Source organism: Typopeltis vanoorti, chromosome 1, assembly GCF_054136105.1.
Source record: "Typopeltis vanoorti isolate ZY-2024b chromosome 1, IOZ_Tvanoo_1.0, whole genome shotgun sequence".
Taxonomy (NCBI): domain Eukaryota; kingdom Metazoa; phylum Arthropoda; class Arachnida; order Uropygi; family Thelyphonidae; genus Typopeltis; species Typopeltis vanoorti.
This window is the reverse complement of record NC_143549.1, coordinates 104,468,564-104,612,742: the sequence shown is the minus strand read 5'-3', so window position 1 is coordinate 104,612,742 and position 144,179 is coordinate 104,468,564. Positions and strand designations below refer to the sequence as shown.

The following is a 144,179-nucleotide window of genomic DNA, read 5'->3' as shown; positions in this document are numbered from 1 at the left end:
TTCCCGTCTATAAACTGAGGAACCTTTATCTGGTATCTTTCAACTAGAGGTCAGGTAGCCGATCTCATTCGGTGTAGAGCGATTTTTTCACCTGGAAACTCGGGTTTTTCGTCCCTCAAAACAGCAAACCAGTCCCGTGAACACAAGCTGCTAGAGTCAAAAAAAAAAAAAAAAAAACACCCCCCCCATCGGCAGGCCGGTTGGGGGGGGGGGGATTGTACTAACAAACGTTGCAACAAATGTAACACGCGGACCCTGCATTAGAAGCGGGATAAACGTGCAGAGGAAGAAGAAGAAGTATTTAAGACGAAAGACAGATAACTTACACAGGATATTCAGTGCTTAAAATCCTATTTCTGAAACAATTCCTAGTCATATGACAGGGATCCTAATCTTAACTGTTAGTTACGGAATTCTGGGTATGTGAAATGTAGTGAACATGGATAATTCCTAACAAGGACTCGGCTATTTTACATTAAGGTCAAAGTATTACTAATTTTGTCTATTAATGGCGTGTGTTCTCAAGCCAATTCTCAACAAGCACATTGGACTCGTTTGTTTGCCAACTGAAATAATCTACCAAATAAGCAAATTAGTCAGCGGAGTGGTTAGCCCATCCGCTCTCTAATCAACAAGCTGCGGGTTCAAATCCCGTAGCAGGTATGGATAGTTTGTGAATGTCTATACGAGGGTGGTCTGAAAGGTTCTCAGCCTCAACTATAGATGGCAAAACTATCAGCAAGAGTTTTTTCCTAAGTTGGTACATCTATCATAAGCATCCATGTGAAATTGCAAGTCATTCTATTAAGCAGTTCGTTTTATACAGCTGTCTAAAACAAAAGTGTTGTCTGTATCCCTTGAAATGGATAATTGAGTATCCCGCGGTTATATAATTCTATGTAAAAGAAGGTTTAACGCCGAAAGAAATTCATTCGAAGTTCATTTGGCGAGTTTAAACCTGGCCGTATCAGCCTTGAAGAAGATCGACGTGAAGGACGTCCAAAAAGTGTAACAACACCAGAAATCATTGATCAAGTGCGTGATATGGTATTGGATGACTAGTCAGTCAAAGTGCGTGAAATTGCTGAGACTATAGGCATTTCAAAAGAACGTGTAGGATATATTTTTCATGAAGAATTGTATTTGAAAAAGCTTTGCGCAAGATGGGTTTTTGATATGCACAGGCATTTCAAAAACGCATTCGCAGGAAAATCTCTGAACAGTGCTTGGAGCATTTTAACAAGAATAAAATTGATTTTGTGCGAGGATTTATTACTATGGATGAGACTTGGATACAGCATTATACATCAAAATCCAAACAGCAGTCAAAACAGTGGACAGAAGCCGATTCTTCAGCGCCAAAGAAGAAAAAGTCGGTTCATCGGTAGGAAAGGTCATGGCATCGGTGTTTTGGGATGCTAAAGGCATTTATTTATTAATTATCTTGAAAAGGGTTAAACAATAACCAGGGAATATTATTCCAAACTAGACGAAAAAAATTTGTGAGAAAAGACCTTTGCAGAAGGAAAAAATCATCTTTCATCAGGACAATGCACCTGCCCACAAAGGTGTTTTGGCAATGGGAAAATTAAGGGATCTGCATTATGAATTGTTGGAACATCCACCAGATTTGGCTCCCTCTGATTTCATCTCTTCCCAAAACTAAAACTCTTCCTCGCTGGTCAGTGTTTTTCTTCGAATGAAGTGGTGATTGCAGCTGTAGAGGGGGTATTTTGCAGAGAACCACCAGCGGAACGGGATAATGGCGCTGGAGTATCGCTGAAATAATTGTATTAGTCTTAAGGGAGATTATGTTGAAAAATAAAAATAATTTTCAAATTATAAATTCGATTTTTCATTGTTAGGCTGATAACTTTTCAGATCACTCTCGTAGGTGGGAGGTAAATGTCAACGCCCTGTGTGAGACCCCCACCCTGGTTATTGGAGCCCTGAAGTGGTTTGGAAAACTTCCATGTTTAGTATTTATGTTTGATATATGTTTCATGTTTGATATATATATATATATATATATATATATATATATATATATATATATATATATATATATATATATATAGAGAGAGAGAGAGAGAGAGAGAGAGAGAGAGAGAGAGAGAGAGAGAGAGTTTTTAAATTTGGTATATTATGTATTCAAGATTCCAAGTAATTTTATATAAACTTGGTTTTCAATCCTATTTCCCAAGTAAGCAAACAAACAAGTCAAGTTTGCGCCTGCACGTAGTGCAAGACTGACGCAACTCCTGTAGTGCAGGATCCAGGCAATTCATGGTAAAGGTGGATTAAGCTCCGATCACTTTCCTTAGGTATATTATGTATTCAAGATCTTGAATAGATAAAAGTTAAAAGTTTTTAACTTGGGTATATTATTTATTCAAGATCTTGAATACATAATATACCCAAGTTAAAAACTTTCTACATCTATCTCTCGTCCTGAGATTTTATTTAATAAAATCTTAGTTTTGTTTAAATAAAATTTTATTTTATTAAATAAAATCTTCAACCAAGATTTTATTTAATAAAATCTTGGTTGAAGTAACTAAAATTTTATTTTATAAAATTTTAGTTACTTCAACCTTCGTATTTCAGGTCTGGCTCCCATTGACAAGACCTCAATAAAGGTCGAAACCGGTCTGGGTAGTGACCTCTGCCTTTAATGCATAGCATCATACATCTCCGCAAGGGGATGTGATTTGCATTAGGGGAAAAATACTAAGGGAAATGATCGCAGCATAATTCACCTTTACCACGAGTTGCCTCGGTCCTGCACTACGTGCAGTCGCAAACGTGACATACTTGTCTGTTTGCTTACTTGGGAAATAGGATTAAATACCAAGTTTATATAAAATTAATCGGTATCTTGAATATATATATATATATATATATATATATATATATATATATATATATACTTATACCGTAGCGTACCCCTGGTACGAATGTACTATAGGTTTAACTAATCTTTTCCTGATGAGAGTTACATACAAAAACAAAGTTGCTGTTGGGCCTAAAGTGAATGTAAGCTCACATGTGACCAAATAAAAAAAAAAAAACTCTACCTACCACAATGTTTTGATAACTACCTTACATTTTAAAGTTACTCTAAGATAATCCTTCTTTGCCGAGTAATTCAGCGAAATCGAACAATTTCTATAATATAATTTTAGAAAAAAGCAAAAAAAAAAAAAAAATCAGAGCTCGGCGTATACTTGTGTGCGCGCAGACACACACTCATACACAAACACACCTGTTATTTTATAGTTATATCTCCCCATTGACTAAATAATTTCACGCTTCAAAATGGAAAAAAGGTAAGAACGATTTTCCTCTTCTGAAAATCAAGAAAACCCATGCAGTTTAAGTTTAGTTTAGATCATTTGTTTCCAACCGGTGGTTTTCGTACCTCAGGGGATACGTGCTGGGAAATTCAGGGGTACACAAAAAATAATCACTGATGGAGGAAAAAAAAGTAAAGTAACTATTTTACATTAAGATAGACAAAAGGAACCAAAGAAACCACTGAACAAAAGGAACCACTGATTTAGATCTTTAAAATACGTAAAACAAACTTTTTTCATTAAAATCTCATTTTTGATGATAGTCTGTATTTATAGCTTTCAACCATAAAACATGCATTCGCTTTTCTGACATTTTGCTAGCTGTTCAGTGCAATCCACCTTCATATTAAGAATCATTACATTCTAATTTCTAGAATTTAGACGGAGACTTTATTAGAATCACATGACGCGATAAAACTTGGTGATATCACCTTCCTAAAATGTGTGTTGTACTTGCATTTTCAGCTGATTCTTACAGCGGTTGTCCGTTCACTATGTTTTATTTTATTTTTGAAATTGTTTCTTATCTAATGACTTTTTTGCCTGTGATTTTCCGTCTATACCAGTTCGTCATGACGCCAACCGAGTCAATCCAGATGTCGCCCTGTCCGTTAATTAACTACGATAACATCTTTATCTTCGTACTCTTCTACATCAGCCCATACTGGGCTCGCTTGATGAATATTTCTAAAAAAAAAAAAAAAACTTGGGGTAATTATTTTTCTGCTGTTTACACTCGTTTTAATTTAATTTTCGTCATGGAACAGAGCCAAATTCTTCTGATACGATTCAGAGCGTTATAAAAGGAAACGCGTGTCTCTTGGGAACGTAAAATCCCTTCTTAGATATTGTTAGAACAATGACGTCAATTGTGAATTCCCCGCCTTCCTTCTTCCATTGTGTTAACTTTTCTTATCTTAAACAACAAGAGAAAGGCTAACCACTACGTTAATAGGATTTGAAGCCTTCGCGAAATTCCGCATGGTTAAGATACAGAAGAGAAGTTATCAAACTGAAAATTTAGTTCAGAGTTAAATGAATGGTCTGTGTTTAGTGTCCTAGTTGTGTACTTAAACCATTCATTTGTTTGCGCTCTACGGAATGGTATTCTTCCTTTCACTTTTACGGAACTATTCTGAGGCCAGCTTGTTAATCCTATTTAAGTCCGTATTAGTTCCAGATTCCAGACACTCGCTGGCCCACTGATAGCAGATGTCTATAAAAATATATGTGTTCTTCTTGGATTGGTTTTGCTATTTCGTAAGGGGGGGGGGACCCAATTTTAGAGAGAAAGCCCTTTTTTCTCTCTGTCTGGAGTCAACTGGCCTACCTTCGCTCAAAAAACGCTCAAAAAAAAAAAAACAGGTTCAAGTCTTTATTGCAAAGAAGTTGAACCCAAGTTTCTTCTAATAAGGTATGAATCTAACGAAAAATTAAGCATTCAAACATGAACTACTATTTTTTTATTCTTATCTTTCTCAGTGTCGACCATCATTACATGTAAAATATTCGACATTGTATCTTATTATTCATTCATTTTTTCACTGGTTAATTATTAAATAAGGAGAGGGGGAAGGGGATGACATCACAGTTTTCTGGTTATGTAAACTGTTTCGGAGATCCTCCGTAGCTCAGTCAGTATAGACGAAGCTCTTTGGTCCGAAAGACCTGCGTTCGATTCCCGTGAGGAATCTTTATCTGGTCTCCTACGAAGGTAGTTTTTTTTTTTTTATTTACTCCGAAACTCAGATTTTTTGTCCCCCAGAACAGGCAAACTGGCCAAGTGAAAAAACTGCGCCGTTCACTTCAAAAACTTTTGGCCAGCAGTTTTGGAAGTGAACGGCGCAGGTATCGAGTTTCAGAGCGACATGACAGAAATGGGCAGACGGAAAAGATTTGATTTCATAAGGAACTCAACCCGTCATCTGACGGATGCGAAAGAACAACAATAAGAAGGTGTGTGTGGGGATGGGGGGGGGTGCGCGCGCGTGTGTGCGCGTGCAGCGTGCTCATGGCTGATCTGCGGGATGAAAAAAACCCTTCTACTTCCGTATGAGATCAGCTAACCCACCATTTGTTTTATCTTTAAAACAGCTTTAAAACAGAAATCGGTTTTAAGCTAAAGAAAATAGCAAAATATTTCTCATGGATAATCCCGGAAAAATTAACAACATGCAAAAATTAATTTTTAACCCGTGAAGGTGAAGAATCCAGTAACTTCGTTTAAGATCGTGAACTAGTCAAAGCTAGAAGTACAAGAATCTACCCTATAAAATGATAAGCCTTTTTACGTCACGTTTTAATGTCACGTTTGTATGTCAAGTTTTTTTAAACGTTTTGAAACTCAGGGGCTACACTGAGTGTCGAGTCTTCAAAATTCGAGTCATCAGAATTCAAGAAGAACCGGCCTACCAGTCCGGAACTCGGGGGGGGGGGGGGGAGCCTTAGGCGCCGGGGGGAGTATCCCCCCTAGTAAGAAATAAAACTTTAAACAAAATTAATCCTCTTACGTATTTAAGATGCAGGATTGATATATGAAGATAAAAATGACCGAAATATAAAAATGTCGACTACTTAAAAATAACAGATTAATACATTTTGTGTTAAAAACGAACGTAACGCAAATATATACACAAGAAAAATAAAAAGATAAATCAAAATTAACGATAGTTATGATGTAATTTTTGAGAAAAGCAGAAAAAAATATACGTAGTTTGATCACAAAATAAATAAAGAAATAATGAAACTTGGAACCAGCAATAAAGAAATGTAAGCACTAGTTTTATTTATTTCATATCTAAACACAAGTGGTACAGTCAGGACCGCCGAGAGAAATTTTCGGGCCCGTGACAAGTCTGTGGTCCCGGATCCCACTTAAAAAAGTGCATCACTTTTGTTTAATAAAAAAAAGTCATATAAAACATTAAACATTTATTTAAAAAAGTGTACAATAAATTCAAAATTCGATACATTACATAACATACAAAATACAAACATTAAATAAAAAGAGAATTTTTATATTTTTATTGCCTCCAGATTTATGATGATACATTTCTGTTGGTCAAATTTTTATTATTAAAAATATAATTTCAATAATTAAAAAATCAAATTAATAAGAATACTCACTTTTATTTTTTAGCTCACGGCCTACACTATACAGTTGCACACTTTACAAACAATCACAAAAACCTTCGTCTATCAAAATACTAACAAGAACGAAGCGTTCTGGTAGGGAACATTACTGTGAATGCAATTACTAGCTAGCGCAGTCGACTGCAACAACCTTGCACGAACGCTTATTGAAGTCATCACCCGCTATAACTACAGCGATCCGTTCTGAGAGAGAATCAGTGTCTTCCAAACACTCACGGTGAACTAAAGAGCGTAGCTGTCTGTCTAAAACAAAACACGGTATCATTCTCGATATGCCTTTATCACTGTTGTATTATTACGAGAATTCAAACCATGCATTATAAACAGTTATGTGACACGTCGGGGCCCGACGGTCGGGCCCGTGAGAAAAGTCTCAGATGTCATCCCCTCTCGGCGGCCCTGAGTACAGTACTACATTATTTACAACAAATTATGATACATTATAAATTACAAATTACATTACAAATTAGGATACATTACAAATGCGAACAGCTTAAATTTGGTAGGTGAATTACACAGGGAATAATAAGTAAAAAGTGAAGAAATATAAGCACTAGTGATTTAGTGTATTGAAAGAAAAACTGGAAGATCTCAAAAGAAGTGCTGCGGTATTTTAGTTTGAAAAATGAATCAGACTATCTTTTAAGAAACAAGGGAATGATAGCTTCTATAGCTGGAATCGGCACTAATAGTGTAAATGCTTTTTAGAGAATGCTGTGCGATGGTGGCACAATTTTCAAATTATATTTATGCAATTATAATATCATCTCGCTCAACGTGATGCATTTGAAAATACGCGCACCTTGTTCCTCCCGTAATCTTCTGAGTTAGGTATAACAGGCAGATGAGTGAACTTTTTTTTTACTATACTTTCATTCTTTCTCGCTATAAGTGGACCCTTTTCCCCAAAAACGATAGAAATAGTATGATAATAAATCCGCTATCGATGGAATTTGGTATTTAGAATTTGTATTATAATTTGAAATCGTTTCAGTTTTGGTTTCAATCCAACCATTTTAATAGCAAACTCTTAGTCAAAACAAATTTATGTTTACTGTACAGCTATCGTGATAATAAAAAGTCACTACAAGCATACGATTAGGAAACGCGCAATTTCATGTTTTGGATATTCTATTACAGGATTTCGTAAAAGAAGTTTTCAAGGTACTCATCCGTTCGTTGATTTCGAAATTTATTTTTGAAAAAAAAAAAGCTTTTTTTTTTTTTTTTTCAAAAAAAGAGATTCGAATCCAGTTCTTTCCAACAAACAACATCATCGATATCTACTGAGCTACGAAGGCTCTGCATATCTGCAATTTCTAAAAATAGCAGCAGCATCTTACACTTGAATTGAAAGTAATTCCAAATGCATGTTGCATAAGAAACTGAAAGGGTTATATTCCATTTGTAAGAGACGGAGAGAGAGAGAGAGAGAGAGAGAGAGAGAGAGATGGTTCTGCTGTCATCTGAAAACCCTCATTATTAATCTGCTTTTTAATTTGCTCGTGAGAGCATTCTAATTTCAAGTAAATTAAAATCAAGACATTTGAATAAACAAAGTAACTAATTACTTTGCTTATACTACTAGACGATATGGTTCTCCAATAACAGCATTTAAAATCTTGTTTTTCAGTGTGAAACAATTGTATTTCACCTTTTAGTAGGTAGAAGTCCTTTGAATGTTCATAGATAGTTTTTTTGTAAAGAACCACAGCTTAAAGGAGTTTGCTACGTTTTCTTTGTGAGAAGAAAGAAATCACACACACACACACACACACACACACACACACACACACACACACACACACACACACACACACACACACACACACACACGGCTACCATTCGCTCCTACTTAGACAGCGTTTAGTTGTGAAACTGTTTTCCTTACTTCATCATCATGCATATCAAGGATTTAGGCCTAGCGTGGCCTGTTCAGCCTTAGAAGTCATCGTTGAATCGTTTGAGAAGACATCCTGGTTTTCTTTTCCCGAATGGCTTGTACTTTAAGACTTGTTTTGGTAATCTTTCTGTTTTCCTTACTTTAATTTGAATTATATGGAGAGAGTGGTTTAGCATATCATGATCTTTAACTCGTGACCTTTGACTTCTTTTAGCATGTATCTTGACCTTTAACGTATTTTAGCTTTTTCATGACCTTTGGCTTTTAATTTGTTTTATCTTTAAATGCTGAAGGTTGTTGATTTTACACATGTCAATCGGCGACGACAGTTTTCCCTCCTCCTCTTTTAACCAATAGAATACGAAGCACCGCCTTAAGCAAGGTGAGTAGAAATGATCGATATTCCGATCCCCAAGAACGGAACGTGTTTCGATTTTAAAAGAAAATACTTTCGATATAAAAAAAAAAAAAACATTTCAGTGAAAAATTGGAAGTGAAGTTCGTCTGGACTGTTGTAATTAAACAAGAAAATCGATATATATTTTTTTTTTTTTTTTGTTCTCTTTAGGATGGGATCTATAGTGCGGTTATGCAAAGTAGCAACTGCTAGGAACATGTTCTTCCGTCTTCGCTGCATAATTCGTGTGAGATGGTAATATGAAGTTGGGTTTTCAAATGAGGCGTGTAATTACCCTTAAGAACGAATGACACGATTTTAAAATCAAACATTACTCTCTGTAAAAAAGACATCAACAGAAAAAAAAAAACCTCATTAAGAAGCAAAGCAATGTGTTACAGATGTGTAAAACCAGTTTTACTAATCAAATAGTTAAACAGGACTAAGTAGCAAACGGGGACATTTTTATTTAATTTATGCAAATTGCACACACAAGAAAATGATCACGATAATGTGAACGGAAAAGTCTGTAATGGCTCACAGTAGAAATTACTTCAGACAAGTTTTCTAGACAAAGGAATTAATAATTTATTTTAAAAAAATCCGCTAAAATAATAAAAGATAACAGATTAAAAAGAAGACGATTTCTTTATAAAAGTAAATATTTATGAGGCTAATTAACTATCATTAAGTGAAATATAACTAACAAACATTTTGAGGGAGTTCTTAGATTCCTTTGTTCCAAACACGTATCACTTTCTTATATGTAATTCGATCAGTTTACTGGCCTTTTTCCCGGTCGATAGTCTTTTTTGTAAGGTGGATCTCATTTCGTAATGCTAGTAAACAAATATTTCCCATAGTGTGGTCCTGTGCCTGTACTGATACGTAGAAAAAAAATTACTGGTCCTTCGAAAACATAAAGAAAAAGATACGAAATGGTAGCGTGAGATGTCTACAGAAAAAATCAAGCTATAAACAATAAACATTTAAAATTAAATTATATGACAGAAATGTGTGACTATTGCTTTTTGAAGCTGAATCACGTGAACATACATATTGAGAAAATACACCCTTCATCTTCTAATCAGTTGTCCAATATCACACAGAATCTAAACGCTTCATATAAATAGAAGAAAGTACATTTCTTACAGAAACTTTTATTGGAAGCAATCCGAATACTCGAGAACCCAATAGTAGTAGAGAGGATGACTTTATTTATTTATTTTTAAAATATTTGGCGTATATCCGCTGTTAAGCTCTCACCCAAAAGGATACTCTTTGGGTGATATGTTGCGTTTATGAGTAATCAACTGAATGCATGGCCACACGAGTCTAACGCCAAAGCACGTTCTGACTGTTCGGAAAGCAATAATACATAAATAATTTAAAGCTCAGAGTGAACTTGGTATTACCTTCGTTACAGCAGGTACGACGGAAGCGGGCCTGCATTGCTGGTTGGCGTCACTACAACGTGGGCGTTTCGAAGTGTTAGTATGAAGTTTCTTTCTTTAAATTTTTGTAAACGAATTAAGTAATAATAATTAGATAAGTCAATATAATTGCTGCAAATTTACATATTCTGCATAAAAATAGATCAGATTTTCTCCCACTAAGAATGTCATGATCGCGCCTTCTTAAGCAGCAAGTGCATTTTGCTTCGCTCAGCTCAGAGCGGTCCTGTGCAACGACCCTATCTCGTAATGTATTTTCTACGGGCCCTTAGAGTCTCATTCCTCTGGAGCCTAGTAGTCGTTTAGCCCGGTTCAACCGCTTCAGAATGTGCAGAACTCTGTGAAATCGTCATGTCGCTAAGGTAAGTAATTCTAACGATTCTAACCAGGTGTAATGTGATATAGGATTTTAAGATTGACAACTATAACTGCTTGTTTCACTGGGATGGTTTCTATTTTGAAATGAAAACAATAAAATTCAGTTACATTTGCTCTGGTTACTGTTGATAAGTAGTAGATATCATTTACTACCGCGCTGATTTCGCCTCGAAATTTTAATTAATAAAATGTTTTCAAGAACAAACGTGTAATTTAATTTCTTTCTTGTAAATTCTTTCCACATGATTATCACAAAAATAAAAATAAATAAATAAATTGCTATTTTTGTTTGGGGGAACCCATTTCAGCTTTGCAGGCAGGCAACGTCCAACCTAGCGTCGGCCCTGCGTTTCAGTATCATTTTTTTTTTTTTTAATAATGCTGCTTAAGTTGATGAAAGGTTGGATTACTGTTCATTTTATTCATCGAATTAATTTTGCATTTCTGTCCTTTGTTTTTGTTCAGAACGCTCAGTAACAATGATTGGATAAATAGGCAGAACAGATCGTAAAAGAAGAGGAAGATGAGAGAAGTTATACCAGAAAATGTCAAGATACAGTGGAATTCTCACAGAATGTAATAGAATTGTGATTAAGCGAATTTAACACTCTACCCCCTCCTCCCGCTTGAGCTGTAAGGTTGATTTCACGAAAAAAAAAAAAAAAAGAAAAAAAGAACCAAAGCATCATTCCGTTTTAATCACTAGGTTGCACATTAGTCAATAATGCTGATGCTTTTTCGAAGGACAAACTTTCCTTCGAATAGCACAAGATTTCGAACTGCTAATCATAGACGAATAGATTGCTTCTAAATCAGTTAAGATGAATATATCAATTGGTTTTGACTAGCAGGGATTGAGAAGCGTGTTATCTGGATTTAACAGATATGATTTATGGAAAATACGTAATGTCGTCAAAGTTATTGCAAATCATCTAAATCGCTTTTGTTTTTACTAATTACCTCCAGGATTTTGTTTGCAACTGATCCCTGAATATTGATTTAATATTATGTAAGCATGCAACCTTTATCTGGAGTTAAAATTAAATTAAATTTTGTATAGAATTAGACCTGATTATGACTCGCAGTAATATGGATTAGTGTAAATATTAACAGTAACATTAGCAACTTGGTCGATATATAAATAGACAGAACAAATGAATAGCGTCCTTTTCAACCAAGTGCCGATTCGAATTCTATGAAATGGATGATTGGAATTAAATGTCATGTGATTTTCATTGCCTGCTGTGAAACTGGTAATCAGCTTGCTCAAGATCAGAAGAAACTTGAAAAAAAGTACCATGTTTTATTTTTATGTCCGATTACCTTTGTGTAAATATCAGCCTCACACATCAGAGTTTGAAAAACTTTAACTTTAATTTTATTTATTTTTTACATAATTCGGAAACATGTTCTACAGCAGAAACATGGAATTTTCAAGCAACTTCCAGGCCTACAATTAGTTTAATGGTATGCCAAGTACACGGCCAATAAGGCAAGCCTGCTGCTGCTGCTGCTGCTATTAGTGGAAAGTGCTTCTCACTTCATACATATCCTCACATAAATTTCTACTTCATCGTTTTCTAGGAATACTTTATCATTGAGGGAATAAAACAAATATTGCTTGCTTGCTGAAATATAGCACAATTAAACATCGATAGTATTGCTCTACTTCCGTCAGTTGTTTAGAAGTAATTTCAGTTATAATAATGTTTTATTATAATTATAATAAGAAAGTTAAAAAACTGTCATAATCAGTTGTTGTTTTTTTCTCTAAAGTACGGATATAATCTAAGCTGCTGATAATCTTTATTCTCTGTATTGCATAAAGTTTATGTTCCCCAAAGAAGTGATTAAGACAAATTGTTATAGTTGTTTAAATCGCACAACTCTTTTATAAAACGTCAACAGATGGCGCTAAAGTATAATTGTTTAATGATACATTCCATGTATGATGCTTTGAGGGATAACTAGTTCTACTATTCGAACTAAGAAAAATTACGATAAGAAAATAAATAAATCTAAGATTTGTTCTTTTTTTATCATAAATACCTTATGATATACTTATAATGAGATCTTTGAAATCTTTTCAAATACTTGAATTCGTTTCAAACCTTTGAAACAAACTGCATATTTTCGTTGGCTGAAACAAAATAAGTGATCTCCAAAGGAACTGAGAGAAAGGATAAGTTAACAACGCCCTCTGTCGTGATCATTTCAAAAAAGTCATTCAAATAAATTTATGGAGAAGTTGATTTCGCCGAGAAAATTCTTTTATTTTTGAAATATTTTCCCTTGAGGATAAAAAAAGCGAATGAATCAACTGTCAGCTTTTTTTTTTTTTTTACACGCAATACATCCTGAGATCTGAAGTATTCATTCAGAGATATTATTTAAACTTTTTCTTTTAGATGAGCCAAAACTCCCAGTAAGTCTCAATTCGAAGAAGTCTGAATTCAATTTCAGTTTTACAAAGCAACTGCGTCGCTTTTTTCTTAGTTTTGATCCTAAAATTTAAAGAAACTCTGCAAGAAGCTTTGTTCGGAGATTCTGACTGCATAATTCTCCTTTTGAATATGGAGATTTGTAATTTTAAAAGATAAGCAACGACATCTGCATTTCAAAGAACTAAGTTTACATCTCTTTATACATTATTCAGTACCTGTCCTTTGACAGACGTTAGAAGGATGAGAAAAAAAAAATGCTGCCATCAGCCCTGAGTGCTTCATTTTGCTAAAAGGAGTTTCTTCGTTCATTGTTATTGATTTATAGCATCTTTGTGTGTGAGCATCTTAGACGGAAACCGTAATATCATCTTAAAACATTTCTGGAAAGTTTGTCATTTCTTGCAAACATGATGACATTGCTAATGAAATCATATGAAGTTTAGAAACTGGATTGGAAACTGCCCAACAGCAAACTAATTCACTTATCTACAAGTTCTCTTCTGGGTGAAAATATTGTAAGCAAGTAAAACACGAGCAAAACCTACTTAGATGGTGTAAGAGAAAATAACTAAAACTTTAAAAGAAAGCTTTGACATGCAAGATATTTCATGTATTTACTCACTAATGCTTCTGAGCGATGGTTCTTTAATTATAATAACTTAGCAACCGCTTTAAGTATTTATTTTCGTACTCAAAATTTAATCACCGCTTCATTTTACATATTTGAATTTGAAATATTCAGTACAACTGGAAACATCACTGTCAGTCATGATCAAATTCCTAATATGTACCTTCAACGGGAAAATAAGGATCTAGAAGTTAATATGATAGTGTTACATGATTATGTTTACATTATTGTTAATTTCTTATCAACAATTTTCTCCAAATTAACCTGCAATTAGTCACGATCTCCTTTTTCTTCCTCTTTTTTTCATGCTATCTTGATACGAAATATCTGTTTTGCTAATCTTTCTTCTTCTTTAAATGAACATTCCTGAATATCAAGAATATATTTTTTCAAGTTAATTATCTATATTCTCTAGTCCTTGATCTGGCCCATGTTTCAAATCCTTTACAATACTGTACTCTTAAATGAGATTGCAATCATCAAGAAGGCGATAGCTCCAAAGAATAAATTTAGTATTAATTTTATAGTTTCATCATATATGATATTTTATGGTTTTAAAAATCAATTTAACTTTAAATAAAATAATTAAAAATATTTGCAATTTTAATAAATATTTAAAAAATTTTTTTAGATTATTAAATGTTTAATAAATTATTTATCAATATCTTTAATATTTTACTAATTAATATATGATTTTTATCATTATCTAATACTCGTAGATAATAATTACTGCACTTTCCTATGAAATGAGACATAGGTGGAGCTACTGTTTACGTAATCTGTTCAAGGCTCTGGAGAATATCGCAATAATGCTTATTATTCCGCGTGTCCATTAACAGACACGATCTAACAGGAGAATCATTTGATCATTTATCGCTAAGTACACATCCTAATCTTTCAATCTGTATGAAAGGGCCACCTTGCAAATGTAGCTAGCAGAATGGACTGCTTTGCCCGTTGTTTTTCTTTCTCTTAATTATTATTTTTTTCGATTGATCCACAGACCTCTTTCCTTTAGATCATTAACTTTAATCTTTAACAGAAAATATGGTTGATATTGGAAATATTAACTTCCAGTAGCCCATCAACCAACTTTATTTACGGCTCGTTCTATAAAAAAGTTGCGAATAGAAATGATATTTATGGACCGATTCATTCATGGCTCTATGATGACATAATGAACTGACAGATGGAAAGGCGAAAAAAAAAGTTAATTTTTAAAATTAAAGTGCATTTAACTATCCAATTATCAGTTATCCTTTTCAGAGATTTCATCATTATTATAGCCGCTCTGTTACTACCAGAAAAATTCACATTAAATAATTTTATTTATCATTTTATACGCAAAATGCATATCATAGTCTATATTATAAAAGGGCAGCTGTTCATCGTCAGCTGGAATTGCAGGAGAGTAAAGAGAAAAAAAAATCTTTGTATCAATTTATTTAATATATTTTCCAGCAATATAAATATTTCAGAATAGATGAAAAGCAGAATATTTAACCTACTATAATTTTCATTTTTATTTATTTTTTTCCGGTAGGTGGCAGCATTGCACTGGTTGTTACGACATTTCTTTCTATTGTTCGTGTAATGCCAGGAACTACAAAATATTAATCATTATTTTATTTTTATTTATTATTATTATTATTATTATTATTATTATTATTATTATTATTATTATTATTATTATTATTTGGTCCTCTAATTCCACACTAAGTGACACTTATTGTCAGATGGCTCTTTATACAGAAAAAAATGCTTGTTATGCCAGAGGGAAAATGGACAGTACGAGCATTTCAAATATGAACAGTCCAATATCAACAACAGTTGTGGCAATGAAAAATAGTCATCGCATGAAGCTGGTAGTGCTGTAGATTCCGAGAAATCTGAGCGGTTAACGTATTATCATAAAGACACAGTTAAACTCACAACAAAGGTGAGAAATTATCTCAGAAGGCTTAAAATTATGATGAAAATATTGTTTCAAGAATTTGTATTTTATTGGTATATCCGACAGATTTATAACAATACAATATCAAATTAACGCCTAGCAATTTTTTTTTTTTTTGATTCACTCTTATACACTTATATTATCGAAGCAATTTTTATGCGCTTGCCCTGAATATGTTATCTGTGTGTGTATCTTAAAAATGTAGCAGATTGTTGAGTAGCACACAGTTAGTAACGCAGCAGAATCAACTCCCTTTCTGGTACAGCAGCTGGAGAACACGAAGGGGTGGGGGGGGTATCTCTCCTCCAGCTTTCTAACGACTCATCTCAATCAAGTGCCAATCACCATCTAGGAAGCTGACTACAATGACGTGATTCATTGTTGAATACGAGTTACGATATGTGGTGAGGACTCTATCTCTTCCACATATTGTCGTAAGATGGATATAAATTCATGGATGTAAATCTGTGCATGTGTGTGTGTGTGTGATGACACATTAAAGTTCCCATCCAAAATCTTTCCTTTCTCCAAGAAATTTGCAACTCTATAAGAACTACCATAAAACGGCTTATTTTCACAGGAAATTTAGTTGTCCCTTCCACTGCTAACTTACATATCTGGAGCCCGTTAAAACTTTGGCTCTGAATACAGCCTCCCCCCAACCTAAAGCCTGGTTGAGGTACGCAGTTGCAATCGTATTTGCAATTTAGCATCATGGCTTCCACAATCTTCCTTTCTTTGGACAAGAAGATTGTGCTGTCATACCTTAAGAGTATCTACTCTAGAATCAACTTTTCCTTCAAGGTGAAACAGAAAACAGGAGGAACCATAGCCTTCGTGGTTGCCTTAAGGCAATTTCACTTTTTCTTTTTTTGGTTTAACATAAATCTAACGCCTCTTGGCAAAACACCTGCATGCGACTGCGGATCATCACCGTATCCAAATCATTTATTTATACCGCTCAAAACAATTAAGGAATATTTTGGTTTTCTTAAATTATAAAGGTATAAAAATAATTTACAAATGCAACACATTTATTTTAAAATATTCTTAATATACAACAGTGTAGAACATGCAACTGCGTACAAAATCATGTTAAGACTTGTTGGAACGTGTCTTATCCGTATGAGCATGTGGGATGGTTATAAAAGCGTGGCTTGTTGCACTCACTTCCACAGTGTAATTATCACTTCAATTGTAAACTTGTGTCACCTACCACGCATTATTTTGTTAAAAATGGCAGAGGAACATGATATCCAGGAATCCATGGCTTGGAGGTCATCGGTCGATTAGAAGCTGGACAAACGCAGCAAATTGTCACTCAAGTGTGTCGTGTATCTCAAAGCGTAATTTCGTGATTTTGAAATCGCTTTCTGGAGACGGGAAATGTTCGAAATCGTCTTCATTTCATAGGTTTATATGCTCGAAGACCAATGGTTTGTATTCCATTTACTGCAAATCACAAAAGAGCCCAAAACATTAGGGCGCAGGAACACAGTAATTTGACGAATGAGGATTGGGCTCGTGTACTTTTTTTATGACGAATCCAGATTCAGTCTGCAACCAGATAACCGGCGTATCTTGATATGGCGTGAAAGTGGAACAAGAAACAATCCACAGTTTGTTCGTGAAAGACCTTAACATCAAGGTGGGAGTTTGATGGAATGGGCGGGAATAAGTGTAGGTGGCCATACTGATCTCTGTTTTATCAGAAATGGTTCCTTAACAGCCCAAAGGTATCGTGATTAGATTTTGGAACTATATGTTGCTATAATTGGCCAAGAATTCATTTTCATGGATGACAACAAATTTCCACACCGTGCAAATTTGATACAAGACTGGCTTTGAGGAAGAAGGTATTGAACGAATGAACTGGCCTGCCTCTTCACTGGTTGTAATACAATCGAACATGCCTGGGATGCTTTAGATAAGCGCATTTCTGCTCGACTGGTGCCACCAGGATCGCTTCAAGAGCTCGAAATTGCTCTCACAGAAGAGTGGGGAAATATCCCACAAGAAGTGTTTGATCATCTAATCCAGTCCATGCAATCAAGGTGGGAATTTAATGGAATGGGCTGGAATAAGTATATTTATACTTATATACTTATTATTATATACTTATTATTAAAATTTACTTTTACCTATTATAATTACGGCTATTTTGCCTGCTTCTGTTTAGGAGTGCCCCTGTTTAAATGTCATTAGCTATTTACTCACGGATTCTTAGGGCATTGTAGATGTAAATTTACCAAAAAGTATATGTAGCATAAGGAAGAGAAATTTACACATACCTTTTTCTGGGTGTTGCGGCTTTTCTTCTTTCCGCGATGTCCAAAACACTGTGTGTGTGGGGGGGGGAGAGGTCTCATCGGATGACGACCAAGATTAGTCGAAACGGACAGCACCCCGTCAACCCCCTCTCCCCTTCCCCCTCCATATAAAAAATCAGTTGCTGGTTTCAACCCTTTCACCCTTTCCTACCCTATATAATATAATATATATGTTTATATATATATTACTCAAAAAAACCCGGGTTTTTCTATTTTAATTCTTCCAAATTGCCTACCCCCCCACACCTGTGTTTTGGACATCGCGGAAAGAAGAAAAGCCGCAAAACCCAGATGTAATTATAATAGTTTGTTAAGAGGAGTAACATGGGAGTTTTCCCAGAAATAATATACATAATTTACTTTTACCGAAGTGTTGGCTGTTAATGGAGACCATACGCCCTATTAAAAATGAACAAAAAAGCGTTTTTGCTATTCTTGTTGTTATTTTTGTTAAAATTATTTCACGCTAAAATGTATAATTTGTTAAATTTGTAATAAATATCGATTATTTAAACAATGTCTAATCAATTACACCCTATCCAGAAGTAAGAAATACTTATTCATGTATAAAGTACCCAGTAGTTATAATTATTTGCAGAAATTTATAATTATCCGACAGAAATTAAAATATCCTCTAATTGTTTTGAGCAGTGTGTTTATTTTTAAACTCGAATTTCTAGGGCTGTGAGAATTTGATTACCAACACCAGTAGTCACTTGGAATAGTAGGTAAACTTTTCAAACTGTCTATCAGTTTTGGAGAGATAAGTGAGACTATCTCGCTTTACTGAAAAAAATTTTTTGTTCAAATACAGTATATATATATATATATATATATATATATATAAGCGCCTCGCAGCACAATTAGAATAATAATTGGATATTGCGCCCTTTTAGCGGAAAGGCTTCAGTTTGATTTTCGTCTTCGCGAGAGGAACCTAAATGAATTTTTTCAACTGAAGGCTAATTAGCTCATCTCATGTGGAGTTAGTAAGTTTTTTCTCGTTGGATTTTTCACCTCGCATAGAGACAATTCGGCCATAGAACACGCATAATTTACAGACAAAAGTACTATTAGTGGATGGTAGATGGCGTTGTGAGGAACTTGTGGATAGTGGCATTTGTGTGCCCCTTCGCAATTACTTCTTGGAGACGCGATGTAATAATAATAATATATGTTATGATGCCTAAAAGTGAACTTTCCCAACATGTAGAAAATAACAAATTTCAGTGAATTGGGGTGGGGAACCAAAGATATTGCATAATTCAAATTTTAAATCACAAAGACTAGTTCTGTAAGAGTTCAGGTACTGTCAACCCTCCAAACCGTAACAGAAATGTGGATTAATTGTAAATAAATTTTGGTGCGCTGCTTTAGCTTCCTTTCATCCCTAAGATTTTTAATGACAAAAGATCGCCAACAGGCGTGTAATAACCACACTTCTGTCAGCGAGCACATAGTCCATTTCATTTATGTTTCACTCCATTTATGGATAAAGCAACCTTGAGATAGGGTAACGTTGGTTTTTTATATACGTTTATGTTAGTTAATTAAAGCCGTACCTATATATTTTTTAAATATTTTTTCCTAGAAAACTTCGACATGAATGCAGCTCACAACTTCAAGGAATCTTTTATTTTCATTTCCTATAATGTATTAATAAATCTCCGCTGTCTATTTGCTTATATTATTCCTTTACTAACTCGCATGTTTCTAATAACAGACTTTGAAATCGACATTTATTTGACCTGTCCCCGTAATTGTCAATCCCCAGATATTATCTCGGTTTCCGGCTCTGCGCTTTATCCATTACTTCCTCATCTCCACGAAAGCTCGCTGATTATTGGGTTGCAATAATCTAGAGGTAATCTAATCAAGCCGTTACAAAGAGGAATAATGGCCTTCCTTGTGTCTTGTAATTTAGCGTTCTCTTTGATATTACAGTACAATACAGTGATGACTTTACCACCACCACCTTCGTAATATAGTCCCTAAAATTCAACTGCCTCTCCCAAGTCTCTAATATCATCGCCCATAGGTTAGAATGAAGATATTTTGAGCCACAAAGATCGCAGAAAGGAGATTTCGAATTAAGCATTCGCCAGTGAGAGCACGAACCTGCAAATGAATCAGATAATGCGTTAATTTAATTGGTGTTGTGCAGTTGATAATTGCGGTTCTGTTACGATGTCAAATTTGAATAACTGTATAATAAGCATCGTTTATGTTTATTACTAAACTGAATGTTGGCAAATAAATGAGGAAGAGTTCAAGAAGCCTTTTGTTTTGTAACCCAAGTAAGCATATTTCATTACTTTTATTGCCTTTCTTGGAGTAATAAGGAAGATATGCATTCCAGTGAAGTATATCAAACACAGAAAGCATCAGTCACATGGCTAGTGTAACTATGACAACAGGATCACAAGAGAGAAATACCCTCTTCCCCTAACCTTAATAGTAGGGTCACAAGAGAGAGATTTCGACATTTTTTCCTCTTCTCATCCATACTTTAATTTCCGTGCTTATAGAAAATAAGCATGCTGCCAACTTCCGTATTCCGTAGTAATGACCTTTGTCAACCCTTTTCTCGAAGGTGCTGCTGTCGTTCTGTCAGCTAGATTATGCATCATCTAATCGTAAAGTCTCTAGAAGCTTGGTCTCATGCAATATCCAGTATTCATTTGGAAGTATCTTACAGAGCGATATTCACAAGAATCATGTATGATGTATATTATTACATCCTAATATAGGTGAGCAACATAAGTTGGATGGATGTTGCTTGCTTCGCAGGCAATTTTAACCTAAACTAGTTATTTAAAATTTAGACTGTAAAAAATAACTTCATAAAACTTAATTTTAAATGCAAATGGGAAACTATCACATCGTTTTAAGTATTTACATTATCTTTTGTTACAAAATAACAGAAGTTTATACAATATTTAAAAAAGATCGTAGCGAAATGTATGCAATTTTATGTTGTAGTTATTACAAAAATACAATATTGCTTAATTTCTTTATTGTACATAAACTCTCATTGATCAAAATCATTATTATTTTATGTTCCACCATGAATTAAAAAAAAAACATTGTTATAGTAAACTGAAAAGAACATCAGATATTTATTTATTTTTTTTATAATGATAATATTTTATTGATTGCTAAAATATTTACACATACAATAAACACATTGAGTGACATTGCAACTTATAATTTTACAGAATTCAGCACTAAGCGCTGCATTTTCTACATTGGATTTCAATTAAGATTTTTAATAATACTTTTTTGCTTCTATATTATGTATTTACAACACATGCTTCTTTGATTAATTCTATTATGAACAATTTAAAAACTATTCAAATGATGATTCAAACGTATATGTAATGGTGTTCGCATTTCATTTAAAAATTGAAATGCGAACTGTAGCAATATGATTCTCACTACAAGTAATCAATAAAAATTAAATTAAAAAAATTAAAATTATTATTATTACACCTTATGTAGGCCACGAAAAAGAGGAGGCGTCATTATGGAGTTTGTAAATGAAAAAACACACTGTGATCGAAACCATATAACCACAGACACAACAACAAATGCACGAGAAACACAACATACAGAACCCCCAGATTGAAAACTACTCAGCTTCCTTCAAGAATTAGAAACGTGGCTGAATGAACACCAATAATCGCACAACAGATAGACTTATCCTAACAGGTGACATTAACATACACCCTTGACCGTGATTCTCCAACCACTAGTACTCTTGGCATATTAAGCTAGAACAATTAGCACAATATAAACCTACCATAAACAAGAGAGAAAATACTAAACGACTCACTAACTCATGACTCGTTTGACACATACACATTATCAGTAATCACTACTAAAATCGCTGATCATTATTTTATCTCAATTTAATTCCACAACACCACTGTTGCATCTCACATGCTGTAAAACTCCACCAGATAAACCGCACTCTACTATCAGAGTAAAACAGTATCGCTGATAATCTTATAAAAACACAAACTGAGAAAAACTACTTAATATAAATGATCCAATAACTTTATACGACAGCCTCAAATTCCTGTTTACAGAAATACAAAAAAAAAGCAACAAAACACCCAAGAAACAAGAGACAAACGCTAAATGATTCATCAATAAATGAGATCATCTTTACCAGCATTGCTATAAAAAATTGCAATTGCAAAATTTTTTCTCTCTTCTATGGAAGAGAGAAAAAAGTCAACAAAAACAAAAAAAAAAGTAAAAAGAACATTCACCAACAAACATTATACAAAAACAAAAGAAACCAACTAACAACTAAATTTGGAGAACAAAAAGACATTGCTACTTACAGAAATTCGCAGAATACAGTGCCAATATAAAGCAAACGTGGTCTATACTAAATGATCTATTAACTAAAATAGGAACCCCCCTCCCCAATAATATTTTATTACCAAATAGCTTCGGTCAAGAGAAGATCTAACAGGAACTTGAAGAATCATTTTACTATGCCTTCACAAACATCATCACATAACTCAACAAAGATACTTTTCCCATTAGGCATAACGCAAACTATTAACCCAAAGTCAACAACAAACCATGATCTATATTAGAACTGAAAGATGCTCTCACAACTAAAGCGAAAGATAAGTCCAGGAATTCTCAAAATCCGACTCACTGACCTCTTAACGCATTTTGAACAACTAAATCCTGTATCTCGTACTTCTGAAACTTGTGAACAAGATATTCGACACTGACGCTATTCCCAAACAACTAAAAACCGCAATAGTTACACCTATCTACATACATGAAAAAAAAGTAAGGACGTTCAGAACTACAGACCATTAGCTAACTTGCCTGTCATCTCTAAACTTCTAGCATCATCTCACCAAAAGCAGTAGGATTTCCAGAAAACGAAGAGCACAAGTTTGTTATTAGAGGATATTACAAACGAACTAAATAAAGCTCTTGATAAAAACAAATTCGCTATCCTCATACTCCTTGATCTTACCAAAGCTTTTGACATACTTGACCATGAAATACTGCTATCCAAACTACACTCAGTTGGAATAAGAGGGATGCTTGCATGCCTGGTTTAGGAATTATCTCACAGACTGAACGCAAGTAACAAAAATAGGCACATATCACACCCGAGAGAATATTATCACCCACCCACACAGTTCAACATATATGTAAATGACATGCAAAATTTAGCCATACAAAGTAAAATATATCAATACGTAGATGACACAACACTACTAACAGTCTACACTCTCAAGAGCACAACATCATCTAAACAAAATAATTGGCTACTTCTACCACAATTCAATTATAGTAAACAACACTAAAACGCGAATGCTAGTCACAAAGAACCCAAGAATCATGCATCCTACACCACTAACAATATATCATCACCCAAACTATTGCATTAACCATGGAAATTGCCACTTTTCCGAAATCACACCGTTACAGCCTCTTTAAATGGACTAAACATCTAGGATACCTTCAAAACAAAGTACGCACTATTGCTACCAAACTCTTCTAAGCAAAAGACATGATGCCAGCGTAAAAAAAATCATATATCATGGAATTTGTGAAAGAATACTAAGGTATAGTATATAACAGTCTATCTACGCAAACACAGCAAACTTATCAACTTTAGAAAAGCTTCATCAAAGAATATCAATTCAACATTGCTTTGTACACTCAATATACATCAGGCAATAACCGAATTACTGATGGAAAAACACAAAGTTCTCAGTAAAAAGAATAAGACACTGCGTACTATTATCAACGCACTATTTCAATAATGTAATACTTACCGTGATAATAGAGAAACATATCGCATAACAAGACCAAAATGCAACCTTCTATAATAATTGTAACGGCCGTGAAGGCATCTCCTATCACAATACTCAACTATTTGCCATATCTAAAACATCTGAACAGTTACAGAACATTAAAACAAGAACTGCAAAAATTGTATTAGCACACTTAGTACTGCAAAATTTGCCATATGAATCACTCAAAACATAGCAACCACAGCAACAAATGCTAACAAAAATTTAAAAAAAAAGTTAAGATAATCATTAACTCTAGGTTCGAATTCAGTGGAATCACTCCCGCTTTATTTAAAATGAACAAGAAATGAAGTATTTATTGCATCAAGTGTAATTAAATTAATACTAAAATTAAAATTACTAAATGTAATGTAATAATATTATGTAATATATGAATATTACTATGTAAAATTAATAATGACCTTTGTCTCCCCCTCTTTCTCGATGGTGCTGCTCTCGAAGTTCTGTCCGCTGGATTATGTCATCATCATCATCAGTTGCATCAGTCTTGGGACTGTTAGCTCAGCAGCAATTTTCTCCATTCCGCTCTGTCAGTGGCTTTCTTCTTAACCTCCTGGTAACTCCTCAAACCCGTGCTGTCTTTGACTTCGTCAAGAAAGCTTTTCCTTGGTCTGCCTCTTCTTCTTTTCCCCTCTATTTTGCCTTCAGTTATTCTTTTCACAAGTCCATTATGTTGAAGTATATGTCCAAACCATCTAATCCCTTCTAATTTTGATCGATTTTATTAGAGTTCTTGTTTCGTTTATCTCTCTCAGGACTTGTTGGTTTGATTTTTTTTCTGTCCATTTTATTTTGTTCATGCGACGCCAGAGCACCACATTTCAAAAGCCTCCAATCTTCTTACATCTTCTCTGCCTAGAATCCAGGTTTCACATCCATACAGTGCGATGCTCCATATCAATGTCTTTACTCATTTTTTTTTCAATTGTAGGTTGAGGTTTCCTGTTAAAATGCTTTTCATCTTAGAGAATTGGGCTTTTGCGTTGTTTATTCTTGATCTTATGTCTTCTCTTGTTCTGCCATCTTCTGTTATTAGGTTTCCTAAATATTTAAAGCTTTTCACTTGTTTTATTTGTTCCCCGCTGATGTCTATATGCTCTGTATCGATAGGGATTTTGCCTGTAACAATGATTTTAGTCTTATCTGTGTTGATTTTAATTTTATATTTTTCAAGGTTATTATTTAGTAATTCTAGCATTGTTTTTAACGTTCTTCTGTTTTCTGCTACAAGGGCTATGTCATCAGCAAATCTTATACACATGACTTGCTCACCATTTATCTTTATGCCACTATTTATTTTATCTTTAGTTTCCTGAATGGCCTTTTCAATATATAAATTAAATAAAAGTGGTCAAAGTATACATCCTTGTCTTACTCCACTCCTGATATTTATTATTTTCTCCTTATCATTGATTTTAATCCGTCCAGTTTGATTTTTGTAAATTTGATAAATTATTTTCCTATCCCTGAAATCTATGCCGATATTAGTTAGACAATTTAGGAGTATTTGCTGGTTTACTTTATCAAACGCTTTCTCTAAATCAAGAAAGCAAATGTAAGTTTGACTAAGCTCTAATCTTCTCTCTATTATTGTTCTTAAACAGAGTATTGCCTCTCTTGTTCCTTTATTCTTTCTGAATCCAAATTGGTCTTCATCCAATAGACAATCTATTTTTCAATAAATTCTATTTTGAATAATTTTTAGCAGAATTTTGCTAACATGTGGGATTAAAGCTATTGTTCTAAATTGGCTGCATTTGTTTGCATTATTCTTTTTTGGTATTGGTATTATGGTTGATTTCATAAACTCCTTTGGTATTTCTCCTCTATCATAGATTTGAGCTATTAATTGATAGAGTAAGGTTTTTGTCTCATAACCTAGATTTTGTAGCAGTTCTATAGGAATATTGTCTACACCTGGACTTTTTCCATTACTCATTTCGGACAGTGCTTTATCAAATTCTTCTCGCATTATTGGGGGTCCTAGATTATCTTCATTTTGATTTTCTATGCTGATATCAACATCAAGTTCGTCGCCATTATAGAGATTTTCAGGATAATTCTTCCATTCCATTAATATATCCTCAGATTCTATTAGTAATTTTCCATTTTCATCTTTGATGGCATTGTTTTTGCTTTTCTTATTAAATTTGAACATCAGTTTTTTAATTTCTTTATAGGCTTTCTCTATGTTTTCTTTTTTAAATATTCATCTATGTTATTACACTGTTCTTCCAGGTATTCTTTTTTGGCTTGTCTACATTTTCTTGTAATTTGATTTTTAAGATATTTGTATTTGGCCACATCTTCTTCTTTAACAGCATTTTTATATTTTCTTCTTTCATCCATAAGGCCAAGTATTTCATCTATTATCCAATGTTTTCTTTTTTCTTTGTCTGCATTTTTCAATAATTGATTTGATGAATTTGTAATTAACTCTTTAATCACATTCCATTGGTTTTCAATATTATTCTGACTATTTATGTTTTCTGGAATGTTATGATCAGTTGCCTCTTGGTATCCTCTCTTTACTTCTTTACTCTTTAATTTTTCAAGGTTCCATCTTATTGGTTTGTATCTTTGGATTTGTTTCCTATGTTTCAGTTATGTTTTCATTAAGACAAGGTTATGGTCACTACTAATGTCGGCACCTGGGTAGCTTTTGCAATTTTTTATTTGGTTTCTGTATCTTTTCTTGACCAATATATAATCTATTTGATATCTATTTGAATCCTCAGGTGCTTTCCAGGTGCATATTCTTCTTTTTGGAGCTTGAAATAGTGTATTTGCTATAACTAACTGTTTTTGTGTACAAAATTCTATTAATTGCTTTCCTCTTTCATTCCTATGTCCAAGACCAAATCTTCCTGAAACATTATCATTGCTCTCTTCTCCCACTATAGCATTCCAATCTCCCATTATTATTGTATTGTCTTTGTCTTTAAAGCTGCTCCAGATTTCTTCTATTTGTTCATAAATTTCTTCTATTTCTTCATCGCTATGTTGTGATGTTGGTATGTAGACCATTATAATATTGAGGTTTACTGGTTCATTTTGAATGCTTATCGCCATGATTCTGTCACTGTAGTTAATTATTGTAGTGATTAACTTTCCAACTTTTTTATGAAGCATTATTGCAACACCTGACTCGCCCTTCTTTTGTCCTGAATATATTATCCGAAATTCTCCACTGCAGAAATCTCCCTGTCCCTCCCATCTCGTCTCATTAATGCCCAGTATGTCTATTTCAAGTCTTTCCATTTCTTTTTTTCACATTTTCTATTTTACCTGGTTTTAGCAGTGTTCTTGCATTCCATGTTCCAATATTCAGCTTATTTCTTGTCTTCATTTTTGAATAAGTACCAGGATTTCGTTGACTGTCGACCTGAGAAGCCCGGTTACTTCTCCTGCCGGGCATGACTCCTTCAGTGAAGGCTCCATCGCCAATCTTGATTTCATTTTTAACTTCCATTGCTGCTTTTACTTGGGAATGTAATGTGGTGATATCCCCTTGTCTTCCACATCGCAGTATTGTAACATGTATGCGACAGGAGGTTAATACAAGTAGCGCTGCTGCCCACTACTATAACTATTAGTGGTTAGTTGAAAGAGGAGGAAACACCCCTAGCCCTCGAGTACTCTAATAGCCTCAGGGAGAATGGAGGACCTCCTCCTGAGGTTAGTAAGCAAGAAAAGAGACAGACAGAAAGTTTTAAGTAAAGAATCTTCCTCATTAAGAAGAATGTTAGTATGAGGGTGGAAGCAGGAAGTGGAAGAGTTACAGAAAAGTATGACCAAAAGCTTTGAAATAGATCATACTTAGCTCTGGGACCCCGGGTTAGCCATGCCCGTGCCTGCAAGTCGCAAGCCCCATGGGGACCTGGATTTCATAAACTGGATTATGTATGTAACATTAATATCATTTAATCGTAAAGTCTCTTGATGTTAATTCGGTCCCATGCAATATCCATTATTCGTTTTGAGATGGTATCTTACAAGCGATATTCACAAGAATCATGTATGTTATTGCATCCTTATATAGCTGAACAACACTGTTTGGATGGCATAGACTTCGCTGTTTCTTCCTACTTGGGAAAATATGCAGTGGAAAGGTAACTTCGCTTGCTTCGTAACATAACAATTTTATTGTTATGTCAAATGTAATAATATAATGATATTATGGTGGAACATGAAACTATAATGTACTAAAAACATTACTTTAAAAAATATTAAAAATTATCTAAATAACATTATGTTTTATATTATTGTTTACTAATATTTTACATTAAGTAAATAAGGTAAAAATTATGTACATAAGTACCTGTATACACGTTTGTGCAAATGTATATATTGCAAATATGTATGAATAATAAAGTTTGATTGATTGATTGAAAACATATTATTATTAAAATCGAGTATATATGCCAATAAGTAATCAATTTAGAATCATAAAATACTTGTTTCGTAATCGCATTTTTGTACATCGTGGACAACATTTTGCTTAACTTCACCATTAAAATGGCCCAGTTGAAATCAAACCAAAAATGAATTTATGCTAATCCTAAATATCATATTTCATAAAACTCTACACAATCCAATAAGAAGAAGTATTATGATTTTGAATCATTTTTACGATAAAAAAATGCAATTATCGAAAAATTCGTCGATCTTAAACCCATGACAAAAATTATTATTATTACAAAATAATAAAAAAAGGAAACCAAAATAATAAGAACTGTTCATAACTATTATTATTATTATTCATTGAATCATGAGCTAAAGATTACTTCTAAAAGGTACATGACGTACACTATGATATTATGCTGGAAGTTTGTTTATCGTGGTTTATATAAACAAATACAATTTGAATTCAGAGCTGAATTTCTGGTGGTTGATATCTTTCTCTTTTTCGCAAGTATCATGATGTTCGGGATAGATTTACGATATTCAAAAGAACTCTATCGAGTAGTGGTACTTCGGTAAATATCCCACGAATATGAGAAAAATTACTTTGGTTTATGAAATGAGATCCGTTCTTTTTGCCTCATTTACTGTGCACATCTAATTTTATTTTGCTTGTTTTTTGACACACTGTTATGTGCGATCAAAACCAAAATTGAAACACTTAGACAATTTTCAAAAGCAATTATAAATGCTGCCAAATTCACTAAATCTCATCGATCTAGTGCTTAATCATTATTATTATTAATATCGGTTTGATAAATTTTAATAATTTTTTTGGTAAATTTTCCCTATAAAAATTGGACTGCATATTCTAGTGTGTATTCTAAATCTCAAATTTTATGTTCCAGAAGTGATTTATATCATAAACAGTTTCGAAATGACTTTCACCCTGTTTTTTTTTTCTTTGTTTTCTTCGATGAGATACTTACTTTTTTCCGACTAAAGGTCATAGTCGAAATCGACTAAGGCACGGAGACTTCGCGCAGATTGATGACAATACGTAATAATAATAATATACTTGCTCACACTTACGAAACGCACTGAAAACTGTTCAAGGTTCAATAGCTGTACCTGAATGGTGCCGTTAAATAGAATGTTATTATGAAACGCATTTTTAAAAAAAAAATGAATGCGTATAACTATTTCCATACTTGTTCATTTTTGTATATTAATTTTGGGATTTGTTGTTCTTATTCCTACCTATATTATAAGCTTTCTGTGAATCCTTGATGACTTTTAGCATTTTTAATAAGCTCACCTACATTTTCGCGACCTCCTCCCCATCTTTCGTTTTTGCAGCATATTTGTACAATTAAAAAAAAAAAACTTGCTATATGTCATAATAACGTTCTTTACACATAAACTAGTATTCATAAAGCGATGTATTTAGATAGCCAAGCCAGGCTTAACCACGATTAGCTTGTACAACAAAGTCTCTACTTAAAAAAATGGTTTATTTTAAAATGAGTTTGCTCATATTAGTATTTCATGAGACTTCTTTTATCTCTTTGGATCAACAGTTACAATCTTTCTTTCAGAAACAAAGTAAAGCAACATAACAATACACAACTTAGGCTTATCTGCCCTAAACACTAGTAAAACTTTAACTATATTCTCTCTTTTGTTTGCTTAAGCTTCTTATGAAGAGTGAATGAAAGCACGTATCATTACCTCTTGAATCATTTAGATTAACGATGTGTATGTATGTGCGCGCGCGCCATTAGCCTGCAATGAACAGCAGATGGCTAAAACTTTTTTTTTTTCCCTCTTAGGTATCAGAAGTGGATGTTCAAGAGCAGATGGGAGGGATTTAGAAACGGGAAAGGTAACTTTAAGAAAGATAAATGATAGGATTATAGGATTAGAAGAAGACGTCAGTACATTCGGATCGATATTTCTACCATCAACCACGATTCGGTATTATGTAAGAGAAGAGCTAATAGCCTTCTTGGCTGTAGGTTTTTCTGGGTCGTCTGTTAATGTAACAAAGGCTTTACAGAAGTTTAAGATAGGATGGGAAAGAGAGGAGGGGTACGAACAATTCTTAGGGAATAGCATCAGGGAAAATTATCGATCATCGAATTTACTTTCGAGTTATTTCGAAGAAATCCATTATTCTTCGAACGCGGTAGTCATTGCTGTTAAATTATAATGATTGAACAAAAACGCGTGTAATAGGAATACTGATGATTCGGCATTAAAAATTAAAATAAGATCAGTATTATATGATTTCACCAATCCTTGTTCTACAGCGTCTTAAACAGATAGAACGAACTTTTATATTATTTTGAACATTGGACAAATGCGAAACAGTCGATATGTTGTAAACTGTGTATCTATTTCTGTATCGTTGTGCCTACATCGTATTTTCTTATCTATAATTTCCCTCCAAATTAGTCGTCTGTTATTTGATGGGACTTAAATATTGTCCAACGCTTATATTTCAGTTTTCTAAAGTACTTCCACTTGTGTCAGTCCACCTAGATTGGCAAAATTGGCCAACCAGATCAGCAGTTTCGGTCCTAGAACGATTGCCTAGGGAGGAAACTGCTGACCAGGTTGGCCAAGTGGATAGCGTTGTTGCTTTTCACCCTAGAGGATACGGTTCTAACTGCACATTCTCCTATGGCATAGAAGTTCGTGAATGTCTTTAGATGGGAGATGCTTTTCGTTCCCCAGTGTGAGACTACCGCCTTTCTTTTTAGAGGCTTGAAATGGCATAATAAAGTACCATGTTTGTTCTCTAGGGCAATATTCTCTCTCTCTCTCTCTCTCTCTCTCTCTCTCTCTCTCTCTCTCTCTCTCTCTCTCTCTCTCTCTCTCTCAGTGTTTTCTCTTTAATCTAACCCTTAAAGTTTCCATGGCATTTATATTTATAGGTTTAGAAGAGTATCGCTACAAATTTTTCCCATTAAAAAAAAGATTGTAGTGATATATTCCATTAAATACTGAATGTAGACCTACTTAATAGTCAAATGTTTCCTTCTAGCAAGTAATAACAGAAAAAAGAAAGCAAGTGAAGATGAACCTGTCCTGAACTACTTGGTAAACAACAAAGTTCTTTTAGAAACCAGCCTGCTAACAATAGCGATGTTCTTAGGGAGGAAAAGGAGGAGAAACAAGTAGCCCCCAAATAAAGCACTATAACAATATGGTCATTCTTGTTTATGATCCCAACAGAAGGACCTTTGTACGGCATACGTACGAAGGCTATTGTTACTTTTCCGGTGATCTTTTGTACTCTAATCTTAAAATAATAAGAGATCATCGAACCTTGCAAACTTCAAAGTTCAGAACTCTCTAAAACAAAATAGGAATGTCAATGACAAATCACAAACAATTACTAAATGTCTTTTTTAATATCATAAACCCACCCACAATAGGTTGTAAATCTCATTTCAATACGGCTAAGGGTTAAGATAATGCGAAAATCGTACTCTACACACGATTACCTAAAGTTACGTATTATTCATGTTCGCAGCGGAATTCGAAACCTGTGGGTTGAAGAGCGAAAAACTTGTCTACTCAACGAATTGGACCCTGCAAAATGATAAAACTGTCCTGATCCCAACAGTAGAAGCATTTATCAGCCATTTTTGAAAGTCATAATTTTCTAAAGTATTTAATTGGTTATATAGATTGGTAGCTTTTATGACGCGCATGATTTTTGTTTTGTTTCTATTTTTTACACATTGTATCTTTAAAAATAATTAAAGCAATTACGACTGTGAAATATTTTCGCTTCGATATCGCTTCAGCAATTTGCGATTTATGTTTATTAGTTATAAAAGAAAATGCAACGGCTGAACTGTTACACGAGTATTATATCAGCTTTTATATTTATATTGAACAAAGATGTTATCAAGTGATTAGTTCTAATTCAATAGATCGATAATATACATAAAGGCATTACAAAAGCTCTCCTATTCAGATAGCCATTTTCCCCAAATCATTTTTTTAATAGTTCGTATCTTTCTTCCTGTACTTTGACATTTACGTTGTTTACCTCTATATTCCAATCATTTTCTTATTTTACTTGATATAATACAGAGAATGTGGTTCAGTTTTGTGTGAGACGTTACGGCCTCTTCCAAACAGAAACTGTGTATTAAATTATTTCAGCCATTTGTTGGATAGGTCGATGACTCGCGACATCTGAAGTTATAGTTTTAAAAAGTTGGCAACTTGCCTGAATAAAGCAGAAGCTACGAAGCATTCATAAAAGATGATCTTTCGCGATTACTTCTCTGCTACTCGAAGTATTTTAATAGAAATTTTGTCTGTCTTCATTTTTCTTTCGTATCTTTGCTGTTATTAGAAAGTTGTGTCGATTTCCTTGATAAAGTGTTTGTTGTAAATAACTTTCAATAATACAAATCTTAAATGGACGGAACATATTATTGGGTGAGAAATATCTTTATTTTTTTTTTAAGTTTGATTTTCTTTATTAGGTTTTAAAATGATAAAAAGGATGCATGAAAGGTATCAATTTTATGGATAAAAATCAGGAAAGAAACGGAAAAAAAAAGGAGGAATTAAGCAAAAAGAAAGGAAAAGAATCAAAGTGATCGATTTAAAAGGGAAAAGAATTGACTGTTTAGTACAGTTTCAAAATTATTCTTATAAATTTGAACTTACTCACTTGATGTTAACTTATTAAGTCTTTCTGTATATTTATAATGCAAAGATGGGCATCTCCACATTGCCATCAGCTAGTATTTCATTCTAGATTAGGGATGTCCCAATATTTATTCCACACAGTGTATGAAATATGCCTGTTGAAATACTCTCTGGTTTTGTGGTTTCATAAGATCATAATAAAGGGTACATAAAGCCGATCAGAAGCACATCACACACACGCACGCACGCACACATGATTCATTCATTTGAAACATTGCATGTTCAAAGTTTTTTTTTTTCCGGATGTGTTCATTTGTCTACGTTGGAATTATAATTCTCTTATACCATTGGTTCTTGTAAAGAAATTGTAATTATTCATGTACGTCATTTTTTCTAAGCATTCAGAATTATATATGTGAATACTTCAAAAATTTAAGAATCGGGTTAATTAAGAATGTATCGCTGAATTCCCGAGCAGGCTATGTGTGTAATTGTTTTCTTTAATACTCTGCAGCAAAATTCTTTTCGCTAAAAATTCCAAGAATGTCCGCCTCAAGAGTACGAAGTAAAACAACGATGGCAATGTATTCATAGTTTCAGTTAAAAGTATGCTCAAACTGGGAGAATGACGTCACTTAAAACTCACTGGATAACACACTAATAGAGTCAGCTAGCTTTTGTTTATCGATTTTTCCCCCACTTTCTATTAACTAAGGCATGCGTGCTACATTCTTTCAACAAATCCTGCCCAAAGGGATTGCATTAACGAAACTTGATAAATCCGGAGGTGCCTATTTCGTTGAATTTTAATAATGAATTACAGAAGTCCTTCAGGACTGAAGAGTTTGCACTGATAAATAATGAAGCTCCTTGAAAAAAAAAAAAGATTGATGCACAATCTTCTTTTTTTTATTTTATTGATTATTAAAGTGATCTTATTGCATTTTACATACGATGCCAAAAAACTGCTTCAGATTTTTACTCTGAAGGCCACTCGACAGAAGAGAAAATAAATAGAACACACTGCCAGAGGCAGTTGTGAAATTAACCTTTGGACTTCTTGTGATGAGTAGAAGAAAGTTTGCAGGAATAGAACAAAGATTGCAGATTTTTTATGACGAATGAGGGAAGTTGATGAAGGATTACCTAAAATTTAGTTGAATTAAATTCATGAAGAACTCTACTCGGTTTTTGAATTTCGTTTGCAACTGTTATAAAGTTAGCGTATTCGTCTTATTATTTTTACAAAAGTACCACCAGCAGAGTAAGTCTTTGAATAGTGTGATTTTTTTTTCAGAGATATCATGGAAAAGAAGAAATATCTACAATCGAACAATCGACTCAGAGAATTTTCCAACTGTTATATCTAAATAATTATAAGACACCCCTGCTAAGTCTAATTGGTCATGGTCATAAGTAGTGTAGAAATTTCCTTTGTTAAATCAAGTCACAAGCTGGCACGGAAAAGATCCAAAAAAAAAAAAATCTTAAAAGACAGAAATACAAGCTCTGATAATGTTGGAGTCTTGACAGGTAACAGATTGATTTGGAGGAAAATTTGATCGAAAATCAGTAATGGTTAACTTTTACATGTAATGTTATCATAATTATCCTGTACACCCCATGAGGATACATGTCAGGAATTTGATGATGATGAATGATGATGATAATGAAACAAATAAACTAAAATAAAATAAAATCTCCTTCCAACATGAATGCTCGAATGATCTAGGCGTGTATTACAAATGCACATGAGATTACTAAAATATAGAGAAAAAAAGACTTAAAAAAATGGAAGATATGGATACAGCCACATGTTATAGCCAAAAAAAAAAAAAAAATATATATATATATATATATATATGCAAGTCTGAGGCAACTCGTGGTAGTGCCACCTTTACCACGAGTTGCCTCAGACTGGCACTACCACGAGTTGCTTCAGTCTTGCACTACGTGCAGGCGCAAACTTGACTTACTTGTCTGTTTGCTTACTTGGGAAATAGGATTAAAAACCAAGTTTATATAAAATTACTTGGTATCTTGAATTCATATATATATATATATATATATATATATATATATATATATATATATATATAAAGAGCTTAAAATTTACCGGAGAACTTATGAGAATATAACTTTTGGCATCGGAACACAAGTTCTGCCCATGAGCCCCTACTCGCCTTTCATTAAGTTTTGCTCTCTCTAGGTTTCTGCTTTGTCTTTGATAAGAGTCAACAATTTGAAACAGTTGTCAGGCCAGGGAAATCTAATTTAAGCACCAATAAAGGCGAATGCGGTCTCATGAGCAGAGCTTTAGTACAGATCAAAGCAACTCCAATGCAGAAGCTTATATACTCAATAGCACTCTTGGTAAATTTTCAAATCTTTTTAAGTTTGTTTTTATATCAGACTATAAAATACGGCTGGATCCATAATATCCTCCATTATAATAGCATACAAGAATAATTTGCCAGCTTTTCCCACGTAATTCCGAAACCCTGTATGGTCGAATTTTATCAAAATTATGTATTTGAAATTCTCACAAAATATGGCAATCCATTCCGATTTTTTTTTTAAATCAAACAATTTATAGGGATACAAAGGGATTATAGAGTGGAAATTATATTTTGCAATAATCAGTTCTAATTGGATCTAATTCTAAATTCAAATTTTCTTAAATTTGGATTTAGGATAAATATTTGTGAGAATGCTATACAATAATATCGGTCCAGACAAGAAATAACATGTACAGACAAAACGAATCTGATCGGTGCTCATTTAATTTAGTGAAATGCAACATAAGACGCCTGTTTCAAGCCAATAGTCAAACAATCAGATCGGTTAAAACATTTCGATCTGCTCGGAAGAGTTTTAAAACAATAATATAAAAGAGTTTGATCCCGCGAGTTATTAGAAGAAAATCACTCTTCGCATCATATAAGGCGACTTAATTGCATTTCCGATACCGAATCAACGCTTTAGTGCTTTCAATGCCCACCAGAGATCGTGATTGATGAGACAAAAATTACGACCATATTTAAGAAGATTAAAGAAATTATTTTTCTTTACTTCTGTCTTTTCCAATGCCAAGATTGCATGTTATTCAAACACGTAATTATTCTCACAAAACATTATTTTAAAGTGTGAGTTGTTAGTTAAGCAGAATAAAATTTCAAAACTGCCAAGCCTGAATTTAATAAGTATCTTCTTTTATTTAATTTTTCACTCACACACACACACACACACACACACACACACACACACACACACACACACACACACACACACACACACACACACACACACACGAAAATTATTTAATTGGTATTCAATATTTACGGCAATTATTAATTTAATAATATTTAACTAAATGAATTACACGTATTCTGTATTTATATTATAATTACAGTATATTTATTTAGTTATATGCATATAGCTTAGATTAGGATTTACTTCATCCAGGTAGCGCTTGATCCTGAAATTAAATATCAAATCTGCATTCGCTACATGAGATATTTACAGAGGCTTGTTCGCTGTTATCAACTCCGTTATCTGTTTCTTGTTCGCTCCGCCAAAGAAGCCGATATCTTGATAAGATAACATGGGAAGGATGGTGCACATCCAATTTTCATGAATAACCTTATCGCAGTAAAATTCAGCGGACCATCATTAATGGAAGTACAGCATCCTTGTGTCAGCGATATTTTCCGACCTACTTTCATCGCACATAAAAATCACAGCTCTACTTTCTTTTTATAATGGCAAAGAGGGAGAACTTTCAAAGAATTCCACTTCTTTTCAATTCCTTCCCCCCTTCTCTTTGCACGCACGCACACACACACACACACACACACACACACACACACACACACACACACACACACACACACACACACACACACACACACACACAAAAGATCGTATGGATAAGAGGAAGATAATTTCTTTTCAGACCAGCAAGCTTTTATCAAAAGCAGACATATTTTAATTGTTAGCATTTTCAAATTGCATGACATCATTTCCGTCTTTTGCAACTAATGAGAAATGTACATAAAGAATTTTTTTTTGCATTGTATAAAAGAACATAAAAGAGATTCTTTAAATGAAAGCCGAAAAAAATGGTGATTTTTATGATCTGATTTTTAGCTAGTATCATTATGAAATTGATTTAAACAGAATATAAGTTCACGAATCCACCTTAGTTAGTACTGAGTAAGATTCATAATATACTTTATTTATCAATAATACTATAATATGTATGATATAATATAAATAATTGAATATACTCGTACATCTCTTTATTTTTAATTAAGCAACAATAAGTAAAGTGACCTAATATTATTTTCTATTGTGATATAGTCGTGATGGTAAGTGAATGAAAATTACGGACAGAAAATGTCTTCTTGTTTCGCCGTTCAAATCCGATCGCCTTTGACAAACTGGTTTTGATGGGTAATCGATGGACCGCGAGAAACACGATGTTTCTGAAGTCGCTAGACATTTTGGCTTTCGGTGGAATTATCTGTCTCTTCTGGTTGCACATCTGTCTGTTAGAAGCGAAACTTAGCTGATGTTCCCCGTCAGCAGAAACTGCAATTATTTAAGGCCTGAGAATATATGTAAATATCTGACGAATTTTCGTTTATAAATATCCCTTATCGACGATGGGAAATAAATAGACAGAATAATCTGTAGAGGCATTATTAATAAGAATCGGATGATAGAATAAGTACAAAATTATTTTAAGTTAAATCGTCTTCTGCCTTCTCTCTCTCTCTCTATCGATTACGTTAAAAGCTATTAATTTTTCAAGGCGTAATTTTGTTTATTATTTCGAAATACGGTAAACTATTGCTTATTCTTCACCCAAAAACTAGCTTTTAGTAAGTTATAAGAGAAATGTGTAGTTAATGGTTCTATTTCTCAACAAGTTTTATACGTGTTTTAATTTGTGCATGAACTTTGGGATACACTTTGTTTATTTTGTGAGTGACAGACAAAAAAATGTACTTAAAAAGTCTTGTTTGGATTTTTATTGTTGAAACAGTTGCTCAGACAAGATGTGTTTTCCAGAATAATGAGATTAAAATTTGTATTTTACGTAAATACTGTTTATCTTTCTGTGTAGTACTTTAAAGTATATTCTTAAAAGTTCTGATCATATTTCCCCTATCGTCAGTATATTTTCTGAAATTATTCCCAATGAATAACCTGGAGTCATTCCAAGGTATATTGTTGGTTATATGAGAGAAGTAACGCATGTTGCCCTAGTAGCTACACTCGAATATATTATCAAAAACGGCAAGGAGAATGCTGACATGATATCCGCTATCTACGCTGCAATGAAGATTGATAGAGCGAACTAATCACTTCCTGTCTAATGGACGGGAGAGCTGATTGCTATCTAGTTGCTAATTTTGTTAACTGGGTCAGCGATGATTATTTGTAGGTTGTTTCTTTAATCTATCTGGAATGAGTTTAGAACGATGTTTGACAAAAACAGTTAATACTTTCGTTAACTAGAATTAATTTCATTCCTTTCTTTTTTTTTTTTTTGTAGTAGATAATCATTATTTTTTAACGGCTAATTAATTTATTTCCCCTCCCTCTCTCTCTCTCTCCGACATCGCTTTTTCAGATTACGTGAACACTTCTGTCTTATGATTATTTCGAAAGTTTGACTTTAAATTCGTTCAACAAATTCGAGTTATTGATGTTGTTTGTTTTTTTTATCAGAATGTAGGATTACCCAATAACACATCACTCAAATGTTCCAAGAAATTGCTGTGTTTTTGTGAGAAAATGTTTCATCGGTACATGTGACTTATCTTTTTTTTTAGTACTAAAATCAACGTTCACTTAGTATTATGTATAATTTTAAACTTTTTAAGGAAATAATTTAATCTATCTATAAATTAAAATAGTAATTTATAATTGCCTTTCTAATTTTCATTTAAATTTGAAAAATAAAATTAATTTTATTATATAAAGTGATATAAATAATAGCACCATATTATATTTAATATTTAATTTATATATTTAAAATCATTTAGGTGCAGGAATTGTAAGGACTGAATCCTGGATTCATTCAATCCAATACCCTTGGAGGGTAATGGATGGCAATGCTGCAGCCAGTGAAGTTCTAACTGATGTTCGGCTATTGCTGTTACCCTCTTGCCATGATGAGAGCTTTAATTGCTCAATAACACCTTATCCATACACTGTCCTCTACAGATAACGGGGAAGATGAAAAGCATTCTTGCTTCGCCCCTTTAAGCCAGTCCTTATAAGGACTATAAGGAATTGTAAGATAGTGAACATGACTATCAAAAACACAAAAGACCCAAGGCAATCCTGCCTTCAGCAGAACAGAGCTAACTCCATAGTTCACAAAGTGCGAGCATAAGTCTCACAACCTCCCTCATCAAGCTTCTCAACACAGATAAAGGGGAAAATAAAAAGCATTTTATGCTTCACCCAGCAAGCCAGTAACGTTGTTGTTGTTGTAGGAATTGTAAGGGAGGAAGTTAATCGACCGTGAGATGAGGTGATTAACATACCCTTGGAGGGTAATGGATGGCAATGCGGATAAGGAATTGTAAGGGTGTGAAGGATCGACCGTGAGATGCAGTGATTAATACCCTTGGAGGGTAATGGATGGCAATGCTGTAGCCAATGAAGTTCTAACTGAGGCTCGGCTATTGCTGTTACCCTGCTGCCATGATCAGAGCTTTACATAGCTCAATAATACCTTATCCCTACACTGTGCTCTACAGATAACGGGGATTTTGAAAAGCATTTTTGCTTCGCCCCTTTAAGCCAGTCCTTATAAGGAATTGTAAGAGAATTTTAAACTTTTTAAAGAAATAATTTAATCTATCTATAAATTAAAATAGTAATTTATTTATATAATTGCCTTTTTAAGTTTCATTTAAATTTGAAAAATAAAATTAATTTTATTATATATAATTGCCTTTTTAATTTTCATTTAAATTTGAAAAATAAAATATTTTATTTAATGTTTAATTTATATTTTATTATATTTAATATTTAATTTATATATTTAAAATCATTTAGGTGCAGGGATTGTAAGAAAATTAGTACGTGTCTCTCATTAGTTACGTACTGACATTGGTTATGATGAATAGAATGTGAGACAAATACGTCTTTTGGGTGATGTTTACGAAGAATGTAATGATATTGAAATGATTCGCAAATTTCGCACTCGTTAAAGAAAGATTGGATCCAAAGATGATGCATAACAAAACAAAACAAAAAAAATCATTAAGAGTGACATCGAAAGTCACTTTCATGACACTAGATTTACAGAAGAAAGATAATTTCGATTCTAATCCGAACTAAAGGACTTTTTTTAAACCTTTCTTTCAGCTTCAAAATGAGTAGATGTTTAAGTTGTTGTATACATACCTGCAGGGAATCAGGGGCTTATCGAGAGAGCCCATGATTCCCTGGAGGTGCGTCAACAACAATACTTACCATTATTACAATCACTCACCACTGAGAGTTCATTTATGAAAAATATAATAACAATCCTCTGACAGGATTGCTATGGTATTGAATGAGGGTTCTTGAGATTTCTGTTTGGTCTCTGATGAGAACCAACAAACAAATTTATTCGGTAAAAAGCTGTCAGGCCAGTGAAACCTAAAAGCACCTGGGCAATGCTCGTTTCTTTCAAGTAATGCAAGCCAAAGCAACTCTAATCCTAGGTTGACTCTCTAGTCTATTTTTTTTTTCTTTTTAATGACCATTAGAGTTTTAAGACGTTATTACAAGCATGTTGAAACACAATGATAAATAATAACCTAGGTGAACGTAAAGACCTATAATTCTCATCTCATTTTGGAGATAAAGACAAGAAAAATATGGAATGGGAACTGGAATATTTACTAGTAAGTGTAGGTTTCGAGATTGATGAATTTGAGTAGATCTTAAACTTATCAAAAGTTTCATCGCTTCCGGTTGCTGGAGGAAAGTCGAAACTGGCTACCGATATCGTTCAAGTGAATGAAAGCCACTGAATGAAACGATGAAAACCAAGACCCGGATCCTTTCCTCACCAACTGATCGGATCATTGTTCGGACTCAACTCCTTTCTACTATCGACATATTTGCTGTCCGATAAAAGCAAAATTTTTTTATTAACCTAGTAAGTTTTCTGGTAGAGATTGTATAGATAACACTTTAAATTTTATGTATCCAATACGTCAAAAGAAACTGAAAATATATGTAGGTTTACCGGAACTTCTATTTTGCATAAGCAGAATATTTAATAATATCATATATGAGTAAATTTAAAATCTTAGATCAAAATTTTAAATGTCCAGCTAATATCCAAGCTTTTGTTATGTTTCATTCTTCTTTTTTTTTTTTTTTCTAGGATTTCTCCACATACTTAGTATCTTTTCCTCACTTACAGCAGAAAGGTAAAACCACTTTTGCTCGTATTCACGCTTAACAAATTGCTACCTTGTAAGTGTCGCTCTCGCAAGCGTTTGAATGTAAAAGCACGCAAAATAGCAATTTACTATTCTTTTTTTATATACTTTCCAAATGGTTTCTCTCCATCGGATAATGCTATTTGATGGAAGTGCTTTGAGATGTTGAGCAAAAAAGAGGTGGGACTATTCCATTTTATAAGCATTATACATTAAACTAAAATAAAGCATGGCATTCCTCGCGCCTTCGTCGGTGTAATTTCATAATACATTACGAAATAAATCAGTGTAATATTAATAATAATACAACTAGTTTCGGCTTATAACAGCCTTCGAAGGCTGTTATAATCCGAAACTAGTTGTTTTATTCTCATTAAAATCTTTATAAGTTATTTCGGTTTTTTAAGTTATTAAATCGATGTTTTAAAATGTATCACAACAACCGAGTAAAAGTCTATGATCACATCTATAGTCTAAATGACGAGGCGTCTCTAATTAACATACAAAGGAATTTAAAAAAAAATTGAAGAAAATAGGATTGAAAATAAATAGGTTAGTTTTCCTCAAACGTAAGTTTCATACAGTTTTTCCCAATTTCATCTCTTTTCAAGAAAAGATAACAACGGAACGCGCTAAAAGAATTTATCGTAAAGCTAAGATGGATCTCCTCAGCGAAAGAATTTCAGACACAAAACGTTGTTTAGCTTTTTTGTTCAGTACTAAAAGATTTTTAACCCAAAAACTTGAAGAAATTATGGATAATGTTAACTTACATGATTTTATCATTAACAGTGAAGCACAAGCCACACGGATACAAAACAAGAATAAATATACTCTTATCAGGAAATTTAATAATCTAAAAAGGATAGAAAACAGATCTGGTCATAGTGAAGCCCGTATTAATCCTGAAAAAGTTGTAGTGAACAAATCTTCTCATATTTTAACGGATGCGGAAACGGATATTCTTAGTAAAGGTCTCAATTTCATTCCTCACCAAAATTTATCCCTAAAGAATCTCTTCTTACAAAAATAGAAAAGGCAAGTTCACTCATTCCTAATCATTTGGCGAAACTTCTTCGTATTGAATCGATTTTCATTATCAATAATGCTAAACCTCCAACAGATAATATTTCTCTGGCTGAAAGACAAGCCCTAAAAAATCTAAAACAGAAGAGTAACATTATTATTTTACCAGCGGATAAAGGCAATTTCACGGTCATCCTCAACTCCGAAGATTACCCCAACAAATGATTCAATTACTTGGAGATAATTTGACATATTCAATTCTTCAGGAAGATCATACAGGAGAATTACAAAACCGTACAAACAACTTGTTAAAGACTACGAGTGAACTTCCTCATAATGTTTGCCTCTCTTTACGCTCTCTACATCCTCTTATCCCACGCATCTATGGAATTCTCAAAATTCATGAAGAAAACATCCCTCTTCGTCCAATTGTGGAAGGAATTGACTCAACTACGTATAAACTTTCCAAATATCTAGAAAAGTATTATCTCAAGTGTTTCTCCAATAAATCTTCATCTTTCATCAAAAACACCACAGATTTTGTTTCTCATATAAAAGATATTCCCATCAATGAAAATGACATTCTAGCAAGTTTTGACATTATATCTTTATTTACTAACGTTCCTACAGACGAGGTACTTACATAACTAAAGGACAAATTATCCAAAAAAATGTTTCCTTTATTAAAACATTGCATTCATTCTGGTTACTTCAAATATCAGGACTCCATTTACTAACAAAAACAAGGCTTGGCAATGGGCAATCCTTTGTCCCCAGTTCTAGCTAACATCTTCCTTGAAGATTTTGAAACGAAAGCCATATCTTCCTTCTCATTTAAACGGAAAGTTTGGAAAAGATATGTTGATGATATTTTCATTGTTTGGAATCACGGGCACACATCTCTCATAGCTTTTCTTAATCATCTTAACATCCAACATCCTAATATAAAATTTACTGCTGATCTAGAAAATAATAACTCCTTGCCTTTCCTGGATGTCATGCTTACACGTTGCTCTGAAAGATTAAAAATCTCTATATACAGAAAACCTACTCATACCAATAGATATCTGCATAATCTTTCTCATCATTTTCCTCCACAAAAACTTGGAACTATATCTACCTTAGGACACAGAGCACGCTCTCTCTTGAATGAACCAGATGAACTACAAAAAGAAATAAATCACCTCACTCTTATCTTTAAATAAAATGGATACTCTGAAAAAACGATTAAGAAATTCCTTCTGGATCCTCCTAGGCAGTGCACAACAGAAACTATTAATTTTAAAGGTAGCATCTCCATTCCATACATTAGCACAGTCTCTCAAAAATTAGCTAAAGTCCTTAAAATATATATAATATCAGGACATTCTTCACCACACTTCCTAAAATCCGTTCTCTAATCAGCCATCCAAAGCCTACTCATCACTACCTAAAATATCGAGGTGTATATAAATTATGGTGCGATTGCAATATCCCTCATTTTGGACAAACTAACAAATCTATTGAACAACGTATAGAAGAGCATAAGAGAGACATCTCTTACAAAAGATCTCATGCAACTGCCTTATTCAGTCATGTTCTTTTTTCAAATAATCCTAATGATGATCAAGAAAGCCACTCCGTTTGCTGGGATAAATCAGAAAATATTTTTCGCTGTGATGATGAGTTTGAGAGAAAAAATGTAGAATCAAGGGAAATCCTGCTGAACCCTGTCTACTTAAACAACAATTTGAGTTATAACATCCCAGATAGCCATGCTGCAGTTATTAAATATTGGGGTGCACGTGAGCTTGCACGCACACATGCAATAAACAATGGCACGCCTGTTAGAACAACTTGAAAAAATACAACGTTTTTTATGTATATGTGTGGCAGTTTTTACCTGTAATGTCCAGTTGTTTTAGATACTTCAATGTTTATTACTATTCTTTTCTTTTATGAATACCTGAGGAAGGCTGTTATAAGTCGAAATTAATTGTATTATTCTTATTAAAATCTTTATAAGTTATCTCGTTTTTTTAAGTCATTAAATCTATGTTTTTTAAAAAATATATATATATATATATATATTTAAGTCATTAAATCTATGTTTTTTTAAAAAAAAAAATATATATATATATATACAGGGTGTTCGGGATAAATTTGACATATTTATAATTAATTATATTTTTCCGTAAGTTACATGTATTAACACACACTTCTCTTCATTTAAAAGTTTGGACCCTTCTTCATTCATATACAAGATGTCAGAAAGGATGGATAGCTGGAACCCACCTGAATCATGGAAGAGAATAACTTGTATCATGATGATTCGTGCCCGCCATCAAAATAAGGATATTACGACTGCTGCCCAATGCTCCCTGAATACAGTAAAAACAACCAGGCATGAACTAGAGACTTGCAATGGTGACTACGAGGATGTAGCAAGAAGAAAGATCCCTAGCAGACGATCTGATTGCGTTCGTACAGCAGAATTCCTCGCAAATCTGCAGGAACAGGTGTTGAAGAACCGTGGCATTGGAATTCGGGCTTTGTTCGTGGAGTTGCTAACTGTAGTCAAGCCCTGGATAACAAGGGTAGCCAATGGTAGGCCGTATGTATGGCAGCAGGATTCGGCCCCTTGCCACACCTCTGGGAAAAGTCAAAAATGGTTGTCTGAAAATTTCTACGACTTCACCAGTCCAAATGTTTGGCCTCCAAACTCCCCAGACCTTAACCCCATGGATTATTTTGTATGGGGCGCAGTTGAAAAAGACACCAATCGCACTTCCAGTAATACAAAAGCCCAGTTAATGGATAAAATTAAAACAGTTTTTGCGGCCCTTCCCAGGGAGACTGTAGCATCAGCTTGTTCGAGGTTCCGAAGCAGAATTGAAGCTGTGATCGATGCTAATGGTGGTTATTTTGAGTAAATCTTGTTGATAGTATTGTAATTAACTCTGCCTGTAATGTTTTTTTGTCAATTCATTAAATTTAATAGATACAAAGAAGATTTTCTTTTTCCTTACGAAACTGTCAAATTTATCCCGAACAACCTGTATATATATATATATATATATATATATATATATATATATATATATATATATATATATATATATATATATATATATATATATTTATATATATATATATATATATATATATATATATATATATATATATATATATATATAAATTTATATACAAATTTATATATATATATATATATATATACTTTACAGATCGGTAATCAGACCGCAACTAACTTACGCCTCTCCAACCTGGAGTCACACGACTAAAAGCAACATAACAGACTTCAGATAATACAGAATAAATTCCTAAGAATGGCATTTAATGCCCCGTGGTTCAGAAACATCCTGTTACATGAAGAAGCCAGTCTTCCAGATATTAAGACCTACATGATAGGCATTGCAGAGAAATTCTTCACAATCACGGATAATCACCCACATCAGCTAGTTCGACAGGCAGCGGACTACGAGCCCTCAGATCGTTTCAAACATAAAAAGCTGAGATCCTCCATCGCAAGAGAAAGCTGATACTGGCTCAATGCTCACAATGAGCCGGTAAATTATCCACAATAATCTCATCACCCACAATCTTAATTACTGGTTTATTTACGAGTTTTTTAATTACTGGGAAAAAAATTAAGTTGAAGCAAGCAAAAAAAGGTTTGGGAGTCTCTGTCGTAAATAACCCGTTCCATCGTAAATAATCGCGTATATTCTCACAATTTTCTATGAGGAAAAAAAACAAACAAACATGGAATTTCTATAGAAATGGCTAATTTGTGTTTATTTTGCAATCTGCCTCTGAAAGTCGTTAATATCAGTTGATTAAAGAGTATTGTGAAATATTCCGATTCTTGAATTTCAGTCCAAAGCCTTATTAAATTATTTAATGAAAATTTATTTCTGTTTTCTAGAATTCTATACTCTCATTTCATTAATGAAATAAATTTCTTATAATTTTACAGTAAAAATAAGAAGGAAATTTTAAGTTATATTTTGCGAATTATCTTTTATAGTATGTATACGCGAAATTGTACGAATGCTACTGATGTTTCTTCTGTTTTCTCACAACAAAAGGCTAAGGAACAATGCGTGCTAATTCATTTATTCCTTCACTGTTGATAGAGCACCGCCGATGTACCATCAGCATTCAACCTTCTGCTTAAAAGAAGATGGGCAATGAATTTTTCAGCTGCATAACAATCGGCACCGGGAGAAAGAGAATTAGGAAGCTGATGTCTAAATACAAAAGCTAGAAGATCCCGCTTTTCCTCCCCCCCCCTTCCTCCCCCACTGCGTAACCTCAGCCTGGCATCACCAGCGATAGACGGTGTTCTGCTCAAAACACTAGTACGCGCGCGTGTGAATTATTCATTTCTCAACTCTGCTCTATTCACTGTTAAGCAGGTATTCTCTTTTCATTGTGATAAATCTCTAAGGAGTGATTAAGGGAAACTGGAGTATGAGGAGAGGAAAATTTAATTGGAAGTGGAACGCCTTCTGAACATTACGTTTCTCTGTTTTAACGGGAAGGATTTCTGACTTCCTTTTAATTAAAACGCGAAATAAAAATGAAAGTCATTTATAGGAGAGAAATCTTTTTATTAGTCTGTAAACCTAACTGCTTGCAATACTTAATACTGAAATATCTTCTTATAATACAGACGTAAAAATATTTGAATTATTTATTGAAATTATATAAGAAATTTGAGACGTAGACATTTAATTACAGTTGAAAAATAATTATTTTTTTGACGAAGGATGGCAGTTTTAATTTTTTTTTTCGTCCGTCTTCTGAATTCTTCAGTGGTAATAAAATATCATTTATGGTTCGTATCCGGAAGCGTCCTCCTTTGCAGTAATATCAAAAGCGAACGAATGTTTGATATCCAGTACCATAAAAGGAATTATGGATGAGGTAGTGGCATTAGTTGTGTGTGTGTGTGTTATGTTATGGCGAATGGCATTATTTGTTATTATGTCTGCTAATTTCGTGTGTTCTCAGGTCTGTTTATGAGAAGAAAAAAATCTTTCCTTTATCTTATCTGTTCTTTAAGGAACGAAAGAGATTTAGATGAGGAAACGATAGTTTACACATTTAAATACTAGGATGAAAAGCTCAGACGTGGAGAAAGAACAAAGCAGACTTTAATAAAATGTAAAGAAAAGTATTTAAACAAAAATTCATTAAAATAAAGTCTCTATACTTGGATTTTATGTAGCAATGTATTTACTATGCAGAACATCTGAAAGCCTCCTAAGCTGTCAATTTTCTTGAAGTAAAAGATACTTTCCTCACTGATTTGATTTTCTCGATCAAAATTCGGACAACCTTCCTTTTCCTTTACCATCATGCTCATTTTAAGATACTCAAACAAATTAAATCACTGATTAAATCGCTTCATCTGAAAATAACTGAACAGAAAAGATAAAGTTTCGACTTTAAAGGCCAAAGAGAAAAAAATATTTGTTTGAAATTAGCGTAGAGCGAAATAAGGTCAGTAATTTAAGTAATTTAATTCAAAGAAAAACTTCGTATAATTAAATTGCTTGCACACTAATTAAAATCTGAAATCGCTTTGAGAAAATGCAAAAAAGGAAAAAAAAAGGAAAGAAAAGAAAACACCAAAGAATTAATTTCTGTGAATTCAGTCACATTGGATTACAACCTGAAGAAATTTTTAATCGGCAGTGTTTTAAAAGTAGAAAAAATAAAATTCAAGATCGCTTTTTGGTTATGATTCGATCTGATTCATAATATAGCCTTCCCCCAAAAAAGTCCGAAAACCCCATGACAGTGACATGTAATAATAATAATAATAATAATAATAATAATAATAATAATAATAATAATAATAATAATAATAATAATAATAATAATAGTGTGATTATAAATGAAAGCAATCGATGAAGACTGCATCAACTCGTCTGTTAAAAAATTCACAAGAGAAAAAGAAAGTCTAAATTCTTTCCTAATAAAGCCAACCAACATGAATTCAATACTTCGTTTTAGGTGGTATTTGAGCCATAGATTCAATCTTCCACTAAATAAATGTGGAATGCAATTTGATTCCATTCATCTAGAGCAGGAAAAAAAAAGTTTTATCGGCGAACATCATGAAATCCAAGACGTGTGCAAACACATTTTAAACATTGCAATCAATAAAGTCTTTCCAACGAATGGAAATTTGAGATGGCAGAATATAAAAGGAAACAAACTGCAATAGAAACTGCAATAGAATAGAAAACAGAGACCTTTGAAAAGGCAGAATTCTTTGAAGTGACGTGTCAAAGTGAGAGTTTAAAATAACATAAAAAGAATGCCGCTTAAGAATCCAGTGTAGACACAAAGTCTGCATAAAATGCCGCTACGGGTATGTCCCAGGAGGCGATGATTTTTTTATTTTATTTAAATAAACTGCGAACATATCATACAGACATTTGGCAAACAGCAAAATCTCAGTGGAATGCGATGATTTTAGTACACTTGTGCGTGAGGGAGAGAGAGAGAGAGAGAGAGAGAAGTCATTCAGGGAATGACTTTTCTCCTGCATTCAATCGTTTGTCCCATTTTTGTATGTAGAACCAGCATTAGCAGCAAAAAAGCCCCTAGTTCCGTTTTTTGTTCGTTCTCCGTCCCTCTCTACTAATGTGTACTCCGCCGAGTGTATCAGCGTAATGATGCGGAAAGGTAATCCCTTCAACCATGAACAGCTGGATCGAAAAGATTCAGCAATAAACGCTGACTGATGAACTCAGTACTTACTGTGATTTCCTGCGTTGGACATTAAGAACGGAAGTGACGTACGTTACGGAAGTCAAGAAGAGGGAAGAGTGAAAGTGTATAAGAGATAAGAAATCCGGTCTCTAAGAGCACCAAGAACCGCATTGTGGTTGGAAAGTTAAGGAGAAATATAAGACAGAGGATATGAAAGGAAAAAATGGAATATCCTGTCCTAATTAATCTCCCATTTTCTTCTTCCTTGGAATATTAGGTGATGAATGAGCAGTTCTTATGTACGGCTTGCTATTTGGACTTTTTTAAAACATGAAGTAGTGCTATAGATGTCTTGGCATACTAAAGTCAGCACACAGAGACATATTCTTCTCTTTCCCGCATCAATGCAAGATTTATCATTTAATTAAATGTGTGTGGATAAAAAAAAAAGGTGCATTTGAGGAAAGATGACTCCAGAAATAAGTCTGAAATATGACTGTCTTTAAGGCTATGGCTTTATAAACGTCTTCACGTTTATGAAGCTGTCATCGATCTTGGAAGTAATGTTTCCGAAACCCATTCTTCATCATTAATAAGTGTCCTCGAAAGAAGACATAAATAAACAGCTAAAGCACACGTGATCATGCTTGGAATTGACTCTCCTGCAATCAGCTGATGACACGTATAGCGAGAAGTAAACGCAGCTCACAAATATCTTCTTTAGTTATAATCAACGAGTGGGTGGTGTACACGTAGATCGGCAGACACCATGTCTGAAGTTGTGTTCGACAAAAATAGACAGTCCATACGTGTTCATATAAAAGAGTGATTCATTATCAATGTAACTGGCCAATCTCTGTTCGATCTATAAATAGTGAGCTACTTGGAGGAGTTCTGGTCAGCGGTTGCAACTTGAAAGAATGCCTGTGTAGACTATTAGCACGTTTCACCTTCGTATTCATTCTCGTCCTTAAGTTTTCACTCACTACCTTTGTATTTCTTATAACAGAAACCCCACTCTCAGCTTCTTTCTCTCTCTCTCCCTCCCTCTCTCTCTCTCTCTCTCTCTCTCTCTCTCTCTAACTTTCCATTAGCTTATGCAGATTTGGGGCTTCCTTCTTTTTCTAAGGAGAATTAAACAACTACAGTCTCCTTATTTTGGTTGGAAAGCAGTCACGGAAGGTGAAAATTTTTAAATGGAGGTGCTACATATACAAAATAAAAAAATATTTATTAATAAATAAATTTACATATTAAAAAATTGCTTTATTAAAAATATTTCACCCTCACCACGAACAAACACCAATAATAAAAGTTTCGTATCCCACAGAAATAACGCGCGCATGTATACAATTTATCTGTAAGCGACACCGCCCAAACGAGCAGTGTCGGAATCACTTGTAACGTGCAATCACAAGCGCAAACGAATATCAGCCAGTCTAACTGCAATTTGCCGAACGTGATAATTCTGACACTGCGTTAGATCGCAGTGCATTTGTTTCGTAACCTAAAGCGTTAATCGAACAATTAATTATTAACTATTCAATCGATGTCAAAACATAAGCTGTAAGTTTTAACATGTTGTATCGCATTTATATAATGTTGAAAGCATTGTTATTATTTATAAACACAAACAACATTAATTTTTTTTTCATATTTTCCTTGGGGGTGCTGCAGTGTCGTAGTGCTTATGTACGAGCCGCCACTGTTGGAAAGGCTTGGATTCGAATCTCATCACGGAAGCGAGGAGTCTTTATAGAGGATTTTCAACAGAAGGCGAATTACGTTCTTATACGGGCACAGCAAAATTTTTCCTTCCGTAAACTGGAGTTTTTTTCATCCAGTAAAACCGACAAACCACACAAAGAACACAACACACGCAGCTGATAGACAAAACAATCAAGATGCAATAGACCGTCCAGTCATGACATTATGTTCATACTGGAGGCAATTACTTGTCAATGACAGATGATCAATGGGCCTAATCATAAAACACACTGAACTATTACTAAGACAGAACTACTTTTTCATTTATATTCTCTTTCTAGCAGTTTTTGTATCTCCACTTCTTTTATTATTCTCTCTCTCTCTCTCTCTCTCTCTCTCTCTCTCTCTCTGTGTGTGTGGGGGGGGGGCATAACTATTATTCTCTTTTTCTATCTTTCCACTAACTCTATTTGTTTTTCATTTGTTATCTTATCTCATATTTCTATCCTCTCTCACTCTCTCTCTCTCTCTCTCTCTCTCTCTATCTATCTATCTCTCTCTTTTTCTTTCTATCTATCTATCTATTATTACTGAAACTGCACAAACCCTCATCTATATCCTCCGCCGGAAACTAAAAAGCAGGCTTTTATTGGAACTTGAATACTTCAAAGAAACAAGAACTGTCGGGAAATTCATAGAGGAGTGGAATCCAACTGGTACCCTCTTCTGGATTAACGACGACAATGCGCTTCATCTGAAAGATAACTCAGACTGAAACTGAACTGTAAACTTGATTTCATGTATTGCATTTTCTATTGTACACCCCGAAAGGAAAATGTTTTCTTTCTCTGTAATATATATACTTATAATATGTAAATAGTTGTTGTTCCCTATCGTCAAATGTATATTTTAAACAAGTTGAATAAAAAAAATATATATATATCTATCTATCTATCTATTTACAAAGATCGAAGATATTTTTTTCCCTCTCGGATACTCGGGCAAACAGCGAGAGTAATATATGCAATTAATAGACATAATACATTGGCTTCAGCTTGGTTTGATTCGACCATGATTCCAAACAGCATGCGCTTTCTCTCTCTCGCTCTCTCTGTTTATTTCACTCCATCTTCCGGTTCTCGCACATTTATATAATAGAAGATAATGAGCTGAACAGCTGCTTGAAACGGAATATTTTTTTTAACTTGATTATTACTTTCTCTAATGTGGATATTCATATTATCTCTCTTAGATTCTGTGTAGACGGCAGGTTATAATCTGCTGTCAGCAAAGAAGAAAGATATTTTCTTCCTTCATTTTGCCAGAGATAATCTATCTGGCAATGAGACATTGCGCAGATTGCCAAGAGACCTTGGGGAGTCTGGCTATCTTTCTCCTAATATTTGTTCTTACTATGACCCCAGAGCAAAAATTACTAATCGATCAACGAATCGCCAACCTTTTTTCCAGGGACTATTACTAAGCTCATCCCTAAGTCCATATGATACATGACTTAGTGTCTAGTGTGTTGACAGTTTGAGGACAAGCTTCCGGTTGTGAAGGTACCGTGCAGTTTATCGTTACTGGGAGATTCGGAATGTTCTTGTGTGTTAAGAGAAGATCTTACTGTGAGGGGAACATTTATCAAACATCTCTGAAAGAAATACTGACGCTTGTAAGGAAAGAAATAAAAAAAAGTCTTAGTTCATACAATGATGACATAAGCGCTTTTGAATGAAAGATGACAAGGTCGAGATCAGTTATCCGTCAGTGTATTAGTTTGTGTGGTTGCATTGTCAAGCCTTGTTTTAAACACACACACACACACACATACGCAGAGTTATTTATATTGTTTCTAGGGAAAATAATAAAACGTCCTCGAAGTGGACGGGAGTGTGGCAGTACCTCTTTTAAACTTTCCCAAATTTTATTATTTTCATATGGCAGAAAACCAAGTCATATTAATGTTATGAAAAACTTCGATTTTCTCCTAACATTTCTGGGATATACAGTTTCTTAAAAAATAAATCATAAGTACATCTATTCTTTAGGAATCCGGAATGAAAGATGGTTTAAAACATTTTCAAAGCTTTCGACGTTAAATAAACTCCAATAGTAAATTAAATAACTATGAAAAGGATGAGCATTTACATTTCATTGTTAATTTAATTTTATTTTTATTAAGTGGATCGTAAATTGTCTACGTCATGCAGGAACGCTGCCGTACTGTGATTAAGCATTTCATTGGAATTCCCTGTATTAACTCACAAACGTAATTTGTCTTCCTTAAAGACATTTAAATGTTCTACTGAATAAGATGACAGTTTGTATAAGAAAGAACAATCTCGTGTTTATGAGAAACATTGATTTCTAGGAAAGTTAATGAGAGCTTTCGGTTTACGATCATAAATCAAATTGTGATTGTTAATGGTAGGCCTGTTAGATTTTGGGATTTTCTTAACGACATTAAACTGAATAAGAAGCTCTGAATAATGATAAAGGTAATCTATTAGTACAAAGACTTCTCTTCATCAAACTATCGGTTTTAGTGTTTTATGTACCGACATAGATAGTTTCTGTCAAAGGATCACTTGAAACCTACATTATTTTCTGTGAAACTGGAGTTATGAAAGTTACTATAGAAACTACAGCAAAGTCAAACATATATTGCCCACGGTGCCAATGTTTATTTAATTTCCACTTACTTACCAGATGGCGCTTTAAACCAACAAGTATCATTTTCACAGTGCACCGGTAACGGGATTAGTCGGGAGGGGGAGAGCAGTAATGCTTTTCAAAGGCGGTTTTTCGCAGCGAAAAACGTAATCATTTAGTGTAATGCGTAGAGCACCCCCGTAGCTCTACGGAGGCCAACAGACATTCTCCAGGCATACAGAAGCGATGAGTAATGGAAGAGCAACCGATAACGCGAATTTGTTGCAGTGTCATATCTGCGAGGAGAACATGTGTCTGGGAGAGACCAACGCTTCCACCAAACGCCACCACTCGTGCTGTCGGCGGAGAGCTTTTACGAGCTACACACTCGTTTCCGCGGCCAACGTTGGGGCGTGGTTTGTGATGGCTTCCAGAGAACAACATGACCACCTGGGACGACTCTAGATCCTCCCTGTTCCGGATATACGTTAAAGAGCTGGGATGCTGCAGCCGATGCCTATCACACTCGATCCCATCCCCGAGACTTTTCCTCGGACGCAACCCGGAAATCCAGCGGGTAGAAGTGGAGGAGGTGGACCCGCTGTCCACTCGCCCGTCGAGGTCATGCGACGGTACATCGAGTCTTTGCCGCAGGATCTCACGTGCCGAGAGGAAGTTGCCAACTACCAGTTCTGGAAGGCAGTTCGGACAGAGTTCTTAGCCACCCTCTTGCTCACCGTGTTGGGATGTGGCTCGTGTCTCAGGTGGAAGGCTCCTCCGACTGACGGCGCTCAGACCGCCTCCGTCGAGCTACGCGTGGCGCTGGCTTTCGGCTTCGCCGTCGCAACCCTGGTTCAGTGTGCCGGACAGGTGAGCGGGGCGCATATGAATCCCGCTGTGTCCGTTGCTCTCATGGTGACCCGTCACATAACCCCTGTTCGGATGACAGCTTATGTGCTGGCACAGTGTCTTGGTGCTCTTGCCGGCGCTTCCATTCTGTACGGACTCACGCCGTCAGCCGAACGTTCTTCTGCTGGTCTAGGAGCAACAGAACCTGCCGTCGGAGTGCATGCCAGTCAGGCTTTCGGTATGGAGTTCCTCGCCTCTGTTGTCATAGTGATGACCGTCCTCACGAATATGGACCCTCAAAGGACTGATATTGGGTTCAGGGCTTTGTCTATAGGACTGGCATACTCTGTAGGTCATCTGCTAGCGGTAAGCTGATTTTTTCTACTTTTAGAAGAGTGTTTAGATCAGATTGATAATGCAAAACCTATATTCAAAATTATGCCAATTTTGAATGTTACATATTCGTTAAATGGAAATTATGAAAGAAATGCAATGGACCAACATGTATCTTCATTTAACACCTACTCTTTCTTCCCTCAGACACATTTTCACTGCGTTATTAGACACTTTATTAGGAAAGAAGTTTTTAAAACTTCTTTCCTGATAATGCATTTCTCATAGTGAAAAACAATGCGTTCATATGATATTCTAACCGCTTATTCGAAGTTGATATGCAGAATCCTTTTACTATATATACAGAGTTGCAAATACCCAATTGAAGCCTTACACAATTCGAAACACATTGTTTAGCCATGTTTAGCTAGATTGTCATTAATTCAGATAATTCGCTTTCTCTTAACATTCTTAAAGTTCTTAAAAGAATTGGCAGATGGACTGAATCCTTGACTCTTTATACCGTCATCTGAATGAAGGAAATCTGTGCTGATGGGGTGTTATTGAGCTAAAAGCTCTAGTCATGGCTGGGTAACGGCAGTAGCCGAGCCTCAGATAAAACTTCATTGGCTACAGCATTGCCATTCGTACCCCAGAAGTCCTAAAAATGACTTTTTCGCATCGTCACCCATTCTCTTAACATATTATGTCCTTATAAGGACTGACTTAAAGGGGCGAAGCAAGAATGCTTTTCATATTTCCCGTTATCTGTAGAGGACAGTGTAGGGATAAGGTGTTATTGATCTATTAAAGCTCTGATCATGGCAGGAGGGTATCAGCAATAGCCGAGCCTCAGTTAGAACTTCATTGGCTACAGCATTGCCATCCATTACCCTCCAAGGGTATTAATCGCCCATCGGCCACAAACCTTCTCTTAATATAATCATGGTTTGCCTACCTTATAAAAAGTCTTACATTTCATAAAATGGTATGAAACTTATGATCGCCATGGAAACTGCGTGTCGTCTAAATAAACGAAGAAACCAAACTTTATTTTCTTCCCATCTCTCTTCCACTGAAACTAAATATAAATCTGTTTAATTAGGATGAAAATGGGATGGGACAGCGTACCCTAAAACTGCTTTTCGGAGGAAAGTAATAATGAACGGAATTTTTAGAAATATTTCTATTTTGTTTGAATTTTATTACTAGAAAATCACGCTTTAATGTATGTAGAAAAACTAGAGGAATATATTTCTAATGAGGTACTCACATGGCTAGGTCGAATTATGCAAATAATATTTGTTTTCTTACTGTTTACTATTCGTGTCTTTTTCTCACGAACAGGTTCATTATTCATGACTTGAAAAAAAAATTACATTATATTAAACGTATCTTCGAACTTGAAATAAGTTAAATTTGCTATCTAATTAACGATGACATAACAGTAATTATTTATTTTTAAACAGACAAACAAAAATCAGTTTTTGGTTGTCTTTCATGTAATAGTTACATCACCTAAATGAGTTGCCTTGGCATTGTATAAAAGTACTATTGGCAACCCACTTTCTTCTCCAAATCAGTTAATTTCGTCTTTCACTTTTATAAATATAAATTGTAAAAATATGAACAAGAAACCCACCACTGTTTCTAAAATATTGTACAGACTTTCGCCGCTACCATTCCGAGATATCAGATGCAAGACACAAGCCACGTCTTAAATTAGAACGGCGATAAGTAATTAAGTGGTCACGAGTATAAAAATAATGGCAATGCGTGCTACTGACTGATAATATGAATATAGCATATAGTTAGTTCGATAGATTCCTTGATAACGATAGATATCACCGTACACGTTTGATTGCATTGTGAAATGAGTGCAGTATTTTCTGCTTAGTAGTACACCTTCAGGTATAAATGATGCGTATGTTTGATACAGAAGGTCTTGATCAGAATCAGAAAGTGTAAAATACGCCGATTATTTATAGTTATTCTTTCAACAAATAAATAGCTCTTTCAGCATATACACAAGTACACAAGTGTACAAGTTACAAATTACAAGTTATTTACAAATGATAAGTTACATATTATAACTTACTAATACAAGTTACTTACATTTGAACATTAAAACTTAAACATTTTTTTTTTTTTAAAGCAGTAACAGCATTCACTATTGAAATAGAAGATCAACTGGAGTGTTTTTAATTGTACTGGGAAGAGAATCTAAAATATATACTGCCTCTAGCGTATGCTTTCTTTTAGTTGTTTTTTTTTCGCTACATTTTACCTAAGAAATATCTTTCCAATTATCTTAAATTTTAAAGGTCTTAAAAGGTTTCTGTTAGTTAGTGCAACTATGAACAAATTGGTTTGAGATTAGTCCGAATTTCTCATTAAGACGGGTCAGTATATTAAGTGTATTGACTGAGCGTATTCTGTGGTAGATTTGTCTACTTTTTTTCTCTCTCTCTCTCTCTCTCTCTCACATACACACGAGAGAGAGAGAGAGAGAGAGAGAGAGAGAGCCTGCGACACCCACATGAGACAGGCTAGCTGATAAATTTTAGCTGATAAACATTCTTAACTAACATCCTAGATAAAATTCAAATTCCGTAGCAAACTGCACTACGGAAGCATAAGATAACGCAGATTGAAAGGACCATATAGCATTATAATACTCTAGCATAAAGATCGTATTCTATCATAATCACGAGTTTCTTGATATTGTACTATGTAAGGCTTACAGCCCTAAGGGGAATATACAAACTAAAAACATTAATGAATAACATGAATAACAAAATATCATCTTTAGAGTCACACTTTTTTAAGTAGTGTAATTCAAAATAATTAATGGCAAAGGTGGAGCAAGGGTTATGGATGATATCATAATCCAATTTCTCTCAGAAATTTTTAATTTACTTAACGCCATCGTAAGTTTCAGACTCGACGAGAACATCTATTTCGTACCTCATTAGTTACATTCCTCTATGTTATTTATATTCTCTTTTAATTAAGTACTTATTGTATTTCTCCCAACCCTCTTTCCGAATCGCAGAAAAAGGTGAGGATCAGGAGAGAGAGAGAGAGAGAGAGAGGGAATTGTAGTACTTTCCACTGGTAGAGCACAAGGAAGTGAACACTTACACGTATTCCTCTTGTTAATAATATTTCAAGGTTTCGATTTTTCATCCTTTGGATATTTTTATAACCTACCTATTCGGTACTTTCAGATTAGAAAATACTCTATAAAGAAGCGTATTTCTATGGGTGGTTGGTATATATACAAGCGAATATTGTCTTATATGTAATTATGTTAAATAATTCTTCTTCCCAAAATTTTTGAAACGATGTGGCTATCACATAACATTGAAAATTTCTTTTTAAAATGAAATCCTTCTCGTTCTTAAGATTTAATTCAGCGTACAACTAATTTACTTACAGATAATTATTAATGAAATATAAAAAAGTGGAGATTTTTTTTCGAACAAACCTGCCTACGAAAACTGACTGAAGATAAAGAACTTGCTGAATACTTCAAATCCTTCTTTTCTTACCTACTTTCTATTCGTTTTCATCGAACAGCAAAACAGACCCGAACAGTGGATAGGCGGAAAAGGAGTCTCTATAGTTCAATCGATGTCGACAATGCCTTTTGGAACAGGATTCGAACCCAAGTCTTTTCCAAAGACTTGGGTTCGAATCCTGTTTAGAACATGAAGATCCTAAAGGTTCCCATTTTCTCATTCAATGATTTTTTCCTCTTTTCAGAAATTACATTTAATACGCACATTACAAATGTCTGTATGCTCTAGGGAACCCTAAATTTCTCGTAACCCTAAGAATCAAGTCATTGAAATACACTCAATAATACAGCAAATTGAGTGCATTTGAATGACTGGACTGAATATATCTACAGATACATATGCTACAAATGAAATACAATACAATACATAATATTATTACATCCATTCTCAATTAAACGACTTTTTCATTGCATAATTGGTAATTTAGAACCTGATGCCAGACAAGGCATTACTGCTACTATTTACACGATAATGCAAATGAGAGTAAGAATTTAGTAGTTTACAGAAGTGAGTAATTGATTACATATTTAAAAACGGAAAACCTGACTCCCGATCATTCACCGATATATATATATATATATATATATATACAGGGTGTTCGGGATAAATTTGACATATTTATAATTAATTATATTTTTCCGTAAGTTACATGTATTAACACACACTTCTCTTCATTTAAAAGTTTGGACCCTTCTTCATTCATATACAAGATGTCAGAAAGGATGGATAGCTGGAACCCACCTGAATCATGGAAGAGAATAACTTGTATCATGATGATTCGTGCCCGCCATCAAAATAAGGATATTACGACTGCTGCCCAATGCTCCCTGAATACAGTAAAAACAATCAGGCATGAACTAGAGACTTGCAATGGTGACTACGAGGATGTAGCAAGAAGAAAGATCCCTAGCAGACGATCTGATTGCGTTCGTACAGCAGAATTCCTCGCAAATCTGCAGGAACAGGTGTTGAAGAACCCTGGCATTTGTTCGTGGAGTTGCTAACTGTAGTCAAGCCCTGGATAACAAGGATAGCCAATGGTAGGCCGTATGTATGGCAGCAGGATTCGGCCCCTTGCCACACCTCTGGGAAAAGTCAAAAATGGTTGTCTGAAAATTTCTACGACTTCACCAGTCCAAATGTTTGGCCTCCAAACTCCCCAGACCTTAACCCCATGGATTATTTTGTATGGGGCGCAGTTGAAAAAGACACCAATCGCACTTCCAGTAATACAAAAGCCCAGTTAATGGATAAAATTAAAACAGTTTTTGCGGCCCTTCCCAGGGAGACTGTAGCATCAGCTTGTTCGAGGTTCCGAAGCAGAATTGAAGCTGTGATCGATGCTAATGGTGGTTATTTTGAGTAAATCTTGTTGATAGTATTGTAATTAACTCTGCCTGTAATGTTTTTTTGTCAATTCATTAAATTTAATAGATACAAAGAAGATTTTCTTTTTCCTTACGAAACTGTCAAATTTATCCCGAACACCCTGTATATATATATATATATATATATATATATATATATATATATATATATATATATATATATATATATATATATATGTAGAAAGTATTTTCCTTGGGTATAATAAATGTTAAAGATACCAAGCAATTTTAAACCTGGTTTTACTCCATTTCCCAAGTAAGCAAACAGACAAATAAGTCAAGTTTGCGCTTGCAAGTGTTGCAAGTCTAGCTGACCCTGCACGTAGCGCAAGACCAAGGCAACTCATGGTAAAAGTAGAATAAGCTCTGATCACTAATCTTAATATTTACCCATAATGCAAAGCACATCTCCAGGAGGAGATGTATGATGCTTTGCATTAAAGGCAAGGGGCCACTACCCAGATCGGTTTCGACCTTTATTGAGGGCTCATCCGTGGGAGCCAGGCTAGAAATACCAAGATTTGACAATTGACAATTATGTCTTTAGGGGTGAAGCAAGATGCTTTTCATATTCCCCGCTATCTGTTGTGGTTACAGTGAAGGTAAAATTTATGAGCAGAATGCTCGCCCTGATTGGGCATGGAGATTATGCATCACTAAAGGAGGCTAATATAGCTTTTGGTCTTCTATATTTGAATATGTCCGTTGGATCGTATGCTGCAGCTTGCTGAACCAAATCTTTGGGATGTGTGGACGTCTTTAGGAAAAACTTGGATGCTAAGGATTGTATAAAAGAGAAAACATAGGGAATATTTGTGTCTCTGTGGAGTTGGTTGTTTCTAACATACCACGGGTCGTTCAGAATCATTCTCAAGCACTTGTTCTGCACTCACTGTATTTTGATAATGTTAGCATTAGAGGTGTGGCTGCAGGCCGGAGAGGCATTGGTGATTATAAGACGAATTGTCATCTGGTATAGTTGCAATTTGATTCTGTTGCTGAGCTTGCTATTTCTATTAATTAGCGGATAGATCTGAGCTATGGCTTTAGATGCCTTTGTGCACGCAGACTTAGTGTGCTGATTGAAAGATAGCTTTTTGTCGAGAATTACACCCAGGTAATTTGTTTCTGTCTGCCAGGGAATTTTAGTATTGAATAGTAACACATCTCCTGCAGGAGACATTCGCCTTTTTGAGAAAAGAACGGCTGAACTTTTCTGGGGGTTGACTTCCAATCTCCACTTAGAAAACTAACTCTCCAGCTTTAGAATGTTTTCTTGAAGCTTTCTGGTAATGAAATGGGGTCTGAGAGATCTGGTCAGTATTGCCGTATCGTCCGCATACAGGGCCAAAATGGAAGTCATCGGATTGTGCGGGATGTCTTACATGTATATATATAAAAATAATTTGTGAGTTCAACAAATCTTCATCATCGGCGTGTACAGTAAGATAGGCTGAGAGTCAGCAGATAGTAGGAGAGGAAATAAAGATAAACTGCATAGTAGTAGAGTAGGTTAAAGAGGCCTCAGTTGACCTGTTTTAGCTGTTTACCCCCCAGGGGCGTTTCTAAAACGGTCGTTGCTTTTTCACTTTAGAAAAAAAGGAAAAATCCTAAAAAGGAAACATGTAACAAACAAAAAAAACACAAAAACATGAAGTACAGAGAAACTAAAAAAATAGAAAGGCTTGGAAACCAAAAGTAGAAAGGTGGGGTGAAGGGTCTGGCCTGAGTGATGCAGCTCACAAGGAGCTGCACCGCCTCGCTGTAAGCCTTCGCCGCTCAGATTCTCAGGCCTTCCCCCACCTGTGGGAACTAGAGAACAGCATAGCTGTGGATGGGAAACCATGGGATGGTTATTGTGGCTGTCGCTTGTTATGGGCAGTCATAATTCTTTTAGCCACCTCACTTCCCTTGGCCATGTCTAATTTGGAGAGAGCAATGAAAAACGCTGATGCCGCCTCCTCGTCTATGTCCATGGCTACCTGTACTTGCTCAGGGGTGATTTGGCTGATGTCTTCAACAAATAAATCACCCCATTTTGCACTAACTACATTGGGACCATATTTCCCTGTGAGGAGGAGCTCAGGTTCCCCTATTCTCACTATTGCTTCTTGAAATTTTTCTGCCACCCCAGGGATACCTTTAACTAGATGTTTTAGAGTCTCCCATGCTTTTGAATGAGGAGTCTCTAATTCTTCTGTTTCTGCTGGTTTTTAAATTTTTTCATCTCCTTTTCCTCTGGACCGAGGGGTCTTTTGAAGGGGGCGCTGTTTGCCTCCATGTTTTCTGTTTTATTTACTTTTTCTTCTGCAGTGGTTTTAGCAGCTTGTTTTTTGGTTATTGTATCTTTGCTGCTTGTTTCTGCAGTCTTGATAGTGGCGGTATTTTTTTTTTTCTTGTGGCTTTCCTTTATGGTGGTATGGCTTTCTGCTGCGACCTTCAAGTTTGGAGAATCTTCCATTTCTACATTTTTAGTATTATCTGGCGGTGTTACTGTGATGGCACCTCCCATTCTTTCTGTAAGGTTTCTTGATGGGCAGGTGTCCACATTGTGGTCTGTGGCACCGCATTTCAGGCAGGCTGCCTCACACTTATCCTGGTTGTGGCCTGCTTTGAGGCAGGTCTTACACTTCACTCGAGGGCAGTCAGCCCCAAGATGAGTGAAGGCGCCACACCTGAAGCATTGCCTCTTTACGCCAGGGTAATTTACCATTACCCTAGCGGATCCGATGACGACGAAGTTTGGAACTGCTGTTTTCACCTCGAGCGAGATGTGTACTTCGCCCGACTTCCATTGATTGTTGTCTGCATCGTTTAGGACTTGCATGTTGCGTACAACGCCCCATTTTCCGAACACTTCATGGATGACTTTTTCGTCACTTTGTATATACTCCAAGGGGAATCTGGGGATTTTAAGCATTTTGATAATGCTCCCCACCATAAATGGAACAATTTCCTTTCCATTATTTCCATTACATTGAAAGTCTTCGAGTAATTTGTCTCGGCGCTCCTTACTACGACTTGGTATCTGCCATCACCAAAGGGAGTGAATCCGCACCAACGCTGTCAATGAGAGCCTAGGCCAAAGGTCGAGGTCTCAGATCGGCGTCAGTCTCGATGCCGAGATTCCGCGTGCGTGGCAAAACATTGGCCATAGCTGGCGAGGAGGAGGCCTAACTATTCCCACTACCAAGTGTTTATTATTACCCCGGTCCGGGGTTTAGGAAGATCTGTAAATTTCCGGTAATTATCGTGAGCCCCGATGGACCTCGTACCGATATCAACAGTTACGAACAGATACTACAATTTGCTCTTAGCCTGTTAACTTGGTAAGCGCAGAAACTCGCTAATCACACTACAGAAAGAAATGATGCTGTGAAGTTTGTTACATACAAAACGAACAGCAATAGAGCCAGTAGAGATCCCTGCGGCTACCAAGATTTATATAGTCCTTATAAGGACTGGCTTAAAGGGGCGAAGCTAGAATGCTTTTCATCTTCCCTTATCTGTAGAGGACAGTGTAGGGATAAGGTGTTATTAAGCTATTAAAGCTCTGATCATGGCAGGAGAGTAACAGCAATAGCCGAGCCTCAGTTAGAACTTCATTGGCTACAGCATTGCCATCCATTACCCTCCAATGGTATTGGATTGAATGAATCAATCACCGCATCTCACGGTCGACTGATCACATAAATTTTTCTCTACCAAGATTTTAAGCTACCAAGATTTTGACAATTGACAATTGACATTTATTCTTTAAGGGTGAAGCAAAATGCTTTTCATATTCCCCGCTATCTGTCGTGGTTACAGTGAGGGTAAAATTTACGAGCAGTTTGCTCGCCCTGAATGGGCATGGAGATTATGTATCGCTATAGGAGGCTAATATAGTTTTTGGTCTTCTATATTTAAATATGTCCGTTGGTTCGTATGCTGCAGCTTGTTGAACCAAATCGTTGGGATGTGTGGACGTCTTTAGAAAAAATTTGGCAGCTAAGGATTGTAGATAAGAGAGAATATAGGGAATATTTGTGTCTCTGTGGAGTTGGCTGTTTCTAACATACCACGGGGCGTTCAAAATCATTCTCAAGCACTTGTTCTGCACTCGCTGTATCTTAATAATGTTAGTATTAGAGGTGTGGCTCCAGGCTGGAGAGGCATAGGTGATTATAGGACGAATCGTCATCTGGTATAGCTGCAATTTGATTCTGTTGCTGAGTTTGCTATTTCTATTAATTAGCGGGTAGATCTGAGCTATGGCTTTAGATGCTTTTGCACATGCAGACTTGATATGTTGGTTGAAAGATAGCTTTTTGTCGAGAATCACACCCAGGTAATTTGTTTCTTTCTGCCGGGGAATTTTAGTATTGAATAGTAATACATCTCCTGCAGGAGACATTGGCCTTAACTACCAAGATTTTAAAGTTCTTAAAAGAACTGGGCGATGGACTGAGTCCTTGACTCTTTATCCCGTCATCTGAATGAAGAAAATCTGTGTGGATGGAGTGTTATTGAGCTAAAAAGCTCTAGTCATGGCTGGGTAACGGCAATAGCCGAGCCTCAGTTAAAACTTCATTGGCTACAGCATTGCCATTTGTTACCCTGGAAGTCCTAAAAAGGACTTTTCAACCTTTCCTGGATAGAATCCTACTCACTCCAGACCAAGATTTTAGTAATACAGAGCTTATAAGTATTTTACCAGAATAAGTTACCATAAGGTGTATTAACTTTATTAAATAAAAATCTCAGGAGAAGATATAAATGTAGAAAGTATTTTACCTTGGGTATAATAAATGTTAAAGATACCAAGCTATTTTAAACCTGGTTTTACTCTATTTCCCAAGTAAGCAAACAGACAAATAAGTCAAGTTTGCAAGTGCTTCAAGTCCAGCTGACCCTGCACGTAGTGCAAGACCAAGCCAACTCATGGTAAAAGTAGAATAAGAACATTTATTATACCCAAGATAAAATACTTTCTACATTTATATCTCCTCCTGAGATTTTTATTTAATAAGATTAAAACACCTTATGGTAACCTGTTCTGGTAAAATACTTATAAGCTCTGTATTACTAAAATCTTGGTATTTCTCGCCTGGCTCCTACTGATGAGACCTCAATAAAGGTCGAAATCGACCTTTATTCTGGGTAAAGAATATAGGTATTGGCCCCTTGGTAGTCTGGGTAGTGGCCCCTTGCCTTTAATGCAAAGCATCATACATCGCCTCCTGGAGATGTGCTTTGCATTATGGGTAAATATTAAGATTAGTGATCAGAGCTTAATTCTACTTTTACCATTAGTTGCCTTGGTCTTGCACTACGTGCAGGGTCAGCTAGACTTGCAACACTTGCAGGCGCAAACTTGACTTATTTGTCTGTTTGCTTACTTGGGAAATGGAGTAAAACCAGGGGTTTAAAATTGCTTGGTATCTTTAACATGTGTGTATATATATATATATATATATATATATATATGTATGTATATATATATACTGACAAAAGCTTGGAATGTAACACACCCGATATCACAGTGGTTGGAAAAAGTGAAAATAAGGGTGTTACGTTTATCGAAATATCAGTACCAGGAGATAGTCGGATTGATGGCAAAGGAAATGAAATAATTACAAAATATCGCGATTTGCAAATCGAAGTTGAACGAACCTGGCAAAAGAAAACGAAAGTTGTTCCCATAATAATAAGTGCTTTAGGCGCCATCCCTAAAACATTGAAAAAACATCTAGAAGCACTCGAGTTAGATGGATTAAAAATTGGGCAGTTGCAAAAGGCCGCTTTGTTCGGCACAGCTTTCATTTTCAGAAAGTATTTCCCCAACTCATAGGCCCTTGGGTAGGACCCGAATTAGTGGAATATAACCAGCCTTTTCTTAAGACTGAGGAAGCAAATCAAGCTTTGATGAATATTATATATATACACACAGACCTAGCTTATATTATCTTATGCATTAGATTATTATTTAAGAATAAACCCGTGCATGTTTTCGAGGTTCTATTCTTATCTTGTACGAAATGCCCCTTTATAAATAGCAAACACAACACTGATATTTTGTTGCAAACAACCGCATCTCGTTTGTATGTGAAATGTCTTCTTGTTTGTAAATAATGGCAGTGATTCAAGTGAGTTTTAAGGTCGAGGTGAGTTTTAAGTTTAAAACTTATCTTATCTTATCTTATATATATATATATATATATATATATATATATATATATATATATATATATATATATATATATATATATATATATATATATATATATATATATATATATATATATAAGACTTTAAACTTAAAACTCACCTCGACCTTAAAACTCACTTGAATCACTGCCATTATTTACAAACAAGAAGACATTTCACATACAAACGAGATGCGGTTGTTTGCAACAAAATATCAGTGTTGTGTTTGCTATTTATAAATTCTGTTTTTGATAGATGAATCAGAGGCATAGGGCTAACCACGTTATCCTCGATACAGTAGCGGTTAACTGTAGAAAAATCCGACACCGCAAGATAAAAGAGGAGGGAAGGAATAATACGCGATAAAGAAATTATAAATATCATATATTTAGATATATGATATTTATCATTAAATCATATATCATTAAATAGCAAAACAATAGTTGCGTTTGAAACTTACAAAGACTTTTAAAGAGACCGAGAACTCAAAAACTTAACCTTTTCAGCACGACATCTGCCTTGCTATTATTACAGAGTCTAAGAAAAGGGCTGTTGAGTTTCTTAAAATTTCTACTTAGTCTCTGATGAGACTTAATAATTGAAAACAGCGGTTTCGAATTCTTAAAACAGTGAAATCTTAATAAAAAAGGTACTAAAATAATAATAATAATAATAATAATAATAATAATAACCAAGTTTGCTATTATCATCCAATATTTGCATATTATACAATTAAAACAGTATTATTATATTAAGTACATACAAAATGCTGAGTACATTTTTTTTGATAAATATACATAATAAGTAATTTTTTATCATTGCTACACTCTGCACTTTCTTCTTTTTCTTCTAGAGAGGTTTCTACCAAGATTCTCGAAATTTGTGTTATGTCCGTCTGAAGACGTATATTAGGTGGTTGCTACGTGGCTTTCACTCAGTATCCACAACACGTGAGGCGTCAGTTTAATTTCGCGCGCACAACACACACACACACACACACACACACACACACATACACACACACACATAAAAATCAGTGATATTATATGTGAGGTAATTAACTGCGATATTGTTGTCTGGTATGCTGGTGTTGTTATTCTGTAGTTCAGGGTTGAACTACAGAATACATTCATGTTAATACACGAGTGTATTAACATGAGTCTGTAATGGAAGTGTTTACTTTAAATATTTTGTGTTTTGTCATCGTGACCCATACGAGGGTAGTATTTTCCTCTTTGTTTCCAGAAAATCCCTTTCATTACTTGATACTGCAGTGATTGTAATCTGCTTAGTTTGTAGTCTGCGCAGAATGCATATATGTTGTTGTTATCTGTTACCTTAAAATATTTTTAAATAAATTGGCTTATAGATTAATGTGTTTTATGTATGTGGAAGCAATGTCTTTTAATCGATATAGTTTGCATGATATTATCCGGAGTTTGTTGCGCAGATAAGAACTGTATAGATATTTCAATTTATATCCGAGTCGAAGTGAAGTCCCAGGTATCATGTTGTATTGACCTATGCGATAGATGTGACCTTAATTGAGTTGGTGTCCTGTAAAAAGAAGGACGAATGTCACATTAAAATATAGATTACCTCCATGGGCCTTTTGAATATCATTAACTTTTTTTTTTTCTAAGGTTTTATGTGTATGTCATTTTCAGTTAGCCTTTGGTGACAAATTGGTGTAAGCTGTGTTTACATCATTATGGACGGGTACTGAAAGATCCTATTTTTTAACGAAGTTGATTAATGTCGTGCTTGTATATGTTAGACAGAATCGGAAAAAGAACAGCTCCTTATTGTACTCTCCAGATTTCCGGTACCTCTCCGGTGTGTGCTATTCCTATACGAGTGATGTGCTTCCTGTTTCCGTGTATACTTTGAACCACGCGAGTAGAGGTCCTCCGATTCCGATATGTATTAGTTTGTTCAAGGTTTTGTGTGTTAGTTTCGAACGCTTTTATCAGTTCAATAAAAACAACCAATATTCTGTTTTTATTTAGCACAACGTTTATTAGGTGTATAAAATCTTGCACGAGGGTTGTTATTTCAGTATTCTTTTGAAAATCATATTGTGTTTTCGGAAGGATGTTGTCTTTTCTATATATGTGGAGAATTTGTGATATACGAAGTGCTCCATAATTGGGGTGTAGCCGAAAAGTAACGATAGAAATAGGTCTGTAGTTACTTATAACGTTTCTTTTTTCCGTATTTACGAGTATATATATAGGATTGATTAAAGCAATTTTTATTGTGTGTCGGCTATGTATCATTATTTGAAGAATTTATTCAGCAGCTTTAGAATAATCATACCTAGTAGTTATTATTATTATTGTTATTATTATTATTACTACTTAACACCTCCAGGGAGTCCAAAGACTCATCTAGGGAGGGTACCTACTTTACAACTCTTCGTCTCCACCACTCCATCAACCGCAACTTCCTTCATCATCTACACTAATGCCATCTACCGCCGACCACCACCACTAGTATTTTCACAGAAAATCATAGTTGAGTGTCTTTGATATATTTGAGTCTGATTCCCTCTGTACCTGGTCCTTTGTCGAAGGTAATTTGACGGATTGCAATGTAGAATGCTTTTCTGTTGCCGTTAGGAACTACTGGATTGTTTATGGATCCAGTGGAGAATAATGCTTTGTGTGTGTGAAGGGTTTATTTCCTGTAGTTTGAGGATGACATAAACAAAGTGCTAGTTAAAATCATTCACCAGCTCTTTGACGGGCACCTGTCATCTGGATCTGGACTCGCAAACAAAGCTGTGTTTTATCGTTACAGAGGCAGTGGCTGTATTTGAGTGTTATCTGGCATCTCGTTGATCAGATACCAGGTTTTCTTTATGTTGCTCTCAGCAGCTGTGAATTTGTTCCTGTAATAGTTTCTTTTTTGTGTTTCTAATCTGAATATTGTGAAACCATTCCGTTTTATTTTATTTTTGGTTTGTAATACAGTACTATTAGATGGTCTCTTGAGTTATTTCTATACTTTCTTATATATCTATCACTATGTTTTATGTTATCTATCAAGTGTCTCAGTATGTATTTGTATTTTCGTTATTGTATTGTCATATAATTTATTAAATGCAAGTTTAAGATTAGTATATAAAGTTATCAGCAGAATTTGACGCTGCCATCTGAGTCTAGTCAATTTTTTCTAATTTCAATTATTCCGTATTCCATAATTCCAAATATTCCATATTTGGAGTGTCCATATATTTATGTGGTCAGTACAGGAAGTGATTGTATTTTCGACAGTTTCTTCTTTTGTGTGTTTAACCCTGTAATTGGGGTTAGATAATATACTGATAGTATGTCTAAGTAATGTGATGAGCTGTGCTTTTGTTATTTGTATTCATAATATTTATATTTACGTAATATCAGTTTGTTACGCCTGATTCTGTGATAAAAAAAGCCATTTAATTAGTTCGTCGAGAAATTTTAGGATATTTAAATTGATTGATCTCTAGACAGTCATTTAAGAGGAAAGAACATCTGGAGAGAATGGGGGGAGGATTTCCAAGGTATATTAAGAGTTATGGACGTAAGATAGAGAGAGAGAGAGATGTAGGCAGAACAAGAGTGGAATGATGATTTATGAAATCAAAAACAGGCAATTAACTACCTATTCCAAGAAAGAAGTTCGCTACAATCAGCTGTCAAGGGGTAATGACCAAAAATGATATTAGCAATATTGATTAATATAATGACTATTGCTAATATCAATACTAAGTACTATTTTATCATATGGACTTCGCTGAAGAAAGAAAAAAGGATATGTACCGCAGTACCAAGGGGAAGTCTAAGTTTTTTATATATATTTTATTTTTTGAATTTTTTACATAATCTGGAAACTTTCATTTAGAGACCAAACGTGGAATTTTTCAAGCTACTTCAGATCTCCAATGAGGTGAATTCATGGCCTGGTGGCCATGAATTCACCTCACATCTAAAGACATTTCACAAACATCCATGTCCACTACTGGATTTGAACCTACAGCTTGTTGACAGAAAGCAGATGCTATCGGTCAAGTAGGAGGGCTAAACAATAATTTCCGATCTAGTTGGCCGAGTGGTTGGCGTATCCACTCTCCAGCCAAAAGGCTGCCGGTTCGAATTCCCCCGTGGGCATGGATGTTTGTGAAAATACTAGTGGTGGTGGTGGTGGGGGGGCAGTAGATGGCGTTGGTTTACATGATTATGGTAGTTGCGGTTCACTGTAGTTGGTGGATTGAGTGGTGGAGACGGAGGTTGTAGAGTAGGTGCCCTCCCTCGATGAGTCTTTGGACTCCCTGGAGGTGTCAAGTAATAATAATAATAATAATTTTAAATCCGAATCAAAACAATCCGATGATTATTTTTGATATAATTTTTTTTCCGTTCTTAGAAAAACTTCAAAAGTATTAACCGGACATTCCGAAACCGTTGCAGTTTTCTAACACTATCTAAACTTAATTTCCGCAACTATTTGATTCCATATTGAGAGTGTCATAGCTCGGTCGGTTTCAAGGAAGCCTTTTTGTTGGAAAGACCTAGGTTCGGATCTCTCGTCTAAGACACGAAGAACCTTTATCATGGATTTTCAACTAAAGGTAAGTTAGCCGGTGTTATGCGGAAGTAAAAGTTTTTTTTTTTTTTTTTTAAACTGACCAGAGGAATATCCACAATTTATACAGAGGAATATATATTTAGACATAAGCCTAACCACCTTAGCTTAAAATTATGGTTACACAAACCAAGGATACTTGATAGGTGGCGAGCCTTAAAGGCCGTAAGTGCATAGGATCATCATCAATTGATTGCACATTACTTTACTTATACAGATAAATGTCCTGTGTTAACAGATGTTTCGATTATCATTGCCATCTATTAGACAGCATTCGAGTCAAATTTTTAATTTTATTGAACACTAATATCGTTATATTTGAAAAATTAGTTTTTATTTATTTATTATTTTCAATATTTGTTTCTTTAAAATTATGGTAAGGTAATGCATTTTTTATTTTTACTTAAAACATATTCGTCTTTTTTTTTTTTTTTTGGAGTAGACTACCATAAGAAATATGTTTCGTAATAGCCTTCAACGTTAGCCCAATTTTGGAACCTTAGACTAGTTCGCTATAGAGTCCTCCCTCGGTTTTGCTATTAAAATGCTAAAACGCCAAATTGGGTGATCTTAAATATAAACTTCGTTCACCAGCTCGGGAGGAATTACTTTCATAAGAAAAAAAAAAGTAAAAAATTAGAAAATTAAAAGAAGGGAAAAACAAATGACCCTTCCGTGATATAGCTTTGAATCATAAAAGTGAAAATATAAAGAAACAAACAGGCATTCGTGAAACGTAAAACCGAAAATTACTATCTAAAATCCAGGAACGGTTCTTGCATAGGCACTGTGGAACTGCAACACCCCCAATTTTTTTCGATACATAAATATATTTATTAATTTATTTATATTTGCTTGCAATATTTAATTTTATCATCAACAATCCTATACAATTCTCTTATTTTGTATAAAAAATAATAAAAATCCATCTTGTAGCACTAAGGTGGCGAAGGACGCTAGCAGCACTGTGTTTGCAACAGTGTCACATTGCTAAGCTCCCAAGCATATGCACGTCATAGTGAGATGCGAGCTATTAGTGTAATGCGGCACTGTCCGTCGCGCAGTTCCATCGTTGTTTATATGCATTTTGCGCCAGTAGTAGAGTGTTCGTAGTGCTTATCGTGTTTATTCCGTCTCTTTAAATATTTGGAGATTACAATTAAAGACAACATTTGTTATAGTTTTTATTTTAGAACATTATTGGGGTTATGATAATGGATTTTATTTTTAAGTAATTTTGAATTATACCAAACTGTATAATTTTATCGATAATAAACAACTAAATATATGAAGAGCCAAAGGCTTCAATTAGGCGACGTAAAATTATTTAAATTAAGGGATATTACGTCCCATATTGTTTCACAGCCGAATAAGAAACTCAAAGAGTTTCATGTCGAATATAGAAACTATATAAATATAAAGTTCGGCGAGTCCAAGCGTAAGCAAATACCTGGATAGTGCAACACCAGGGCAACTCATAGTCCATCTGGTAGTGCAGATGGACCTGTATAGTGCAACACGGGGCAACTCATAGTAAGGGTATTGCAAGCTCCGATCACTGTTCTTGGTATTTTCCCATAATGCGAAACCCAGCTCCTAGGAGCTGTAATACTGTTCTACATTATGAGAGAAGGTCACTACCCAGAGACCGGTTTCCCTTTGTTTAAGTGCGGGAATGCCATTCTAAAAACTTGTAAAATTACCCAATAATGAGCGACCCGCAGGATCAGAAAGTCAGAATCTCAGAAACACTCATTTGCTCATCTAGAAAGGTAACAAACTGCCGTGCCTCAGTTAACTTCACAGGCTACAGCATTGACATTCATTACCTCCCAATCAGGCCCTGGGTGACAGCAACAGCTGAGCCTAAGTTAAAACTTCACGAGCTATAGCATTGCCATTCATCAATCTTTATTGAGGTCTCATCAGTGAGTAGCTAGACCTAGATAATACCAAGTTTGTAGTGAACAGAACTTACACACCCTACTATAAGAATTGCCAAGAAGGTGTCCTAATAAATTACTAAATATATGAAGAGCCAAAGGCTTCAATTCGGCGAAGTGAAATTATTTAAATTAAGGGATTTACATTCCCATATTGTTTCATAGCCGAATAAGAAACTCAAAGAGTTTCATGCCGAATATAGTAGAAACTATATAAAGTCCGGCGAGTCCAAGCGTATGCAAATACCTGGATAGTGCAACACCAGGGCAACTCATAGTCCATCTGGTAGTGCAACACGAGACGACGACTCATAGTAAGGGTGGAGCAAGCTCTGATCACAGTAATACAGCTCCTAGGAGCTGGGTTTCACATTATGGGAAAATACCAAGAACAGTGATCGGAGCTTGCTCCGATCACTGTTCTTGGTATTTTCCACCCTTATTATGAGTTGCTATTATTGTTATTATGAGTTGTATCCATCCACCCTTACTATGAGTTGCTTCGTGTTGCACTACTAGATGGACTATGAGTTGCCCTGGTGTTGCACTATCCAGGTATTTGCATACGCTTGGACTCGCCGAACTTTATATAGTTTCTATATTCGGCATGAAACTCTTTGAGTTTCTTATTCGGCTGTGAAACAATATGGGATGTAATATCCCTTAATTTAGATAATAAACAATATTTTTTCATGTTTATTTATTTTTTTTAATTTTTACCATAATTTTGATATTTTATCCAAACACGTATACACTGTACTTACAGTGTTTATGTATATTTCGAAAGTTGCAGCACCCCCACGATTTCAAGCCACCAGCCTCCACTGCTAATAACGAATGCAAATACCCAATCGCCTTAACTGGCTTCTCGAACTGTTTACAAATAATTCAATTGGAACCTATTCTTGCTTTCGGAAGAAAGCTTACGCTGTATACTTACCACAAATTTACCATATTCAAATATCACTATCGAATAGTGATTTCTTTAATAAAAATCCAACTGTAGTCATGTAATATTGTTTTTCTTATTTTTGCCTCTTCATGTGATTTGATCGCAGCCTAATTAGAAATGACCCGATAAATTTTATTACATTTTAATTTTGTTTTTAATATTCATTTACATCCAATAAGTGCTGGATTATTACCATCAGCTGAACACTTTTTTCCCCACGTCAGTTTTGCTACCGCAAGTGATTCCATTGAAACTAAAACTAAACCAAGTAGACGCATTTCTAATGTGTGTAATTTTGAAACGTTTCTCCCTTTGTAATTTTGTTTTAGGTTCAATCGAAACAAAATTGTTTACATTGAGCAGTAGATGCTTAAGTATTTTGGGAAGCACTCCTGAAAACTGAGTATAGCACTAATACCAAGTGATTGTTCATTCCAAATTAAGTGCAGCAATATACATATTCATATAAAATATGTTTTCTTTATTTTATAAAAAAAAGATCGCAAAATTTATCTTTATGTTAAAAATCTAACTACTTCTATTTTTTTGGGTTTTTTCTTAAAAAATGTGAATTTTATTAATACACCTTTTTATTTTTTTTTAAGATTTGAAATATAAATAAATTTAAGCGTTTTTCACATAAATTTATATAAATTTATAAAGGGAAGATCGAATGGTAATCGACGGTGAGATGCGGTGATTAATTCCTTTGGAAGGTAATTGATGGCAATACAGCCAATGAAGTACTAACTGAGGTCGGCTATTGCTGTTACACTCCTGCCATGATCAGAGCTTTAATTTAATAGCTCAATAACACCTTATCCCTACACTGTCCTCTTCAGATAACGGGGAAGATGAAAACCATTCTTGCTTCGCCCCTATAAGCCAGTCCTTATCCTTATAAGGACATAAAGTTCTCTTAATTTTGTAAAGTCTTATTAGTAATGATTGCGTGTTTTAACATGACAACATCAGCTGTTGTTAAAATATAGATTTAAATAAATATAAAATAAGGAAGTGCTGATCATAGTTCCAAGGCAATAAAGAAATAAATTCCGGTTATACTTAATGACAAAACCAGATCTGCAGACAAGAAGAGATAGGATAACTCTAAGCTATATATTTACATAAACACATTACAGGTATCGTATTATCAGAACTCACAACATCGTTCTCTCTTTTTCCTTCCAGGCATTAATTCTAACACTGAACACCAGGACAGTGATCCATTAGTGGTGCCAGTCCACTCTCATAATATTTTCAATTTCTGCTTCGCCTGTTTTCTATGGTCAAAGTTCATCAGAATGGCTACTGGAAATTCCCACACTCTCATCTAAATATATTAAGAATCGCGCTATAGCTAGTTATCACTTCTTCACAGTGTGATTCCAAACTTACAGAAAATAATAATAATCTGCATGTCTCCAAAAATAACTTTACACCAAGCTTTATCTTTTTTCTCAATTTTGCTTCTCTCAACGATACTAAAATATTAGGGCTGAGCAACCCTACAACTTTCTTGAAATCATAATTCGTTGTTCTCTCTCTCTCTCTCTCTCTCTCTCTCTCTCTCCACTTCGATTACCGTCACATATCTTCATTCATCATCTGACACTTACCTCTCTCCATTAATGCCATAAACATTACACAATAGCTTCATCATCCTCTAATTAAAGAAAATAAGGCATCCTTATCCTTCTAGTGTTCTACGTTTCACTGTTCAGCTACTAACTCTGTATAAATCACAAATTTATCCGACCTTTGAATATTATTTACATATTTACGAAGGAAAGCTGTCCTCCTCTCAGATTCGCGTTTAAACGACCAGTTTCTCTCCTCTCTGTTTTATATATATATATATATATATATATATATCAAAGAGATTTGACAAATATCCATATCATATATGGTATGGATATTTGTCAAAGATTTCTCTGAGCAATTTAAGTGTTTAATGAGTTCATGAGGCTAATCTTTAAAACAAAAATCAGATTTTTGCATCCTAGACAGAGTGGAATTCTGTCTAGGCTACATTTTATACCAATCCGCGGAAGAAGGTTGTTAACTTATACAGTCTAAGAGTTAGATAAACAGGGAATACCAGCTTCCTCTCTGAACTGCCAGAGAGGAAGCTGGCAATTAATTGCTTATCATGGTAAATAATTTCTCTAATAAGATTTGTATGCCAATGCTGAATAACTCGAATTCTCTGCTTTCAATGAACTTTTCTCTCTCTCTAACTTAAAATCCCATCATAGTTTTGCTGACGACAGGACTCTTCATTCTCTTCTTCACAAGACGAACCTTATACTACTCGAATAATTCAGGCTTCAAGCTCATCCATATCCGATGTTCTAAACATTGCTCTGGAATCAAGTGGAAGAAAATAATTTGGTGAATTTTAGTTATATTAAATGCAATCCTGTCTTATTTGTGAGAAGAAAAACCTTACTTCACTCTCATTTACTTTTCATAATGTTCCAATCGTCAGTCAAAATTATTTTTCTATTCTTGGGTTGATTTTTTACATCTAGTCAGTTCTGGCACAAACACATCATATCTATATTAGTGTCTCACACTTTCGTTCTTAGATTTTGTACTCAATTTGTGTGTGGGTGGGGGTGCACTCAAAACCTACTTCAATGCTAGGTTGTAATCTCAAGACAGTAATCCGCTTAATAGATCACCAATCACTTTCCTATAAATGTTCTCTTTCTGCATTTTGTCTTGTTTGGAGTGCTCCGCTGAAATGCCACAACCCTTCATCTGTTTTTTTTTTTTAATCATATATGAACATGAGCAGTCTATGGTCAATATTCATACACTCTTCGGCTATAATAAAACTTATAGAACTAAATTCTTCTTTTTCTTCATTACACCTACACATTAATAGATACTTTTTCCTCTGTAGCCAATTGTCCGTACGTTGCCCTGTCGTATTACAAGGAAACTACATATGAAAAGCTGAATAATGGTTGCCGGCTGTAGAACCTCATATTTTATCACAAGTTCCACTTTTGAGGGTTTATACGTAGGATGTTCAATAAGTAATGACTGTATTTATACAGAAAACAGATTACCTTTAATCGTCATCATTTACATGGTCGTTTTCGAAGAAACTACCGTGAGACTAGATGCATTTGCCCCAACGTTGCGTCCACTTCTTAAACATATGTGAGAGTCCGTTTTTTGAGAGTTCTTTCAAAACGGCTTCCGCAGCTTTTACACATGCTTTGTTGCTTTCGAAATGGCGGCCTCTTAGTGGTTTCTTGAGCTGAGGAAACAGCCAGAAATCGCACGGTGCGAGATCAGGACTGTATAGAGGGTGTGGTAGGATATCTGTGTTGTTCTTCTGCAAAACGTCCACTACACAACCAGCAATATGTGGCCGTGCATTATCGTGGTGCAATAAGAAGCCATTCTTCAGCAATGGACGCTTCCTTTTGACGTGCTTGATGATAATCGCTGCTCTGTTGATCATTGTCTCTGTGATGGACGTTGAAGGTCATCCCTCACGTTCACGATCTTCCACATTTTGCCTTCCTTCCTTAAAAGTTTTATGCCAGCGAAAAACACTTGCCCTCGACATTGCTTCATCGTGGAAAGCTTCGCGTATCATGTTAAAAGTATCCAATGCCGATTTTTGCAAACGCACACAAAATTCAATCGCATAACGCTGTTCTAAGGAAGCTTCCATTTCGAAGACAGGTTGCGTCTCGTAGGCGCGCCGATGAGCACTTGCGTTTAGTCACGTGACACTCTGGCACATCAGCCCTTATACGCCATCTATCGACCTCTTTTGTTAATACAGACAGCAACATTTCTTTATTCCACAGAAATTAATATTGTGATGAGTGGTTTCGCCACAGTAAAATTAGTCTTATTACTTACTGAACAGCCCACGTATGTATATATATAGAAATTGTCTAAGACAAGAAACAATAGAATGACGGGAGATACTATTCATTTTCTGTATTGTTGACTCAGGATGAGCTATTTCAGCGTAGAACGTAAAACTATTACATTTCCTGTTGCTCAGGCATTGTTTAAATATTTTGACAGCCATATATTGTATTTTTATACAGTTTCCACGTACAAAAAAAGACGATATGATTAGAAACAGAAGTTGAATGTAGAGTTCATAATGTCGCAGTACTTTTTTTTTTTTTTTCCACAGGAGACCACCCACCACGAATTGTTGTCGATTATAGTATTGTAGAATTGAATGTGTGTGTGTTTTTCCCTCAACCCAATGGTTAGTGAGGTAGCAATATTACATTACTAGGGAAGTACAGTCATCCCTCGACTTAGATTCGGGTTCCGTTCCATCTGACAGGACGTAAGTCGAATCGGACGTAAGTCGATACATTAAATCAACAGAGTTATAACAACAGAATCAACCGTAATTATACTGTCATTTTAATTTTTAAATCTTATAAAACTGTACTGTGTGTTACCGCCACTATAAAACAGGAGAATAATCACTCAAATTTTCCTCTACAATCACATCTTCATTATCTTACCTGTTTGACCGATCAGTCTGTGGCTCTTCTGGTGTAATCTTTTTTTTTTTTTTTGATGAAAATGTCCAATGTGCTTTGTTTATTCGTCTTCTTCTTTTCCTCATAAATTTGTTCATAGCAAGCAAACACATCAAGTACTTTCGTTTCTCTTATTAAGTAGCGTTTAACATTGGGGTCCATGTCTTCAGCCATTTCGAGAATATGGCTAACTGCAAAGAACATTTCTGCAACACCCATCACTGTAAATTGTTTACTACCTCTTCCAGTTTCCTCTTTTCCCTCTTCCGCTTCTCGTTTTTCCTCTTCTGCAACAGTTTTTCATCCAGTTCGACCAATTCTTCGTTGGTCAACTCTTCAGGGGAACTTTCTATGAGTTGAATTATGTCGTCATCATTCACGTGTAGAGCCATATTGCACAAAACATCGCGAAATATTTAACGATTAATACACAAATAACCCATTTTTCAAACACAAAATCAACAGAGGAACTGTTGAAGACACGTGCTGACTGCCAAGGGAAGTTGTCACTGAAAACACTGTGCATGCTTACGCTCGCTTGCGTCTTGTTCGAAAGTATTGATGAAAATGTTATTTATTCCCATATGAGATCACGGACGTATCTTCGAAAGGACGTAACTCGAACGGACGTAAGTCGAGGGATGACTGTATTATAGAACAAGGTGGTTCCCGTTGCCTTCCATGTCCAATAGTATTCTACTTCTGTAGATGTGTGTGAGTTCACAGGCTGGTTTGCCTGTTTTGAGAGACGAAAAACCAGAGTTTCCGAGAGAAACTCTGTACCAGACCTGCTAATTGATTGAAAAGTGATGATAAAGATTTTTTGATTTGTAGGCGGGATTCGAACCCGAGTTTTTCCAACTAAAGACGCGGATCTTTCCAAGATCGAAAAATCATCTGAGCTATAGAATCTCTGAGGAAGGGCTAAGGGTTAGATAATCCGGAATTCCTGTTCTGCAGAGCAAACATGGAATTATTTTCGTCTTTAGGTGCTTCAGGTCATCAATAAACTGTTGTTTTTATTGTTATGATATATTTGGAAGTACGGTCAAAGCAACTAAGGCGATGTGGCTAGTGTATTATATCTGTTAACGGGTGTGTTATACTGCCTGTTTGTGGGAAGAATAAAAGTTTCTTTTTGGAAATGCCCTACCGATGGATGGATGAGAATTGGGAATCTCTTTCACTGATGCATTCAACCGATCATATCCACGAAGGCATGCAGTCCTTCAGCACGCAAGCACTACGCGTACACACACACGCGCGCACAATGCTAAACTCGTACATCATCCAGACACTGAAATGTTCATTCATTCATTCATTCGTTGCTTCGTTTTGATTTAATTTCGATTACATTGTTGTAATATATTTGCAAGAAAACTTTTTCTTGTTTGAAATGGAAATACAAAATTAGAAACAAGAGATTCAGACCACTTTTCACTGTTTATTTATTGCTAACTAGTAAAGCATCTTTCGCAAATATAAGAACTTCAAATATCCCTTTTATATGTGTATCTTTGTAACATGATAGGGAAAACCTCATAATATCTTTGGGGGTTAAATTTTGGCATATTTTAAGAAAATATGCGTGCAATGTTTTAATTGCACAAAGTGCAATTAATCCGAGAATATTAGGATTTTCTACGTTTGTGACTTTGCCAGTTTTCTTCGATTGAACAGCCCACTCCATTATTTTGGATAGGAAAAGAGAATTCCCCATAATATTTGAATATTAGGCATTGTACTTCAGTCACTTTAACGAAAACTGGTAGTGTTCCTCTTAAGTTCCAGAATGATATCCTGTCTGATATTATAGTTATCGTTAATACACCTGTTAGATATTTTATGGGGATGGTGTAGTTGATCGAACGGATATCACTACCTCTCTCTCTCTCTCTCTCTCTCTCTCTTTCTCTCTCTCTCTCTCTCTCTCTCTCTCTCTCTCTCTCTTTCTCTCCCTAATAAACAGGCCAGTTCGAATCTTAATTTGAGCATGGATATTTGTCAATATCTACAGGTGATAGATGATTTTCACCACCCAATTTGAGATCGCCATTCTTCTTATAGAAGGAGCCTTCGTAGGTATCGACGATGCCGTGTGTTTGAAAAGACCTGGAATTTTTCCTTTGGTACGAATCCTATATAATACGCAAAAATATTTTAGAAAAGTTTCATCTGAGGGGTGAGTTTTTCAGTGTCATACGGATATGGATACGATTATTTTTATATCTCGCAAAATAGGAAAACTGGCCAGAAGAAGAAGAATCCACAAGTTAACAAACATAACACACTAGCCTAACAACATCACAACAACAACAAAAACAAAACTAGCTTATTGAATCCCTATTCTAGAGACCAAATAAATTTTTATGCTTGCTATCTGGAACAGGATTTCCTTAGTTCACCCTCGGTAATATTGCACACTGGTTAGGATAATGCTCAGGCAGCCAACATTTTAGTGGTTTCAAGTAAAAAAAAAAAAAACAGTACCGAGACATTGGCGATTCTTTTTCGACTCCCGATTCTGATCATGTATATTGTGTTTTCATATAGAGGAAAATGTTGCTCAAGCAATGTCGGAATACAACGTTTGTGACAGAAGAAACGGGTAATTATAATCTCAAACGACTTAAAACAAGTAAAGGCTAAATTGCGAGTCTCTTTCAATTGGTGAGATTACTAAAAGAATTCTTTGACTTCCATCTAAATATCGATAAGAGCAAACCAATCAGAAAAATACAGTGTATATACTTATCTGAGACTCAAGAAGCCTGTTTACATATCGATTCCGATCTATTTAGGAGTAACATTGGATTTGAGTTGAACATATAACGGAAATCTGGAGAAAATGACTAGTAGCTTTACTTTTCTAATTTTTTTCATTTACATAATGAAAATACGCAGATCGTGATAACTCTGTGAGAAGGAGCATTAACTGTGGAATACAGTTCTGTTCTGTAAGAGGAGTACGAATCCTTGTAATAGTGTTCAGTTCCGTGAAGTGGATATGTACACTATTATAAAGATTCGTCATTTTAATGGGTTGGAATACATCAGTTGGTTGTTTCTAGTCCTAGTTAAAATACTTTTGAATTATTACAAGCATTATGGTGATCAGAAAATATTAGAATAATTTTATTAAAATAAAAATAAAAATATTATAAAAATTAGAATATTAGAATAATGAACACTCTAACGCATCTACATCACTCACCTCTGTCTTTCCTAAACATCCCTTTTATTGCTTGTTCTCCTAATTCAAGGAAATCTGGAATTCCTGGGGATGAGATACAAAGCAGAAAAATGAAGAATTTTTATTATACTGTTTGCACAAATAAATTCCTTGATAACAATATCGATGAAAGGTGTGTTACTTTGAACTTCCTAGAATACATGTTCTATTTTGAACATCTTTAGAGAAACTTATATCAGATATAGCGTAATTTTGCAAAAACGGAACTCGGCTTCAGAACAATCAAGTCAATGGGAGATGCAGAAAATAACAATCCACATTATAGACGACTGTGTTTATTTACAATTCCTAGGTGACTTGGGTAAGTTACATGAAGGGACAAAGCGATGAAGTTTTCCATTTCAAAGCCTCTCAAAGCAATTATCTATTTATCTGTCCGCAAAAGTATGAGTATTTTATTCATTGTGCGCTACTTGTTGGCTGTGAACAATAAGTAAGATTAAATTTGTTTAAAATTTAAAACATAAATTTTAAAATTTATTTGTTTTAAATATAAATTTATTTATTTAATTAAACAATAAATAAATAAAAATATCAGTAGATGTTAGTAATAATATTCTTTCTGTTGTTATTATGTAAATTTTTATAGTTCCGTCTATACAAAAAGTTTTCCTACTTCATTGGCACTGGATACTTAGAGTAATTTTGACTTATTGGGAAAGTGCTAAGGTTGCAATAACTATGACCAGATCGCGAACTGTAATAAAGTATGAAACAGAAATTGCAAGTTTACATTTCCCCTCCTTCCAAATACTCCTTTTACATTTCCCCTCCTTCCAAATACTCCTTTTACATTTCCCCTCCTTCCAAATACTTTACTACAGTAAAGAAATTCTATAGGCTATTTCGAACCTTTTTTTATAAAATTTCTTACTACCAGTTTACTGAATAGTTAAAGTACGGCAAACTCTTGTGGGTTATTGTCTGATCGTCATTACAGTAATTACATTATGTGTCACATGGTCAGACATGAAAGTCTTTGAAAAGATTTATAATATGGAAGAATTGAAGGAAAACTAAAGGAAAATACATTGTTCAAAAATAAATTATTGGATGTACTATGTAGAGAACAAAAGAATAGCCCAGAATGGGAATATTTGGTGACCGACTTGACTGGACAGAAATCATTCGAGGTGTAAAATACCGAATTAGTGTTTGGAAATCTTCAGTCGGTGATTCAGCAAAACGGATATTAATATTTACGCAAAGCCAGGGTTGTGCTTATTTAGAATGACGGACGAAGTAACGAACGCTATGAGGCCAATGAATTATGCCTGGATATTGCATTTGTTTTACTTTCCAGGATGAAAAACCTGCGGAGCAAAGCAAATGCAATTTACAGAGACATAATTTACGGACATTAATTTATGCAATTTACGGGCGCAAAGCCAAACAGACGCCATTTGGTTTCTGAGAGGGAAAAACTCCTCTACTTCCGTGAAACAGGGAAACGATATTTTAGAACGAAGGAAAGATCTAAGATGTGCACGTGCTTGCATTTGAAGTTGGTTTCTTATTTCAATGATAAGATTAAAGGAGGGGGGGGTCTCTAACGACTCTTAGTTAGGAACCTATGTGGCACATCCTTACTGAAATTTCTCTCAGCATTGAGGAGAGACTGTTGTCATGAGCAGGCATCTGACGCCATAAGGAATATGTATTATGTCTTTCAGGGTTGAGCCATTTCCCATATTGTCTCTTTTGAAGGGAAAAAGAACTCTGAGACTAAATCACTTTCAGTTGAAAAGCTCTTATAAGTATTCCTCTCGATTTATGCGGGATCCAAACGTTCGTCTTTTCAACCAAATAACACATTGTGTCCTTTGATTGAAAGTGAAACTAAAAAATGGATGAAGACATTTAAAACATAGACCACTAGTTCTGAAAATGTTATTATTGTTAATGGGAACGTTCTTTTCAAAGTTTATTGCAGAATACTCCACTGTAGTTATAAATAGGAAAAAGACAATATTACTTTCGCCAGTTTATATTGGTAAAATATGACAGAAGAGTATTTTACTACTGCAAGAGTAAAATACGCTTTATATGATTATTCCTAACGCAATCATTCTGTATATTTAGCTCTAATTTCCAATCGCATTTGAGTCATGATCATATGACTAATAGAATTGCTGTCTGAGGCTTATCATGCATACACTGCTGACTTTCTTTGGATATAGTCCAGTAGCTTAGAGAATCGCTATCAAAAAAGAATATTTTCAGGGGGGGGGGTATGTAATATTTTTTATACGATACGCTCACTCTCTTCATAAAATAATGTAATGTCATGGAAATTTTGAGTTTAGTTTAATTTGAATTAGGTCATGAACAATATGCAGTGCATTATGCTTATTAACTACGTGTCTTCTCTAGTTAGTTTGATTATTTTGCATGAAGAAAAATCTTGACACTTTCGTATGAGATAGGCTAACTCACTTTCAGTTGAAAAGCTCTCTATTAAGATGCCTCACATCTGAGATAGGACTCGAACCCAGATTTTTGCAACCAAAGGACAATTTTGCGAACAGCGCTATGTTCGTTGGTTATAGAAGTGCTTTTACAACACAACTTGGTTTTTACTACCTTTTATTTCTTCATCATCATCATCATCATCATCAAATTCCTGCCATGTACCCACAAGGGGTGTACAGGATATGATAGTACTACGTGAAAAAATTATATCATTACTAACTTCCTATCTACAATTTTCCTCCAAATCAGTCTGTTACTTGTCAAGACTCCAACATTATCAGATCTTATACTTCTATCGTCTAAGGCACTTTGTACCGTATCAATCCACCTATAACTTGGTCTTCCTATGGGTCGTTTTGCTGCCAACCTGGCAGAGAACACTTGTTTTGCTAATCTTTCCTCTCCCATTCTGTTTAGGTGACGATACTACCTGAGATTAGCTGCTCTGCTAACGCATTCCTGGATGCAGACAATGTCAAGTTCTTTCCTAATATCCTCGTTTTTAATATGATATTGCCATTGATGTCACCTGTTCACGCCTATAATCTTTCTCAGGACTCTCATATCTGCGGTCTCTAGTCTTTGGTCAAGTGTTTTACTTCTGACCCAGCTCTCAGATCCATAAGTTAAAACTGATTTGAACACTGTCTTGTATACAGCTAATTTAGTGTTCCGACTAATTTCTCTCTTATTCCAAATGAATTTATTCAATTGACTTCCCACCAAACCAGCTTTGCTGATTCTATTGTCTATTTCTATATTTAATTTACCATCTTCAGTAAAAATCGTGCCTAAATAGCTGAAATGTTTTACTTATTCCACAGGTTCTCCATTCACAACACAGTTAACATTTTCAATGATTCTGCCTATTTTCATTGTCTTTGTCTTTTTATTGCTGACCTTCATACCATATCTATTACAACAGCTATTCAATTTAGTCAGAGAATCTTGCAGACTTGTAGCGGATTTATTTAGAAGTATAACATCATCCGCATAAAGCAAAGAGCTGACATTAACATCTCCAATTTTGATATCAGGTTTAATACCACTTTCCTTCATAATGCGATCCATATAAATAATGAATAACAGAGGGGATAATGTACATCCATGTCTCACACCAGATTTAACATTAAACCATCTTCCTGTACTTCCTTCAATTCTAAATGCTGACTTACAACTCAAATAAAGACTAAGTATTGCTTGATATAATGCCCCATTGACACCATATAACTGTGGCGTATTGAATAGCTTCTGTCTTGGCACCTTGTCATATGCCTTTTCCAAATCGACAAAACTTAAATACAGATCTTTGTTATATTCCCATGTTTTCTCGACTATTTGTTGTAAAGTGAAGATCTGATCCTGACAGCCTCTGTTTGGCCTGAATCCAGCTTGTTCTTCACCAAGCTTTTCTTCCACAATTCTTCTCAACCGTTTCTCAAGTATACTTGCATAGATTTTGCCAGGAACACTTTTATTTCTTATTATTTCTTTTATTATATTTTATTATATATTTTATTTTATTATATATTATTTTATTATATATTCCTTTTATTTCTTATTTCCCTTAAATTATTACGATAAGGAAAGGCCCAAGTTACTGAAACCCTGTATTGAACAACAGTCACAGATATAACAGCTTTTTCGGTTTGTCCGTATATTTCCTACTTCTATTCTTCCGCATCAGAAGACTTTGATTCCATTATTTTCATCACACGCTTATTAGAAAAAAATATACAGTTAAGCTTGCATGCCTCCCTTTTGACTATTTACACTTCAGTCACATCTTACTGTATTAGCCAACGAATGGCCGTGTGGAATCCCTCATTAGCGATTTAGTAGCCAGTATACAATATTTATTCATTTTCTGCACATACTCGCCGCTCATATTTTCCCAAAATGCTTAAATCCTATTTCTTAACTGCCATTTCTGCTAGTGTTGCGGCTTGTTGGCAATTTATGGAAAATGCAAAGCGAGCGCTGAATACATTAAAGCTAATTTAGTGTAATGATGCGACTCCGGAACTAAAAAGTCTCTCATTATACTCTTAGATGAGATCCGGGTTTTTATTCGTAGCATTCGTCGGTTAAAAGTATGCCATTTTGCCCTTCCTTTTAATTATGTCTTTATCGATTTTTCTGCATCATAATATACTTAATTAAATCTCTGGATGTAGCTTGTAATGATGATATTTATTGGTATCATAAAACTCGCCTTCTAACGTAAGGAAGTTAGTTCGAACGGTGTTTGCTACAAGAGAACGTCTCTAGAACAAAATTCGTTAGTATAATCACGATTTCGTTATAATACATTATGTTCCAGTACCATAGTGATAATACATAATATATAGTCATCAATTGTTCCGAATTTTAAGAATTGTTTTAAAAAAATACGATAAAATGTAAATGAAAATAATTATATTGAAAAATCAATATAAAAAATAAATAAATAAAAATCATAAAATCTTTTCGGAATTTTAAATTTATGATGTAGATATTTTCATCCCAAAATTATTATTCTATAGACTACGTATAATAAATAATTTCACAAGTTGTGTTTCTAAGGTGGTAAGGGGGTTTGGTGGAATAATCGACCGTGAGATGCAGTGATTAATACCCTTGGAGGGTAATGGATGGCAATGCTGCAGCCAATGAAGTTCTAACTGAGGTTCGGCTATTGCTGTTACCCTCTTGCCATGATCAGAGCTTTAATAGCTCAATAACACCTTATCTTTACACTGTCCTATACAGATTTAATAGCTCAATAACGCCTTATCCTTACACTGTCCTCTACAGATAACGGGGAAGATGAAAAGCATTTTTGCTTCGCCCCTTTAAGCCAATCCTTATAAGGATAAGGACTGTGTTTCTAAATTCTTGTTTAGCTGACAATATTGTTCAGCTAAATTAGTAACCAACTTGTTTCTGGTAATGGTTTAATTTGCTAACTAAAATTTAATTGAAGTGTTTTATTAGAGACGAAGCTCTATCAATGTTTAATTTTCATTGAAAAAAAGTGTTCTTCAGAATGTCGTTGTGTTCGATTTATATACTAATGTACTATCAGTGCTATTTTTTTGGATGTATTATTTGTTATTAGTTCCGGATAGATGAATTAGTTTTTCAATGTGGAAATGTTATTTTAAATTTAACTTTACAAAAGTGTCTCAAGAACTATTTTTTATAATGTTAATGAATCAAATATAATTTGTAAATCCCCTGAAGTTAAGCTAATTTCTTGAAACATTGCTCTGAGTGAGTGCGGGAGAGGGAGAGAGAGAGAGAGAGAGAGAGAGAGAGAGAGAACAGAAGATTTATTAAAGTGTAGGAGACCATTTATCTCTGTTGCCCATCCAATGTTCTAACAAGTTATTCGATCAATGGAGGCCATCCTCTTCATTTATTCCGGTGTTCCCAAATCTTTTACATTCCATCGTTTCCCATTCTTCACTAATCCGATCTTTTCATCACGTCTTGAGGGCCTCTTTCGATAATTATTTCTTTAAAAATTCTTTTGGATAAGATGTCACAATGCATTTTGTTCATTCTGAGTTGTATAGTCGTAGTGTTTATACTCACTGTTTTTCTGTACTCATTTCTTATTATTTTATTTCTTAGGCAGCCTGTTTTAATTCATTTCAAATGCGCATGTCCAAAGGAACAAAAAAATCGTCATGTAACAATTATTTATGTCAAGATACTCAACAGACGTTTAAATAGATCCACAATTTTGGCGAATTTTTTTTCTTTTATCTCAAGCATTCTATTATCTCTTTTATTCCTTTCTCTCTCTATTTCAGCACACAATCATTATTTCATTTCAGCGTTCTTTTATAGTAACCTACAATAGGTTCAGAAACTACAATGTAAGAACCAGCGTGTACGGAGCCAAACTACGCAAGGAAAAAAAAAAGTTATTGATAATTGAATGCCTTTAAAGTGGCATGGCAGTTTGTACATACCGTTAGAGAGAGAGAGATAATTTTCATCTTATGATGGAAAATTTCGTGTTATTATTTGACGTTTGAAGCAGCTTCAATAGTCTATAGTTTCTATTTAGCCTCTAGAAAAAGATTCCCAGATTATTTAATCCTTAGTCCACTTAATATATAGTAGACTTACTTCTTCTTGAGGGAGTGAGCGAGTGAGAGAGAGAGAGAGAGAGAGATTGGCAACAAAAAAAAAGTACAAGATCGCGGGTTCTTTCGCCTGAGCAGTTATTCCGACTTGCAATAGAACCTTACTGCGTGATCCTCGTCTTATTACGTGCATATTGTAAGTCCTGTGTTTCTCTTTATGACTACTTAGTCATTTCTTCTTCCTTCTCTCTCTATTTATGTAGTTTCTTGATTGAAATCTCCTGTCCTATTGCAATCTTTCTGTTCTATTTTTGGTTACATCTTTGTTATTAAACCCAAGATGGTATGTTCTGAACCATGATGTTTCTCACTCTCTCTCTCTTTCCCTGTGTGTGTGTGTGTGTGCGCGTGTGTGCGTGCGTGTGTGTGTGTGTGTGTGTGTGTGTGTGTGTGTGTGTGTGTGTGTGTGTGTGTGTGTGTGTGTGTGTGTGTGTGTGTGTGTGTGTGTGTGTGTGTGTGTGTGTGTGTGTGTGTGTGTGTGTGTGTGTGTGTGTGTGTCTTCTTTTCCTGTAGACAATTTCGTTTTATTCTAATCTAACTACTGCCTTTAGCTATCTGGCCTTCTGTCCATATATTTCAAGTAAATGGGCTTGAAATTCGTACAACGTCTTGGAGTGTCACACGACACTGTGGTACCTCATTTATCATCACGTGTTCGAATTACTGTCCAAGATATTTTAGGAGACAGCCACAGAATGATGTAACGAGCATATCGATTGGTTATCCTTTTCTGTAAGTCAACAGAATGAGCCTGCAGATAAATATTTGTTAGGAGACCCTCAATCAAGAATCCATCAGCCTTGTCGTAATGTGCAGAAAAACACACGCAAAAAAGTTTCCTTTCATTGATGCACTCTGAATATTTAGAGCTCCAGGGTGACATTCGATGCTGTTAAGCAGCAAAATTAAAACTTGTTTATGTCTTTGGCCACGAGATATTTTTGGAAAAAGAGAGACGTTATATGAATATTTGAAGAGCAAAGGGAGACGAAAGAAAATAAATCAATAGAACAAGAAATAATATACGAAGAATGAGTAAAATATCTCTCAAGAAGAGCTGATAGAGAACAATATACATATAGATACAAAGATAGTGAAATACATTTGATGTTTTTCCCCGAAATTAGTAAGATGAAAGTATAATCGAGTCTATATCTATATGATATGATGTACTGACAAATTCAGTACGCTATTTCTTTTATAAAGAGTGATAAAATAATTTCTTCTATTAATGAAGATATTTGACCTTCATGTCATTATATGTTTTCATTAATGTATGAGATAAATAAATCATTTTTTAAAAGCAGTAGAAGACTCAGAAAAAAAAATTGAATTCCCACTTTGCTTCATATATCATGGATATTATGAAGCTTTGCCTAAATCGGATTTCATACGATGGATGGTCATTCTGTGTAAAATTTTCGCGTTATTCAGATCCGGTATTAAGAAATGTGAAGGATATTGGTCTGTAACAACAAAATAAAAAAAAAATAGTTTGAATAAAAGTCTTTATTTACTAAACTACGAAAGAACTAAAAAGTTAACTTAAACGAAGCATCAGTTGAATTGTATTTTTGATAAAAAAAATTATGAATAGATATGATACCAGACTTAAATATATAAAGGTATGATAATAACAACGAATATATTATTAAATAAATCAAGTGGATATTAAATCCAGTTTCTTTCATAGTTTTTTCCGACTTCTTTCAGACTTTCATAGTTTCTACGTTCGGCTTTGAAATAATGCTGAATACGTTCAAGATCGAAAATCAGAACAAGCTAAAAATCATTGTGATGTCATTCTTATGGGTTCCAAATTTCGTTTGAATAAACGAAAAATGAGTGCAGAAATATTCTTTGAAATCAATTTAGTATAAAATGTTATAATATTAAGCAAAGTTTTGAAAGTAATATTATTATGATAACTCCAAACCCGAAAGAAGATATGTCAATGAATATAAAAAATACAAGCTAGATTGTTGCTTTGGCTTTATTGTCATACAAGTATTTCAATACGTTTTCTCAACTTCGTAACAAGTTCATAGTAAAATTCATTAGCTTGTTTTCGGAACTATTTTCTTATCTCTGCTTTGATACGTTCGTTATTTTCAAAACATATATCTGAGATTTTCCATCAACTTAGGAAACAACTAAGTCCGGTTGTATTGCGATGTTTCACAAATTCAAGTCTGATCTCTTAATAGTCATTAGAATGGACGAAGTTCTGGAACCTCCTTCCTACAATATTCTGATTATTTCCTCAGATGAGACACATCTGAAGGGAATCCACTTTAATATCTTAAATAGCTTGAATTAAAAACTCTGTGTTAGGGCTGTAGAACAGGATTTTCGGATCATCTTACCCTTAGTCATCCACGGTATTATGGGTTTGAAAATTTTCTTGTGTGCGATTATCATATTTTATTATTAGGCTGGCAATGCACCCGCACCCATCTTTTGCGAATGGCCAGGAACTTATGATAACACTTCGCATATATCAATTTACTATGCTGAAATGAGTGTTGGGACAGCACTGTATTTCAAAGAAGCGTAAATTGTACACACCACAACATAGTATGCGCACATCTTTGTCCCTGATCACAATCCCTATTATTTGTGATATTATATAACTCAGCTATTTTGGAATAATTTTGTCTTTTCCTTTAACATGACTACGAGTCCGTTTACTGTTGTTGGACGCTCCGGTCTACTTATACAAACTAGATCAGTTCGTTTCAATACTCATCTCAAACATTTTGATCAGATAGGAGAGCGAAGGATCCATGATTCATCATTCCACATCAGATAACCAATGTTCTACAAACCAGTGACATAATTTATTTTATTTTATTTTTCCAGTTCTTATGTGGAGTCATATTACTAACCTAGATCCATGTATAATCTTTGAGCTCCTGGTTCGTCATTTCCACATTGAACTGCCGCGATTTCTAGACCAACCTTTGAGTTTCTTGGTTTAGGTGGTACCGTCACATTTCCATCGGCTGATAATATTGCTTACCGTTAATTTTAAGTAATTCAATATTTTTTTGACTATCCTTGCAATATCACGAATAGACATGCCACTGACGTGATATCATATTATGGTCTGGCATCTCCCTCTAAGTCCGCAATTAATTTTTAACTGTCACCTGTTTGGTATCAGTGGGACGTAGAAAAGAACTTCCATGGCGAAGAATCGAGAAAGTCGTTGCTCCTAAGACAGCTATCCGTGGCTGTCTTAGCAGGGCACCGACTTTCGGGATATTCTCACTTCCTGTTCGAAGTCTCCAATATTTTCTTATTATTACACGTTCATAGAGTAGAACGCAGATATTTTCTTACAAAAGCTATTTACTTCTTCTTCGCATTTATGTATCTTTAATATCATTAATGTATCTTCCGTATTGTTAGTCGCCTGCTACTAGTGTACACTCTTTAGCTTGTGAGTATATCTAATATTTTGGCCACGGAGTGTATAATTTGTTATTTACTATTTTATTATAGTTTGATATTGAATTTGTATATTTCTATTTTACTATATATCCACACGGTTAGGTCTGGATTGTCGCCTAGGTAACCTGGATCCTTATAAATCTAATTGTGATTATCATAAAACGGCGAATCGCGCGTCAACTATATTCAATTTCTGTAGAGTGGGTCCTTAACTTATGAATTATTAATTACTCAGTGGTTTAGCGCAAAGTTCTTTAGTTAGGAGTGGAAGGGAAGAAATAACATAGAAATAGCTTAATGGTCTCTAGCAGTATTAGGCCTTGATTTCTGTTAAGGTTCACAGTAGAACGGGCGACTGTGGCTGCTTCATTGAACATTCTTGAATGGTAATCTTCCTCTAAGTAGGGGAACAGCTTTTGTCCCACTCGATGACATGGTTAGTTGTGGAGAAATGAGACGATAGCCCAGAAATGTCCTGTCTGTTGTTTTTGACATAGCCAATGTGCTCCTTTTGCCTGATTTCGAGGCTTCTCGAAGTCTGTCCGATGTAATTAGAGCCACATGAGCATGGAATATTATAGACTCCAGCATATTTGTAGAAAGGATGGTTGTCTTTTGGAGATCTTAGTAGTTTACGAATAGTATCTATAGGTTGAAATGTTACTCTTATTTTGTGTTGTTTGAGGAGATTGGCGAGCTTGTTGGAGATGCCACTTAGATACGGAATTGCTATCGTTTTTACATTTTGAATCTCTTCTTGTTCTCTTTGTGGTGGTTCAGAGAAAAGGATTTTATTGACTAGTCTTCTTGGATAGGCGTTCAAGTACAGATTGTTGGAAATAAATTTTAACTCATCTTGAAGGGTCTTGTTGTCCGTTGAGATGCAAATAGCTCTTTTCTTTAACATGTGTATAATGCTGAGTTTATGTGATATGTGGTGAGAGGAGTTAAAATGTAGGTAGCGACCTGTATTGGTCGCTACCTACATTTTAAAAATATTTATTTCAAGACATCGATGCTCCTCATTCGTGAAAGGTTACATCACACAAGATTTGTGCTTAGTCAAATTGACTCACAATGTTATGAACTGTTCATGGATCTATACAGCTCTTTAGATGAGGAAATTTGGCAAGTGTTAGATAAAATGATCAACACCAGTTTCACCAAAGCTTTTAACAAAAGCAGACAGACCCGGATTAAAAAATTTAACCACCTCTATACCACCCACAATGAGTCTAAACCTTCTCTACCAGACAACCAAGTTATTCTTAATTTTTCAAACCACATCTTAAAGAAACTTGAAATCGACATTCTCAAAAAGGGTTTCAACTATGCAATAGCTCCACAACAGATTCCCAAGATAGATTTCATCTGTAGTCTAGAAAAAGGAATCTCATTATTACCGCCTCACACAGCAAATGATCTAAGATTAAAAAGTTGCATAATACTTTCCGCGCCCTATTCCACAAAACAAAACTTCTCATCACTGGATAAAAGAACTATTCGTAATTTAAAAAACAACAAAGACATCATAGTACTTAAAGCAGATAAAGGAAACAGTACTGTGATACTGAACTCAAAGGACTATGAAGACAAAGTTAACCATCTGCTTTCTGACTTGTCTGTTTACCGTCTTTTAACAAAAGATCCAACATTAAAAAATCACAATGATACCAACGAATTACTACGCAATTTATCTAACTGGCCAACAGACTTGATTAAAAAACTAAAATCGATGCATCCTTTAACTCCGAGACTCTATGGAGTTCCAAAAGTGCACAAAGAGGGTATTCCTTTACGCCCAATCGTTGATGCAATCAACTCGCCCACCTACTTATTGTCAAAACATCTCTCGAAACTCCTACAGCAATACATCCACAACTCAGAGAGTTATATCAAAAACTCTGGACATTTCGTAGAAAAGCTAAAAAACATCAAGATATCGGATAATGATCTTCCAGCCAGCTTAGATGTCACCTCTCTCTTTACAAACGTTTCCGTAGTAGAGGTCATTGACATCTTAAGTACCTTATTCCCACAAGATATAACCGTATTGTTTGCTCACTGCCTAAACTCCAATTATTTTTCTTGGAAAAATAAAATCTATCAACAGTTAACAGGCTTGGCAAAGGGAAGCCTACTCTCACCTTCATGTGCTGACCTCTTTATGAAAGACTTAGAAAACAAAATCCTATCACAAATTTTTCCTAGACCTAAAATTTGGTTTAGATACGTGGACGATATCTTCATCATATGGAACAACAACAAAGATGACATATATGATTTTCTCAAAAAGATCAACGCTTTCCATCATTCTATTAAATTCACTCTGGAACTTGAAAGAGAAAAACAACTTCCGTTTTTAGACATCTTAATCAAAAAACAAACTGATGGCAGTTTAAATCTATCGGTCTACAGAAAACCGACCAATACAGGTCGCTACCTACATTTTAACTCCTCTCACCACATATCACATAAACTCAGCATTATACACATGTTAAAGAAAAGAGCTATTTGCATCTCAACGGACAACAAGACCCTTCAAGATGAGTTAAAATTTATTTCCAACAATCTGTACTTGAACGCCTATCCAAGAAGACTAGTCAATAAAATCCTTTTCTCTGAACCACCACAAAGAGAACAAGAAGAGATTCAATATATAAAAACGATAGCAATTCCGTATGTAAGTGGCATCTCCAACAAGCTCGCCAATCTCCTCAAACAACACAAAATAAGAATAGCATTTCAGCCTATAGATACTATTCGTAAACTACTAAGATCTCCAAAAGACAACCATCCTTTCTACAAATATGCTGGAGTCTATAATATTCCATGCTCATGTGGCTCTAATTACATCGGACAGACTTCGAGAAGCCTCGAAATCAGGCAAAAGGAGCACATTGGCTATGTCAAAAACAACGGACAGGACATTTCTGGGCTATCATCTCATTTCTCCACAACTAACCATGTCATTGAGTGGGACAAAAGCTGTTCCCCCTACTTAGAGGAAGATTACCATTCAAGAATGTTCAAAGAAGCAGCCACAGTCGCCCGTTCTACTGTGAACCTTAATAGCTTAATGGTCGTTTAAAGATTTTAATGGGGCTGACAAAGCTTTTTTTCACGGAAAAGAAAAATTATAGCTATTATATACAGGAACTGGATCGGGTAAAAAATACGAATTTAATAAGGATCTCGTTAACCTCACCAGATTCTTACATCACTTTTTTTCCGAACAACCATATGTGGTGAGGTAGAAAAAGTGCTGTCAACAAACTGACCACTACTATTTTACTAGTATTTATTCATGAGGAAGGACTCATAGAGAAAGTTTAATTTATCTATATCAGTTACATTGTAGTCTTGGGTAAATAGTGCACCGTGTTTCCAAGTGAGTCTTGGATGGTTTATATAGTTCAGAATTGAGGATCGCCTGCATGACTAGTGAATGATGATGAAAAGAAGCGGCAGAAAGTGTAAAGTAGATAGATGTTAGCTCTACAAGTATTTAATGTTCATTTTAATTTTCATTTAAAAAAGCTGGAAGAACATGAAGGATTTAAAAATACAACTACACTCAACAACACTACTAAGTGTCGTTGATCTTCTGCCATTCACCACCCACCAACAACAGTGTTATTCTGTAAACTGAGTGTGTTCTCATGGTCATTTGCGAGATGAAAAACCCGAGTTTCAAGAGAAAAACCCTGCTACCTCCATATGAGATTGACTACCTCACCTTCAGTTGAAAAAAAAATCCATATGAAAATTCCTCTAGTCACGACTAGAATCGAACGCGTCCTGGTGCCTGCTTCCGATATTCACTGCGTGAACAGAGGTCGAAATCATTCTCTTGTTGGAAAAAAGTCTTTACCCATCATCTCAGAAACATTTTGAAGCTAATGGATTAAAACGTTTGGTGTTACACAAATATCAAATTACAAATATCAATATACACGTAGGTATATTTTTCATAAAAATTTGATCTAATATATATTTCATCCACCATATAAATGTCGACAACAATAATCGGTGTCGACATTTATACGGTGGATGGAATTCATAATCAGGTGTATGGATTCTGCTCCGAAATGCCTTGAAGTTCCGTGTTTAGTCTTTAAAGTAGAATGTCCGGATTATCTAACGCATAGTCCACCCATGATACAATGTATGTATGATAGGTTTACAACCTTTAATGCATGAATTCACATAAAAATTATAATAACAATACTTTTGTTCACTTAATTTCATTTTTTAGTCCTTTATTAATTGTATTAATTCTTTCAAGCACTATCTTCTAACTATTAAAATTTGTTTGTGGTGAAAGTAAAAATGTGAAGACAAAAGATCAAGTTTACTAAATAGTCTTTGTTGATCTCTTTTATCACTTTTTGGTGATGTTATTTCTTAATAGCAGTTTACGGCATCATTACAGTTTACGGCATCAACTGTAGTGATGCCGTAAACTGCTTCTTGTCCTTTTTTCGACAACTATCGAACCACTAGTCTAATTAGTTTACTATTTTCAGTTTGTTTACTGAAAACGAAAATGGGATGCGCCACTTCTGTTCATATTTATAATCGTTGAACAAGTTCTCAGTTGATCTTCACTCAATATCATCATCACGCAGATAGAGATAATAGCCTGCGTGAAATGAACAGAGTACTGCCAAAAAATTTAAACTTTTAACAACGAATTGAGAAGTTGGCTAGTTAATATAGGCCGTGACACACACACACACACACACACACACACACACACACACACACACACACACACACACACACACACACAAATTTATGGTTATAGAAAACACATGGATTTATCGAATGAATACTGTAATCTATGTCTATTTTCTAGAGCCTACATCATAAAAAGTATTTAAAATTGCTTTAAATTGTTATCAAACATTTAGAAAATATTATTTAGTCACTAGTTTTTCAAACAAATTTTTATTTATTATATATTTTTAAACTTCTTTTAGAAAAATTTAAAACACCTTTTAAAATTTTATATCTGTAATATTAATATTTATTCCTTTAAAGAAAGTACATCGGTTTGGAATTTTGCTGCATCTCAGGATGTGGTGAATAGTCTGAAATTATTGATCGTATGTTGCTTAATGCTGTCACTTTCTAGTAGTTTCGGTCTTCCAGAGTGTCTTCTGTGATTTTGTGGGGAAATGTCTCACAGAGTTTTATTTTTCCTGGACAGTTATTATTAAATACTTCCCCTAATATGATGAACTCCCGATACGTTCTTCGAATTTCGTTTCATCTATAAGATTTGCTATGTCTATATGTTTATCAGTGTTGTTATTTGTTAAGATTAAAAACTTTTCCTTACCTGCGTTTATCGCAGCTGCTCTTCTAATGCGATTCACAGTTTAATCGTGCCAAAAACTATCACTATAATTGCTATCACTTATCACAATTCACCATTCTTCCCCTAATGATCACAATTCAACCAGCTGACACACAGAAGGAATTCCAAATAGTTAAAAATAAAAAAAAACAGGATAATTTCCGTTACTAGAAGACACACCCAAACCAGTGGAGATAGAGACTGATCATAATATAAATTCAAAAGAAAGAACATCCCCAGTCATCCTAAGAGATAGAAATCACTGTACATCCATTGTCACTTCATTCTGAACATTAGAAATAACATTTACGAAAGTCACCCAAAACAGAAGAAGGAATTCGCATCCAACCAAAAACTTCCACCGATTACGGACAACTAACCAAATTACTGGATAATAGCTACCTACCCTACCAAACATTTGCACTCAATAGTGAGAAGAACTTCAAAGTAATGCTCAGAGGAGTAACAGAATCAATTACGATAGATGAAATCACCAGACTTCCAAAACAGCGGCTTCAGACCAGTTAAAGTCAGCCGTATGCACAGAACGACAAGACACCATATCCCCTAGTAATTGTAGAAATCAAAGACCAGTAGCACATCTACGATCTCCAAACTATCCGTGACTTAGTCATAAAGACTAGATCATTAAAAGACAAGTCAATAATGATGCAAAGTCATCGCTGCCAAACGTTTGGCCATGCATAACGCTGTTGCAAAGCAGATTACCGATGCGTTAAATATGGTGGCAAACATGCAACGATTGAATGCCAAAAACTACTCATACAACCAGCAAAGTGTGCAAACTGTTTGTGGCATAGAACCAAAAAACTCAACCCCAAATTAGTAAACCTCCACAAGAACATAGAACCACCATGCAAGCCATGACCTTCACAACAAGCAAAACTCTTAGGCAGGGGCAGCTATTCCAAGCTCCCCAACTTACCAAGACCCTATCCCATGATCAAGCTACCCCCAAAATTCCAACAAACCTGACATGTGGCATTTAACAAGCTACATCGGAACAATGCTATCAAAACTTCGACAAATCCCCCCCCCCTCAAGAAGCTAAGGACATCATCCTTAGGCATATTCAGTTATTATTCTCAGCAATCCTTAATGGATAAACACAATAGAAAACCTACCTCACTGCAGATTGTCAGCTGAAGTGCTAATGGAATAACAAACAAGATCTCAGAACTACAAATATTTGCAGCAATGACTGAAGCTGATGTTATCCTCATCAACGAAACATATCTGCACCCAAGCAACAGACCAAAAATCAACAACTATATCACCTACCGCACCGACAGATCCTACGCAAGAGGAGGAAGAGGCACATCCATCTTCATTAAAAGAGGAATAAAACATAATGAATTCGATAAGTCCCAAACTGAACACATTGAAACAACAGGAATCGAAGTCCACATGAAAAACACAAAACTTCTCAAGATATTTGCAGGCTACAATTCCCCAAATAAAAAACTCTTAGAATCAGACTTGGAAAAACTACTGAACGCAGGTAGAGCAGTGATCATAGCCAGTGATCTTAATGCCAAACAACTTGGAACAGTAGAAATTCAAACATCAACAGCAGAACACTCAACTCATGTTTTTTTGTAGTAACATATGACTTGAGTGTTCTGCTGTTGATGGACCCGCAGAGCCCACATAGTCACCGGCCGTCCAGACGTATTTGATATTTTTTTATTTTCACATTTGACGTCCGTAGACGCCGTATGGTCACTGCCATACCTCACATGGTTTTGGCAATGATGTCTTCTATTAGAATAAGTGGTAGGGTCGCAGATTCCCTTTCCACACAAAGTTTGTGGACAATCACAAACATCCATGCCCACGGATTCGAACCCGTAGCCGCTTGGCTGGAGAGTGGACACGTTAACCACTCGGCCAACTAGGACTTGATATAGCAATACTAAAAAATATTGCGCATGACTATCAAATACAGGCAATCAACGACACGAGTTCGGACCATAACCCCATCATATTGCAACAAGGATATGATGGAGTTGTGGCACCGTACGTGATCTCACTGAAAACAACATCACCTTTATTAACTGGAAACAACCCTCAGCCGTCCAGGAAAGTATAGGCCCAGTACCACACATAACATCTACTGGAGAAATAGAAAAGACAGTGGCAACCCTTGAAAACCAAATATTAACAGCAATATCTTATGTAACAAACACAACCACACGTGCACCGCCAAAAAGACTCCCAGATGAAATAAAACAACTTATCCGAGAAAAGAACAGGTTGCGAAGACAATATCATAGAACAGTGGATCTCACAGATAAACAGACAGTTAACAGAGCAACGAAACAAGTTCGATATGCACTAAAAGACCACCGAAACCAATTTTGGAACAACAAGATATATCACCAAAGTACAGAAGACCAGGCAATATGAAAAGTTATGAGGTCGCTTCACTCAAAGCACAGCACGCTCTCTTCAATCCAAAGTGAATATGGAATAGCCTATAAAAATGAAGAAAAAGCGGAAGCATTTGCAGATAGTAGCAGAAATATACCAAATCATAAGAAAACTTAATTACAAGATAATAACACCATATCCCTTAGTAATGGTAGAAATCAGAAAAGGCACTGGAAACGGACGGAATCAGGAACAAAGCGCTCAACTGGTGGCCATCACCAATGCCATTCTACGGCTAAATCACTATCCAGAATGATGTAAACTTGCAGACGTCTTCATAATTCCAAAATCAGAAAACAATACACAACTTTCCCAGAACTATCGATCCATCAGCCTACGATCATGCGTATGCAAGACAGCCGAACGCGTTATACTTGCATGGATTTAAGAAGCAGAAGAAAACAACCACGTCACACTAGACGAGCAATTCGGCTTTAGAAAACATTCCACGACTCAACAAATCCACAGAGTCATTGAATACATTACCGAAGGGTATGAATTGCACCAGCACACTGGTTCAATCTTCCTGGATATAGCTCAGACATTCGACAGAATATGGCATTATGGATTAATTTTCAAGCTACACCAAGTAGAAATCCCATTACCACTAGTTTTACGCATTATCGTATCTGAACAACAGAAAATTTAGGATAAAAATGAATGGAATTAGATCCACTGAAAGAATAATCACGCTGGAGTCCCCCAAGGTTCTCTACTGTCTCCCTTATTCTTCTCCATATACATGGCAGATCTCCCCAACTTGTTCCCATCCATCCATCACCGTCCCCTATGCCGATGACACGATCATCATAGCCAAGTCCCTCCGTTCACAACTGGCCATAATCAAACTGTAGATAGCAATCAACGAACTAGAGAATTGGTGCAGCAAATGGCGCATCTCAATCAATCCAGAAAGAAAGCTCCGCAGTACTATTCACCAAACGAAAAGCAGAACCCTACATATGTTCGGAAAAATTATCCCTTGGTACAATCAGTCAAATATTTAGGAGTTCAGCTTGATAAAAGCCTAAACTTCAAAACACACATAAATAGTGTCTCCACTAAAGCCAACCAGACCATAGCATAGCTATATCCACTCTTGAATAGAAACAGCCTCCTAAACATAAACAACAAAAATTCTCCTCAACAAATCAGTGATAAGACCTCAACTAACGTATGAATCATCAGCCTAGGGACACACACACACACACACACACACACACACACACACACACACACACACACACACACACACACACACACACACACACACACACACACACACACACACACACACACACATACACACACACACACACACACACACACGACTAAAAAAAACATCAAAAGACTACAACAATCCAGAATAAAAACAAATGCCTAAGAATGGCGCTAAAGTTACACATAGAAGCTAACCTGCCAAATATTAAGACCTACTTGGTAGGAATTGCAAAAATAATAATAATAATAATAATAATTCTTCACAGTCACAGACAATCATCAAAATCAGACTTCTTCAAACATAGAAGGCCAGTATCTTTCATCGCAAAAGAAAGATGAAACTACACAAAATGGTCACAAAGATCGGGTACAATACCCACACCAAACCACTGATCCACAATCAAGAACTCAGATAAAGGGATGAAGAGTCAAGGACTCAATCCATCACCCAAAGAAGTTCACAAGAAGTTTATTCATGACTGTACAACGTTATTCATTTGAATTTCTAAAAAGCTAAATTCCTAAAAAGGCTAGGTTCTTCAGAGGATATGTACAGTATTCAATATTATTAATTAATGTGATATATTTGACACATGTTATATTCAGCCAATAATGTTCCAAGAAACGAAGGACAAACAATAGCATTCAACACCAAACATGAAGATAAATTTTCCGATTGCAAGGCAGTTTCAAGTAGAATGATGTGGGCACACTTCAACATAGGGAAATTGATAATGAAGCTGATTTGTGCCTATAATCTCACAGAAGGTTCTTCTAAGGCAGAAGAATTTTTCGAGTGATTAGATAACGCAGCTGACATAAAGAAAATGTGGAAAAAGTGGAGATCTAAATAGCAGAGTAGGAAATGAATCCCATCAGGCCTATAGGAACAAAAAAAATTGGAAAAAAGGGCAAAGCTAATAATAAGGGTAAATATTCTGGACTTCTCTCAGGGCACGGACTGGTCATTACTAACAATTTATGTTTCAACATAAACATGTGTACAAGTTCACATGAAGAGAAGACACAAGAAATAAGAAAAGCCTCATTGACTACGTCATTGTTGATAGCGATATTTTCATGATGGTTCAGGATACAAGTCAGTGTACAGAGAATTTGAAACTGGAAGTAACCAATACTTAGTTACTAAACAGGATAAAAATGGATATCACATTGAAAGGAACAGTATATGTAAGAAAATTTTAAAAAGAATTCAAGTTGAGCAGCTTTTTCAGGTAAACTATTGACTTGACTATACAAACATTAGTGAAGAAATCTTGAAGCAGTTTGAAAACAAAAACCAAATCTTAGAATATCAGTGGCAAATTTTCAACAAGACATTGCTTGATTCAGCTAGGGAAGGGTGAAATTGTCTATAAGGAAAGAAAAATAAGAACACCACGGTGGAAACAAGAAGTTAAAGAAGCATTTCTGGAAAAGAAGAATGCATACTAAAAGTTCCTAGCAAATAAGTCGGCAGATACCCTAAAAGAATACAGAGAAAAATGTAAGAGAGCTAAGCTATGTTAGGGATAGCTAAACAAAAAGTCATGGGAAGATTTTGGTAAGAGCAAGGAAAATACCGGAATGCTCTGAAGCTATTGAAGCTTAGAAATAGAGGAAGGAGTGCTGTAAAAGGAATAAAGGTGACATGAAAACGGATGATAAGGATATTTTAAATGTCTGGAGTAATTACTGTGAAAGTGACAAAAACGTTCTAGAAAATTTTCAAGAGAAATGCAAAGAGGAATACATATCAATATTTCAGGAAGAAAAAGCCGTCAAAAACTGAAAATGTGACTGTTTTCACACCGGATTGTCCCAATTTCCGAACCACCCTTCCGAGTATCTTTTGCTCCCTGATGATAGGTTTCTTAATCTTCCTGAACCTTATCCCAATGTAATCTCCCTGTGGGGCACCTGTTCGTGGTGGAGGAGATCCCCAGTGAGGGTACTGGCCTTTTCATTCTTCCTCTTTTTCTTTGCTTTTCTTCCCGTATTCTTCACTCTACTTCTCTTGAGTCGTTTACTATCCTTTCTTCCAGAATACCACCACTGGGATCCAACACCCCTTCCGCTGTGTTTGCCTGCAAGGGTCAATGGTATTGCAGCAACTCTCTTATCCCCCATGACTCAAGGCTAGCTATGGTGCTGGAATCGCGTCCGGTAATAGCATTGCCGTTCCACTGACCGTGCCCATTCATTGCTTGCAGGTCAATGGACGTCCATGAGTGGCCCCATGGTGGGCGTGGAGCTCTGGCGCCGAACACACACACACACACACACACACATACAAATAAAAAAAACCTTGTGCATGAATTCTTCATCCTCAAACGTTTCAGGGGCTCTAACAAGGTCCCAGTGAAGTACTGATACCGAAGATATATCACTTCATAACAGAAGTAAGAGACAACAAAAAAAAGTAATACCATGTATGCATGTACCAGTTTTTCTGATCATCCATGCAAAAGGTTAAAAGCCGATAGGGAAAGTGTCACCCTACTTTATTCAAAATGGTTTAGTATTGGCAGATTCTCCAAAAGCAGAAAGCAGTTTAACATTGCTTTGGGAATCAGTAGCGATTCGGCCTATATTGTTTATGTAAAAAAAAGTGCTGAAGCCTTACTTTAGACCCAATCTTAACCGGAATGACTGTCTCACTGTTCCAAAAGTTTGGGAAATATCCTCAGTTGTATTAAATAAATTGTCTGTCATATTTTACTTTACTTTAATTTGTTTAAATTTCAGCCCATTAGGTTTAATCCATGAACACGTGACTGTTAAGTAGAAGGATTCCAATTTACGCATGCGCGCTACTGTCTTTTGAATTCAATTCCTATTATTGTTCGATAATTGTACTGATGGTCTTATGATATATAAGACGAAATATTTACATAATAAAAAAGTTATTTACTGTGTCATACGTGTGATTCTATAGTTATGGATACTCTACATGTTTCACTATATAAGAAAAATATATCTGTGGGATTTCTTATTGCAGTATGTTCGATTTATTTACCACCGGGTTATGAGATGGAATTTGATAATCTTAAATTGCAACTGCCTGAGTCAGTACTTCTTATGGGCAAAACGCTCCGTGAGACAGCGTCAACACATTTGGAAAAAATCCTATCACTGAATAAATCCTTGATGCTTAATGACCTCTCCCTTTTGAATACTGGACTCAATACCTTCTTCCATATGCCTACCCACTCGTATTATGCAATAGATCTTACAATCTGTTTCCCTGCCATTTTTCTACTGCTCACATGGGACTCGAAGAGAACATATGCGGAAGCTATAATTTTCTTGTTCTTTGCATAATGTCTTCACAGGAACCATGTGTTTCTACAGGAATCTCCATGCGGAAAATGGACCAGACTGACTGGAATACTTTCTCCCATCTTGCAAAATTTAACGCTAATTACAATCAGTAAAATCTATCAATGAAGCAGTAATATATTTGACTGTATTTTCAAGGCAGTAACAGCCTCAATCCCAAAAACATGACCTCGATTCACACTCTATCCAAAGCCTTGGTGAAATTCAGGGTGCCAGGCAGCCCAAAAAAGATTAAGACGGAGCATGGAGTATATTTCGTAGATACCCCAACACATCAAACCTAATAGCTTTTAAGCATGCTCGGGCCAGAGCATGTTATGTGAGACATCAGAATCAAAAACAATCTTGGATCCAATTTATCTCATCAATTTATCAAACAGTGCAAAAATTGTATGGGATAGAATCCGGAAAATGAAAGGTAGATACAGATCTCACTGTGTGTGTGTCTACCTTAGACCATAATGGATGTGTTTTTGCTGATTCGAAAGCTATTGTAAGCACGTTTTTTTTTTTTAAAAATATTTTGCCAAAATCTCAGCAACAGCTTCATATCGTCCTGCGTTTTTAATATTGAACGAGAAACAAGAGAAATAGCGGCTACATTTTTGTGCCAATGGGCTTGAATCGTATAATCAGCTATTTGTTAAGGAGGAACCATAAGAACTCTTTTATTGTTTCACCACAGTGCAGTAGGTCCAGATGATATTCATTATGAAATGATAAAACATCTACCATCATTATCTATGGATCTCCTTCTCTTAATATACAACAGAACATTGCAGAGGAAGAATTTCCGGATTCTTGGCATAATTCAGTTGTCATCGTTACCCTAAAAACAGGAAAGGATCCAAAACAAGCAAACAATTATTGATCTATTGCTGTGAGTTTTGGAAGATATTAGAGAAAATGATTAATGACAAACTTCTCTGATATTTAGGAAAAACGATCTTCTCTCCAATATATAATGTGGCTTTCTTATACATCGTTCGATGTCTACGAAACCATTGGAAAGCCGATTGAACCATTGGTTTTAGTACTGACGTGGAAAAAGCCTGGAGATATGGCATATTAAAAGGCCTCTAAAACCTAGGTCTCAGAAGTCACCTTCCTGTATTTTTATAATTTTCTGTCTAGCCGATTGTGTCTTAAGCGTGACACTCTTTGCTATTCAAGTTATAGCTTCCTCACTAAATAGCTTCACTATCACTAAATAGCGATAGTGAAGCTATCACTAAATAGCTTCCTCCCACCGTAGACAATGCTCTATGCGGTGATGACTTCACAACAATTTACTGTCATTCTCGTAACATGAGGATAACTGGGAGACAATTTCAGCAAGCAAATGATCATGTTTCTCTGTGGGCTCTTAGTAATGGGTTCAAGTTTTCAGCAGAAAAAAACTGTCTGTGTACACTTGTACCGAAAATGCACTCTTCATCCAGATCCTGCATTAAGAATGGGACAAACTTATTCCACTAGCAACAGAAGCCAAGTTCTTGGGACTCATCTTTGACAGAAAACTTACATTCCTTGTATACATTCGTCAACTAAGGCAAAAGTGCAGGAGAGTGTTGAGTATCCTTCATACTCTATCCTCTACTGAATGAAGTGCTGATCGATCTTCATTGCTCCGTCTGGTGCACTTATACGTTCAAAGCTGGATTATGAGTCTCAAGTCTATGGTTCGGCAAGGCAGAGTAACCTGCGATGGTTGTATCCCATCCATCATCAGGGAATGAGGATACTTTTGGTGTCTTTCGCAGATCACCCACTCAAAGCTTTTATGTTGAAGCAAATGAACCAGCTCTATCACTTAGACGGAAAGAGTCGTCACTTAACTATGCCTTAAAAATAAAGATTCTCTCAGCGCATCATAGGTATCTATTTTCTTTACGTTGGGAGGCTCAAAATCACACAAGTCAGACTGCTATGTCCTTTTGGCATGCGTCTTAAAGGGATGATGGATGCTATTGGCCTGAATGCTGATAACATTACTTGCCCCAAACATAACAGCATTCCTCCATGACAGGTTTGCACTCCATGATGCAACCTCTCATTTTGTCAACTACAGAAGTCATATTTCATCATCTCTCTACTTGCAATTCTTTCATGCAAACATAGTCCCCGTTCTTATTTTGTGCTCATGTATACTGATGGTTCAAGATCAGAGATCTTTGTTGGCTATGCTGCTGTGCTTCCTGATTTTACTGTCTCCAACCAGATCCCACTCAATTGCAGTAATTAACAGCAGCGATGCATGTCATTCAGCTTGCACTTGAGCATATAAAAGAAAACCGCTACCAAAAGGATATAATTTATACAGTCTTATTGAACTCTTTACAGACTATCTCCTCTCCTATATATAGTCCACATTCTGTGCCGTGTGAGGTGTTACACCTGTTGTACAAAATGAAAACCCTTAATTTTGATGTTCAGTTGTGCTGTATTCCCAGCCACATTGGAATTAACGGAACTGAGACTGCAGATGCAGGTGTTAGATCAACTCATACTTTGTTCCATGTACTGTTTGACAGTTTCCTATATAGACTACAGACATTTTATAAGATGAAAGCTAATTGCCAAGTGGCAGTCATTATGGCAGCACTGACAAATATAATGTGCATGATATTAAGCCTGTAATTACGCATTGACAGCCTAGTCCACGTAGAAACAGAAGAGAGGAAGTTGTTCTTGCTAGGTTCCCCATGTGTGGGTCACACTCATGTTACATATTATTATTATTATTTTTACTACTGGGTTGTAAATGATCCCCCTATATGTGAAAAATGCACTTATCTTGCCACTTGTCATATTCTGGTGGAGCGTCAGCACTTCACATGAGAGAGAAATAATTTTTTTCCCTATCTAGCCGAGCGATATACACTCAGACAGATGTTATCAGACTGCATAACGTTTTTAACTTTTCACAAATAATTAATTTATACAAGCACATTGATTATGAATTTTATTTATATGTAGATACTACTGCTTAACTTATTTTTTTTACATACATATTATTTTGTTGATTTATCTGTTTATGACTGTTTATTTACACCTTGTCTACTGCTGTTACCTTTGTTATGGCGCATTATGACTTGCACCAATAAACCTTAACACGTTCATTGCCAATCACGCGATATCGCGCAATGCGAGTTCTCACCAAACGGCCGATCACGCGTTATCGCGTGGACGTCGTTAACTAAATAAAAAATAAAAAAAAATTGGCGACCACACGAAATTCCAATTTTCAGCTTGGCAATGAAAGTGTTAAATCAACTAAATCTTGTACGTTTGTTGGCTGTGGGCATCCTGATATTTTTTCTGGTGATGCTGCTGGTTACAATAGAGTTTTGATGGTGCAGTCTTTTACCAATGTCATGAACGGATAGTCCTCCTTATCTAATATCACACCTTTTTCAAAGTTGATAACCGTAGAGTCAGTTTTAAATATATAATTGCCTTATATACAGCTTAATAATAATCAGACATAGGTGAAAACAGAAACATAAGGATGTGTTTCTAACACGGAGATTTCAACATACTTCTGAAGCACCAAAAGGCTGTTTATTTTTTATTTTTTGTAATAACCGAACCAGAATGCCAAACGACAGAGCTGGGATGGGTTCACCTATTCCTGCAGCATCATGAATGATTCATTTATTTGTTTATTCGTGGAATATGCGGCGGGTTTGATTTTACGTGAATCAGGCGTTATGTTGGTCAACATAAAGCAGGAAAAAAAAGAAATTTGAAATTCGAAATAGTTCCTGTCGACAGCTTCGCTTCAAGAATAGTCAAGAGTTGACATACGTCGTGTTCCTACGGAATCGATCGTTGATTAACTAATTCTAAGGGGAAAATAACAAGGCACAGCGCGAATTTTGTATAAAAATGAAATAAAATAAAGTACTTGGAGAGGAAAAGTACGAGTGATAACACACACACACACACGCACGCACGCACGCACGCACACACATACACACACACACACACACACGTACGCACGCAAACACAGAGAGAGCTCAAATAAAAGAAGAGTAAAGTTAAAAAAATTAACTAAATAAAGTGAAAAATATAAAATAATAACTGAAATCTGTGGAGAGAATATAGAAGGAAATAGGAAATCTAAGAACAGAATTGAAATACGAGATTGTAATAATAACAATAGAATTCACCGCTATTTGATATATGCAGATAAAAAGACGAGACAAAAATAAAAGCGTGATTTTTGGCGATTTCGCTTGGAATTTCTAGCGAATATTTGTCGATGAAGACTTACATTTAATGCAGCAAGAGATTTCCAGTGTCTTTATATTTTCTTCTTTTTTTTTTTTAACAAATCAGGCGCATCTAACCTTCCGATTTTGGTTGCGTTGATGATTGAAATGCGTTGTGATTGAAAAGCAACATTGTATACATAAAAATTAATAAAATTGTATAATAAACCAATAAGTTCTCACCTATCGTTATTGGAAATATGGAACTACAACAGTTATCTCGGAAGGCTGACAACTTCAATATTCCCGAGCTGCTTACTTGTGCATTAGTGATATTGCCTTAATTTGCTAAAATATACTTATATAATCAAAGTCAATTAATACGGTAAGAAGTATTTATTTAAACATTATTAGGGAATGAATAAAGTTGCTTTTATTTAATCGATTAAAATTTCTGTACTTATTACTTGTTTTAATTGATGAAGGCCATACCAGTGACTAGACAAACTGATGGGGAGGATTTTAATATCATCCATTAATAAATGTCAAGGTAAAAATCTATTACTGCATCATTAAGTCATTCACAAGTAATAATCCAAGTATAGAAATGCTCATGGCTGGTCTTAAAATGGCACTTTTAGTCCTAGGATTATTGTATAGTGACGCAACTTATCATCGCGAAACCCAAGTGGGCTTCCCAAACTTTGAATAACTTAGAAGCATTTTTCTCCTAGTCGAAGACGCATATATCATATTCAAATTTTTACATTTTCGGCAGACCGGTGCTTTTTTATTTTTTTTCCAAGGAAAAGACACCTGTGCCGAAGACCATACTTGGGAGATGTTATTATTCATTGATAATATGTCATGGATTCGTTCCAATATAAAATGCTCACTCAGTTATAGTGTAATCATCCATTTGAAAATAACCTTCAGGAAGATTATTATTATTATTATTATTATTATTATTATTATTATTATTATTATTATTATTATTATACGGGTACTTCGATAGAGTCCGAAAACGCATCGCGGGAGACCCAATCTTCCCACACAACCCATCATACCTCTTCTTGAACACATTAAGAGACAAAGCACTCACAACTGACTCTGGCAACCCATTCCACTCATTCACAACTCTCAAGCAAAAAATCTAGTCCTCACACTCTTACTAACCACAACTTTATTCAACTTCCAGGGATGACTTCTTGTTTTGGTTCCTCTTGCCAAGTGCGGAAACATTTTCCCTCATCTATCCTATGAAACCCTTTAAGCAACTTAAATGTTTCTATCATATCCCGCTCTTTTTCTCGTATTAACCAACTTCTGCATTCCACACACTCTCAATTTATTCTCTTAGGAAACATTCCACAGAGCACTCACCACTGCTTCCTCATCCCCAAGAAACCCAGGGGGACCAGACTTGCGCAAAGCAATCCAAATGTGGACGTATCAAGACCTCATAAAGAGGAACAAAAGTTTTTTTTATCTCTACTTGTTAATGTGTTCTTCAATAGCCAAGTAATCTTATGAGCTACCTTAGCAATATGTCCTATAAACTTTAACTCTCTGTCTATCCCCCCCCCCCAAATCTCTAGCTTCATCTATTTCCTGGAATACAGCGCCATCAATGTGATACACAGCTTGTAATCTGTTTATCCCAAAATGCATAATTTTACATTCCTCCACATTAAACCGACACCCATTATCATTTCCTCATACTGAAGACTATTTTAATCGTCCTGCAGGCTCTCCACGTCGTCTTGGTTAACTATTACTCTTCCTAATTTCGGATTATTTAGCAAACAACTGAATATTTCCTTTCAGTTTATTTCCTATATCATTTATGTACAAATTAAACAGCAATGGTCCCAGCAATTGAACCTTGTGTCACACCATTAGTCACCTGTTTCCGCCTCGATTTTGCTATCATCAGCAGATGATATCTTCTCTTCACATATCTTCTCTATCTTCCGTAAAAATACTAAACCCTTCATAGTCAATCCCTGTAACCTCATCATCTGCCGTTAGCCAAGTCTCACTAATGCCTATAACTTTTGGCGAGGTTGCACTAACCAATAGCAAAAACTCCTCTCTCTTGTTCCTGAAACTTCTGGTCATAGTATATAGAAATTGCAGCATACCTTTAGTCCGCCACCCACCTTTACATCCTGAATTGACTATCCTATTCATTATTTTTGCTTGAGAGATTAGATTCCACATTTGGTCATTCTCACAGTCACTCGCCTCCTGGGTGTCTTCACCCAACTCACCTGCTTCCACCCTAATTACTTAAATATCCCTGAATTTGCAAATCAGCATGCTCGGTGAACAAAGCTATATCCAGACACCTAACATCAAAATCATTTAGATGCAGTCCATCAACAATGTACAAATCCTTCTTTCCGTCAAACATAGGCCACAGATCAACAAATCCTATATCATTCATCTGCATAATCTACGTATAGACTTATTGGCTATCAATGCCTTCCTCCTCAGTTCACCTTTATCATAGCATCACGGGAGACTTGCAATCTTTGCCTTCTCGCTCTTCACTTTTTCCCTTTTCAACAACTCCTTAACATCCTCCCTCATAGAATACTTCTCACCTCTCAAATCATTTTATGGAGGTGCTTAAGGGTAAATAAAAAAGTGTATATAAAAACGTCAGTTACAAAGATTTTTTGTTACCATCGTTGATAAAGAACACTTGAAACTTGCTATAAGGAAAACTGTCACTAAATTGCCGGTGTAAGAAAAAACGAAACCAAGATTTAAATAAAATGAAATAGCACGACAGCTAATTAATCCATTTTATAAATTCTAACGATGTCAAAACTTTCTTTTATGTAACAAACAAACCACAATTGTGACTTTAGCAGTTGGCAAAATGCCAAAATCTACTCGAATAATGAAGTAAATAACTTGATAGTTTTGGTCTACATTCAAACTAGCATATTGACATGATCACGTAAATCATTTCCCATTTTACCCAATGGCAATGCTACACGAATATAGTGAGGAATAAATGGCTGATAATTTTCCAGTTGTACTAGATGGCACAGTTCCAAACACGGTAGGTTAGTCAATACTACAGATATCCTTAGTGATGGTGCTTTAAGAAAATCCAATTTCAAAGAAAGTTAAATAAAACGGGCAATAAAGAGCAAACGTATTACTAATACAGGGTGTGGCTTTTAAAGGCAGTCAATTCATACGTTAATATGTATAGCTATTAGAAATAGAAATGAGCCTTACAGTTTATTGCAATAAAGGTAATAACAAAGTCCTATAATTGACAACGGCAAGAAATTAATTAATTTTAATTTATGAGAAATATTTTTCCCAACAATTTTTAAGTTTCTGCACTAAAATCGCAAAATTAAAAAAAAAAAAGGATTACAATTTTTCTTTGCTTTATAGGAATTAGAAATGTTGAACATGTTGGTACTGCAGATCTTTTCAAAACAGTGTTCTATTACTTACCTTCAAAAAGTGGTCTCTTGCTGAGATTTCTGAATCCGACTTATTTCAGAAATCTTTGCTTACACATTAATGAAAATTGATTGAGCGACTATTATATTATTTTTAATATAATTCTTTTCTCTTCTTTTTAATGACCTCATGAATCATTGTTTTACTTTTAATACCATTAGAAAACAGAACAAACTTCTACTCATAGCTAATTCTGCTTACGTTGATTAACTTTCATTAATAAACATTTATTTTAGAAATAGGTGTTTTGTTTAAATAACAGTTTAAAAAGAAAAAATCTTTAAAATATTTCATAATTTTTACCATTTTTGCCTGTTTTTTAGTTTCAATTTTATTACTTAATCTTTTTTAAGAAAAAAAAAGGCAATCCTATAATCGTTTTATTTCTATTGACGCCCACACTGGTATTACTAAGTTACATTATTATGCAACAATCCTAGTATTTCACTGCGTTTTCTTTTACTGTCTAATGAAAAATCTATCAATAAAGATAAGAAAATAAATATCTTCTGTGTGTATGTGGATCAGTTAAAAGTAATTCCACAAAGAAAATCAACTTCCCAAATTGTTTCTGCTTCCGTGACGATGAACAACATTCAAGGATAATGAGACCTAAAGGATGGCTGTGCAATATCGGTATGAAGAGAATAACGAAAGCACCGATATTATTAAAGTATAGTGAATTCACATCAAACTAAGCTGTGCTTGCTTGATTTTCGAAAATCTAATTTCGTACTAGCAAACCATTACACCTGGCGGGAAGAAAATGACTTTCGCTGTCTGGCTAGAAAATATCCCAGAGATTCCATTTAAACAACAACCGTACTCTTATCTCTAAAATTGTGCTTATTTCAAACATATTCCGAAAAGATGTTGGAAATTAGATTATGTTTTGGGCACAGGATTTCCTCTAACCAAAATATGCGTGCCTTTCTAATACAATAGTTGTATCGTCTGGCAAATAACATGGTTGCAATCCTCATGAGTAACGTCACGAGCGTCTGTTGTTCGAATTTGATACGATTTGCTGCATCTGTTTTTAGTTATGCTCATTGAACAAAGGTATCGGCATTTTGGGGAGATTCTTTTTCGATGACAATTCTTAGAAGTTAAAATGTTTCGCATTCTTTCTGGAAATTCATTCCAACTACCGTGAAAATAAATTTTCTTACTAACGTTTCTGACAGATCATCATATCCCGCCATCAGTTATGAGATTCATTTTCGACTTTCTATTCCATTTTTGTTTATGTGATTAGTTCTTTCGTGGGCATTCCTCTTATAAATAGCAATCTTCTTTGTTGTAGAGCTTGAATATATTTCTTACCCACTTGTTCTGTTTTACTTCTGGGGTATGTCGTGATGCCTTTGCGGTGTTGTAAAGATTCCTCAACATATAAAATTATTTTTGATTCTTTTCTGTTGTTTTCAGATTCAAATTTAGACTGTTACATTTAGATTTAAGTATCAACTATCAACTATCAACTTTACTGACATAAGGGGTGAAGCAAAAACTTTTCATATTCCCGGCTATATTGAGAGAAACTGTGAGTGGAGAAAGTTTATGAGCCAATTGCTCGCCCTCAGTGTTGAAGTTTAGGATGGCTTTAGGTCTTTTATGTTTGAAATAATCCATTGCGTCATAATCTGCAGCCAGTTGGATCAGTTTGTTAGGGTGCACAGATGCTTTTGAGAAGAATTTGATTGCTATAGTCTGCATGAAAGTGTAAATATAGGGATATCTGTGTCCCGATGCAGCTGGACAGTTCGGATGAACCATGGAGCGCCCACAGGATCATTCTGAGACATTTATTCTGGATACGTTGTAATTTGAGAATATTAGAATTTGAGGTATGACTCCAGGCCGGTGAAGCGTAGGTGAGTATTGGACGAACCATCAGTTTGTATATGAGAAGTTTGATTCTGGTGCTCAGCTTACTGTTTCTGTTAATTAGCGGATAGAGCTGGGCTATGGATTTTGATATGTTTGCACAGAGAGTCTTGATATGGGAGCTGAAAGTCAGTTTTCTGTCCAGTGTTACACCAAGATATTTGATCTCAGTTTTCCACGGAATTTTAGTGTTGAAAAGGAGAATTTCTTCTTTAGGAAGCACTGATCCTCTAGAGAATAGGACGGCTATGCTCTTCAGAGGATTCAGTTGGAGTCGCCATTTGGAGAAATATTGTTCGATTAGCAGTAGGTTTTCTTGCAGTCTCTTGATGGCTAGGTGAGGCTTTAAAGATCTGGCTAATATCGCTGTACCGTCAGCGTATAGGGCTTTAATTGAAGATAATGGGTTGTGTGGTATATCATACAAGTATGAAGAGAATAGGATTGGTGCTAGTAAGGATCCTTGTGGAACTCCAGCCAAGATGCGTTTTAGTGTCGAGACTACCCCACACATCCTGACTTGCATGTGCCTATCGTAGAGGTATGCCTTTATAAGATGAATGATTCCGATTGGTACACCAGATGTTATCAGTTTGTATAGCAAACCATAATGCCAAACCTTGTCAAATGCACTGGCTATGTCAAGGAAAACAGCCCCAGTGCATTGACGCCAGTTAAAACGCGTGATGATGTTCCACCAATCTGTGTATTTGCTGCGTGGTGCTGTGCGACTGTCGGAAGCCAAACTGCTCCTCAGGCAGGATATTTAAACGGAGTACTGAATCTTGAAGTCTGGTAAGAATTACCTAGATTAGAGATGAGGCTGATTGGTCTGTAATTTTGAGGCAATCTGGGATCTTTTCCAGGTTTCTGGATCGGTATTATGTCCGCCAGTTTCCAGTAGGAAGGGAAATGTTTGTAGTGAAGGATGGACTTAATTATATTTGTCAGATGAACAATAGCTCTATGTGGTAGAAGCTTTATTACTTTGTTAGAGATACCATCGGGTCCAGGAGCCTTTTTGTTCTTGAACTTCTTAATAATAGCATATATTTCAGCAGGTGAGGTGGATGCAATTTGAGTGGAATATGTAAGAGCAGAATTGAGTGAATATCTGACATTACGGTAGTCTTGTATATATGGTTAAAATCGAGGTGATCGTATGCAGGTTTACATTGTTTTTCTTCAAGGTGATTTGCTATTGCTTCAGCTTTATCAGCATCCGTGTGGATGAGACCTAAATCTGTTTGGAGGGGGGAGGGAGGAAGAGGTTTATTTCTGTTTTTAATCTTTTGGATAAGATTCCATATGGAGTGGTTATCAGTAGAGATGGAGGTTAGTTTTTCTTCCCAGAGTTAAGTTCTATGGGCTGCAAGGGCATCTCTCACTGCAGAGTTGAACCTGTTCAAGATCCGTTTGTTTTGCGGCGCCCTGGTGTTGTGATATCTTTTTCTTGCCTTATTTTTTTCTCTAATCAGATTCATAATATCTTCTGGAAAGTGGTTGGACTTGCGGGTAGTTGCAGGGGTAGTAATTGCTGCACAGGCTGCTTTAATCTGTTCTGTTAAATTTTTAACAGCTATTTCAATTTCCTCTTTTGATTTAATGATGGGAACAGGACCAATATATTTTGGAAGTACCTTGGAGCCTTTCCCAAGGAATGAATGAGTGAGGGGATGGGATAATTTTTCAAGGTTTCCCAATTTTAATCGTATTGGGTTATGGTCTGATGACAGATCGTTAATCGTCATTAAATTGTATTGGAGTCTGATGTGCTGCGATATGGCTATGTCCAACACATCAGCCCGACCATAAGTGTTGTGATGGGTGGAATCAGCGGGATCTATTACAAGAAGGTTGTTGAAACCAGCATAGTTATGTAGTATCTGTCCATTTTTGTTGGTGGAACGGCTATTCCAGGTTGAATGCTTGATATTTAAATCACCTGTCACGATGAGAGGCTCTCCGGTATCGAATATGGGTTCAAATCCGAGAACAATAGTGATTTATGTGGAGGATGATAAGCTGAAAAGATTTTTAGTTTGCCGACAGAACTCGTGAGAATCTCAATGCCGGTGATCTCGAGGTTGGTGGTAGGAGGGATGTTTATGGAGTGATGAGAGATGAAATTTGTAATGAAAATTGCCGTGCCTCCTTCTCTGTGGGAAAGTCTATCAGCTCTGTACAGTTGGTATCCACAAATTTTGCGGTTGTCTGAAGGTCTTAAGTGCGTCTCATTTAGTAAAAGGACATCTGACTGATGTCTTTGGACGAAATTGTGAAGTTCTAAAATCTTACTCCTCAGGCCGTTCGCGTTCCACGCAATGATCTCTAGAGATTCTGGTTTTACTTTGTTAGTGTTCATTAGTGAGCGCTGAAATAATAACTTGTGTGTTCTTTAGAAATCTGTTAGTAGAACTTTGTGAAGAGTTGGATCTGCTAAAATCCAACAGCATATTTGCCAATGAAGAGGTAATGATAGCTGTCACATCTGGATGTGATGTTGGCTGTTCCAGGGATGTATGTTTAGGGCGCGTTACATCCGCATACGTCCTAGACTGTTGTTTCTGAGTTGTTCTTTTAGAGCCCTCAGATTTCAGCAGGTGGGCTTCTGATCCTTTATGTTGAACTATAGGAGGCTGTGAAGTAGTCTCTGATGTAGGTGTGCTAAGAGAGGAAGAGTATGTTCCTTCTTCTGATTTTCTATTTCTTGGATTGTGCGCGCATCCTCTGTAGTTGGCAGTGTGAGGACCGCCACAGTTGGCACATTTAGCCGGAGTGGATTTTGGCTTAGAGCATTTATTTGTTGGGTGGCTGACCCCACATTTTAAGCATTTGAATTCAGCCTTACACATTTTCTGGGAGTGACCAAACTTCTGACATCTATGGCATTGCCCTGTTGAAGCCCTTTTTCTTAATGGTTCTGTAGTGATTTTCAGTCCACAGATGGACGTCAGATCATATATGTGCTTGTAGATTTGACTGATCCCTACTAACACTAGTGGCATTGGAGTCCTGTCTCTCCTCGTCATTCTGCTGACCTTTATGGGTGGTAAATCTTTCTGGTGTAGATCTGCTGTGATTTCTTCTGTGGAAACATCTTCAGATACACCTTTAATCACTACCTTGAGGTTTTTTTCTGATCCTAGTGAAAACGGGTGGTACTGAATACCTCTGGTATTCAGTTCAGAGGTTAACCGTCGATAATCCATCACTGTCTTGGGTTGGATTTCAATACAGTCTGTGACATTTTTTGCTTGGCTGTATGATATCTGTAAGTTGTACATCGTAGTCCTTAGGGGACATCTATTTATTCTTTTCACGCAGAATAATTGGGGGTATCTTTTCCCTTGAGGAGGTAGGAGAGTCCGGGACAGAGCCATCTTCTTCCATTTCATCCACATTTGGTGGTTTAAAGGCTGCAGTTTTGCGCTTTTTGCGACCGCGAACCTCCTGATAATCTGTGTGGTCAGTAAGGGTATTATCCTCAATAGTTATTGCTATTTCGCTAGCGCTGTCTTGAAGAAGTTCTAAGAGTTGAGAGTCATCTGTATCAACTTCTTTTATTTCATGAACAACCTTTCCTGGCCATTTTGTGTGAAGCAGATTTCCTACGTGTTTAAAAATTGCCAGAAGCTGTTTAAAATTAAGTTCTTCGTACGGTGCATCTATGGTTAGACCCAAGTCTTGTTCTGTAGAGCAGGACATGACTATCCCTTTCCACAATAGTAATAATAGACAGTTTCTAATGAAGAAAATGAAGCAGTGAAACAATGGCGATACTATTAGCAGTAGGCCTAGCGTATCGCCGATGTTTTGAAATTTGTTGACTTACCTACTTAGCTGATTCTTTGGACCTCTTTAAAAATAAACCGATTGATTATAGTAGTAAAACTATTAACTAATAGTAAATTTACTAGTCAAAATTCCTTGAATCACATTTTATATCAACTATCAAAATCCCGTGCGTCAGACATCATCGCTATAATCTTCCGTGATCATAGGTTACTCTTGGATACTCTTAGATTTAAGTAGGACGCAGGACGCAGCACATATATGGCGCAGAGGCTTTTCATATTCCCTGTTGTCTGTTTCGGGAGCAGTGATGGGAGAGATTTGTAAGCTATTTTAGCTCGCCCTGAGTGGGCAGAGGTGGTTATTCGTCGTTGAGTGTTAGGATGGCTTTCGGTCTTTTATGTTTCCAGTGGTCATTACCATCATAATTTCCGGATTGCTGTATTAGTTGGTTTGGATGCGTAGATGTCTTCATAAAGAATTTTTCTGCTAGGGAGCGTAGTAGTGGAGAGATGTAGGGGATATTTACGTCCCGGTGGATCTGGGCGTTCCTGGTGAACCATGGGGCGTCCAGTATCATTCGCAGGCACGTGTTCTGTAGTCTTTGTAGATCGAGGATGTTTGTCTTGGAGGTATGGCTCCAGGCTGGGGAGGCGTATATAACTGTGGGACGGATCACTGTCTTGTACAGTAGAATTTTGTTTCTTGAGCTTAGTTTGCTGTGTCTGTTGATCCAGGGGTATAGTCGGGCGATAACTTTTGAAGCTTTGGTGCATGTGCTCTTGATATGGCTGTTGAAGCATAATCGCTTATCGTGATTTATTTCGAGGTATTTTGCTTCAGTTTTCCAGGGAATTTTGGAGTTGAACAGGGTGATGTCTCCTTTGGGGGATGCTCGTCTTCTTGTGAAGAGTATCGTTTTGCTTTTCTGGGGGTTTAATTGTAGTCGCCAGTCTTTAAACCATTTTTCTAGATTCAGGATGGTGTCTTGTAGTGTTTTGGTAACGAGATATGGTTGGCGAGATCTGGCTAGAATAGCCGTGTCATCTGCATAAAGGGCGATGGTGGATGTGAGAGGATTTTGAGGGATGTCTGCCATATAGATGTTGAACAGGATCGGGGCTAGCAGTGATCCTTGAGGAACCCCAGCGAGGATTTTCCGTTGGGTTGAGACCGTCTCATTGATTTTGACTTGCATCCTCCTGTTGGAGAGGTATGATTTGATCAGGTGTATCATGTTTAGTGGAAGGTTAGCGACGATAAGTTTGTAGAGGTGGCCTTGGCGCCAGATCTTATCGAAAGCCTTTGAGATGTCTAGGAAGACGGCTCCAATGTGTTGATTCCAATTAAATCCTGTGGTGATGTATTCTACCAGTCTATGGATCGTTAGGTGGTGCTGTGATTTTGACGGAAGCCAAATTGTTCTTGTGGAATGATATTTAGTTGGTTGACATGATCTTGGAGTCTGATGAGGATGATTTTCTCAGCTATTTTCCCTAAATTGGATAGCAGGCTGATGGGACGGTAATTTTCAGGTAGGTGTGGGTATTTTCCTGGTTTCCTGGAATTGGGATGATGTCAGCTATTTTCCGTGACTGGGGGAAGTGCTGCATTTGAGGATGGAGTTTATGATGTTTGCAGATATGCCCTGGCTTTGCATGGTAGTGCCTTGATGACTTGGTTAGTGATGCCGTCAGGATCTCGGGCTTTTTTGATCTTGAGATGGTTGATGATGCCGATTATTTCGGTAGGTGAGGTAGACATTATAGGGCTTTGATTGACATCGGGACGATTTACTATGAACCTGACTTTACGATGGATCTCGTATACATGGCTGATGTTTAGGTTCTCATATGCAGGACTGCATTGTTTCTCTAGGTTTCTTGCTATGGCTTCAGCTTTGTCAGCATCTGTGTATGCAAGGTGCTGTTCTGCTTGCACAGGGGGGAGGGATTTGCGCTTGTTCCTGAAGTTATTTAGGAATTTCCATATGGAATGATCTGCTGTGGAGATGGAGGTGAGCTCGTTATCCCATTGTTGATTCCTGTGGTTCTGGAGAGCTTCTCGGACAGATTTGTTTAATCTGTTGAGGGCTGTTTTGTCATGGGGAGCACGAGTGTTGTGATATCTTTTTCTTTGTCTGTTTTTTCCCTTATTAAGTCCATGATCTTTTCAGGGAGACGATTTTGTTTGTGGGTAATCGTGGATACTGTGGCTGCTGTTATGGCTTTATTGATTTGATTGGTGAAGTTCTTTATTGCCGTGTCTATTTCTTACTTGGCTTTTATATGGGGAACCGGATCAATGTATTCTGGTAGCACTTTCCTAAGTTTCTCCCAGACAATGGAGGTTTGGGGGGAGGTGACTGGTTTTTGTTCCCTAAGTGAAGTAGGATTGGGTTGTGGTCTGATGATAATTCGTTCAGTGCTTGAATACTGTGCTGGTATTTGATGTTGTGTAGGATGGCGATGTCTAGGACGTCGGCTGTGCCAGTTGGGCTGTGGTGGGTTGGTTCAGTGGGTCCTGTTACGACAGCGTTGTTTGATCCTGTGTAGCTGAAGAGAATACGGCCATTTTTATTTGTGGTTCTGCTGTTCCAGGAGGGATGTTTGAAGTTTAAGTCCCCCAGCGACGATGATGGATTCATTTGTGCATAGTACAGCATCCAAGTCAGAAAATAGCAGGGTCTTAGCAGGGGAGTTGTAGGCGGCGTAAATTTTAAGTCTTCCAGTTGAGTTTGTGTGGACTTCGACATCGGTGAGTTCTAGGTTGGAGGTTGGGGGGGGGGTATTCCATTGTGCCTGATGTAGTTCCTGAGAAATATAGCTGTACCACCGCCTCTGTAGTCCTGTCGGTCATTTCTATATAGTGTGTAGCCTCTCAGTTTTGGATTGTCTGCAGGTCTTAGATGAGTTTCATTAATTAGGATTATGTCAGGGTTGTATCTGTGAGAGAATTCTTGAAGCTCCAGTGTCTTGTTTTTTAGGCCATTGGCGTTACAAGCGGCGATCTGTAGTGAGTCTGGGAGTAATCTAATTTTATTCATTAACAAGCATTGATAATATGGTTTGAGTTTATTTTAGAAATCTTTTTGTGGAGTTTGGTGAAGGGTTTGACTTACTGAAGTCTTGAAGCATGTTTGCCAATGAGGCTGTGATGACTGTTGTCATGTTTGGAAGAAGTTGGTCCTGCTGGATATCTTTGGATGAGCGGGCTACTTCGGCGTATGTCCTGCTTCGACGGTGGCTTTCCAGACTGTTGGTATTTTCCATTTGTGAGAGCTGGTATTTTGTTGTCTTTTGTTGTCAGGGTGTCAGGGAATTGGGGAGCCGTCAACTCTGGTGCCTACGGGCAGGGTTGAGAGATATGTTTCCTTTTGTTGTCTGTTTTATTCTTAGGGTAGTGACTGCAGCCTCTGTAGTTTGCCGGGTGGGGGTCCCGCAGTTCGCGCATTTGGCTGGTGAGGTCCTGGGTTTTGAGCAGGTTGTTGTGGGGTAGTTTTGCCCACATTTGAGGCATTTGTAGTCTGCTCTGCAGAGTTTCTGTGTGTGTCCGTATTTCTGACATCTGTAGCACTGGCCCGACGAGGCTCTTTTCTTTAGTGGTTCTGTTGTGATTTTCAGACCACAGACCGTTGTTATGTTGTATATGTTCTTGTGAGTTTTGGGTATCTCAACGAGTACTAGGGGCATTGGACTCTTGTCAGCCCGTAGCATTCTGCTAACCTTGACAGGTGGGAGATCGTGGAGGCAGAGGTCTTCAGTAATTTCATCTGTGCAGATGTTTTCTGTTACTCCCCTGAGTACAACCTTTAGGTTTTTCTCCGACTTCAGTGAGTAAGTATGATATTTAATATTTGACTCATCCATAGTTTTTGTGAGGAGTCTGTAGTCGCCTATTGTGGCAGGCTGGATTTTAACTCCGTCGTCTACGTTTTTTGCCCATGAATAGGCAATTTGGTGGTTTTGCATAATAGGCCTAAGGGCTGTCCAACATTCTTTTTCCCGTAGAACAATTGGAGGAACTTTTTCGTTATTGGGTGTGGGGAGGTCAGTGTTGGGGTTATCTTCTTCCATCCCCTCGTTTATCTGAGTCTCCGCTATTTTACGTTTTTTCCGAGCTTGGGTTTCTGTATCATGTTTTTGAGTAGGAGCAGAGATTATCAGGTTCGTCTTCCCTTCTTCCACTGGTGTTGAGTTGTCCCCTTCTGTGGAGTCGTCTGTCGCTGAATATAGGTTTAGAAACCCTGGCCACTCTACCTCAAATTTCTTCAACAGTTTTATGAGGAGGTTGAGCGCCAGTTTCTTATCCAACGATTGGATAAAGTCATCGGGACTTAAATTGTTCATGTTTAAAATATTCAAATATATGTATCCTTACCTGAGCTGGATCTCAAGGACTTCCGTATATCGTATAAACACAAAATACATCACACTAAAGGACTATCGTGAGACCGCAATCAACATTCCATCTAGCTCCTTAGAATTAAGTCCTTATAAGGACTAGCTTAATGGGGCGAAGCAAGAATGCTTTTAACTTCCCCGTTATCTGTAGAGGACAGTGTAGGGGTAAGGTGTTATTGTTGAGCAATTAAAGCTCTGATCATGGCAGGAGGGTATCAGCAATAGTCGAGCCTCAGTTAGAACTTCATTAGCTACAGGATCGCCATCCATTACCCTCCAAGGGGATGGATGACAATCCTGTAATGAAAGTCATTCCTTTCATTATTCTTCTACAAAGTATATTCAATGAAGAGAATGGTATGGAAAGAAATATAGCAATATTTTTAAAAAAAATTCGTTTATGAAAATTTTATTTCTTAAACAAAATTTTTATTATATGTACATAATTTTTCTTATTAATTAATTATATATTAGATAAATATATTAAATCAGTGTATAAATACTTAATTTTGATCGAAAGGTTTAGTAACTTTTTTTCTCCCCTTTTAAGTTTCGCTATACTGGAGCAAGCTTCAATCCTGCTCGATCATTGGGTCCTGCAGTGGTAACAAATTCGTGGAAATATCACTGGGTAAGTGATATTTCTATCAGTGAAAAATCGCTGATTTAGAATATTTATTTATTTATTTTAAATCCCTTTCTCATTTTCCGCAAGCGTATAAATAGGAACTTAATCTTGAACATTGAATCCTACAAGAATGTACCTTACAAGAATATCGAAATACTTAAAGACTTCTTTTTAACGAAATTAACAAACACTTCTTTGTACAATGAATGCACTAACACTTAAAATCACCTAAGAAAAAAAAATTATATTTAAAATGAAGTATTCAAAAACAGATTTTTCTTTGCAGGTGTATTGGGTGGCCCCTGTTCTAGGTGGAATTATAGGAGGATTTACGTATGATTACACCCAGGATTCTTCACATTCCACGCAGACCTTGAAACGATCTTTCCGAAGAAAATTAGGTAGAGAAATCAACCGCGATCACAGCGCCCTCAGTAACAATGAAACTGAACTGACAGGCACCTCGAATGACTACAGAGTGTGATCACTCAGTCTGTTGGTGATGTCGATAATGTTAAAAAAATAAAAAAGAATAAAAACTCCAAGGTGTGCCGTGTCACCTTTTAAAGCGTGCCAACTGAGTGTTCCTTTACTTCTCAACTCCCGTTTACCGCTGACATTGGACAATTGTGAAATTCACAAAATAAAAAAGTCCTATTTCTTTAGATATGGTTAAATGTGTGGATGTTCTTGATGTCAGCAGACTAATTTGGTTGCTGTATGTAAATGTTATATAATGTACAGAGTAAATAAATATTTTACATTTCACAATTCTTCTCTTAATCTGAAAGGATTCGTCAATTGTGAAACAAAACAAAAAAAAAAAACTCGTAGACCCCAAAACAATCCTTTATGGCATGTGTACAGAAGAGTATGCCGACAAGGGAAACACGGCAATCCATTGGGGAAAAAAACAAGCAATTTTAATTTAATATCGTCAGACATGGGCCTCGTTATGAACAATTGAGAGCATTAAAAGTGATTATTAATGTAGTAGACTCATTCTCGGTAGTCTTAGCCCAAACTAGCGATCAAAGTAGTTATTCAAAAGGTTCCTAGTGGAAGATAACTAGGAACCTTGTATTAGGAACTGATGGCTTCTAAATTTGGAATTGTCTTTCATATAGCAACTAACTAACGAACTTGATCCATTGGGCGATCGAATCAAATTCCAGTGATCCCGACTCTTTTCCAGTTCGCGTGTCGAAAACCATATATTAGCCCTTCGATGAGCACAGCACGCTAGTAGTTCAGGCTGCGCTGAGAGTCTCTAATTTCACATCTGTAAAAAATTATCAACTTTATTTTAGAAGTACAGAATGGATTTAGAAAAGGACGATCATGTATAAACCCAGCCTTTTGCCTAATATTAATCATAGAGAAAAGAAGAGAAGACAATTTAGAAACTCATATTACATTTATTGACTTTGAAAAAGCATTTGACAAAGTTAAAAGAAGCATTTTATTTAAAATATTAAAAGAAAGAAAAATACCAAATAACATCCTAAAAGTTATCATAACTATATATGAAAATATTCAGATACAAATAAGATTAAATCACGAGCTATCATATACGAGAGAGAGATAAATCAAGGGGTCCGACAGGGATGTACCCTCTCAGCAACTCTTTTAATATTTACCTAAATTAAATAATAATAAAATGGAATAAAAATTCCCTTCAAGGTATTAAACTTTCTCCTACTGTGAACTTAAACACTCTCCTCTTTGCCGACGACCAAATAATAATGCAAATTCTGAAGATAACTTACAGAAAGCTATTTTACATCTAAATGAGATAGCCAAACTTTATGGTATGATAATATCAACAGAAAAATCAAAACTATGGCCTTTAAAGAACAAGATTTTAGAACAGGTGAATTCATTTAACTACTTAGGTTGTATGATTACATATGAAAATAAAAAAGATATAAACCTAAAAATTTCAAAATTATACTTTATATTTAAACCAAACCTAGTTCAAAAACAAACCAGACTAAACGTATACAATACAATACATTAGCCCTATCAGTCTTAATGTATGGAAGCGAAATCTGGAGACAATAAAACAAAAAGACAAACAAAGATTAATAATTCTATTTGATCACAAAAGAAATAAAGAAATTATGAAATAATTAAACCAAGAATCAGTAATAGAAAAAATTAAAAAATATAAACATAAATGGATGGAACTCGTTCAAAGAATTAAAACAGAAAGATTACCAAAACAAGCCTTAAAGTACAAGCCATTAGGAAAAAGAAAACCAGGACGTCCTCTTAAACGATTCAACGATGACTTCTAAGTGCGGAACAGGCCATGCTAGGCCTAAATCCTTGATAGGCATGATGATGATGAACAAATTATCAAATCAACAAAAATTCTGTGCATTCAAGAATTGAAATTTTATCGACAATTCTCTTTAAGAAAAAAACAATTATGGAATATTTGGTCTTTATTGATTACAAATATTTCATCCCTTTGGAATATTTATTCTAAAAGTATGACAAGGTTGTGTGGGGGAATGAGAATCCCCCGCAGGTGTAGTATCACTTCTTGATTTTGCGGTGTACGTACTTTAATTGATCGTCCAGGACTACATTCCTTCCGTTTATATCCTACATCATTCAAAAGATATGAATAAACCAATTTACTAATTTCTTCTATTCTGTTTATCTCTAAGAAACTATTAAATCTGGACGTGGCTATGTCGTATATTTATTAGCGAAACAGTGCGGCAAATTTCCTCTTTAAACATATAGCTTTATTCGGTTCGACAAGAGTATAGCTCAGCTGATAATTTACAAGCGTAGTTCTTAATTGAGGACTTCAAAACCTGAATCTTTTATGCTTAGGACCTGTTCTGTAGCGATGAGGAGAGTTTAACGACACTTCTGCTACATACTACAAGTTTTATGTATTTTCTTTTCAATATACTTGACTTATGCTCTCAAAGTAGATTATAATCGTTGCCATTACTTTCCATATATCACATTTATTAAGGAATGCTATAATCCACAATGACGCTGTCTCATCTTTCCCCGACTTGTTCCAGAATTTTGAATTCTACCATAAAAACAGACGTCATGGAATGTTGAAGAAAGCGAAGCAGTGAGAAGATTTGAGGAAATATGAAAAGTTCTGAGATTTACGAAAATTCTGTTAAGAAAATTGGATTCGTTGGTTGAAAGTGAGAGGTAGTGTGATTCTGAGAATGGTAGCTAGAACCGTTCGGAAACTGGTGTGACTTTTTTTTTTTTCACACAAATTTCCTACACTTGTAGAACAAAGAAAACTTATATTCCCAGTTGTCACATTAACGGTATTAAGATAAAGTTGGTGTGAAAAAAAAGTTTACTATAATAAGAAAACTTTTTTAATGAAAAAAACAGTACAAAAATGTTACAGGAGTGGTGATGTTTAATCTTACCACGAAGCATCTAATCCGTGTGGGGGTGCGGGTGTGTGGGTGCGCGCGCGCGCTTTGAGCATGTCAGTTGTAGAGAAACTTCAGGTAATATTGAATATTTTTGTTTTTGCAAGATAAACTGAAAACTTTTAAAAGAAAAACTAAATTCTCTGTGCTAAGATAGACAGAAAGTTTTACCTAAATTGCTGCTTACGAATTTTCTTTATCTAGAGTGCATTTTCTTTTTATTCAAAGATTGTCAAAAATACATTGGGGGGGGGGATAATATGGAATACTTTTTTTTTTCATTAAAAACAATAAGCTGTATGTGTTTTTAAAAAGTAAAACCGACCGACAAACAAAAGTAATCTAGAAAAGAAAAAAAAATTAAAAGCTACTTACAAAACTTGCAGGGTAATATAGAATGCGTGAAAACTTGTCGAGTAATATGAAATATCAACTATTTCATAATACTAATATCGCCATTTGGAAATTACGCGTATTGTGACCACGAAATGATAGCCAAAATAAACGCGAAAACTAGACTCAAATAAAAAAAATTCACTCCTTGTTCTATACATAGCCAAGAGCCATTAAGGATATGTGGAATATAGTCATCGATATCATAGTTGAAAATCTTACTTGCAAAAACGTTTCACAATACAGAAAACGGGAAAAAGAATGTATACTCAAGACGAAAGCTCCAGGAAGACCAATTCCTCGCAGATACGGAGGGAAGGTAGTAAAAGAGTTAATAATTCCACTGCAGTACAGTAAACTGCGACACTTTATAGGCGAGAAACAGTGGTATTCCATATTATCCAATGTTCCCCCTTTTTTTCCGGCTGTATCGCCTATTTTCTTGATGGAAATCCCTTTAGTGTCTTATGAGATCGACTCATCATCAGTTGCAAAATCCTAATAAACGTCAATCCCTTACGAAATTCGAACCAGGTCTTTACAATAAAAGACAGATCAGTTCTTCCAAGTCTAATATGTACCTGGGTGGGGGGAAGAGAATAAATAAATCACACAAAAATTAAGAACAGTGATGCATTTTTGGAAATTATGGAGGCAACTACCGTGTTTGAATAAAAACTTTAGTTTACTATTACTAAAATTTTACAATTCGACGTTTCGACCTTTATGTCAAGGTCATCTTCTGGAGCGTACAAATATACACAGGAAACAAGCTATACTACAATCATACTGGTTCGTTAAAGACACTGACTAACCGCTACCACAATTGTTGGCCTGACCTCTGGTGGAAAAAAAAAAAAAAAATTATACATCAACGCTAAAGTCCTATTATTTGTGCTGTCTACTATATACATATATTAACATTATATTAACATCATTCCAGCCAGTTGGAGTGGAATGGTTTCTAATAATAGCAGATTGGCTAGAGATTGGCTAAGAACAGTGATCTTTCAATATATAACTATATTCGAATCAGACATGCGTAATGACAGGTACCTAATACACGAAACAAACAAAAAAGGAAGTACTACTATAACTTTTTAAATTGCTTTATACGGAACAAATTCTAACCTCGCCGATAGTTAACACCAAATCTTATATATCTATCGACGAGGTTAGACTGCAATATTAACTATCAAGTTGCTCCTGCAATTAGAATAATTAGAGAGCAGCTGATGTCATCAAAGAATGAAAAAAAACGGTGGTGTGGTGAGTGGAGACCCAAGAAAGTCAAGCAGACCACATCAATTGATGGAAAGGATTGTAAAGTACTGAGAAGAGTTGTGCATTCTTCTCTTCGTGCATCAGTAGATTCTTTCAGTAGAACTCAGGCATGCAGAAGTCTGCTCTAGAACTTAGGCGATGAGTTCCACAGCCTTAATATCTTGGTATGTTACGTGCAAGCCAAATAACTTCCCAAAATAATTCTCAGGTTGGACTAGCACGGATGACGAATAACGAACAATACATACATACTATACTTCCATTACAATGTTCTTCAAATTAGAGGGCGGTTGTGGGTACGGAGGCTACCAGAATTTTATTTATCAGAATGCATTATTCCATCTGTTAAGTATCTCGTGATGTTACGATATGTTATTGTTCCTGTGGCTGAACTAGAACCCCTTGTTCTAGTGTCCACAGAATGAACACTGGACATTATATTGGCATTCCGGTGCTGGCTGTGCTATGCTGTGTAGGTTGTATAATAGACTGACCAGTAGGTTAGTATCAGAAATTACCGTTAAAGATGAGCCAACGGTATATTGAGGTTTGTGAAAATAAAAGATTTGTGAAACTCTCAGGTGTACGGATAATTTTTACTACATAGCGTAGTTATTCAATAAAATTCGGATTTTTACATTGACGCGTTATATTAACTGCAATTATAAATATTTAAAATTTTATAAGCCATAAAAGTACTATAATAATCAGTGTATTAGTTCTAAGTATGGTTACATAACATCGAGAGTGTTATACAGCGCTAACCAAAGATAAAAGTGAGAGAGAGAGAGAGAGAGAGAGAGAAAAGAAAAGGTGCTAGATTCTGTTTTGTTTTACTCTATATCTATTAAATGGAAAAATAGATTATAAAAATATAATTCCAATAGACAATTTAAAAAATAAAGATCATTAAAGAAATCTTAAAGAATTATAATTTAACACTGTTAAAAGTAATAGTCTGTGAACCAAATGGCACATTTATTGCTTTGGCTGTCTCGTAATTCACATTCATTTTTTTCATGTTACGTGAACTGGAACACAATTCTATTTCCAATGAATAACCTGTTCCTACAGTGATGCATAGAAAGTTGATCTACATTAATATCGAAAATTTAATTTATTACTAGCTTTAAAGCAAGAATTCTCAGGATAAAAGCAAATACAATATCAAAAGATATCGTCTACACTCGCTTTAATCGTTTGGTTATCCTACCACAATAAGATGAGTTTCTAGTGCTATATATATATATATAATATATAAAATATAATTTGACAATTGACATTTATGTCTTTAGGGGAGAAGCAAGATGCTTTTCATATTCCCCGCTATCTGTTGTGGTTACAGTGAAGGTAAAATTTATGAGCAAATTGCTCGCCCTGAATGGGCATGGAGATTATGCATCATCACTAATGGAGGCTAATATAGCTTTTGGTCTTCTATATTTGAATATGTCCGTTGGATCGTATGCTGCAGCTTGCTGAACCAAATCGTTGGGATGTGTGGACGTCTTTAGGAAAAACTTGGTTGCTAAGGATTGTAGAAAAGAGAAAATATAGGGAACAGGGAATATTTGTGTCTCTGTGTTTGTGTCTCTGTGGAGTATAAAATATAATCATCGTTAATCAGAAATTTTATATATAAATATATTTTAAAAAAGTAGGTGGATTTGGTATTTAAAAAAAAATTATTATACACGAAAATAATTTTAGAAAAAATAAATTAGTTTAAACTAAAATAAATGATTTAATAATTAAGTATATTAAAATATTCTTAATCTTTAAAATATTTAGATATTCTTAAATTTTTAAATACCCTTTAAAACATCAATTTTTACTACAGAACTCCCATACAATGTCATACATTTTTCGTCTTTTCAAGCTTCTTAAATGTTTTCCATGCTTAACAGGTTACTCTTCCTCCTTGGATATCCTGTTTACGTAATTTTTTTTTTTATATGATGTAGAAACTGGAAAAGAATTCACTTGGGCCGATCACATACCGACGAAAAATGCTTGCGCGTCGCTCGTGCATGAAGTTTAAATGGACGTCTTATGCAGCAGGTTTTAAGGATTCTTGTTTCTAAAATGGGATTGTTGTTCAGACAAAAATCGATTTACACTTTCTTTGGCAAGAACAGAGTTTTCCTTTTAGTCCGAACTCACACAAGATAGTAAACAATGTCACTTAGCGACATGTTAATTCAGACTTATTGCGAAAGCAGCGTATTAAAACGGAGACCTATGACAGTAATATAGATTGTCTTGGCATTCTGGTTTCTAAATAACGACAAGAAAAGCACTGACGTGCATGGTCCATATCCAATGAATAATGCCCCAAGAAATCTAATCAAAGTGTGACATAAATATTCAATTGCTTGGAAATAAATGCGTTATCTTCCAAACCAAATAAAGCTATTTCTCTGAGAGTCAGAATAGCTGCAATATACATGTTCCTAGAGGCGGAGAATATATAATAGATTGCCGTTGCAATTCATCTAGGTTATTTTGCATAATAATGTATTTGATATTTAAAGAATTTGCTTGAAATAAAAGTTTATTAGTTAAAAAAAATAAAGAGTTTTAAATATTATTGGAAAATTTTCTTTTCTAAAAGGTAAAATTTAAAGTAAAAAATAGTAATTATTTGCTTGGGCAGCGTTAATATCTTCTAAGTGGTCCGTGCTAAGGCAACTCGTGATGCCAGTGAGTGTATCCACCTAACCTCTCTGGTCAATTTTTTTTATGAAACTTTAGAGTTTCTAAATTTTGCTCTGAAATAATGCTGGATTTAATATTCACTTTACTTATATAATTTTATATCCCCGAATTAAATTATTTTGCTCTTTATTTTAGTAAATAATGATTTGATTTGATTTATACATCAATCATAATAATGTATACTAAAAAATGAAAAAAAGCTAAACTAGGTCAAACAGTAGAGTAGGCGCTTTTTTTAAAACCACTCCGCTTATTTTTTTAAAACCACTCGGCTTACATGATTGAAAATAAATGGTTTAAAATAAAGGATGATAATCAACATACTTGTAAAAGTCTTTGATGATGGTAAAAACTTGACTAAAGACTTGATTAGACGGTATGCAATTTAAAATGGCGGGTATTTAAAATGGCGGGTACAAGATAGCAACAAGTGCAGAAAATACGTGAAGATAGACAAGAATTTTAAAACCAGTGAGGAAATAGTTAAAACCGAAAAGATGAATTTGTATACTTTCGATTTCGAAAGAACTGAGAATAAAAAAAAACTTATTATATACACAGCAAGCCAGTACCAAACATAACATCAAAAAATCATCTTTCATATGCTATACAAAAAAAAACCGATATTAATCGGGGTTATTTTTATGTTTTCTGCTTTCCTCATCTGAGGAGACGGTTTTTTTATTTATTTATTTTTTTTTTTTTATTCTCAGTTCTTTCGAAATCTAAAGTGTACAAATTCATCTTTTCGGTTTTAACTTTTCCGTCATTGGTTTCAAAATTCTTATCTACCTCCACGTATTTTCTTCGCTCGTCGCTATCTTGCACCCACCATTGTAAATTGCAATCTCGACTCCAATCAAGTCTTTAGCGAAGTTTTCACCATCCATGCCTTCAAAGACACAGGTATGTTAATTAATATATATATATATATATATATATTTTTTTTCATTTTAAACCTTATTAAATTCAACTGTTTAAGCCTAATTTTAAAAAAAGGAGTCTGCCCCATTGCCAAAAATACCTAGATCTTCCTTTCATATTGTAAACACTTTAGGAGCATCATGATTTTCAGTAATATAAACTATACTTAATATATAACTGCATTCAGAGGCCTGAAATTGAAATACGTAGGTAAAGTTGCTGATTGCAACAATTAGACGAAAAATTTTTCCACAGACTACATATCACGAGTTGCAGATTTTTGCATATAAATGTAAATATATAAAGTTTCGTTGAATAAAATATTTAAACAACAATGGATGCCATACTAAATTGAAAATTCACAGTCATTAATCGAAATAATGAGCTCTCTTTGATCCATTCGACAAAATGTCAACGCAACTATAAATAAATCATGATTGCTTGCGTCATTTGTTTTCAAACATTTTCTTTTGTATGTCGAAACACTCAGTTTTGCTGGAGTGATTTCGAAAGAAGTGAACTTGTAATAATTATAGAAACACATAAAAATATCTGTTAAATTTTACAAGTATTCTAGTTCTTATATGTGTAGCGAATGTGCAATTAAACCAGTCAGCCTACAATTTAATAATGATAATAAAAAATCTTTTGGAATTTTAATATGGTGACAAAGATAAAACCGCAGCTCCACCACACGTTTTTTAGAATCCATGCCTTTTGCCGTTCCAAATATACGTTCCAAAAGATTGCATTACTGACTTATTGTTCCCCTCATAAAAATATGTGGATTTTCATCAAGTTCAAAGATAAATAATTGCATTTATTATCTTAGTTATGTAAGCTATAGGAATCGCGACTCGTAGTGAAGAGAGTGTGCAATACCAAAATTCCAGAATTTTTTTATCGGGCATGCACTGAATTCCATAAAAACCCTAATATTTCGGAATAGTCAAAAAAATCAAAAATTTCAACCGTTATACATCACCCAAATCCTATTTAATTATTCAATCATAGGCGCTGATGTAGTAAGAAACTTAAATGCATCGAAAAGCAAGAAGAGGATCTAGACTGAAGTAGAACACAGCAGTGCAGTCTCTTAGTAGAGAGTACAGATATTTCTTTTTCTCGAAGAGAAATTTAACTATCTTCAAGAAAGATAAATAAGTGTTTCAGAGTTCTGTTTTTCACTCACTCTCCTTCGTGCGTCAACGATCTTGTTTCCCTTACTACCAGCCCGATTCACTAACTGCAGATGATAGTTACATTATATATAATTTAGTTCTTAATATGAATATATAACATTTATGGTTGTCTTGGTGTAAAAAAAGACTAAAGTTCTTTTTCTTCTGTGCTTAGTACATCTCCTTTCAAGAAACTACCTATTTCCTGTACTTACATGTTTCAAATCCTTTCAGAAATGCAATATTTCTTACCGCTCACATATTTGTGGAGTTGGCTGAAAAACGTCTTGCAACATTCTGGATATTAAGCAACAGAGAGCAGGCTGATTGATTAACAACTCTTCTATTACTCTAATATCTCCCTCTTCTCCCCCCCCCCCCCCCTCAGCTCTGTGCCTATTTGACTATCCTTACATTGACACTGTTCATTTTGACCAAGCCAGTCGGTCATCAACAATTTGCATTCCAGCTTTGAATCTACAGTATTTTCATTAGGGGTTTTCAATATTACACTAGACATGCGCTCACGTGTGTGCGTGTTCCTTATTTCTGCCATTCAGCAGCCGAAACTCATTGCAGTAAACTATATTTATGGTTTTGTTTTATATTTATCAGACATCTCAAGAAAAAATATAGTTTTTTTTTTTTTGACAAATTATTTAAAATATTCTACATTCAGCCTTTTTATTTTATAACAACAAAATCAGGTTGCAATGAACCACGTAACAAAAGAGAGGGGGGAAAAAGGAAGGAAAGAAAGAAATAAAAAAAAATTGTGACTATTTGCAGATGCTCTTAGTGTGTGCGTGTGTTGTCTTTTAATTTCCATTGGGAACTGTGCCACAAACTATATACTAATCTAATGGAGAAAATACTAAGAATTTTTTTTTAGGCTAACATAATTTCTGTTTGCGCGATGAACTCTCGCAAATGTTTCGGGAAGAACAGCGGGTTTAAAGAAGAAAAAAAAAGAACCTTTTAATTTAAACTCAGTAAAAAATAAAGTACGATGACTAAAGTAGTCGTTTGGAGAGTAAATGTGTTCATCTTTTATCTAATATTTCGGATACTCGGTGATAAAACAGTAAAATCAGATATTTGTTGTAAAAAGAACGTTGTATAGAATCTTTATTTCTTTCTATGGTAATTCTATTCGTTTATGTGTAACTATAATTTTCATAAATGACATAAGTTACTGTGCTTCACATTTTTTCTGTCTGTTTTCCTTTAATTTTTTTCTTAGTATCGTTTACCTGTTATACTCAACTTTTTTTTTTTTTTTTTTTTATAAAAGAACTGGACTTTCATGGCTCATTATCAACTTAATTACGTTTTTGTTTAAGCGACAGTCTGTTGCGAACACGTTATTGACTGTCGCTTTTTCGTTTTGTGACATCATTTCCTTCCATATATCATTGAAGTGACATCACATCCGTCTTACTCGTTAACAAACAAACGAAGCTATTTTATTATATAGAGGGCATAATCTAGCATCACTTAATTTAAGAATATCACTTGAAAATCTTTTAACGAATGTCATGTTCAACCCCACACTCCCGATTTCCTTCACATCATAAATAGTCAAACTAACTTTGGAACACGTGCATCGTGTTGCCATATATTATAGAGAGGAAGGTGATATCCATGACAACAAAGTTTTGTTTTAGTTTAATTGTTTAACTTTCTAAAATACTTGCATGGAAAAAAAAAAAAACTCAATTAGAGAAACCAGAAGACAAACTGTAATCTGATGCCATGACCGCTTGTCGGGAACGTGTAACCATCCTCGTAATGTGTCCTGACAGGTGAAACAACGCAAACATCAAGTAGACGACTCTGTTGGCAGAGGAGTTCTGTACATTGTATTACTTCCACTTGATCGATCCTTGCTGCCCTGTCTGTGTGGTTATTGGATTGGGAGTGCGGTAGGCAAATAGCCAACTCCTTCCCGCCTCCGTAATTGATGTCCGCTCAGAGTTTATAAAGACGCGAACTGCCATAACGATTGCTGACTTGGTGGACTCTATTAGATTTTATCGTAAACTGCTACGAAGCCTTGTCTGTAGTAAAAAAACGGTCCAAAAATACCTAAAAAGAAAGAAATACGACGGAAAAATACTAGTGGAAAATGACTGGCTTGTTTCATCATACTTTTTCTGTGCGATGGCGTCGTTAAATATAATATAGAAGTTGCTTGCAGTGTTTCCTTGGCCCACATTTTGAAATTACTTCCATTATTAGCAATAAATTTCCCATATGAAGGATAATAGAAAGAAACCAGCCATTGTGAGTGGAGAAAGGAAAGTAAATCAAACGCATTCGGAGAGAGAGAGAGAGATGATTTATTTTATTTACTTGTACTTTGCTGCATTTCTCCTCCCTCAAAATTAATGGACTTGCCCTTTGTATAAAGATCATTACGTGATAATAGTGCCTTAATTCATTGTTGCTTAGAAACATTCGCACAACAATGGCGCAGTGTTCTTGTCAATTAGCAAAATTTGCTTTTGCTTTGTTAGTATTAGAACGTTACATGTCCACTTTCTTCTAATGGTAGTATGTGCCAAACAAAAGTGGATTCATTTGTCACCACTACGTTTTATTACCGTAGGGGGATTTAAGTCTGCATTCTCTTTCGCGCTTTTGTTACTGCATTAAAACCACCGTCATTTTATTTTTCTTTTCGGGTAATTTTACTGCCAACCAACACATTTTATCTGACTGCTTCTGTAGTCTGCGCTTTAAAAATGTCGTGATGAAGATCATTTCCGATAAATAAACCGAACTTCGTGAGTTTAAAATCTTTTTTTTTTCTTTATTTCTTTTTATTTGGCACCTATCTACTAATAAACCAAAAGAAAAAGAACAGTCTCTGAATGGCTGTCGGGACTTACCATAAACCTTCGGCAAGATAAGAATTTTTCGAGAACATTATTTTGCAACGGAGACCTCGCTTAAATGGCCAAAGTCGTCAGTAGTTCAAAGACTTCTTTATACATTAATGATAATAGCGACGAAGAAAAAAAAAACCTGAAGTCGATTGAATAAAATCCCATCTAACTAAACTGCAGCATGGAACGTTCAGATCAATGCAAACCTTATTTCTGAGAGTTCCACCATTGCTTCGGTTTAACGCATGGTAGTAACACACCTAGATATTTCCATATGTAGAATATGATGAGATGAAAAAGCGGTTACCGAAATGTTAGCATGATTTACATATTGAGAATTATATGTTGAACACATTTTATACTAGACTAGCGAATGGATTCCATTTAGTTTATATCTCTTTTCCCTTTTTATTTTCTAAACGTCTTCAAGAACCAGGAATGCAGAAGGTAGATGCTGGCAATCCTTGGAAACGATCTCTTTCTTCATTAATTTGTTCGTGTGCGCGACAACGAAATACCTTTAGATAACTACGCGAGTGTGCAGGTGAATACCAAACGTGTTTACACGGAAATGATCAAATTTCGACTTCAATGAGCTTGCCATAAAGGCGACGCAACGCCAATAGTACGGCCGACTGGATTTTAATGCAATGAACCTGCTGAAACCACTCTAATGATCTTGCATTGGGCATAGGAAAATGTAGTAGCAGATAGACAGTATCGAAAGCGGTTGATATTTTCTCATTAGTGTCATTATTAGTAGAAAATGTAGTGTCGATGAGCACTAATATATTCATTAATTTATCAACGCTGAAATTATTTGTGAGTAATAAATTTTAATACTAACATGTATTGGAAAATCTTATTAACATCTATTAAACATTAAAAGAAAAATATGCCAGCTAAGTTTAATGTAGACATTTTCAAATAAAACACGAAATGAAATATGCAGAAGTTTAATTGAAAACGTCAACAATTAAAATGATAGTGAAATATGCATGCTGTTTAACAATTTTAACAATTAAAATGAAAAGTGAAATATGCATTGCTGTCACGCGCACACGCTAACACCGATAATGTTAATAATATCAAAAGGTTCGATATTCACGTGAGTCATTTGTTGGCTTTGCTATTGTAAGCATTACCGCGTGACAACAATGTAGATTTCATGGCTCTCCCTGTCATGTTGCTGTTCGCACATTTGAAGACTAGTTTGTATGCTCAAGTGAAGCGAAAACAGGTCACAGTGACCTGCATAAAAACTTTGCTTGAAATCTCCGCATGTGTCAGCATTCTCCAGTGTATCGTGTGTCTCTTTACATCTTGCTCGGCTCGTTACTTTTGGACAGCACGAATCCCAGTGAGATCCGGAGAACAGTTATGCATTATACATGACTTCATCGTAGAGCGAGGCCGATATTACACTTTCATGCTACGGATTCTTTCTAAAAGCCACCGATGGGGGTTCGTACTGTGCTTTACCACAGCGACATCGTTGCTGTTCAACTCTGTTATTTATGAGCGGAGTGTGCCGTTATTTTAGTGACTTTTTTATCTTAAAAAAGGAAAGTGTACGATGCCTGAGGCTTGATTAATGTTATAAAAAAATCGAAAAATTCAAATATGAACATTCCGATGCTTAAAGAAGAGCTTTTTAATGCAGGTAAGAAAAATAATAAGAAAAGAATCTATCTCCCCTTTCTTTTGGCTATGGACTAGTAAGATGGACCGAGTTTTACCCTTATCTAGTCGGTGTGGTTATAAAATGAAGGGGGAAGAAGTGGGATGCCTTCAAATTCCTCTAAAATGGAATAGAGTAAATGGAATCTGCTCCCGAGGGATGGAAGACGCACATAACATTCCAGGGCTCCATTCTGTCTCAGCCTTTTAGTTCTCTCCGCTGAATATCGAAAGAAATAAACCAACTCCTCCATTCTGTGACGATAGAAATAAACAAGACTTCTCCCAGTTGAAAGAAAATGACACAATCCAATGTACAGATTATCAAGCGAATTTTTGTCAATATGAACAATATAGAATGCACTTCTCATTAACATACGTTTTTTCCTTGATTTTGCAGAGATTATTATTGAGAAAGTGACAGAAAGTAATTGCATTTAAAAAACAAACAAACAATTTCTTCAGTGTCCTCTACCATACATACGCTAATTGGTGTTTTATGTCATCAATGTTTCGATCATCATCATTTCGAATATTTGATAGAATAATAAGTGCTAAAATTATATATCCACGTTATATATAAGGAAAGACTGTAAACCTATAGAACATTATTTCTGCTGTTGGATTAAGTTTTTATCATTAGATGTATCGTTATTTACATAATACAAGAAACACTGGTCAAGTCTAATGATCTTATGGGAACAGGCGATGAAATTTATCGTCCACCAACACTTTATATCTGATGAGATGGGTGAATTTTGCAAGAGTTATCTAACCAAGGGCTTACAATCATCCCCTTGTGGGACAGGAAGGTTTGCCAACGCGTTAAGATGATTTTAATCGCCCATTCTGAGACTAGCAAAGAACACTGATTTGCTCATGTTAATAGTGATTTTCACACTCAGTGTAAAAATCATCAGCTGTACCAGATGAGTTACTCCTGTAATTAGAAGCCCTCTTTTTTTGACCCTAAGAAGTATATGTTGTCTTTCACTTATAACGCATTTTGGGAGAGAGAGAGAGGGGGGGGGGATCTAGTCGATTTTAGATTTACTTTAGTTATTTCACTTTCACTGAGAGCCATATTACCATCTTCTAAGCTTTGATGCCTTTTATGCTGCAAAACTTGTGCGTTTCTATAACAGTTTCATAATCATGCATTGTAGTTTTAACCCAGGGGAAGTGAATGATATGAAATAAATGTATAATCATAGCTATTAACAACATGCATCACGAACTTTATTCTCCAGTCCAGTAAACGGCAATATCATCCATTTCTGAGTACAATATTATCCATTTTTAGTACAATAACTCAACATATTATCTTCATTTCTGAATACAATAAATCAACATATTGTAATATGTCCCAAATTATAGCAAGATATTCTAATATTTCACTTATTGTGTAAACAACATTGTGTATGTGAAAGGCAAGCAATAAAATTATAATGATATCTATGAATTATATAAAAGTATGCAGATATTTATTTTATTATTGAACGACTCTTTATTTGAGTATAATTGTATTTGAGTTCCTGAAACTAAGGATTGCTATGTTGTTAATTAAATTATTTCGCATAACAAAATATAATAAGATTTGACGTCGTATTTCGTGTGCAAAAGAACTCATTCTTAATTTAATTTAAAGGTTTTAAATGAATATGCTAAGTACTAGTATCGAATTGAAAATGCAATTTAAAATTACAAATAATATTTTCCCCTAAATTACAATAATCCCGTAATTTTTCTCCTATGGATTAAATACACTAAGATCAGAGGGGATGGTTATAATTTCCTGTGATGATTTTCTTTAGATTGAACATAAAAAATGTTGAAAAAAATCTGCCGAAACTAACTTGAAGAAAAATGACTTGTGGATGGGCAGTTGGGTGGGTGTCATTGTCTCTTCTGTTATATTGATTGAGGGGGGGGACCCCATGTTTAAGCCAGTTTGTGGCTTAAGACAAAACTGATGGTCTCAATGAATCAGATCAGAGTGACAATGGTTGAACGGATTCGTAATGTTTACGTCATTTGAATGGTTTTAAGTTCGAAACTATTTTTTTTCCCTTTTTATCACTTCCTGTTTCTGATTTTTCTTTCTTTCCTCTTTTCTTTCTTCCATATCTTGCTATATTGCATCTTAATGTTGGCTAATTATGTGGGAAACGGCACCCAGTTATGGTTTTCTTTTTCGGACTATCCCCAGATCAAAGTGTCCTTTCAATCCAGGTTTTTGACTCAGAGTAAAACGTACTCAGACCACTTTACGTAAAATAGGCGAACTCATTGTACTCGCAGATATTCACAACTCTTTACCTACTGTGTTCTAAGACTGGTTTGTCTGTTTTGGGGAATAAAACACCCAAGTTTCGCAGCGATATCTTTATCCGTATGACGACGGCTAACTTATCTTCATTAGAAAAATACTTTTCTTCAATATATGTTAAACCATTTGAAGAGAACCGAACCCTCTTCCAACCGTTAGACACCCGCAGCATTTTTATTGTGAATGCGGTACGTGGGGGGATGCTCATCCGGTTACAGAATTGTTACTCCTCATTATGCAGACAAAACTATAAATTACCTATATTTTTGAGAGTTCATTCAAATTTTATTTGTGTGTGTTTCACCCTTATGCTGCGCAACATTCCGAGTGTGTTTCGATACTCGAGAATATTCATGTTCTCGATACCCACCTTTCCTCTACAGTAAGGATAAGAAGGTGGTCTCCCTCACCCTGGCGGATCAATATTATAGGTTTTATAGTGGCTTTCCGAAGACTCTCGTGCGTGAATGTATCCCACTTAACATCGCAAAATCGGAATCAATATGACTTGACCCGACAACAACTTATAATTTTCTGCTCCTCCATCCATCTTTTTCCTACTTCGCTCTGTTATTGGAATGCATTGATGTGTTCTTCGTGAGACGAATGGTTCGAATAGGTCTCCAATCTCGTAACATCAATGCACCTGACAGTTTGGAAGAATGTCTGCCTCCTTTTGTTAAAGGAAAACATTTTCATGGTTAGTAGCGAAACAGAATTAAACAACGAATTCAACTAAGGAAATGGCTGTAGACAATAACAATAATAAAAGCACATTTCATGTCAGCATTGTTGGATAGTGACGTCATTCATTTCGCAGCAACTGAACTAAAAGAAGCGTATCTATTTGCAGCATTTTCTTGTGTTGGTTTTTATAATTTTGATACTCGAATTAGCCCGATTTAAACCAAAACTAAGATAATTAATAACAGTTATTGGAATGCGTATGGGCTCATGAGCTTCACTTATAGGGTTTTTTTAAGTATACCACTTTGTTTACTAAGTGCGCTTTCCCATAACGAGCGGTAGGATGGACTGACACATAAACCGAATCTGTTATTGTTAAGCATTTTACGAAGCGGATTTAACAACGCATTGCACTAGGGATTTCAACTTCAAAGTTAATTTCAATACTTTCTTTCTTAGGTTAATCATGGAGGATGTTTGCGGGGATGATACCACAACGGGCTCTTGAGCTTACCAAGTCATCAAAAGTCACGAGATTTAATAGCATCAGCGAAGTCGGCGAGAGCACACTTTCCCCCTTTTGTCCTTCTTCTTATTCCAATGCAAATAGCGTGAACGTGTATCCCGAGACGAGTGTCAATTGACATTCAAGAGAACATGTCCGGCAACAGATTAAAGAACGGGAAGTGGTTCTTAAGTAAGATAAATGATCGGATTAAAGGATTACGTCCGATGTCAACAAAGAGAAAAGCGAAATTGAGATCGATAATATGAAGGGTGAGTTTTGATGGTGTCGCAGGAAAGACAGTGAGACGAATCTTAGCTGTCAACTTCCCCTTTCAGAATCCCATATGCATGAAATGAAATGTAGCAACTTTCACGGGTGTGTTTTGATCACACCATTTTTTTTTTCACATCGCACTGATTCTTTTTTTTAATTCTTAAAGAAAAGTTTGATGAGAAAGCAAAACTTTATTTGTGGAAGTTTGATAAATATGGGATTTCATGATTTACCAGAATCCAACTAGAGACGATTTTAATCTAATTTCAGCTCTTGTAAGTCGACGTATAATTCAGCAATTTTCAGAAAATTATTATTAATTTATCGTAATTATTTCTTTATTATTCTTATTATCGATTCACTTTAAAAAGATTTGAATGACGCTTTGGCTTATATTTTTGAAATCAAAATGGCTTCCAGGTCTCGTTCAGTATTTACAGTATACAATACAATATTTGGAGAGAAATTTCTTTCATGAGTTTCACTGACAGGTTGTTTTTAAGCAAATCCACTATGTTTACTGTGGGCACTGTCTCAATAACTAAGCAAAATCTAAGTTCTTCAATGGTATTATTTTTAGGTACGCCTTTCTACGAATATAATAAATATATATTATTTTAACATATTATTCCATATATATTATTATTTCATATTTATTTCATATACTCTATTTAAATTTATTTTATTTTAAATTAAAAAGTTGTATTCTATTTTTAAAAATTCATTTAATATCTTAATACTATTTTAGATGCATAAATATTGCGTTTGGGTGATTCTTTTTAATCATTATCAGTAAAAGACGTCAAGAATTGTTTTAATTTTCTTCAGGAGCAACTAAACGGCAGGCATGTTTTCCATTCAGAACAAGCTACTTTGTTGGAAATACATGGATTCGAATTCTGCAAAGAGCTTTTCAACTAATGGAGAAGTTCTCTTTTCTCATATGAAAGCGGGAAGGTTATCCATTCGACTTTTTACTCCGGATGAAGACAAACCTGCCGCCATTTATACAACATATGACTCACGATCTCAGCATCATATTTTCCCAGGAATCCTGTACTAAGGAACTTTGATTTAATAAAATACTCTTTAACTGGTAGCACATTGATGAGCAAATATTTCCCTTCTGGAATTAAGGATACCTTGTCTTCAAAGACTTCCTATTATTAAAATAAAAACTACTGTCTGATAATTTTGGCAGGGTAGTGCATATAGCAGATTTATTCTCCTCTCCAGTATGATGTTGTCGTTGATCCTTTCTCCCTTGTCAAAAGTATCTGAACGGATAATTAAAACTATGGCTGTCAGTCCACAGTTCTGCTGGAGGGTAATTTCCCCGCAACCTGGATCGTCGAGGAGCCGAAGTGTTATGTGAAGACACGTGTCAGCGGCTGAGCTGCAAGCTTAATCCCCCACACTGCGATCGATAACGCCAACGTTTCCAGTTTCCAGGGGACTGTTTTCAACACGAAGCTATAAAGTGACGGTTCGGTATGCGATGGAATAATTAGACAGCACGTTTAATGACACTTCGATTGCAGCGAGAGGGTTGCCTGTGTAATGACTCACGCTGCAACCATCTTGGGCTTTACAGCACGCTCAGATGGTCCAAGATATCTTTATTGAGAGAAACACCGAAGTGGGAATCAAATTCCAGTGTGTGTCGCAGCAGAAATGAATTCTCTGAGGTGCATAGTTTGCTGTCTGGATGTAAGGGGGGAGGGAGAGAAATCTTCCTCTAAGCAATCATGGGAATTTTGAGCTCAAAATTCGAATATACTGAATCAAACTATCCAATCTGAACTTCAAATCCCACTCTCAAAACCACCAGTTACTAAGACAACACCTAAGATATGAATTGTGATCAAACTGCTGTCATGTTCTCCTTTCTTTTATTCTCAAATCTGTTTTTTTTTTCTTATTTTTTAAAAGCGACACGTTAATGAAAGCCAGATTTCTAGAAAAGATTCTGAATATCCATTGAAATCTCAATCGAAATCCGATTTATAACGAAAATAAATCGGATAATATGAAGTTTACACCCACGAGGTTTCTCTCTGACGTATTTTGTCCGCTTTTGTTATTTCTGTTTAACATTCAACGAATCGATATTCCCAACAGGTTGTTTATCAGTGTCGCTGATTTTAGATGACGCATCCTGGCAGAGTACAAACTACGTACTTGATGTCAACATCATCACATGCTACTTCTGCTTCGTCTTTTATTTTTCTTTCGTTCGACGACTACTACTATTGCTATAACCGGAATAGAACCGGTTAACTCGAATAACAGTAGATCTTGAAGAACTTCCTAAGAGCGTTTCAACTAAAGGCAAGTTACAGAAGTAGCAGTATTTTCTTCGTGAAATCTCACAAAATAGTCAAACCTGACAGAGAACACACACACACACGATAAACACATATAATATGACCTCATTGTATTAGTTGCATCAGTCATAACTCCAGACATTCCGACCCACAGATGTCATACGCAGGAAGCTTGAGAGAATTAAACATGGACGTAATGTTGACCGAAGTAAAGGTGGCTGAACTCAATTAATGTATGGGATATTGTGAAGATCGTTAGACATCGGTCATTGAAAATATCTAATGTCTTTTATAAGGCTATTTGTTCCTTGTTCATTTCATTACTTAGCATTGATATTGGAAAATTGCAAGTATGCATAATCAAATATGTATTCCAATCGTTTACTTTGGCATTAAGATATAAAGAGAGAAGAAAAAGAATAAGAAATCAATTATAATCTTTATCTATAAATAAAATAGTCTCGGGCGAGATGTAATGTTCCCATAACAACGACAGGTCTTCTCATGTGGAGAGTAATCAGTATATGTTTCTCCGTCAAGAACGAAATCGGCGTACTTTATTACTGTCAAACGTCCTTCATTCTATACTAATTTACACCACAAATATTATTTAAATTAAAACACAGAACAAATAAAAGGTATTTTAGCAGAATGGATAGTAACAAATACGAGGAATTCTCGTGAAGAATCTTCGCCATCTAAAACCAACCACGAATCATCATCGTTGAGATAAAATAATGAATACATTTATAAAACTATCCCTTTATATTTTAATGCTGCGTCTAAAACATTATTATGGTGGTTACAAACCAAAAGAATCTGTTACCGTGGCAACAACCGTTCCTTTATTAAAAAAAATAATAAAATAAAACTCATATGGTTATGGAGTAGCTTAATCGATTGAGTTAATTGAGAGCTCTTAAATAAATAAACTACGAAGCCACTCGTTTTAAACATTGTATTATTTAATGTCTTTTAGTTGTGTGACGATAACTTGTCGAGCTGCAATTAGAATTTCATAATTATAGGAAACGTGCCTGAAAAGTGACCTTTCTACAGCGCTGGCTCTCGTTCTCTTCGACATAACCTTCAGTGCCGCCACTTCACTTCAACAAAATCTAATCTCGCATCCTATTCAGGAATCATTTCGCTAATTTACAGTTTCGAAAACTGCACGCGAATGCCAATTACGTGAGCGCGTGACAAGACGGCCACTTGCCCAACAACCACAAAATCCAATAACCACACACCAAATTGGTAGCGACAGAGAATCGATGAAGCGGTACGAAACAGGATGTGTGTGTGTGTGTGTGTGTGTGTGTGTGTGTGTGTGTGTGTGTGTGTGTGTGTGTGTGTGTGTGTGTGTGTGTGTGTGTGTGTGTGTGTGTGTTTCTCTTTCTCTCTCTCTTTCTTTTCCTTACCATAAATGTCATTATGGGCTTGTCAAAGCACTTGTCCCACGAACAAAGCAAGCTACATTCGTTGGCTTTGAAAAGC

General features: G+C 35.4%; 1 protein-coding gene across 1 annotated transcript; it reads left to right on the top strand.

Moving 5' to 3' along the window:
• The first annotated feature begins 54,034 nt into the window (after positions 1 to 54,034).
• LOC150110272 (aquaporin-1-like) lies at positions 54,035 to 122,581 on the top strand. The gene is made up of 3 exons (XM_090395066.1): positions 54,035 to 54,736; positions 121,979 to 122,059; positions 122,343 to 122,581. Exons 1-3 carry the CDS (start codon positions 54,035 to 54,037, stop codon positions 122,538 to 122,540), a joined length of 981 nt encoding a protein of 326 aa, XP_090251192.1. The 3' UTR covers positions 122,541 to 122,581.
• Positions 122,582 to 144,179: the final 21,598 nt, after the last annotated feature.

Excerpts from the sequence above, each read along its gene's own strand:
- LOC150110272 (XM_090395066.1), top strand. The coding sequence starts at position 54,035 with ATGCCTATCACACTCGATCCCATCCCCGAGACTTTTCCTCGGACGCAA. Across the intron at positions 54,737-121,978 it reads CTGTAGGTCATCTGCTAGCG|TTTCGCTATACTGGAGCAAG; the intron begins GTAAGCTGATTT and ends TCCCCTTTTAAG. Across the intron at positions 122,060-122,342 it reads ATTCGTGGAAATATCACTGG|GTGTATTGGGTGGCCCCTGT; the intron begins GTAAGTGATATT and ends TTTTCTTTGCAG.